At 33.8% G+C, this 144,179-nt stretch overlaps 6 protein-coding genes and 1 long non-coding RNA gene across 16 annotated transcripts; 5 read left to right on the top strand and 2 right to left on the bottom strand.

Moving 5' to 3' along the window:
• The first annotated feature begins 25,281 nt into the window (after window positions 1-25,281).
• Window positions 25,282-34,053, top strand: LOC132300197 (uncharacterized). Of its 4 annotated transcripts, XR_009480315.1 has the most exons (6): window positions 25,387-25,563; window positions 25,724-25,821; window positions 26,014-26,071; window positions 27,812-27,921; window positions 31,673-31,807; window positions 33,668-34,053. XR_009480315.1 is itself a non-coding variant. In XM_059797185.1 (5 exons), the coding sequence occupies exons 1-5, from the start codon at window positions 25,297-25,299 to the stop codon at window positions 33,704-33,706; spliced, it is 597 nt and encodes a 198-aa protein (XP_059653168.1). In that variant the 5' UTR covers window positions 25,282-25,296; the 3' UTR covers window positions 33,707-34,053. The 4 variants fall into 4 exon arrangements, 2 of the variants coding, with proteins under 2 accessions (XP_059653168.1, XP_059653169.1); XM_059797185.1 differs by lacking the exon at window positions 27,812-27,921 and having other exon boundaries at window positions 25,282-25,563; XR_009480316.1 differs by lacking the exon at window positions 25,724-25,821.
• A 2,205-nt stretch (window positions 34,054-36,258) lies between these two features.
• LOC132300194 (MADS-box transcription factor 23-like) lies at window positions 36,259-74,556 on the top strand. 3 transcript variants are annotated; one of them, XM_059797181.1, is made up of 9 exons: window positions 36,259-36,378; window positions 36,658-36,896; window positions 58,442-58,520; window positions 71,387-71,448; window positions 73,493-73,592; window positions 73,688-73,729; window positions 73,813-73,896; window positions 74,006-74,151; window positions 74,252-74,556. In XM_059797181.1, the coding sequence occupies exons 2-9, from the start codon at window positions 36,715-36,717 to the stop codon at window positions 74,265-74,267; spliced, it is 711 nt and encodes a 236-aa protein (XP_059653164.1). In that variant the 5' UTR covers window positions 36,259-36,378; window positions 36,658-36,714; the 3' UTR covers window positions 74,268-74,556. The 3 variants fall into 3 exon arrangements, with proteins under 3 accessions (XP_059653164.1, XP_059653163.1, XP_059653165.1); XM_059797180.1 differs by having other exon boundaries at window positions 36,259-36,391; XM_059797182.1 differs by lacking the exon at window positions 73,688-73,729 and having other exon boundaries at window positions 36,259-36,391.
• Window positions 57,223-80,578, bottom strand: LOC132300196 (uncharacterized). 4 transcript variants are annotated; one of them, XR_009480312.1, is made up of 6 exons: window positions 80,275-80,578; window positions 79,957-80,070; window positions 64,068-64,324; window positions 58,813-58,934; window positions 57,982-58,088; window positions 57,224-57,747 (listed from the first exon to the last, which is right to left on the bottom strand). It is a non-coding gene; the product is annotated as an uncharacterized LOC132300196 (long non-coding RNA). The 4 variants fall into 4 exon arrangements; XR_009480311.1 differs by having other exon boundaries at window positions 57,225-57,747; window positions 79,963-80,070; window positions 80,275-80,577; XR_009480314.1 differs by lacking the exon at window positions 64,068-64,324 and having other exon boundaries at window positions 57,223-57,747; window positions 80,275-80,576.
• LOC132300195 (large ribosomal subunit protein eL43z-like) lies at window positions 67,872-68,399 on the top strand. Its single transcript, XM_059797184.1, has one exon. It carries the CDS (start codon window positions 67,949-67,951, stop codon window positions 68,213-68,215), a length of 267 nt encoding a protein of 88 aa, XP_059653167.1. The 5' UTR covers window positions 67,872-67,948; the 3' UTR covers window positions 68,216-68,399.
• Window positions 80,579-85,328: 4,750 nt separating the features above from the next.
• LOC132300193 (oligopeptide transporter 4) lies at window positions 85,329-94,787 on the bottom strand. Its single transcript, XM_059797179.1, has 6 exons — window positions 94,173-94,787; window positions 93,604-93,701; window positions 88,912-89,475; window positions 87,961-88,213; window positions 87,194-87,376; window positions 85,329-86,408 (listed from the first exon to the last, which is right to left on the bottom strand). Exons 1-6 carry the CDS (start codon window positions 94,710-94,712, stop codon window positions 85,794-85,796), a joined length of 2,253 nt encoding a protein of 750 aa, XP_059653162.1. The 5' UTR covers window positions 94,713-94,787; the 3' UTR covers window positions 85,329-85,793.
• A 29,660-nt stretch (window positions 94,788-124,447) lies between these two features.
• On the top strand, window positions 124,448-132,127 carry LOC132300191 (uncharacterized). 2 transcript variants are annotated; one of them, XM_059797178.1, is made up of 6 exons: window positions 124,448-124,520; window positions 125,222-125,996; window positions 130,431-130,510; window positions 130,986-131,250; window positions 131,346-131,636; window positions 131,733-132,127. In XM_059797178.1, the coding sequence occupies exons 2-5, from the start codon at window positions 125,231-125,233 to the stop codon at window positions 131,603-131,605; spliced, it is 1,371 nt and encodes a 456-aa protein (XP_059653161.1). In that variant the 5' UTR covers window positions 124,448-124,520; window positions 125,222-125,230; the 3' UTR covers window positions 131,606-131,636; window positions 131,733-132,127. The 2 variants fall into 2 exon arrangements, with proteins under 2 accessions (XP_059653161.1, XP_059653160.1); XM_059797177.1 differs by lacking the exon at window positions 124,448-124,520 and adding an exon at window positions 124,527-124,820.
• Window positions 132,128-134,918: 2,791 nt separating this feature from the next.
• Window positions 134,919-139,744, top strand: LOC132300190 (heat shock 70 kDa protein, mitochondrial-like). The gene is made up of 6 exons (XM_059797176.1): window positions 134,919-135,226; window positions 136,838-136,914; window positions 136,992-137,070; window positions 137,179-137,745; window positions 137,872-138,492; window positions 138,801-139,744. The coding sequence occupies exons 1-6, from the start codon at window positions 135,152-135,154 to the stop codon at window positions 139,434-139,436; spliced, it is 2,055 nt and encodes a 684-aa protein (XP_059653159.1). The 5' UTR covers window positions 134,919-135,151; the 3' UTR covers window positions 139,437-139,744.
• Window positions 139,745-144,179: the final 4,435 nt, after the last annotated feature.

Genomic DNA, 144,179 nt, shown 5'->3' with positions numbered 1-144,179 from the left:
AGTTTAATTCCCTGACGAGCTGAGTAAAGCTTGTAAAATTTAATTCCTTCATTAAAGGAGTGAAACTCATATAATTTATTCCCTTATTAAGGGAAGAGTACTGTTCCCTCGGGTGCAAAAAAAAAAAAAAAAAAAATTCCCTGAGTCACTATTCACATGAATAATACCAGCGGGGGTACTGTTCACAGGGTTTTTATTATAAAAATAAAAATTAAAAAAAAAGTTACTATTCATGAACAGTACCGCAGGGGTACTGTTCCATCAGGTGCAAAAAAAATTCCCTGAGTCACTATTCACATGAATAGTACCCGCGGGTACTGTTCACAGAGTTTTTAAAAATTTAAAAAAAAAAAGTTACTATTCATGAACAGTACCGCGGGGGTACTGTTCATGAACAGTCCCCGAGGGTACTGTTTCCTCGGGTGCAAAAAAAAATTCCCTAAGTCACTATTCACATGAATAGTACCCGCGGGTACTGTTCACAGGAGGGGTTAAAAAATAAAAAAAAATTATTTATTACATTCCCAAAACTAGACATGCAAGCTTGGGAATAGGGGGCAACTGATAGGGAAAAATATAAACCTACCCTACCCTCGATAAGATTGATTAGATTTCATTATCAAAGATAATGAAATCTGACGTGGTTCAACAGGTAAGAATAATCTTCTTATAACTGGAGGAGGTCAAAAGGATTAAATCATATTCCCGACAAATCTGGCAACAAATCTCCTATGATTTCACACAAGCGGAAAATAAGATCAACCATCGACATCGGCGAAACGATTTTGATTCCAATCGACAGCTATAAATAGGGCACAAAGCCATTAAAGAAGGTACGACGTAAAAACTATTATTAATCCCAGCCTTCTTTTTAGACCTCCATGACTAATTTGATCGTCGAAGAGCTCTTGGCAGGCACCACACCAGTGCCGTCAAGGTTCATCGATCTTCTCCTCTCTTCCTTGCAGGAAAACGGTATCGTATCGGACTGCGCGAATTTCAGCCTCAACACTAACAATTAATTACAAATGATTACACATAATTAAACAAGCAATTATACACACAATTAAATCAAATAATTCACATTAACTAATTTAAATCAATTAAGCACAAAAACACATAGCCACATAATCAAATAAAATGCAAATAAAATAAATAAATAATTATAAATAAATCATTTGAAAATTAGGGGTATTACATTCACCAAAAATCATCCACTAGTTGTATGCAAGTTGATACACACACACTGTCTCACACTTTGCGTACAGCCTAACTCACTTTTGTACACATAGCACTCCACATGTCCTACGCACCCTTGCTTAAACCAATACAACTCTCACAACTCTTCAAATACATGATTAAACATAGATATACATCTTACAATAGTTGTTACGAGATATTAAGGAGAATACATAACTACAAGATGAAAACAGTACAAAAGTACTTAAATAATTCTGCAATTTGAGGTATGAGAACTCAAAATGGAATGCAGCTTCACTACAGACACAAACTTGGTTCCCACAGCCTTATGTCTCAAAAATATACTTGCTGTGATGATAAGCATGATGAGTATATCAAGATATAACAATATTGATGCGACCAAGTGTGTGCACAAAATAATGCACAACACTTTGAGTTAGGAAATTAATGTCAAGTGGGCATTATACTTTAAATTTATAAACCGCTTAACACCTATAATATGTAGTATGAGTGAGAAATGATCGCCCCAAGAGATTATACGTGTTGGAATTTAATTTCGACTCTAATGTATTAATTGATTGCAAAAACGAGAGATTGGTTGATTAAACTAAGATGCAAGGAAATTAAAATGCAGTTAAAATAAACTAAATTGAGATAGGGATTTAAGAGATGAGAAGTGAGGCCTTGGGGTGTATTGGAATTGCCACCAAGCTTGCTCACCAAACCACACACTTTCAACTAATTTGGGGAAAACCTTCTTGTGAACAAAATGTGACTACCAATTGTAATATTAAGTATGGACCATCAAATTCAATAATGTATTGTCTACCTAACTAACAAATAAACTAAGTGTAGAACAACCCATCAATTCTAAGCATGACCCATCAAACTAGTCACAATTATAGCACACATAAATCTAGAGAATCATGGAATTTGCAATAATAAGTCATGAAATATCAAATCAAGTATAGATTGTCTACCTACCTACAAGCATAAATTAAATTATAGAACAACCCATCAAGTATAAGAATAATCCATCAAATTAATTGACAAACCCATCTAATAAAAATCATGTCTAACCATCACTAGATTCTCAATCAACCACACATAAACATGCAATTAAGATAGAAAAACTAGTGTAGAGATCAATTCCCAAATAATCACACATAAGACAACATGTAATCACATAGAGAATCAATAGAAAGAATTAATCCATGGAAATCAAAGGAGAACCCAAGATTCATTAAATTCACAAGGGTAAAACACTAATCACAAGATATTATTCCTCAAAAAGTATGAAAGAGATAGAGGTTTAGATTACAAACTTGGGGCTCATCCAAACCCCAAGGAGAAGTCTAGCCAATCATGGAGAAGGTGGATGTGATCTTGGAACCCTCAAGGGTAATCCCTAAACATGGCTTCATCTTCTTCCTCTTCTTCTTTGTTGAATTCTAGAGAGATAGTGTGTGTAGATCTTGAGATGTGTTGTTGGAACCTCCACTCCTCTCTTTTCTTCTAACCCTAATCTCTAACTTTTCTAGAAAGAGAAAATAAAATTACAATGCTATACAAGCCTCTTTGAGTAGGCACCAAGTCAAAAATATAGCATATGATTGGAGGAAATTCATAACTACATAAGTTAGCTAGAGATCGGCGCGCTCGGGAATTAAACAGCACATTGCCAGCAGGCACTTCGATCGATCGAAGATTCTCGATTGATCAAACACTTAGCTTCAATCGATCGAAGCTGATGTGACATAAAAAATATCTTCTGGGCCTTATCCACTTTGTTGGGCTGTCACCGCCTTATTTCAATCGATTGTAGAACTCTTCGATCGATGGGGATTTCCTTCGATCGATCGAAGCTCCTCTAATGCATTTTATTGGCTTCTTTCCAACTTTGCTCCTTAGCTCCAAAATTGAGCTAAATGGCTCTTATTAGCCTGCTTGAACTTTATTAACCTGAAATAGGCAAAAACACAAATAAGTATCTAAGGCATGAAGTAAGATAGATGACTGGACTAAAATACCCTAACTTAGGTGCTAAAATACGACACATTTGAGCACTCATCACACCCCCAAACTTAGATATTGCTAGTCCCTATCAATGACCTACAAGGAGAAGAAAGAAATAAATATCTAAGTAACTATGGAACTAGGATAACGCCACTTTTGTAGGGAACATGATTGCATTTAGCATATGCATTAAGCCTTTTAAACCCCTAAGTTATCCCTAGTGGATGAGTGAAATCTCGTGAGGGTTTCCAGAAATGATACCCACAAACATTAAGCTTTTTCTGACTAAAGAGGAACCAATATACAAAACAAGCATTAAGAAAAATGCAATTTTTCAACCCTTTCCAAACAATCTCCCAAAATCTCAACATCAAGCAAGCAAGTATGGTCCTCCACACATCAAAAAAATGATCATGTAAATCAAAACAACTCTAGAATTCTTTTTTAAGTGAACCGGCTTCAAATATGTTGCTATCTAAGTCAACTAAAGAAATGATCACATCCGGCCTCAAACTAGCACACAAATCTAGTACCGATCATCCAGACAAAGAATGAACCTTTTTATTAAAGCTTTATTCAACTAGGTGCGCTTATTCTTTTCACTCGATATATATATATTTTACTAACCTAGAGGATCAAAGATAGAAGTATGGTGCAATATGTTGATCTATTAAGCTTTCTAGATATCCATAAGGTCGAGCGTTAGGTCAATGACTCCCAAACCGGATGGCTTTAGGGCATTTGGTGTTTAAACAACCCTAAGGACTTACAAGCTCAAATCGACAAGGTTACAAATCAAAACTACCTCCATCTAATTATTTTCCACTTCTCAAATTTTGGGAGAAGTCCTCACTTTTTTATTTGCTTTTGTAACCTTTTTTTTCAGTTATTATTAACCTAGAGTTTAGGCCCTCCACCTTTCGACACGAGAAATTCAGTGCTTGATGAGGCTAGAATCCCGGCTCAATAAAAAGGGATTGTTATCCACTTTTGTCAAGATGAAAGCTTTCAATGCACTACTAGGTCAATTGGGATATAACCAAAACAATAGTCAACAAATCAAGTACCCCACAAAGGAATTCTAGTGTGTGTCTGTGCTAGTGTTGTGGTGCGCGTCATCACAACACTCCAAATTTGTGCAAAATAGTGTGGCCAAGTTTTAAATTTATAAATGCCACTACTATCTCTAACTAAAAATATAGCTAGGGTGAGTAGGGATTGTCCCAAGGGATTGTGGGCGTATTTGCAATGGAAACAATATATAGGGTTAGTAAGTCGAATGATCAAAAGGTGGTTTGTTTGGTTGATTAAACTACTAGCTAAAACTAAGCAAGTTCAATTTAAAACAAACAATAACAAATAAATGATAGAGGGAACAAGAGAGAGAGTTCTTGGGACTTAGAGGTCACCACTAAACATTACAATTCCAGACACTTAATGTATAATTAATGAGGGGAAACATATGTTGCAATAATAGTGTGTGTGATTGATTGTTTCAACAAGCATGGATGACCAATTAAGTATATATTGTCTAAGCAACCTAGTGAATAGCACAACATATCAAACTAAGCCATTAATCCATCCTTTAAGTTCACAATCTAAACACATCACATGGTTAGAAAAATATATTACTTGTATTCATAAGTATGGAACATCAAACAACAAGCATATATTATCCTCCCATCTAAGAAACTAAGGCAACTACACTACAACTAAGCTAGGGACATGAAAATTAAACTAATTAAACTAACGAGGAGGCACAATCCATCAAGAAATGAGCATGAACCATCAAATAAACCACAAGAGTATTCTATTAAGTACTATGCCTTAACAATCTCTAGATCCATAGCATCAACACACATAGACATACATCAACAACACAAAAACTAGAGATAAACACATGAACATCTATTCTAGCAAACATAAACATATGGATAGAATGAAATGAACAATTAGAAGTATTAATCAACACAAATCATTGTAAGAATAAGATTCATATATAAATCAAGTGTCAAGACAAGATTACAACACAAATCCCCTCAAAATACAAAACATCAAGATCTAGAAGGCATGCTTAGGGCTAACTCTAACCCGAATAAGATGTTTAGCCACTCATTGATGCAGTCATCCAACCCTCAAGGGCTATCTCCATGGTAAATATGCTCTTCTTCTTGATGGAAACCCTAGAAGAATGGAAGAACTCTCAAAATAGTGTATGTCTCTCTGTAAGCTCTAACCTCTTCTCTAAGATATGAGATGTGTAAGTTATGTTTAGAGATATGAATGAATGTTGCTCCTAAAATGGCTCCAAATCCTTTTATAGGTAGCTCAAGTGTCACACCCAATGGTCTGGACTCGTGCACTAAGGCCCTTACAATGATTGCACCACAAGCCATCTTTTAATGAGCTGGACTCTATTTTATTTCGGACTTGAGGAGGTTCGATTGATCGAACTGTGGTGAGATCGATCACACTTAGGTGAGATCCATCGAATTTTGGCCAGATCAATCCTTCCATGGCGGCGCCTTTTTGAATAAAGACAAATCTCTGAGATATTTTGAGATATTTTGGGAAAATGATAAAAGTGGTAAGTGGGATGGTAGGTGAGGATAAGATCAAACAATGTCGATCGATCAGAGGAAAGTTGGATCGATCAAAGGTGGTGGATTCTTTGGATAAGGACAAAGGCTTGGATCCATCTTGAAATGGCTAGATCGATCACCTCCAGATCGATCGAAGAATTGTTGAAATCGATCGAAGATACTATTTTTCCTCCACTTTGCTCCTTTATTCAATTCAACTTGAGATATCTTCTTTTAGGCTCTTATTTGGCTTAATTAACTTATTTTAGGGATAAGTGCCTAAAAAGGACAATAACATAAAATTAGTATAAGGCGGGAAAATAAGATAGATAAAGGTTCTAGAATACTCAAGCTTAAGGGGTTTAAATGTGCACTTTTCAGCGCTCATCACACCCCCAAACTTAAATATTGCTAGTCCCTAGCAATAAACTACAAAGTAAAGGAATGAAATGAACAACTATACAACTATGAACTAGAAAGCAATAAAAGGATAATGCCACTTTCCTAGGGAACACGATTGCATTTAGCACATGCAACAAGCCTTTTAAACCCTTAGGTTGCCCCTAGTGGATGAGTGAAGTCTCGTGAGGGTTTCCATAAATGATACCCAGAAACATTAAGCTCATTCTCACAAAAGAGGCACTAATATTGCAAACAAGTATTGGGAGAAAACTACCTCAAGTATGCAATTTTTTAACCATTTCCAAGCTATCTCCCAAAATTCAACATCAAGCAAGCAAATATGGTCCTCCACACACCAAAAAAATGATTATGCAAATCAAAACAACTCTAGAATCCTTTTTGAGTGGACCGGCATTAAATATGTTGCTTGTTGCCCAAGAATTGACTCTAGAGGGGGGGTGAATAGAGTCAATGCCAAATAATGGACAATTTTTGCAATATATAGAAATACAATTTCTATTCAACAATTTAAGTAATTATGCAATAATCAAGATATGAGATCAAGATATGGAATAAGCAATTAAAGCATAATTATAAAAGAGAAGAGAAATTGCAAACTACAACACGGCGATTTTTGCGAGGTTCGGAAACTCCTACTCCTCTGCTCAAGATCCCTCTTAAGACTTCCCAATCTAATATAGCTTCTCCTTGCGGGTGGAGAGCAAACCTTTACATGAAACAAGACCTTGCTTCTTTTCCTTGTTAGGAGAACACCCTTCTCCTAGGCTTCTTTTAGGTCACACCAACCCTTACAAGTTTGTAGAAAAGATTGTAATTGAAATACAAGATTGAATCTCTCTCAAGATAGATATACAAGTGCAAGCTCACAAGAAATATCTCTCAAAGATTGATGTACAAACTTTAGCTCTCAACTAGAGTATATATGAATATAAGTGAAGCTCAAACTCTATAAATGATATGAATGAGAGAAGATGATATAAGTGAAGAATGTAAGCTTCTATAATCTCTCAAGTGAATAATAAAGCACAAACTCTATAAGGATTCAAATAAGAGCAAAAGCCCTTTGAATGCTTGATTGAATCTCTCAAAATAAAATAAGCGTGAAATGAGAGAAAAGAAGAGAAGATATGAGAACAACAGCTCTCTTTGATGCAATATAATGTCTCTCAATAATAGTAGTTTATTTAGCATGCTAGCCCTCTGTATTTATAGAATTTTGAGACTCAATATAGCTGTTACAGGTTGTTGGGAAACATTTAATGAAAATAATTCCGTTGCAGTTCAAAACCCAGAAAGAGCCTGCTCTTAAAACAAGTGAGCCGTCTCTTTGTTCATTTATTCCTTAGAAAAAGCCTGCTCTGTAAAACAAGAGAGGCGGCTCCCTAGCTTTGAGAGCCTGCTCTATATTTCTTTGGAGCCTGCTCTTTGGTTGGAAACATTAGTCCTTCGTTAAAAAGCTTACTGGAATTGAAAAGAGCCTTCTCTTTTATTTCATGGAGCCTTCTCCATCTCATTGAGCCTTCTCTTTTATTTCATGGAGCCTTCTCCATCTCATTGAGCCTTTTCTTTTATTTCATGGAGCCTTCTCCATCTCATTGAGCCTTCTCTAATTTTTCATTGAGTAGGCTCTATTAGCCTTAAGAGAGCTGGCTCTATTTCTTATAGAGGTGGCTCTTGCTTCATGAAGGCTACTGCTGAATTGGTTTGGACAGAAAAAGTTCATGACTTCAGATGGACATAACTCAGTCCATAAGACTCCAAATGAGGTGAAATTTGAGTCTAAATTTATTACCTTGAAGTAAGCTTTCTAATGCCACTAGCCTTGCTCAAAAATTCTAAACACAGAAATGGTTAGGCCATTTTAGTGCAACCTGGTCAGAATTTTCGCAGAGCAGAATCAGTCATCTTGTGATGGTTATATCTCTCTCAATTCAAATCCTTTTTAGGTGAAATTTGAGTCTAAACTCAAGAGCTCGAAGTCAACTTTCTAATTCCACTGGCCTTATGTAAAAATTCCAACTACACAAATAGTTATAGCATTTTGAGTGCAAGCTGGTCTGGAAATTTTCTAGGCTGAAAATTGCTTCTTTTGAGATATTCATTTTTCTAGCACCTAGGACTTTGATGAATGATTCAATTTAGTTCAAGACCTATTTCTAAGAGTCTAGGGACATATAAGGATGATAAAGATTAAGTTCATTGTGTCCTAGAGTCATTTACTAAATTATGGCAACAAAGGCTTTAAAGATGAAATATAAAATTCAATGCCTTTTCCTTTTCTTTCTAGAGACCAAAATAAGTATTGTGATTAATGTGCATGGTCCTAGCATTTCTAGCTTAAGTTGAGTTCTTTCAAAGCTTATGCAAGCTTGAACTAACTCATTCTTAGCAAAGACTTCATATGTTAAATATATGTGTATTGAAGTTCAAAGTCTATTGCTAATGATGTAGGAGCATATGATGTATGATATGCATGGTCCTATAGAGATGAGCTTCAAATGAATTCATAAATACTTTGACATTGAATCCAAAACACTCACCATCCTATCTACCCCTTTTCTTCATGCATTGTCCATGATCGTTTAGGCTTGAGGTAGTATTGCTTTCTTTCTTCCTTTGAGTTGTTTTCTTGCTCATTGAAGTCCAAGCTACCTTTGGACATTGCATTTTGTTCCTTGCAACTTCATGTCTTCATTGTATCCATTTCTTTGCTTCATGTGATCTTGAGTAATGGAATACTTTGAATGATCTTTGGTGCTTCATTGAGGTCATTCTTTGAATGTGAATAATCTATATAACACTCAATGTAAACATTAGTCCTTAAACACCATTAATGGTTTGTTATCATCAAAACACCTAGATTGTCATTGGATGAAATCCTTAAGGTCAACAATCATCTAAGACAACTAAAGAAATGATTGCATCCTTACCCTCAAACTAGCACACAAATCTAGTACCGATCATCAAGACAAAGAGTGGACCTTTTATTAAAGCTTTATTGATTTAGGTGCGCTTATTCTTTTCACTTGAATTTTTTTTTTTTTTTTTTTACTAACCCTAAGGATCAAAGATGGAAGCATAGTGCAAAGTGTTGATCTATTAAGCTTTCTAGCGATCCATGAGATCGAGCGTTAGGTCAATGACTCCCAAACCAGATGGCTTTAGGGCACTAGGTGTTCAAACACCCCTAAAGACTTCCAAGCTCAAATCAACTAGGCTACAAATCAAAACAACCACCACCTAATTATTTCTCACTTCTTACCTTTTGGGAGAAGTCCTCACTTTTTTATTTGCTTTTGCAACAACTTTTTTTTTTTTTTTTTTTTTTAAGTTCAATTATTAATCTAGAATTTGGGCCCTTCACCTTTCGGTGTGAGAAATTCAGTGCTTGATGAGGCTAGAATCCCAGATACTCAATGAAAAATGTTTGTTATCCACTTTTATCAAGAATGAAAGTTTTCAAGGCACTACTAGCCCAATTGGGATATAAATAATTCAATAGTTAACAAAGCATGTACCCCACAAATGAATGTTAGTGTGCGCCTGTGTTAGTGTAGAATCATAGAATGAATCTCAAAACAATCACAAAATATGATGATATGGACCACAAATGCAAGCAAAATATCAATCTTTCGAAAAATTTACTCCTAAAGGGCATCCACAAGGCATACAAGGAGTATTGGACTCTCAAATCAAGCAATTTTTAAATTTTAAGCAATATTGTCCTCAAAAGATCAAAATCATCGCTAATCATGACCAATCATAGAAAATCCCTCAAATACACAAGTTATACTTAAAATTTTGAATTAAAAGCAAACACTGCAAATAACACCCATTACCCCCAAACTTAAATCGTACAGTGTCCTCAATGTGCAAAGAGAACAAAGGAAGAGTATACCAGTGCAGCTATGGCAAAGAATGGCCAGGACAGAAATATCCAAAGTGAGTGATATAACTCCCCCAAACTTGGGATTGATTGTGGTCCTGAAAAGATGGCACTAAGAGAAAAGCTAATCAAAAAACAAAGGGAATAATAACGGTGCAAAGTGGACATACAAATGTAAATGGGATAATAAATGAACTAAGCAGAGAGGAATAGGGATGGTCCTGAAAAATTTTGGGCAGCACTCTCTTACTAAAGTCACTGGGATGCACCTGATAATGGAGTCAATCACAGATAGATATATTATTATAGCAACTAGACATCCAAAATATCATGCATAAGATAAGGAAAATAAAGACAATATAAAGTACATCATAGTGTCAGGGCCAACAGACTGGCCGCAAAAATATCATATCATATCAAAAGAGCAATCTAAGATCACAGATATATCAAAAAAGATGATAAATAAATGTAAAGAAATCAGGCAAATGAGGTACGTCGAGTGGGGCCTGATTCCCGAATATCTCTAGAAATGCCCTGCAGTACAGCTAAGATGTCTGCACAGAAAGTAGAGATGTCTTCTCTGAGAGAGACTACCGCATCCTCCAATGTCTGGATACGCTCTCCCAGGCTGGGTGTCTAAGCTGGAGCGTCAGGGATAACTGGATCATGAAACTGCGGTACATCCTAACCATACTCCTGAAAATGAAGTGGTGACCCTGTCGTAGAGTGATATGGTAGCTCCTCTGCTGGAGGCTCGTGCTCTAGGTCTATATCCATATGTGCTGTAGCCACCGATGCGTCTGCTGGATCATCCGCTACTGCTACTGCTGCTGCCATCTCTGCTAACTCGGCCTCATCTGCCTCCTCAGCTGCTATGATGGCCTCATCCTCTAGGCTCTTTATAAGAGCGTTGTAACTCTTGTTCCAATCCTTTTTGCCATAGTGGCAAGTTCCTGACTCAGTACGCTCCTGTGGATGGAAAGGGTAGCACTGGTCCCTGAGGATCTGTGTAATAAGATGAGCAAAGGGGAGGTACTTGGCCCGCTTGGGCTTAGCCTTACTGATATAATCTGTATAAAGCTTCATCATGACACTCCAATAGAGTGCAGGAACAGAAAACCAGTGCCCTGTGTAAAATACATAAAGGGCTGCTAGAAAGTCTGAACGCCTCTGGATCTTATGGCCTACCATAAATACATTTCGGAATAATACCGAATCAAAGAACCAAAGATCATCGGGCAGATAAGTCCGGATGGCGAAAGTCTCGCCATTACCGTAATGGCCAGTCAGGGCAATGGCCATATCTGCATCAGATGGCTTCCTCAAAATAGGATAATCAAGGCCGGGAGGACAGACATGTGGGCACCGGGAAGATATGGCCAGGGACTCAACTATGATCCGGATGGGATGGCCATCAATAGTAGTCTGAAGCTCTGATAAATTACTCGGGGCCGGCCGGAGGTTCTAATAGAATAATCGAACGAGCCGCGGGTAAACATGATAGGTAACTGGCGCCAGAATGGCTGAAATGCCGCGCCGATCAATATCATCAAATGCTGCCCTGGTCAGAATCGACCGGGAGAAGAAAGCAATGTCAAATACTGACTTATGCGCCACTGAAAGGCGTGTGAACTTTCAGATAGGTCTATCTAGATCCTGGCCTGGCTGTGCCGATGGTGGTGAAGGAGATGGTATATACTCAGCCTCATTTGGGGAAGATGAAGATGCAAAAGCGGCAGAGGCAGAGCAGTCAAACTGAGCCGGAGCTAGCTCTTCATACTCCTCTAACTGCTCAGGCTGATCAGCCTGCTCAACCTGCTCTGCAGCTAGATCCTAAGCATGAAAAGGCTCTGTTGGCTCCTCTACTCTCTATCGTAGTCTCCGCTCATACTGTCGATGAGCAACTATCTTAACCAGTGCCATGGCCTGCAAAACAGAAAAGAAACACTTGCAATAAAAGTCAGTAACGGATAATAAAGCATTGAAGCACAGTATATAGAAACATGCATGTCAAGTAAAATAGACAACTCAGATTAATCGATATGAATCTATGCAAGTGATAATGCAGCGAGGTATAAACAATAAATAAGTGAAACATGTTAAACATTATAAGTATGGAATGATCCAATGTGGAAAACATAGGCATTGGGCAACAAGAAACTAGCATGAACACTATGGATAGTATGTGAGATGCAAATGCAAATCTGTGATGTTCGATCGATTATAAAAAGATGAGATCGATCCAAGTTGGATCGATCAGGACTTGAATGAGATCGATCTTTCTCAGATCGATCTGAGAAAACTGAGATTGATCGAACTGCTGCGAAAATGTAAATAGTTACAGATCTGTGACATGGATGACACGGGGGGTACCCGACCAAGCTCGTGGGTCCCTCTATAGCTCAACAACACAAGAATGGTCACTTGAATAGGCACATGACCCCTTAAATCGAAATCTAAATCAAATATATACAATATATATATATATATACATATATACATATATATACATGCTCAAAACATAAAAAGAAGCAAGAAATCAAATATGGAATCTCAGATTTAACATGGAAACATGGGCATCACTCAAGATTAAAGCTCGAAATCCAAAAATAAAACTCAAACTTACCAAATCGGATGAGAGAAGTGGAGACAAAGGAGAAATGATGAAATCTGAGTTCGAGGATGGAAGTTTTGAAGCTCTGGAAGCTCGCCGGAGATTCGCCAAAGGTTGGGAAGAAGGTGGGCAGCGGTGGAATGAAGCTGGGGTTTGAGATCGATGGACAAATCGATCAAAATAACCCTAGGGTTCTATTTTAAAAAACTGGACCCGACGAGTTCGATCGATCTGGAAAGAACTCAGATCGATCGATCTGAGATCAATCTTGAAGGAACGTAAATCGATCTAAGCATCAAAACGACACAGCATTTTTGAAAATTTTTTAATTTTTTTTTTTTAAATGAAGATAAAAATAAAAATAAAATGTTTTTGGATAAAATCAAATAAAAATCTTTTTGGAATTTTTGAAAATATTTTTAAAATAAAAATACAATATAATAAAATAAAGGAAAAATATTTTTGGATTTTGAAAATTTTCTTAAAACTAAAAATATTTTTGGAATTTTTGAGAATAAAATAAAATAAAAACTCAAAATATTTTTGTATTTTGGTTATATTAAATTCAAAATTCAAAAGGGCAGTCAAAATCAAAGTCAACAAAGGAACATAGATCGATCTAAAAGAGACTTCGATCGATCCAACAGGTAAAAACCTGCAAACAAGTTCGATCGATACACTGAGAGGCCTTTTTCATGGCTTCCAAAAAATTTTCTAAATATAGAGTTGAGATCGATCCGAAGAAAAGCTGGATTAATCTGATAATTCTAGATCGATCTAAAATGAAGCTCGCTCGATACATAGAGACTGAGAGATGATTGGATGTAGAGATGATGTTCGATCGATCGAACCTCTTCTGAGATCGATCGAACAGGCACAAAATGCCTGATTTAAACATAACACGGCACGCATTCTCAATCACAGTTCCTAGCAATGTGTATGAACCCAGAATATATCTAAATGACGCAAGAAATGAAAGGTAAAATAGAAATGGGGGAGGAATAGGGTTGTAAACCCTATGAAGTACTAGTGTTTAACGTCTCTACCAAAACGTTGGGCTCTTTTAGCCCTGATCAAATATCTTATAATGCATCCACTCCTTGACGGGGTGAATAGATATTTGAATCCCACCCAACAAATGGTTCTCTAGAGAACTTGTTGGATTTGGATCAAAAGGAACTGACGGTCTTTCATCAAAGCAACTCTTGGGCTTTCATGCCTTTGGAACACTTGGTTTTAAAACAACATTTCTTGAATTCAAATTGGTAAATAAACCATGGGAATGTTCAATATCAAGTAAAGACTCAACTTTTTCAAGTTCATTGGCAATGCATTTTTCAACAACACACACTCTTCATGCTTGTCTATTGAACTCGGGATTCGATTAAAGATGTTCAACTTCACTTTCATATACCCAAATGAGATTTTCATTATCCCCGTCCTACAATTGATGTTGGCATTTGAAGTTGCCAAGAAAGGACGGCCAAGGATAACGAGAATTTGGCTCTTAGGATTTGGAACCGGTTCCGTGTCAATGACAATGAAATCGACTGGGAAGAAAACTTTATCAATCTTAATCAAAACATCCTCAATGATACCCCGGGGCCTTTTGATGGATCGGTTGGCAAGTTGCAAAACCACCGACGTCGGTTTTAAGTCTCCTAAGCCCAATTTAACATATACCGAGTATGGAAGAAGGTTAACACTTGCTCCTAAATCTAGAAGAGCCCGATTGATGACATAGTCACCAATGATGCAAGAAGTAGTAGGTGAACCGGGGTCCTTAAACTTTGGGAGAGTGTTGTGTTGCAAAATGGAGCTTACTTGCTCAGTGAAAACCACTTTATTTGGTGCTTGGCTCTTGTTCTTCCTCTTTTGGATGCAAAGATCTTTCAAAAATTTGGCATAGGCCAGAATTTGCTTGATTGCATCCAAAAGCGGAAGATTGATGTTTACCTTGCCTAAACACATCAATAATTTCATTGGTCTTTGTCTTTTGTTTTTCAAGAGAAATTAATCCTTTCAAGGCATCCGGAAATGGAGTTCATGGCTCAAAATCTTTTTCAAAATCTTTCTTTGAAGCATTTTCAACACAAGAATTCTTCAAATAATTTTTCAAATCATTGTTCAATTCATCTTTCAAATCATTTTTCAGAACTTTCTCAATAAGATGATCATGCACATGCAATGAAGGAGGAATAAAGTATGAAACGGGGCGGGTGTCAACTTTGGGTTGCACCGGTTCACTCTTTTCATTGGAAATACCTACTTCATTATCAATAACCTTCCCACTTCTCAAGGTTGTCACCGCATTGACATGTTCGATTGTGTGGCCTTCCAATGAGGAATGAGTCTCCACAACACATTGTTGCTTTGGTGGTGCATTCAAAGGCATCTTCCCTTTCTCTCTAGCATTCAAAGTACTAGCTATTTGCCCGACTTGGGTTTCTAGCTTAGCAATGGATTGAGAATGAGAATGAAGCAATTGAATGTTCGCCTCTAAAGTGCCTAGAGCGGTCAACACTTTCTCCTCAAAAGCGGGACTCCTAGAATTTCCTTGAGAATAAGATGATTGATTAGAAAAATGAGAATTTAAGAATTGATTGCCATGTGATTAAAATGATGATCTAAAACCTTGGGAACCTTGGCCTTGCATTGGCGGCGAAACATACTTTCCTTGAAAACCACCTTAGGGAAGGTTTAAGCCTTCCCCTTGGCTTTTCTAAGAGAAGTTTGGATAGTTCCTCCACCCTGGATTATAGTGTGAGCCATAGGGATTATTCCCTTGGTTGACAAAAACGGCTTTTGCTTGTTCATGATGCTCATTTTGCACATGTCCATGGGGACAATTGGAAGTAAAATGCAAGACACTAGAACAAGTCATGCATGATTCATTAGATGCATGATGATAAACATGACTAGGGGAAAAAGGTACTTGATTTGCCGAGTTTTGGTTGATCAAAAATTGATTAAACCTTTGAGATAAAGATTTCATCACGGCGGCTATGTCATTAGAATTGTCAACTTGATATAAGCAAACATTCTTCCTTCCACCTAGATTTCTACCATTTTTAGAAGATAAAGATCTATGCAGTGAATTCTCACTCATGCTTTCATACAATTGCCAAACATCATTTTCATGCTTGTCAAGATAAGAACCACCCATAGATGCATCAACCATACCCTTGTGATTATCCAGTAAACTTTCAAAGAAATATTGAACTAGTTTCCATTTAGGTATATTATGATGTGGGCACTTTCTAAGCAAGTCATTAAACCTTTCCCATGCCTCATGAAACATTTCCCTATCCCCTTGAGAAAATTCACGAATGGAAGTTCAGAAAATTTATGAATGGAAGTTCTCATGGCATTGGTCTTTGAAACCGGATAATACTTTTTTAAGAACTCTTGTTGCATTTTTGCCCAAGAAGTTATCGAAAAAGGCCTAAGATTGTTGAACCAATATTTTGTCTTGTCTTTAAGGGTAAAAGGAAAGAGTTTGAGTCTTAACACTTCTTCTGGCATGTCCGTGTATTTCACGGTGGAACACACTTCAAGAAACTCATCCAAATGCTTGTAAGGTTCTTCACTTGGAACTCCATGATTGTTGGGAAGCATTTGAATAGTTTGTGGCTTAATCTCATAGTGATGTGCTCTAAATGGGGGCAATTAAATGCATATAGGTGCATTGTATTCATTAGGCACATAATGATCACGTAAAGTAATGGGAGGATTCACAACCGGCGGTGCTACACAAACACCTTGGTTACCTTGCATAATGGGAGGTTGTGGAGCAAAAATTAGCCAAGGCATTCCCAATGGAATTTAGCCTTGTTGTTGTGGTGGAATGAATGGTCTAGGCATGCCTAATGGTACTTGGATGTTGTCATGATGTACATTAGGGTGGAGGATACCTTGTTGGTCTATGTGACCAAAGTCCTCCACATGGTCGCCATGTTGCTCCTCCATTGATGAAATGGAGTGATGAGAACTACCTCTTCCCCTAGGATTACGAACAACCAATTCAAGATAGAAATCAAGATGGACAAGAATAGGATTTACTGACCTACGACCATGCATGCACTAGCAAAATAAATAACAAGTAATTAATCAAATAACAATCACTTTGCCCCCACAACAAATCAATCAACAAATCTCCACATACAATGATCCCATACTCCCATGCTTGAACAATATGCAAAGAAAAGTAAATTACCTCCACGCGGGCTCACGATCTATCTAAGAATGTAAAAACATGCCTCCACGCAGGCCGACGATTTAACTAGAGATTGAGTTAGAAAGATTTCACAAAGGGTCCTTAAGCAACTTCAAGTTGTTTTTCAATTTTTCTTTGCCTTGCTTGCTTTGCAATTTTTTATTTTTGAGCTTTTTATACCCTTATTTAACTTCACTTGACTTCCTAGCTTTCTTTGCTCTTTAATCCCTTTGTTTCACTCTCTTAGCTCAACGTACCTAGCCAATCAAGAACAAACACAATAAGTAACTAAAAAGAAAGTAAAGTAAAGACACGATCAAAAGAGTACTAATTCCTATTTGTTTCCAAAGAAATACGGTGTTGCCAAATCAAATCCCCGGCAACGGTGCCAAAAACTTGGTGCGTGTCGTCGCAACACTCTAAATTTGTGCAAAACAGTGTGGCCAAGTTTTAAATTTATAAATGCCACTACTACCTCTAACTAAAAATATAGCTAGGGTGAGTAAGGATCATCCCAAGGGATTGTGGGCGTATTTGCAATGGAAACAATATATAGGATTAATAGGTCAAATGATCAAAAGGTGGTTTGTTTGGTTGATTAAACTACTAGCTAAAACTAAGCAAGTTCAATGTAAAACAAACAATAACAAATAAATGATAGAGGGAACAAGAGAGAGAGGTCTTGGGACTTAGAGGTCGCCACTAAATATCACCATTCTAGACACTTAATGTATAATTAATGAGGAGAAACATGTGTTGCAACAATAATGTGTGTGATTGATTGTTTCAACAAGCATGGATGACCAATTAAGTATATATTGTCTAAACAACTTAGTGAATAGCACAACATATCAAACTAAGCCATTAATCCTTCCTTTAAGTTCACAATCTAAACACATCACATGGTTAGAAAAATATACTACTTGCATTCATAAGTATGGAACATCAAACAACAAGCATAGATTGTCCTCCCATCTAAGAAACTAAGGCAACTACACTACAACTAAGTTAGGGACATGAAAATTAAACTAATTAAACTAAAGAGAAGGCACAATCCATCAAAAAATAAGCATGAACCATCAAAGAAACCACAAGAGTATTCTATTAAGCACTATGTCTTAACAATCTCTAGATCCATAGCATCAACACACATAGACATGCATCAACAACATAAAAACTAGAGATAAACACATGAACATATATTCTAGCATACATAGACATATGGATAGAATGAAATGAACAATTGGAAGTATTAATCAACACAAATCAAATTAAGAACAAGATTCATATATAAATAAAGTGTCAAGACAAGATTACAACAAAAATCCCCTCAAAATACAAAACATCAAGATCTAGAAGGCATGCTTAGGGCTAACTCTAACCCCAAAAAGATGTTTAGCCACTCATTGATGTAGTCGTCCAACCCTCAAGGGCTATCTCCATGGTAGTTATGTTCTTCTTCTTGATGGAAACCCTAGAAGAATGGAAGAACTCCCAAAATAGTGTATGTCTCTCTATAAGCTCTAGCCTCCTCTCTAAGATATGAGATGTGTAAGTTATGTTTAGAGATATGAATGAATGTTGCTCCTAAAATGGCTCCAAATCCTTACATAAGTAGCTCAAGTGTCATACCCAATGGTCTGGACTCGTGCACTAGGGCCCTTGTAATGATTGCACCACGAGCCATCTTTTAATGAGCTGGACTCTGTTTATTTCGGACTTGAGGAGGTTCGATCGATCGAACTATGGTGAGATCCATCAAATTTTGGCCATATCGATCCTTCCATGGCGGCGCCTTTTTGAATAAAAACAAACCTCTGAGATATTTTGGGAAAAGGACAAAAGTGGTAAGTGGGGTGGTAGGTGAAGATAAAATCAAACAATTTCGATCAATCCGAGGAAAGTTGGATCGATCGAAGGTGGTGGATTCTTTTGGATAAGGACAAAGGCTTGGATCCATCTTGAAATGGCTAGATCGATCACCTCCAGATCGATCGAAGAATTATTGAGATCGATCGAAGATACTATTTTTCCTCCACTTTGCTTTCACTTTGCTCCTTTCTTCCATTCAGCTTGAGATAGCTTCTTTTAGGCTCTTATTTGGCTGAATTAACTTATTTTAAGGATAAGTGCCTGAAAAGGGCAATAACATGAAATTAGTATAAGGCGGGAAAATAAGATAGATAAAGGTTCTAGAATACTCAAGCTTAAGGGGTTTAAATGCGCACTTTTCAGGGCTTATCATGTAGAATCCTAGAGTGAATCTCAAAACAATCACAAAATCAGGATGATGTGGACCATAAATGCAAGCAAGATATCAATCTTTCAAAAAATTTACTCCTAAATGGTATCCACAAGGCATACAAGAAGTATCGGACTCTTCAGTCAAGTAATTTTTAAATTCTAAGTATCATGGTCCTCAAAAGATCAAAATCATAGCTCAAATGGATCACAAATCTTAACCATGCAATTAAGTCTCAAACTTAAGTAGAATGCAACAAAGTCACCTTACCCCCAAACTTAAACGGCACATTGTCCTCAATGTGCAATAAGAACAATGAAAAAAATGGAAAGAATATACCGTGGTGACAAAAACATGAAACCAGGTAGTGATCCATTGGAAAATAGTGCACCCCAAAACTTAGAATCAACAACCTACTTGAATAACCACACTAACAAACTCACATCAAATATTAAACGGGATAAAGATAACCAAATCAAGCATTCTAAGGCAATATAGCACAATATGCAAGAGAGATAAGAGATTAAGCCCTAGAAAATATGAAAGTAGCATGACTACATATAAGGGCACAATGGTGAAACAAATTTTTGTATTTTTCATTTTATAAAAGCAAGTATAAACAAAATGCAAGAAAATCAAAGAATAACATATATGAACAAAATACAAAAAGAAAAATGAAGAAGGTAAAATGTAATGAAAGAATATGTACAATACAAGAAATAAAAAACAAAAAGTAAAAAAAGATACAAGAACAAAATAATGAAAAATGAAAATAAAAACTCTTTTTTTTTTAAATAAAAAAAAAAATTAGACATAACAAATATGTAGATACATACAAAAATAAAACAAATAAACATGCAAGGAATGAAAATACAATTAAATAATGGATGCAAATTTTTTATTTTTTTTTTCCCCGCTTTGATCAATCGAAATTTACTTCAATCGATCGAGCTGGGCCATGATCGATCGAAAACATAAACATTATTGCCTTGGGATCAAAAATTTCCAACGCAATTCCGATCGATCGAAATTATTTTTGATCGATTGAGATTTTCGATCGATCGGAAAAGGCATTGATCGATCGAGAAAGTCTTCGATCGATCGAACTGCCTGGACACAAATTGCTGAATTTCGAAAAAATTTCAAAGGCAGAAATTTTCTAAGGCCCCAAAATGCATGAATATGGTTAAAAAACTTGATTTTTGACAATAAAGTGCAATGGAACATATTTAGGCGCCGCAAGAAGTAAAAAACAAAAAGAAATGGGAAAGGAATAGAGTTGTGAAACTCTACGAATACTAGTGTTTAACGTCTCTAGCAAGACGTTGGGTCGACTCACTAGTCGAACGAATCAAAAACCAGATATGAAACATCCTTATTGACCCACTTTTCCATTTTCTCATTTAATGACTTACTTACAACAATGAAATCATCCTCCAAAAGAATGACTTGAAAAGAAATTACGAAAGATGCAATTTGTTTCTTTTTATTAACAGTCTTGAAAATAAAATCAATAATGGGTGGCCTTGCACTTGACAAGGCAAAGTCTTTCAAAGACTCAATTGGAATATCAAGAAACACCTTCTCTTCATCCTTTTTTTTCCCTCAAAAATCACCATCTCCCCACTTTCCAAGTTAGCTAAGGAGTCTATTAGAGAGTTCATTTCATTTTTGGAGCTTTCAAGGTCAAAACAACAATTTTTATATATTTCAAAAAAGCAAGTCTCAAGAGGGTCTTTGGAGATAATAGAAAGAAGGCTCTCTTCAGCAAGTTCCTCATCCTCCTCTCCTACCTCTATAATGGTCAACATCTCCTCACTCTCTAAAGTATCAAAGGCCGAAATTAAATTATGATCAAAATAAGGAAAGTCCTCATTAATCATGTTGTGCTTTATTGAATTAGTCATTGGTGGACTCATTAACTCCTCAAATTGCTCACTTGCTACTTCTTCCTCTTCACTCTCATCATCCTCATCTATATAAATTAAAGTTCTTGCCATTTTTTCATTTCCTCTTCCTCCTCCTCTTGACGAGAAAGAATACTAGCAATTTGCTCAACTTAAGCTTCAAACTTGGCTAAAATTTGAGAATCTGAAAGGATAAGTTGAGTTTGTGAATTAAGCACATCAAGTAGAGCTAACACCTTTTCTTGAAACTCGGGTGAATAAGGTGATGGAGGTGGTTCTTCATAAAATGGTGGGGGAGGGTAATAGTCATAAGAAGGATTAAAAGAATGATCAAGTCCATGATAAAATGATGCATGTTGAACATTAGACTCAATCTCATAAGGATTAAAATATGATGGAGGAGCATAAAGTGAAGGGAAGAAATCCCCCCCCCCCCCCCCCCTCAAACTTGGATCAAACAATGGCTCCATTCACATTAAAAATCCAAATGCAAGAAAAAAATTTAGCCTCCGCACAGGCTGATGCTTGGACAAAAATTTAAGCAATATAATGAGCCTCAACAAGGGCTATAACAAGCATGCAAAAAAGTACACAATTAAAATACAAGAGTTCCAAGAATTGCTCACAATGGTCCTTAAGCAACTTCAAATTCCAATGTTAGTTTTAAACTCCAATGATTGCTTCAACTTTCAAAGTTTACCTTTCTTATAGTCAAGTACCTAATTGACAAATAATATCAAGAATGAGAAATGAATATACAATGGAAAATAAAATAAAAATAGAAGCAATCAAATGCACACTATTGTCTAGTCTAATTCCAACAAAACCGTTAATCCCCTGCAACGGCGCCAAAATTATGATGCGACCCAAGCGTGTGCACAAAATAATGCACAACACTTTGAGTTTGGAAATTAATGTCAAGTGGGCATCATACTTTAAATTTATAAACCGCTTAACACATATACTATGTAATATGAGTGAGAATGAACCGTCCCAAGAGATTATACGTGTTGGAATTTAATTTCGACTCTTATGTATCAATTGATTGTAAAAGAGAGAGATTGGTTGATTAAACTAAGGTCTTGGGGTGTATTGGAATTGCCACCAAGCTTGTCCACCAAACCACACACTTTCAACTAATTTGGGAAAAACCTTCTTATGAACAAAATGCGACTACCAATTGCAATATTAAGCATGGACCATCAAATTCAATAATGTATTCTCTACCTAACCAATAAATAAACTAAGTGTAGAACAACCCATTAATTCTAAGCATGACCCATTAAACTAGTCAGAATTGTAGCACACATCAATCTAGAGAATCATGGAATTTGCAATAATAAGCCATGGAATATCAAATCAGGTATAAATTATCTACCTACCGACAAGCATGAATTAAATTGTAGAACAACCCATCAAGCATAGGAATAATTCATCAAATTAATTAACAAACCCATCTAATAAAAACCATGTCTAGCCATCACTAGATTCTCAATCAACCACACATAGACATGCAATTAATATAGAAAAACTAGTGGAGAGATCAATTCCCAAATAATCACAAATAAGATAACATGTAATCACATAGAGAATCAATAGAAAGAATTAATCCATGGAAATCAAAGGAGAACCCAAGATTCATTAAATTCACAAGGATAAAACACTAATCACAAGATATTATTCCCCAAAAAGTATGAAAGAGATAGAGGTTTAGATTACAAACTTGGGGCTCATCCAAGCCCCAAGGAGAAGTCTAGCCAATCATGGAGGAGGTGGATGTGATCTTGGAACCCTCAAAGGTAATCCCCAAACATGGCTACATCTTCTTCCTTTTCTTCTTTGTTGAATTCTAAAGAGAGAGAGTGTGTAGATCTCGAGATGTGTTCTTGGAACCTCCACTCCTCTCTTTTCTTCTAACCGTAATCTCTAACTTTTCTAGAGAGAGAAAATAAAATTACAACGTTAAAATAAAATGATAAAAGCTCTCTTACAAAAATGTTTCATTTAAATTATATACAAGCCTCTTTGAGTAGGCATCAAGTAAAAAATATAGCCTATGATTGGAGGAAATTTGCAACTACACAAGTTAGATATAGATCGGCGCGCTCGGGAATTAGACAGCAAACTGCCAGCAGGCACTTCGATCGATCGAAGATTCTCGATCGATCAAACATTTAGCTTCGATCGATCGAAGCTGACTTGGCATCAAAAATATCTTCTGGCCTTATCCACTTTGCTGAGCTGGCACCGCCTCATTTCAATCGATTGTAGAACTCTTCGATCGATCGGGATTTCCTTCGATCGATCGAAGCTCCTCTGGTGCATTTTCTTGGCTTCTTTCCAACTTTGCTCCTTAGCTCCAAAATTGAGCTAAATGGCTCTTATTAGCCTTTTGAACTTTGTTAACCTGAAATAAGCAAAAACACAAATAAGTATCTAAGGCATGAAAGTAAGATAGATGAATGGACTAAAATACCCTAACTTAGGTGCTAAAATGCGTCACATTTGAGCACTCATCACAATATCAACACACAACAAGGCTTGGTTTCTACAAAAAAAACAAAAAAAAAAAAACAAAAACTGATTAGATTTGAAGGTTCAAATCCAAAAATGACCATAACACAGTTCAAAACTCAACTTACACAGCCTCAAATCAACAAAATAAACTAACTCATATGATAATCATAGTAGTCAAAGTAAGGTATCAATATATAGTACTCAAATCAAAAGATATACACCGAAAAACTTCACAAAAACTGAGGTATGAGGATTCAAAAACTACTGCAGTGATACAATGAACAATAACATGGTTTCTGCAGATGCAAAGTGCCAAAACAAACTTGCCTCAACCTTCTAGGATCCTTGGAGATGCTTCAAATCAAAAATGACCCTCTGAACCACCATCTTACACCAGAAAACCAATTTCACAAGGCCTTGTAAATGATCTCCATATGAACAAACTCACAATATAGACTTCTGAGATGAATTAAAGCTCACTCATTAAATCTAAAACTCATAAATGATCATTCTTGTTTGAGTCTCGAGTGTCTCACACAATGCAACTTACAATTGGCTCCCAAAACTCATAAAAGGCACACACACACACAAGCTACTGTAACAGTGTATATATAGTGGTACAATGTGTGCTGATGCATCCCTTAAAATGGATAGAATTGAGATTCTTTCCTCCAATCATTGGAGATGAGAATATTTTGATATTCTTTATGTGAAAGAACCACTTTGCCCCTGCTAACTCAACCTATTTTGTCATGTTGTGCAGTGTATATCAGAATACATATATGTATAGGTGTATAATACAAAATGAAACTTGTTGCCAAAGAATTGTGCAACTGTCATGGAATTTTCTCACAAGGACCACATTGCACAAAATTACAAAAATGCCCCTAGAATGACAGATGTCATTGTAAATAAATTTGTAACATGTTCAACCTGTAACAAGGGTCTGTAATACAATGTACCTTCCTCAATGAATTTTAAATGGGCTCACGTATACTGAAAATTATCATACTACCCCTGAGGATGCCAGAAATGATTAAAACACACCAGCACTTGTAATACACAATAAAAATATGGACCTGTGAGCATACTTTTGACATTGTAAAAACAAACCATGAATTAAAGGCTAGGACCAACAATCTCTCCCTTTTACATTTTAAAGTCAAAACCCTAAAACAACTTTAACATCAAAATTTTTGCAAAGATAGATGCATTGTACCAAAAAAATATCAACACAATAAATAACAAAGGATATAACTATCCTTATCTCGGGCCCATTTCTCCCCCTTTTTGACATTGAAAGTCAAAAGGTGAAAGAGACCAACAATGAAAAAGGAAGATAAGTGATATCAATAAGCCCTTGTTGAACCTTGTCTCTAAGAAAATGATACTTATATCAATGTGCACTACAAGAAATTAGGTTATTAGGGACAGTCCTTTAGTGACACACTAAAAAACTGTCCCTAAAGATCTTACTATTAGGGATGGACAAATTTTACCGTCCCTAATACCAGCCTTTAGGGACAGTCAATCTGATATGTCACCAAAACCCTAAAAACTGTCCCTACAAACATTATTTTTTGGCACGGTCTATTAAATACCGTCCCCAATTCCATAAAAAAGTAGCTTCAAGTTTTAGTGCTTGTTTTTTCTTTTGTTTGGCACATAAAAATGAAATATATAAAATTATTTTATGTTACAAAATAGGGAAGAGGCATCAAACTATGTCGTTTTAGTAAAAAAAAAAAATTTAGTAAAGCTATATCATTTGCAAACCTCGATCTTCAGTTCTTCTCAAAAGTTGCAGAGCTCTTCCACCGTCACGAAATATGAAGACCTATATCATTTACAGACCTCTTCAGTTCTTCTTAAACATTCTTTGGGCTTGATTTTCACCGAATTCAATAGCTCGTTCAAAGCGTCTTTAATCTTCACCGAATCAGAAGATGATGATCCTAAGGTACAACGTTTTTATTTTTGCAAAATTTTAGGGATTATTCAAGTTTGAGCCTCTTTCTTCATTTTTCAGAGAACCTCCATGTTTGATTTGACGTTCATATAACCCACTTTGGTTTCATGATCCTCACCCTAGTTTTTTTTAATGTAAATACATGTTCAAGGGTTTTAAAATTACAAAAGGCCTAACAATTGAAGGGGTAAATTACATATCTGGAAAAAGTTTTCGTCTGAGTCTGAATCGCTGTTGGAAATCATACAGGTTGTTTGAACTTTCTATCTTTATTAATTTATCCCTTATATATATATAAATATATATGTATATATATCCTTTATTTACATATATATATATATATATGCAATTCATTCATCAGTTCACGGACACATGAAGAAATTATGTACTATTTTCATTCTTACTATGTTGTTTCTTTACTCATTCATTATTATAAAACAGATTTAATCACTCAACATTATGCTATTTCTTTTACTGGCGGCTATCTACTTACCGAGAGGTATGTTTCATTCTCTTCTTCATATTTCAATTGACTAGTTTAGATTGCTTCTCTATACTATTTTTTTTTTTTTTTAGGTTGATTTAGGTATGAGATTTGTAGAATTTCTATCTAATATTTGATATGCACTTTTTGGTTTTTTTTTTTTTTTTTACGACTTTTTGGTTGTTGCAATCCCATAGTAGCACTTTATAAAAATAATGCCAAAAATTATGTCACAATATAGTTTTGTCCCTTCCAGTTGCAGCACCCCTGATTAATGGAGACTATATTGCATAATGGCCTCTTTATTTATACACTCACATATATAGAAAAAAGCTTGATCTAACTTCAAAAAGGAATGACCAAGATCATTGCGTCTCCAATGACCCAGAATGATTTAGTGGAAATCATAGATGGCAGGGATCAATCACAATAGAAGACAACATGTTTGTACATGAAATTTTGGAGGATAGTGTTAAACTACAACTGTTCTAAGTTGGATAGCATATCAAAATCACTTGGATGATGAGGGAGAATACTGAAATGAACTAATCATAGTAATGACGGACAATATATGTGAGCATGAAAATAACTTTTAGATCACAGATGTCATACTACTGAAATTTATCTCACATTATAAGACAAGAATTATATTCCAAGACAATTTGAAACAAAGATCAAGTCAAGGACAAAAAATAACCAGGAGCAGCTAATTTTTTTAGAATTTTGCAGAGAAAACCAAGAGAATCTACTTACTTGGGAAATAGAAAGAGAGCAAAACATGTATTCACCTTATTTCCAAGTTGAATCATAGAATAGTTGCAAAAGAGTCAATATAGGAAACCACAATTCATGTAAGTGGGATGTAAGGAATAAGGATACTTTTTTTTTTATTTATTAGTAAAGGAATAAGGATACTTTTATGAATAAAGTTTTTCTTTGAGGGTATTATCTACTATTAAGAAAATGTAAAATATATTAGGACTAAACCAAGCACATCCTGCTTTTATGTATTAGATTTCTTTATTTGATGAGTATCAATTTCCTCTAAAGCAAAGGATAGAAAATGATGGGAAGTTCTCAACTAAACCAGTAATAGTTGCTGCTTAAATGAACCCCTGCAGTGACCATCCCTTTTGCAGACCATTTGGTCATTCATTAAAGTTTTTAATTTCTTTTTTATTTTGTTCATTGGGCTTTCTTTTACTAAATCTATAATGCTATACAACAGATTTGGAATTTTTTGGTTTTCCACTTTTATCATCTAAATTAGTTGATTTGTTTAACCTATTTACTCAAACCTTAATAAAACAAGAAAACTTTTTTAAATTAGTTGATTTGTTTTGTTGGTTTTTTTTAACCTCTTTATTCGAACTATCCTTTTTTTTTTAATTGAATGTCATCCATGGGAGGGTGTGAAAAGAGTTTGGATAGTGGAGCTAGAAAAGATTCTCTAGTATTGAAGTTTAATAGTTTAGCATAGTATTAATTTGTCCCATTAGTCACACTATTAATTATTAGATTGGAATATGGATATCAATTTTACTTGAGGATAAATAATATCCCAGACTTTTTGGACCTTACATAGTTTTAAAAGGGTAATAAATAATATTACTTGGGGTTATTTTTCACCGTGCTAATGATATTAATGTCACCACCAATGGTTCTATTTGATGATTCAAAAGTCATCTTATTTTTTATTTTTTTAATCTTCTCCTTATCTCCTATTATAATCTTTCTCGTTTACTTTTGAATCAGGCTTTAACATTTACATCTGAATCTACAATCCCTCAATCTCTTTCTCTCACACACAACATCTGCAATTAATTAGTCTCTTCATGTTTGTCATTCCATGAGTTAGAGAAAAGGTACTTCCTGAATTATCTCTTTAGTTTCTTCAACAATACTCATTCCTAGCTCCCTGCATTTCTATTGCTTTGATTTATTAGTTTGTGTTGCTTTTAATCTATCTCTTTGTGGTTTACTTCTTATTTCAAATTTGCTCTCTCTTACATCTGTATTTGCATCTCCCACTATTTGCACTCTCTTATTCTCATTCTGTTAAATTTGTGAAAAAGTTTTAAATAGGCTCTAGGCCCTTAAATATATTAGTTTTCATGTTCAACACTTGCAGAACATTGTTCCTTCAAAGAATCAAAATGATACGTAATTCTGTTAGAAATCATAAACAATATATATATTGTGTTTTTTGTAGTGAATGCTTCTGTGATGTAGGACAAAGGACAGGCTCAAATAGAAGAAAGTAAATAAGAGTTATGGGCTGAAAATTAAGGAACAAAGCTAAGATTCGGAGGTTGTTAGTAGAAAAGAAGGATTGAAATTAATAACGAAAAGCCTATTGGAATCACTCCAATAGGACCTAGGCATCACACCTAGAGATGGCCTCACACCCTCAGAATTTCTGAATCATTCACAAAGAAATCTCAAAGGATAATTTTATTCAATCATTCGCTGAGTATGCAGAATTACATAGTATCCTTTTTATAATAAAAGATGACCCTTGGATTACCCTACAATGGAGGTAATTAAAAGTAGACTTTAACTTAATAAAGTAACAAATAACTTAATTGATGCAATTTAATCTAATCATGCAATTTACCAAAACAAGGTAATCAAAAGTTGACTTTAATTTAATAAAGTAACAAATAACTTAATTGATGCAATTACCAAAATAATGAAATTTGACCAAACCCCCTAATTATGCAAGACTCCAAGTGGACCCCCTATCGTCTAGCATGTGCCAAATTAAGGTTTGACCCTTAGAACTCTCTTTGTCACGCCTTTTATATACTTTAAAAGGTTGTTGTCACTGTTCTCTACCAATTCTCTCCGGCTTGGAAAAACTCGACTCCGACGAGTTAAAGGGATGAAATTGCTCATAAGTATGAAAAGAGCAAGAAAATTTCAGCCTTGTATTCAGCAATTTCCATAATTTGCACTAAAAAATAATACATAAACTTCAAAGCTCGATCAGAAATAATAGTGTTGTGCAACCCATGAAGTCGGACAACTTCTTGAAAAAAAGGTTTTGCATCGTGGACAGCATTGCAGGTCATAGAACATAGAAGAAAATGCGTCTTTTTTGAAAAAAGATCCAGAACAATGGTTATAGCATCATGTCCTCCACTAGTTCTAGGTAACCCCATAACAAAATTAACATCTGACCAATCACCTCTGATACGAACTCCATGGCCAGTACCATATCGAAACTCAAGGCTATCCTTCCGCGAATGTATTCGAGCAAGAACATAAAGAGCAAACCAGTTGGTGCCATCTAGGTACTGTGTTCCAGAATCAAATACACAAATGTTGTTTGGATCAAATCCTAAACATGTTTTCTCCTTTAGTTTCTAATGCATAATTGATGCATTAGGACCAACTGAGGAAATATTAGGAAAACTTAACCCTCTAAAATGATCTTTTGATGCGCGAGATCCCTCTAGCTTATCACTTACTGGATTAGTTTCTTCTGGCAGTTGGTTTTTCCAGACCTCATCTACCAAGTTGGTGGATATCTGAACCAACTTCTGTTGCTTCTTGGCACAAGCATGCTCCCATTTCTTTGCAGTGCCCACTAATATACACCAAGTATCTACTCCAATAGTCGCATCTTTAGGAAGATTCAGAATAGAAGTACTATCTATCTAAGATGCTTTGAATGGTTATGGATATGGTTTGATGAAAATTTTGAGATGCTTAACCATGGCTGTGGAGACAATATTTGGGTTGCCACCGCCATCAATAGTAGGCTACCGAGCTTGATTTCCACAATGAACTTGCGTCTCAAAATTAGAGGTCTGCTACCCATCTTTGCCACCAACTTTAGGGTCTTCAAGGATGTGCGTCACAATGGAGATGGATGAAACAATCTCTCCAACTTCTTTCACATGATCAGTGTTGCAGGTCTCATCATTAAGCAGGTTCTCACAATCCTTGCTAGCCATCGTACTCTTTCCTTCAGGATCAGCCATGTTAGATAAAGATGGTTTCAATCCATCATTTGGCTGCATTGTTGTTGTTTGTGTGCGGTGAGTTCCATCACGTAACTTCTTTGTAATATCTCCAGTAACATCATATGGCTTATGATGATTCATCTTTAATGGATTTCTTAGAAACTCAAACATTTGGTGTGGTGGTGGATCAGCCCTCACATTCTGCCTTTGCTGCACATTTAAAGGATGTTGTTGCTTGCCATCATTTGTACTAGATGCAGCAGGAGCAAAATTGTTAATAGGCTGACACATTCGAGCTTCTAACTCATTGAATCGGACATTCAACCCATTGAGCTGCTCCACAAGCTTAGATATCAGCTCATCTTGTTGATTAATACCCGATCTTTCATTTCCTGATTATATCAACATGATGTCAACTTAAGCTTTGATACCAAAAACTGATGTAGGACAAAGGACAGGCTCAAATAGAAGAAAGTAAATAAGAGTTATAGGCTGAAAATTAAGGAACAAAGCTAAGATTCGTAGGTTATTAGTAGAAAAGAAAGATTGAAATTAACAAAGAAAAGTCTATTGGAATCACTCCAATAGGACCTATGTATCACACCTAGAGAAGGCCTCACACTCTCAGAATTTGTGAATCACTCACAAAGAAATCTCAAAGGATAATTTTATTCAATCATTCGCTCCGTATTCAGAGTTACATAGTATCATTTTTATAATAAAAGATGACCCTTGGATTACCCTACAATGGAGGTAATCAAAAGTTGACTCTAACTTAATAAAGTAGCAAATAACTTAATTGATGCAATTTAATCTAATTATGCAATTTACCAAAACAATGCAGATTTTCCATAGTTAATGCAATTACCAAAATAATGAAATTTGACAAAACCCCCTAATAATGCAATTTACCAAAATGATGCAGATTCACCATAATTAATGCAATTACTAAACTAATACAATTTAACCAAACCACCTAATTATGCAAGACTCTAAGTGGACCCCATCATCTAGCATGTGCCAAATAAAGATTTGAGCTCTAGAATCCTTCTTGCCATGCCTTTTAAATACTTTAAAAGGCTAATGCCACTGTTCTCTACCATTCTGTCACTAGATTTGGTTTCAACTTTCTTGAGAATCATAATACTTGCTACTTTTCTAGTTCTATTGTTTCATGGACAATTGCTAGAATATAAACTGATTTGGACAGATTTATAACACTTACAAGAACTGGGTGAAATACTTTTGGCCTTTGAAGTCTATTAAGGGGTTTTTGGCTGCACAAAATAGATTTTAGTTTGGAATTATAATTATGTGAAATTCGAATTTAATGGGTCCAACTTACTTCATCGTCATCTTTTTTCTTTCTTTCTTTTTTTTTATCTTTTTTTTTTTTTCTTTCTTTCTTGACAACCTGTACCCTTTTCTATATAAGTTTGGCAGACTAAAGATTGTTTTAGTTTTATAGTATAATTTCCCTTTTAGCATTTTATTTCATCAACCACTTCCCCTAAGTCTCGAGAAAATAATGTCAAACCACATCTTTGAAAGTTTTCTTACACTCATTCATTATAAATTTTTTATTTTATATTGCACATTCTAAACCATATATTTGTCTAATGGTCACTATTACTTTGTACTGCAGGACAAACTCAAAGAAAGGCAGAGCCAAGAAGATGAGGACGGTGAAAGGGATGAGGATCCTGCTATTCGCTTGTACAAGGACACACATTTTAAGGAACAAGGTGGATGGGCACACGAGAAAGCTAAAAGGAATTTTGTAAGTTAACTATAAGTTAGCATGTTGGATTATGAAAATTGGATTTCATAATATTTTTATGGTTTATAGAGGGTCGCATGCCTTTAAGTGACCATTTTTGCGGTTTATAGGGGGTCACATGCCTTTAAGTGACCATTCTTGATTTTTTGTGCACAAATAAAGTTGGGGAATTGTTGCGGATGAAGTGTGGTTTTCATTCATTGCATTTCATGTTTAAAAAATAAAAAAATATAATGGGAATAATTAATTTGTTGAAATGTTAAGGCCATGTGACAAAGAAGGTTCACATTAAGAAAAGTTAAAAGTTATGTTCATGTGATAAGAAAAGCTAAATCTGCATCCAATCTGACATTCTAACAATTGTGAAAGTCAGAAAAGTTGATGGTCTCCATTGTCCATGAACCATGAGATGTGTGTGAAGTTTGGTTTTCATTTGGCTACTGCAACTTGTAATTAAGAAAAGTTAAAAGTTATGTTCATGTGATAAGAAAAGCTAAATCTGCATCCAATCTGACATTCTAACAATTGTGAAAGTCAGAAAAGTTGATGGTCTCCATTGTCCATGAACCATGAGATGTGTGTGAAGTTTGGTTTTCATTTGGCTACTGCAACTTGTAATTTTTCTGGGCTTAAAATTTTATTATACGTGAATAATTAGAAACGAAGAGTAAGGAAATGCTATAATCGGAATGACAGAAAAGAAAGGGAAAAAAAGTATATATGGCAATAATGAGAGAAAACAAATGAAATAACTTTATGTGAGTAGAAGTGAAAATAAGAAATTTCTAATCAGTAATTTATATGTAAGCTTTTCCTTCATTGCCCTTTTTTATTTTCCCCAACACCTGAATCCAGATACATACAAAATAAAAAAGAAAAAAAGCTTGCTTCCTACAGACTCTAAAAGCATTTCGTACGTACAGATCGAATGCTTAATTTTCCATAAACTATTTGAAGTGTTCAACTGTCATGTTTATATCATTTTCCAGAAGATCTTCATCGAACTCCTTGAGATTCTGCAGTTTAGAACAAAATCTTTTTAAAAAATTTAAAAGAATGGAAATTGCACATGATTTAAAAATTAATGTTAGCTTGCACATGATTACTATAGCTTTGATTGTGTTAGCTTTCACATGATTACTATCACATTTTATTGATTTCCACACATAATAAACAAACTCATTGGACTTTCTTTCCTGTACTTTGTTCTATAGCTTTGATTGTGGACTACGTAATTAAATTCCAATTTGCATTCCCATGTAGCATCAAAAGATGATATTGCGTAACCTTTTTTCTGGTTTGATTCATGGACAACATTGCAGTTATATATATGTATCTATATATTCTCTACTTTACCAGTCTCAAAAGTTGGACCAATAATTTGTAAATTAGCAACAGGCGAGATTACTACAAGACATTCTATAGCAGGTGAAGGATGTTGTTGATTGCCCCATGTGGGGTTTGGCCCTCACAAATAACGTAGATTACACCACACATGGAGTGACATAGAAAAGAATTAAAGTTCTATAAATTAAGACTCAAAATCACATAGATAAAACTAGACCGTTATATATATATATATATATATATATTTAAAGTTACTTTTATGTTCTTTATAAAATTTTCTATGATGGTTTTTGAGTTTTGATTTTTAAAGAGTTTGTCTAGATTTGCCTAACTATTTTTTATTGTACAATGCTGAAAGTATAGTAATGCATCAACCATTTAGAAATGAATTACCATGCACATGATTTATTCAATTCTTTTTTTCTCTCTATTGAGATTAATATTCTAGCTTACACATGATTTATACCTATGTCATATTCTTTTAATTTGATAGCAAACTTAAATATTTTGCAGGATGCAAGAAAGAAAAGTCTGTGCTGGTATCATAAATGATGCTGAGATAGTGCAAAACCAACTGAGCATAAGAAAGGGATATTGCACCAACAACAGTCTCCATCAGATTCCCAACAGCAACCGCCACCAACAAGGTGGCAATATTAGCAGCCGCCACCAAAATGGTGGCAATATCAACACCCCCAGCAAGCACCACCACAACCACCAACAGAATGACTAACGCGATAAAGATGGTTTTTGTTTATCTTTTTTGGGCTGCATTTTGATGACTTTGCATCTGGTTTGAAGTTTTTGTTTAGAAAACTGGAAATTTTATGGATCTTAAATGTTATTGTGGATTTATTTTGTTTGATGGCTAGTAATATCTTTTTGAATGTTTGAGGATCTATTTTGTTTATATTTTGCATGTAATAATATCAATGTATCCGGAATGGTTAAATCCACAAATCAAGCATAATAATAAATAATAAAAAATTAAACAATGTATTAGGGACAGTCTAGTCGTCCCTAATACAATAATTATAATTAAAAATAATGTATTAGGGATAGTCTATCCGTCCCTAATACAATAATAATGATAAAAATAAATTTATTAGGGACAGTCCATACGTCCCTAATACTATACGTATTGGGGACAGTCCCCAAAACTGACCCTAATTCAAACCTTATTAGTGACAGTATATACCGTCCTTAATAAATTTTAGGGACGGTGTTATTTGGGACTGTTCCTAAAGATCTAAATTATTTGTCACGGTCAACTTTGACCGTCCCTAAAAATCTTTTGTCACGCTACTTTTAGTGACGGACTAATTTGACTTGTAGGGACGGTTCCCTAATTTCTTGTAGTGGTGTTTGCTCTTGCAGTGCAATGTAGGATTTTTACTTATTGCAATGGCACTTTGATTGTCACAATAAAGCTTTGGAGGGCTTGAAAAGTGAAGACCAAGATCTGAAAGTGTTGTCTTCATCCACAACAATTGAGAAACAGCTTGTGAAGCAGCAATATATTCAGCTTTTGAGGTGGAAAGTGACACTGTAGATTATTTCTTGCTGAGCCAAGAGACTAAATTTGTGCCACGGATATAACGATAATCCTTTAAATTAGGGATAAGCCACCAATAATCCTCTAAATTGGGGATTAGCCACCAAAAATTTTAAGTACGTTTTCGTTCATTCAATTCCATACACTACTTTTATTACAATAGCATCATTAAAAAAGGGAAAAATTAGGAATACTTATTACCTAAATCAACTAAATAATAATTATCTAGATTGAAGGCTGTCTAATATGAATTCTAATAATATTATTATTGGTTTCCTAACAATATTAAGATCTATTTTATATTGTAAATGTCAAATGAGAACAAGTGTGTGTGAGCTTTTTTGTTTCTTTTGTTTTTTTTTTTTTTTTCATTTTCCAAATAAGTGTATATAAAACCCTAATCTCTACTAGAGAGAGAGAAAACAAAACAAAACAAAACAATTTGCAGGCCAATTTCTAAACAACCAAACATCAAATATTTAAGACAATGTTCCAAAATATATTATAAAGAAATTTGTTTTAACCTTAAATGAACCGATGGCTTAACTTAACCCCTAATGGATAAATAAATGGCTTTTGCCTTACCAATGAGTAAGAAATTTATCCATATCAAATATAGTAATCCTTGGATATGATTGTTATATTTTCTTGATAAATTCTTTTTCTACACTTCAGTCATATCCCACTATTATTATGATTGATTGTGGAGAAAGTTTCTTGTTCATTGATGACCAAGAGATTATTACTCCCTGTATATAAATATAAACAGTTGTAGTGAAAATGAGAATACTCATGCTTATTGTCATCTTTTACCGTAAGTAAATTGTAATCAAATTAAAAAGAGTATTGATATTTAAACCTCTGACTGAATAATATAACATATGAATAAGTTCAAGGAGTCTTATTTACTATATCAAAAGATAAGAACTCTTCAGCTATACCAGACAAATCTGCCTGAGAATCAATTTTCAATTAAAAATAATAATAATAATAAGTAATAATAATCAAATTTAGTAATGATGCACCCAAATTATTCTAATTACAGGAAGTCCTCTTGGCACCCATGACCCGTCTCTCTCTCAGTCGGACTTTTTTCTCTCCAATACACAAGAAAGTAAGAGCACCATCCAAATTGTTCTCCAAGTGTCAGTGATCTATAGGATCGACAACTCCATCAAAATTCTCAAAACATTTCAACTATTTCCACACCCACCCGCCAATCAATGCCACTCCTGAGTCTCCGCAGAAACAGCTCCACCACACTCGCTCGAGTATAAAAATGATAAACTCTCTTCTCTTTGTTGACACTTGTCTATATCTTATTGTGTCAGTGACTCTGAAGATTCTCACACTATTCAGCAGCCCTTGGACTGATTGGCTTTGACAAATGTCCTAAATGAGAAGCGCGTATCATATTTTCATTGTACTCTCGAGGGTAAGATAACATTTTAAATCGGATCTTAACAGCAAATTAAGTGGATTCGGGTCAGAACGGACCCAAATTTCCATGACAAATAGGCTTTACTTTCTCCCAAAAACCAATCAGCTTTCCATGTAAAGCATGTAATTGCTTCAGAAACATTTCTCAAAGAGAAAACCTCTCTCTCTCACTCTCTCTCTCTCTCTAAAACTTCTCTCTCCATTCAGTCTTCAATTTTCACTCTAATTAGTAAGCTCTTTTTGTAAGTCTCCTTTATCATTTTTCCTTTTGTTTTTTTCTCTCATTTTTATTGTCTACAAAAATTGGAACTGATTTCATGTTTGATCTTTTTATTAAGTCAATGGACTTACTATATTTAGCTGATTTTCATCTTCTATTTGTATTGATCTTATTGCCATTATTAGACCTTTTATTTTTCTTCGGGCTATTTGTATTTTTAGCTGACCTCGTTTATTTGGGATTAAGGCAACAATGATTATGATAAACTATTTGTAATTTTTTTTGTAGATCTAGGAGAAGAAAGAAGTAAAAAAAAACCCTAAAAATTCAATCAAAGAAAACACGATGGGAAGAGGAAAGATTTTGATCCGTAGGATTGATAATTCAACAAGTAGGCAAGTGACTTTCTCAAAGCGAAGAAATGGTTTGCTCAAGAAGGCTAAGGAGTTGTCCATCCTTTGCGACGCAGAAGTTGGAGTTATTATCTTTTCTAGCACTGGCAAGCTCCATGAATACACAAGCACTAGGTTAGATAAATATCTCTCTCTCTGGTTTATCATACATGAAGTTGATATCCCCCTTTATTGCATTATATATATGTGTCGATTAAATCTGTAGTATTGGAATGTTTATATTCTATTTCAATCAATTTTTTTCTTTGTTAACTAAGTACTTAAATTTTCGTTCTTTAAAGACTTTATAGTACTAGGTTCATAATATTTGAATGGTAAAATTGTATGGACTTGTATATATATACTTATATTTATATGTATATTATATCTTGTGACCATACCCGTGCAAGTCCTTGAAGGATTGGAGTCCATCATGCATTTTACGTGCCTACAAGATGTCAAGATATATATCAGGGTGTTTGTGTTTGTGTTTGTGGTTTAGCTAACTCTGATAAAAACCTATATAGTTGCATCTGTTGGATTTTCTCTAAATAAAAATTTGTGGTTAATCTACAAGAACAATTTGATTTGAAATGATCATGAAATGCAATGCGTGTGTGTGTGTGTGTGTGTGTGTGTATAAGAATAGAAATATAGAAGTTAGTCACCATGTTAAATAATGGCATAGATGTCTAGTCTTGAATGAATTTATATATATATATATATATATATATATATATATATATATAACAATTCTCTATGCAAGTTGAAATCAGAGTTCTCTTTTGTTTCAAGTATAAAATGGATTTTTTTTTTTTTTGAAAGTATAATATGGATTATATAACTTTATATGTCATAGATTCCCATATGTACATGGGCCTTTCAAGTGTGCTTTTTTAATTAATGTTTGCACTGAAGATGTTCTTTGCAAACCCCAATAAGTCCTGAAACATGTACTATGATTGTTATAAACCTCGACTACAAAAGCAAATGCATAGCTGATAAATATAAATAAAAGTGAATCAATGCACGAGGAAACTTCAACACACTTTGGGAAGAACGTACTATATACACGTGATGCAAACTATATGCTTGAGTTGCTAGAAAAGGAAGGCTATTGGGGTTGCTAGGAAAACAAGGCCATGCCATTGTTGAGTGGTGCTGCCAACACTAATGGGGAGGAATCAGTAATGCCGTGGACACCAACATGAGCATGTAGCAAATCTAAAACCTTATGTTGTTAGGTGATGTTGTCTATCTGTTCTTATAAGTTCGTGACTCTTTTCATTTGGAGTGCACAAAATATGAGTTGCGCTCTGCGAAATGGATGTGTAAGTTTGTATTAAAAATAACCTAAAAGGGGTGAATATGTTTTACTTGCCCTTTTATTCAATTTTTACTTTTAATTTTACCGAAATAAAACTAAAATCAAACACACAAAGCAAAAATAAAATGTAAGAAAGATAAATAAATTTTGAGAGATGACACGGGATTTTTGTGCGGGGAAACCCTAGTTGAAAGAAATCCGGCCAATCGGGATGAAAACCATGGAGACTTTTGCCGTCTCGAGCAAAACGATCCACTATGTTTGAAACAAAGTATACCTCACTTTGATTCAGGGTCACACCCGTTCACTCTACCAAGACCCAACTCGCTCAACACCCCTGGCTTTGTGACTCCTTGAACCTTGTAGAAGGATTACAGCTGGTAGATCAACAACACTCCGCGAATGCCTTCACCCCTTCAAAGTGTGATCGAAACACCCCTCTTCTTCAAATTCAAAATTTGATGTACAATAACAAAATCCTTCTTCTCGGATTTGAATCTTCAATTATACTCCAATTCTGATCATATAGAGAGAACATCACCGTAAATCACTCTTGTATTTATGTGTGTGCTCTAAAAAATATATATTAGAAAAATTAAGTTTGATTTTTCTGAATTAAAAATATTTTTTAAAGTTGGCTCTCAAATAAGTCATAATTTTGTATGCAAAAGCCCTAAAACCTTAAGTGAGAAAACATGTATTTATAGACTTTTGAAAACATAATTATACTAGGAAAATAAGTCAATTTCATGCGTGATCATTAATGCAAAAGTCTAGCCAAAAAGAGGAAACCAAATTAAATAGACTACAATTGAAATTTATTTTTTAGTATGTAGAATGCAATCGGTTCCACTTGACCAGTGAGTTTTTGTGCAAAACTAAATTTTGGAATACAGCGTGCCCAACTGGGGTGGAACCAGTTCCACTTAACCAGTGAGACCAGTGAGTTTTTGTGCAAAACTGATTTTTGGAATACAGCATGCGCAATCGGTTTCGCCCCAATTATAACTACCCTCACCCTACCAAGACACAATATTGTCTGTTTTAACGTGTAATGTCATAGAAGGATATTGAATCTACTTATAGCACTTGCCTTTTCCACATCCAAGCGATATGGGATTGTACACTTGTAGCTCGCCCAGTGTGGTAGCCTACCAGTGTCTCACACCCGACTACGCACACCCGCCCAAATAGATCGCCACAATCACCATCCTCCCTTTGGGGCCAACGTCCCCGTTGGCCACACTTCCAACTAGGTCAGACTCTAATACCATTTGTAATGACTCTCACTCTACCCAGACTCCCACATAGGTCGCCACAATCAACCCCCCTCCCTTTACGACTTTAAAATGCGTTATGTAATAGAAAAGTGTTGAATCTACATACAGCACTTGCCTTTTCCACACCTAGGCAATGTGGGATTGTACACCTGTATCTCGCCCAATGTGGTAGGTTGCTAGTGCCTCACACCTGCCCATGCACACCCGCCACATTGGTTGCCACACCAGTTCCATGGGGCGGAACTAGTTCCACTTGACCAATGAGTTTTTGGGTAAAACTGATTTTTGGAATACAACATGTGCAACCGGTTCCATGGGGCCGAACTAGTTCTACAGTGGCAGTGAATTTCATCCCCAAACATGTATTTTGAAAAATACGTGTGCAACCGATTCCATAGGGCGGAACCGATTCCACTAATCCAGTGAAGTTTTTTTCACAAACAAAATTTGGGAAACAAATATTACCACTACCAAAACTCACCAGAAATAAAAATAACGTATCATCACCAACATTTCTTTTCTAACGTGATGTTCTCAACCGAATCAACATCGAAGCATATTAGTTCCACGTGTTGTTCCACTTCTGTCATCGAGAATCAAAAATAAAATAAAAATTACAACTCAATCAAATATGTTTTGACACTAAAATTTGCCAATTACAAAATTAATATCTCACACAAAAAGCACTTTAGAAACAGATCAAACAAACTGTGTACACCCCTACTTCTGATCCCTATGTGATGTGGGACAAAAATCTTGTGAGATTATATATAGGGCAAAACATGCTAATAAATATGTTGGGGGCAGTGATAGCGCACGAATAAGAAAGTTTCAATGAAAGCCAATAAAACAATCACACACGAACACAAGATATACATGGTTCAGCAAAAACCGACCTACGTCCATGGATGAGAAGAGATTCTATTATGATTCGTTGAGATATTACAACAATATATAGAGTACCAACACTACGTACATGACTTTTTACCATGTACGACTCCATAAACCTATCTCCTCGTTATCAGTGCTACCGGTATTTTTCCTACTCTACCAACCCATATACTACCTCTACCCATCAACTCCATCATGAGATTACATCTCTCTCAATCCCATAAGTTTCAACCCAAAGCCTATGTATCTATTTATAGAGTTAACCAAACTCAATTCCCTATTGGATAAAGATTATAATTTCTTAAAGGCCAAAACTTACCAAACAAGAAATTACCAAATAGAATACGACTCTAAAATAGAAACTAATTAGAATAGGAATTTGAGACACAAATCCCAACAATATCCACCTTGGCTCAAATTCTATATATCCAATCAATCATCGATTCTCATGGCATTGATCAGGTGAATTATTTTGCAACTTCAATCTTGACGATACTCCTGCAAAACTCTGATTGTCCACATTATACATTACTCGATCAGTCAAACCTCTAAGACTCCACCATGACTACTCAAACTTCATGCCATGTAACCAAGCCGATGGACTCCACTTACAACTGAAGCCCATTGAAGCACATGTTGAGACTTCTTGTGTCTTCTGAATCTCTTTCACCTTTGGCTCTGATACCAATTTGTTGGTAGCAGCGAAAGCACGCGAATAAGAAAGTTTCAATGAAAGTCAACAAAGCAATCACACACAAACACAAGATATACATAGTTCAACCAAGACCGACCTACGTCCATGGATGAGAAGAGATTCCACTATGATTCGTAGAGATATTATAACAATAAAGTACCAACACTACGTACATGTCTTTTTACCATGTACCACTACACGAGCCTATCTCCTCGCTATCAGTGTTTTTCCTACAATACCAACTCATATACTAATTATACCCATCAACTCCATCATGAGATTACATCTCTCTCAATCTCAAAAGTCTCAGCCCAAAGCCTATGTATCTATTTATAGAGTTAACCAAACTCAATTCATTGTTCGACAAGGATTACAATTTCTTAAAGGTCAATACTTACCAAACAAGAAATTACCAAATAAAATACAACTCTAAAATAGAAACATAATTAGAATAGGATTTTGAGATACAAAACCCAACAATCTCGACATTGGCTCAAATTCCATATAGCCTATCATCGCTTCACATGGCATTGATTAGGACAATTCTTTTGCAGCTTCAATCTTGATGATACTCCTGCAAAACTCCGATTATCCATATTATACGTTGCTCGATCAGTCAAACCTCTAAGGCTCCACCTTAACTACTTGAACTCTATGCCATGTAACCAAACCAATTGACTCCACCTACAACTGAAGCTCGTTGCAGCACATATTAAGACTTCCTGTGTTTTCTAAATCTCCTTCACCTTTGACTCTAATACCAATTTGTTGGGAGCAGCAAAAGTGCACGAATAAGAAAGTTTCAATGAAAGCTAATAAAGCAATCACACACAAACACAAGATATACATGGTTAAGCCAAAACCAGCCTACGCCCATGGATGAGAAAAGATTTCACTATGATTTGTAGAGATATTACAACAATAGAGTACCAACACTACGTACATGTTTTTTCACCACATACCACTCCACGAGCCTATCTCCTCGCTACTAGTGTTACCGGTGCTTTTTTTACTCTACCAACCCATATACTATCTGTAACCACCAACTCCATCATGATATTGCATCTCTCTTAATCTCATAAGTTTCAACCCAAAGCCTATGTATCTATTTATAGAGTTAACCAAACTCAATTCCTTGTTGGACAAGGATTACAATTTCTTAGAAGCCAAGACTTGCCAAATAAGAAATTACCAAATAGAATACAACTCTAAAATAGAAACATAATTAGAATAAGAATTTGAGTCACAAATCCCAACAATATATACTCTTGTTTGCATTTATTACCAAAATAATAATATTTTAGTTATTCACCACTGATGTCGCACAATGATAAAATATCACGTGTCTATTTTGAATTAAAAAAATGAGGAAAAATTAACACATTTTTTATTTTTCTTTTCCATATTTTAAATTCAAAATGGACACATGTCATTTTATTATTATGTTAAGGAGGAGATTACTACTCCCCAGTGAGTAGGCAATATTGTCCATATAATAAAGTTATTAGTATCTAATTATAAACCTTAACATAGTACTTTACCCAATTTGCTAAGAGAACGAGTCAAGATCTCATATATGGTATATGAATCCAAAAGGATTTGAAATGAAACCATCCAAGTTTGAATGAAATATTATATTGAATTGAATTAAGGGAATATTAGATCACTAAGTTTCGTGACATTTTATGACAATTCTTATGTAAATGGAATTTTTCAGTATAAATTTCAAATAACTCCATCCATCCTCAAATGTGACTATTAAATCTAAATTTAGGCTACACTTATATTTAATAATTAAATCTTAATTTAGGCTATATGATTTAAATAATTAAATCTAAACAAGATAATTTACTTTAGCCTATACTATTTATTTGATGAAATCTAAACAAGATAATTTACTTCACATCTTTCTAAAAAGCTTTAAATTCCATTTTCAGTGACATTTTTTTTTTTTCCACCAAAAAGTTAAGCTTGAAGTACAAAATTGTAATAAGGGCATTATTTATTCCATAAAGACACCCAATGGTAATTTATCTTCTAAACTATAAATTAACATAAAAACTAACATTTTCTTTAAAATTGCATTCAAACTCTATCATATTTGTTGTAATTTAGGTCAGATGGTATAATGTGTTTTGGGGTTAGAGATGAAATGGTTAAGATGGTAGGGAATAGATAATTTAGAGAAGGTAGTGTTATGACAAACGTAGCGAACCCAAGATAAAATTAAGAATTATGACAAAAAATTAAACACACCACACAAAGAACACAAAGATTTCTACGTGGTTCGGCAACAGCCAACATCCACGGTTGAGATCCGACGAAAGTCTTCACCATGTATAAAATCGGAGATTACAAGTTTTCAGCCCCTCACTCTATCTCTGTACGAATTTCAGACCCTCTCTTTTACACCACTCCAAACCCTAAGCGCCCTTATATATTGGGTTACAAGAAACTAATTAGAGTCCATGACCCATGAGAAAAAAAAAGGGGTCAAAATAAAGCTTATCCAGCGGGTCACAACGTGACCCTACACCAAATTCGGGCCACAAAATCACAAATTTCTACCTTGGCTCGAATTATGCCAAGCTCCACAATCTCCAGATACTCCTTTTGCCTCCTCCATATGCCCCTAAGGGCCTCAGCAACTGCAAGTACCAATCAAATCTAAACAGTGTCTAAACTTGAGTGTAGGAATGACCCTAGTCATCATATATGTTGGATTCTCTGTTGTCCCAACCTTCCTTACTGCAATAGCACCTTGTGCAACCACATCACTAATGAAGTAAAACATGACATCAATGTGCTTGGTCCTCTTATGGGGCATCTAATTTTTAATCAGATGTATGGCACTCTAGCTATCGCAAAACACAGTCAAATCATCCTGTTGCAAACCTAAATCACCAACCAAGCCTCTCAACCATATAGCTTCCTTCACTGCCTTTGTAGCTGCCATGTATTCAGCCTCAGTAGTAGATAATGCAACTACGGGCTGCAAAGTCGCCTTCTAACTTATCACACTCCCACAAAGAATGAAGACATACCCTGTGAAGGACCTCCTCTTATCATGATCTCCAGCATAATTCAAATTACATATCCAGCAACACTCATACATGTGTCGCTACCTCTGTCATAGACTAACTTAACATCTGCAGTGCCTCGCAAGTATCGCAATATCCACTTCACAACCTGCCAATGAACCTTCCAAGGTGTTTTATGTATCTACTCATTACACTAACTACATGTAAAATGTCTAGCCTAGTGCACACCATAGCATGCATAAGGCTACCGACTTCACTAACATAAGGAACACGAGACATGTGTTCCACCTCTTCCTCGGTCTGTGGTAACAATCGTATTGAAAGTCTAAAGTGGGCAGCCAATGGAGTGCCCACAGGCTTTGATGCCTGCATACCAAAGCATTCCAGCACATTCTCAATGTATTTCTTCTGTGACAAATACAATCTACCCGCTCATCTGTCCCTATGAATTTCTATACCCAATATCCTCTTTGTAGTACCAAGATCCTTCATTTCAAATTCACCACTAAGATGAGCCTTCAACATGTTGATTTCATACATATTCGTATAAGTTATCAACATGTTATCAACATACAGTAACAAGTACAAATATAAAGCATCTGAGAGCTTCATGCGATACACACAAATGTCAAACTTACTCCTACATTAGCCATTCCCAACCATAAAGGTGTCAAATCGCTTACACCACTGTCTTGGAGACTTCTTCAGTAGGTAAACATGATATTCCTTTCCCAGAATCTCAAACCCTTCAAGTTGATGCATATAAATATTTTCTTCCAACTCACCATGCAAGAAAGCAGTCTTGACATCAAGCTGCTCAAGCTCCAAGTTATACAGAGCAACCATATCAAGTAATACTCGGATTGAGTTATGTTTCACCACATGAGAAAACACTTCATTGAAGTCCACCCCTTCCCTCTATGTATAGCCCTTCGCCACCAAGCGTGCCTTATACCTTGCATCTTCCACCCCTGGAATTCCTTCCTTCTTCTTGAAAACCCATTTATAGCCCACAATCTTCTGTGCCTTAGGCTTCTTAACTAGCTCCCAAGTTTGGTTCTTATGAAGAGACTCAATTTCCTCACTCATTGCAACAGACCACTATGCTGACTCTCCACCTGTGATGGCCTCATGATAAGTATACGGCTTATCAATATCCTCTGCCACACTAAGTGCATAAGCAACCAAATCAGCATGTGAAAACACATACTTCTCAGGTAGCCTAATATCCCTCATCGACCTATCTATGGCCACACTATACCACTGCAACTGTACATCTCCCTCAGCCCAAAACTGCACTTACTTGTGAGTTGACTGAACATGATTGTCCTCTAACTGAACCTCTACATGCTTTACCTGCTCACTAATACCCTGAGTTCTCCCTTAATCAACTTCCTCCTTCTACGGAGTAAACATCATAAACTCATGAAAGGTCACATCCCTGCGAACAAGTATCTTCTTTCCCAAAGCATCTGGGCACCATAATCTGTATCCCTTGACCCCGAGCTGATAACCAAGAAATATGCATTTCTTAGCCCTCGGTTCAAGTTTCCCCTCATTCACACGAGCATACCCTGGACACCTAAATATTCTAATATTACTATAACTAGTAGGAGAACCAGACCATACCTCCTCTAGAAACTTACAGTCGATAGCAGTCGATGGAGACCAGTTCACCAAGTAACTAGCTGTAAAAACAGCTTTAGCCCAAAACGTTTTGTCTAACCCTACATTGGACAACATACAATGTGCCCACTCTAATAACATTCTGTTCATCTATTTTGCAACTCCATTCTGCTGTGGAGTCTTTCTCACTGTGTAGTGTCTCACAATCCCGTGAGTCTTGCAAAACTCATTAAATTCTCCATCACAAAATTCAATGCAATTGTCTGTTCTCAAGCGTTTGACTTATTTTCCAGACTGCTTCTCAATCAAGGTCTTCCACTACTTGAATGTAACAAAAGCCTCGTTCTTGTGCTTCATAATATAAACCAAACTTTTCGAGAAAAGTCATCAATCAGTGTCATCATATATCTACCACCACCATGTGAAGTAACCTGAGAGGGACCCCAAATATCAGAATGAATATAATCCACCGTACCCTTGGTCCTGTGAATTCTTGTACTGAACTTCACTCTGTACTACTTCCCGAAGACACAATGCTCATAGAAATCCATCTTCCCAATTTTCTGACCACCAAGCAAACCCTGCTTACTCAGAACATCCATCCCCCTCTCACTCATATACCTAAGCCGCATATGCCACAATCTGGTAGTATTTGAATCCGAATTCGAGGACGATACAGCAACTGAACCCGTGATTATACTACCCTGCTGAGCATATAAACCATGCTTCTTCTATCCCTTCATCACCACAAGAGCACCCTTGGAAACCCGAATGACTCCACCTCCAGCCCTATAAGTGCACCCGATGAAATCCAGCATACTTAAGGAAATCAAATTCTTTCTCAGTTCTGGTACATGTCTGACATCAGTCAATGTCCTCACTATGCCGTCATACATCTTGATTCGAATTGTCCCAATATCTACAACCTTACACGCCACATCATTCCCCATCAGAACTTCCCCTCCATTAATTGATTGATAAGAGGTAAACCAGTCCGTGTTTGGATAAACATGAAACGAGCAACCCGAATCAAGAATCCACTCAATGCAAAAGCTGTCGACTGAAATTATGAGAATGTTACCACCATCTGAATCATTACCCTCTGTAACAGCCATACTTTCAACTTCAGAGGATTTTTCCTTTCCCTTCTTACGCACCAGACAATCGTTTTTGAAGTGCCCTTCCTTATGACAAACATAGCATCTAAATACTTCGTTTTGTTCTTAGACTTAGAATGACCTTTGCTGCCAGACTCTCCTTTCTGATCCATTCTCCCTCTAATAAATAACTTATCTGCCAAACTTTCTCTCTATTGCCCTCAAATGCCATTTTCTACAACTCCTTGGAATTCAGAGCTGCCTTCATGTCTTCCATGGACAAAGTAGTTCAGCCATACATCATTGTATCGATAAAGTTCTCATACGAGGGTGGTAGAGAACACAACAGAATAATAGCCTGATCTTCATCCTCTTTCTTTACATCAACATTATTAAAGTCCGCGATGATATTATTTACCTCATCAAGACATTCTTTTAGACATGAACCTTCATACATCTGAAGAGTGAACAACCTCTTCTTTAGATACAAGATATTTGCAAGAGATTTCGTCATATACCGGGACTCCAACTTTTACCGTAACCTATCCGTCGTAGTCTCTCCAACAACTTCTCTTAGAACCTCGTTACTCAAGCGTAACAAAATCATACTGTGTGTTTTCTCTATAACCTTATCTTTGTCCTTAATCTTTTATGGCAGTGCATTATTCCCCTTCAGCGCCTTGGATAACCCTTGTTGAACCAACAGAGCTTGCATCCTAACTCACCACAGGTTGAAATCATTTCTGCCATTAAACTTCTCAATTTCCAAAAACTTGGATGCCATCCCTGCTTCAAACCGAAAGTTCTGATATCAGTTTGTTATGACAAAAATAGCGAACCCAAAAAAAATCAAGAATCACGATTGAAAAATAAGCACATCACACAAAGAATACAAAGATTAATACGTGGTTCGACAACAGCCTACAACTACGGTTGAAATTCGGCAAAAGTCTTTATTATATGTAAAATTGAAGAATACATGTTTTCATCCCCTCACTCTATTTCTGTACGAATTTAAGAGTATCCCTCTTACACCACTCCAAACCCTAAGCGTGCCCTTATATATCAAGCTAAAAGAAACTAATTAGGGTTCACGACCCATAAGCAAAAAATGGGTCAAAAATTTTTCTCGGGGGCCTAAAGCTTTGGTGGGCTTGGACCCATACAAAACTCATCCAGTAGGTCGCAACGCGACCCGGCACCAAATTCGGGCCACAACATCATAGGTAGATAATTCAGAAGTATTTTGGAGCACTTACTCCTCGTGCACAAGAAGAGAATGGATATTTTAGCTTACTAGCTTGGTTCTCATGGGCAACCCATAGGGTATTTATAGCTCACTTTCACCTCCTTACTTTCTCTATATTTTTATCTTCTACAAAAAAATAATAATAATAAAAAACTCTACACTTCTATTACTTTTTTTATTAAATAAAGAATCTTTGCTTAAACACTTTTATTACTTTCTTATGTTTTAGAATATAGATATTTTTACACATATTTTTCACTTGTCATGATTTTTCTAAAAAAATCTAACCTAGATTTTAGAAGACATTGGATAATAACTCAATATTTTTCTAAGGAATTTTCTAGAATATTGCATTCATACACTATTCTAAATTCCAAAGGAACTCCAGGGAATTTTTCTAAGGAACTCCAAGCATGCTGCATGCATATTATTTGAAACTTTTCACTGGTAGATCTTTTTGTAAAGGTATATTCCACTTGCTCATTGGCGCTGCAATACTTGAGCTTGATCTCTCTATTAGCTAGCTTCAACTTCTCTTAAAAGTGATACTTGATTGCAATTTTTTTATTTTATTGGAATATGCTATGTTTTATTGTAATTTCTTGGGTTCTTCGCCATTGTTATTGCCGACTTTTTGTTGCAATATATCTTTATAGGTTCCTTTTGTTGCTCCCTATGTCTTCAAGTATCATTCAAAGCCAAATTGCTTGACATCTTGAACCAACTCTGAATGTACTCAAATAGTGCGACTATATCTTACTCCCATGTTTTCTTTGGGGAGAAAGCTATGTCACCTTAGTCATGGCTTGATGAACTACCCAACCATCCATAATCCATTTTAATATTTAGAGTAACAACCATCCACGGGATAACTATGACTATTGATGGATCAAGATGTGAACCCTAGTCCAATCTCAATATCTATGGGAGATTGGTGGAGGACTAGAAATTTATGACGAAGGAACCACCCTTACTAATCCCAAGTGTACGTGTCTATGTCTTTATTTATGTACTTGCTAAGATATTGTAGCACATTAGGAGAAGAGTCAACATAAAAATAGACGATACGCCTAGGATAGGGTTTGATTCTCGTGAGAGAACACGTATACAAGGCCCCAACTCTCTCCCCCTAAACCAACGCCCCCCCCCCCCCCCCCCCCCCGTATTAGTGAATTTCATAAGACCCACTTGATCTACAACTCCCCCTAAAGTAACAAAAATATACATTTCAGGACATGACATTAAAACAAGTAACAAAAATTAAAAATACCATGTTGCCTTTAAAATTTTTTGCTCAATCTCATCCCACAAAATGTACTTTTTAAGGATATCTAGGGTGACTCCAAATTAGCTAGAAAATATGGTTAACATCTATCTAAGGATATCCAGAGAGAATAGATCACTATTGGATCTATGATAGGCTTTAAGCAACTCCCAAGCAAGAAAGATATTACGCCTAATTCTTCTCCCCTAAATAAAGGATGATTTGGTATGTAGTTTAATTCAAGTAAAATAGATTTATGTTTATTAGCTAAAAATTTTGGATATTACTTTGCATAGTACATTGTAACAAGACATATATTGAACTGCAGTCATTTTAGTTAGATATGTTAAGGGAAAATTCAAGTAAGTGGTGTTAATTTTTCATCGGGATTTCAAAAGAAGAAATTCTATGATGGCAGAAATTGAACTTTTGCCAATTAGTTACAAGCTAAGCCTACTTGAAGAACAGGGCATTGTAATCATCTAGCCTAAGGTCTTATTATTCTCCAATGAAAACACACAATCCTTAACCGATTGACCTGCTGGAAAGTAACCAGATTTCTAAGAAACTAGAAGGAACATATTTTGGAACTATAATCTAAAAAAGATTGCAACCTGGGTGTGGATAAGGTTTTTGTCCACGAAGTTAGAGTAAAAACTGAAGATCATTATGTAAGTTGTGTAGTGCAGAAATGGTTAGTTAATTTAATAAAACGGAGTGAATCAATGACCTAGAGGGGGTGGCTAGGTCAACTTGCTTAATTTTCGTGATTGATTAATTTACCCACAGCAATGAACAATTAGACATCCACTAATCACAATATAAATGATAAAGTAAAGCAAGTAAAGTAAAGTTTGAAATATGACACTAAGATTTTAAGCGTGGACACCCAATTGGGAAAAAAAACCATGGAGACCTAGCCATCTCTGGAAAAACCAATAACTATCTCGAAGCAAAGTTACAAACTCTAACTTAAGCTCACACCCACTCCTCTCTACCAAGAATAGTTTTTTAACACTTCAAACTTGGGTCTTCTCATCCAATTGTTGTAGACTTCAGGCTTAGTACTCAATCCTTGTAGAAGGGTTGTTAGAAGAGCACAATTGCTCCATTAACAATATGTCCCCTTTGTAGTGATTGATTCACCTTTCAATTATATGAAGAATTATAAAAAGAATTATGTTGCTCTGATCGAGTTGAGTAAATTGATGTTGACTCTGAAAATCCTTCCGATCAGATGAAAAACGTCACTCTAACTCACTCACATGTTTATGTGTATGCTCTCAAATCACGTGTTTATGTGTGTGCTCTCAAAAAGAAGAAAACATTTTTTTTTCAAAATCTTGTTGAGGATATTAACTCCCTCCAACCCACTCAACGGTTGGCTGTTGTTGAGAGAGATCCATCCTTTATCACATAACAAAATCATCATCATCACACAAGCATATATAAAGTTAACAATCATATATATCCACACACAACATAATATTTTACATAGTTCACCCAACTCTAGGGCTACGTCCATGGAGAGAGATATTTTACTATCATAAATCAAAGAAGATAATATACAACCAGATGTTAAAACCCCACTCACTCACTCATCATTTCTTTTGAGGCTACATCTATACACTCAAAAATTACATATATTATCCCCTCTCCTTACAACACCCACCCTTAAACTCCTTACATCTCTCGTCTCTCTATAATCTCTCATACCCATCTCTATTTAAAGAGTTTTCAAACCCAATTAATTTTCCCAACTTTCTTACCAAGGAGTTACCATATAAATATTTAACTCTAAAATAACAATTTGACGAAATCAGTATTCTGGAGCTCAGTACCAAAGATGAACAGGTTCCAACAAAATATAAACAAATTCAATTAGGGTTACAATCATATCGAACAAGTTCAAAGAAAACTTGAACGGGTCCAAGTTCAACAGAACACTGCATACACACCGAATTCAAACTACAAACCCCAATAATCTACACCTTGGCTCGAAATCCATCCTCATGTGATCCTCCATAGCTCCATATCAAACAAAGATCTCTCCGTACCTCTACCTTGACTGAAGATCTCTCCACCTCGAACCAAACACTATAATGAATTAAAAAACACTCTAACAATCTCCACCTTTTCTTAAATTCCATCACGTCTTCTTTTTCTATCTTTCATCCACTTTATCCATCTCATTGGTGTTTAATTGATCACGCATAGCAACCTATCAATCAACCAACTCATCCTTATCAATTATTTATCTCGCTCAAAGCAATAAACCCTCTTCTTCACTCTTCATTGCTCTTTATTTAGCTTAGAGCAAACCCTTCATTCCTCACACCATACTTGCCGCATCTTGAGAACTAGCACCCACTTTCTGGCTTGTCCCCAAAAATTGTTCCTCGTGGACTTGTGTTTTCACACTTATCTTCATACCTTATGTCATCCTCAACTCTGATTGAATCTCTATAACACCCACGATCATCCTTCTACTTTGACAAACTTCACACCAATCTTCTGCTCTAATTTTCAGGACTAACCACAAGCTCTGACCCATCATCAACTCTGATACCATTTGTTAGGAATATTAATTCACTCCAATCTACTCAACAGTCGACTATTGTTGAGAATTAGATCCCTCATTCATCAAGCACAAAGGAAACATCATCATCACACAAGTATTTATGGAAATAACAATCATACACATCCACGCACAACACAATATTTTACATGGTTTACCCAACTCTATAGCTGCGTCCATAGAGAGAGAGATTTCATTATCATGAATCAAGGAATAAAATATACAACTAAATGTCAAAACCCCACTTACTCACTCATTATCTCTTTTAAGGATACATCTATACATTCGGGAATTACATACACTCTTTCCTCTTCTCACAACACTCACCCTTAAACCCCTTACATCTTTCCTCTCTCTCTTTCTCTCTATAATCTCTCACACTCATCTAAGTATATAGAGTCCTCAAACCCAATACCTTGTTGGACAAGAATTCCCCAACTGGCATATCAAGGAGTTACCATATCAACTTGATGAAATTATCATTCTGGAGCTCACCACCAAAGATGAACAGGTTCAATTGGGGTTACAATCACGTTAAACGGCTTCAATGGAAACTTAAACATGTCCAACTTTACCAAAACACTACATGCACATTGAATTTGAGCCACAAAACCTAAAAAAATCTCTCTATCAAAGCTCCAACAATGGTGTTAAAAGAAAACTTAAACATGTCCAACTTTACCAAAGCACTACATGCACATTGAATTTGAGCCACAAAACCTAAAAAAATCTCTCTATCAAAGCTCCAACAATGGTGTTAAAAGAAATTCTATGTTTTTCCCACAAAAGCTTATTAAGAATAGAGTTTAAAGAGGTATTTATAGACAAGAGAGTCCTCAAAATATTTAGAGAAGTTATAAAAACGTTATAGGAGGTCGCAAGGAGTTTGGTGCAAAAAGGAAACAACCGTTACCAAAAACTAAAATTCCACACATATCAAGAGAAGAGTGACCATTTGGACTTTTCCGGCAGTTAAAAACCACAAATTCCGACAAGTGCGTCCTATCGCAAATAAAGGGATTGATCAGACTTTTCCAGACTTCAAAGGAAACTCATCCAAGAAAGTGCGACTGGTTGAAAAAGTGGGACTGGTCGAACTTTACCAAATTTTAAATTTATCAATAAAAACCTATGTTTCCCTAAGTCCTAACCAACCAAACTTAAAATATAAAGTGTCCTCACTCACATACCTATTCCAATGACCAAGACACATGGTAAACCAAAAATTACAATTAGATTGACAAATTTTGACGTCCAACTTCGCCAACATAAAATTAAATGTCTCACACATTGGTTTAATATGAGTTTGTCACCCTTAAAAGTAGATATAATGGTTAACTTTCTTCTATTGATCCTAATGTTTAAAGCCTTAAGGAATAAAGTGGAGTTCATATCACCACCTTCCAAATGTTAAATCCTTATTTTTGGCTAAATAATTGATCTTTTACTCTCCTCATATAAGTAAAAAGATACTTATCCTAAATTTTGAGTCTTTATAAAGAGTATCAGCATGTAGCAGCTTCTAACATTGAAACAAATCCTCTATGGCTTTGGTTATTCTTGTTAATGTCACTAAAGCGTTTCTTGTTAGTGGTCTTTAACTAATGCCTCAATAGCTTTAATTTTTACACCAATTGATACATAGAACAACCCATGATAGTGGTGCTACTTACCTCGGCAACTATAGGAGAAAAAATCATGCTCAACCTAGAAATTAAAGAACTAGTTTTCCTTTTAGATGCGGACGAGCTTGCCTATAATAGATGAATGGTCAAATGCATGTGAAAGAAAACAGTGGACATAAGGAAGGTAGAGGTCTAAGAACTGTTAATAATAGCCCTACAAAACTTCCTTAAGATGTTGACATAAACTAGGCATTTATTAGTTTAAAAATGAAAATTTTCTAAAACTTAAGGTCATTTAATTATTAGTTTAAAAATGAAAATTTTCTTAAAAGCATGGCATAACATCATTTACATCAAGTTCTCAAACAAAACTTCACGTGCATCAGATTATGGCATTTTGGTCCAATATACATGTTCATGTTACCAATTACAAAATGATCAACCATAATTTCAAATAAAATGGGGTCAGAGGGGTAGAAATCACCTAGGAACACTTAATTAACATACTTTGGTTGTCAAGTCATTTCCCCCTTCCTAGATTAAGGTTTTCTACATAATAAGAGATCAGATTACAACCAATATTCAAGATAAGTACAACATATATCTAAATTACATCAAAAGAGATCAAAATGTCCAAAAATAAATCTCGTGTCCGTAAAAAGTCTAGGTGCCACTAAGTGGCGTGCTCCTTATTTGTAAAATGTTGGGGTGAGCAAACTAGCTTAGTAAATGATACGGTAACCAAATTAATCAACGGTCATATAAGTCGTGCAAATAGAGTATATATAACAAGATGCTACGAGACATGCACCTTAATTTCTAGTTAACATCGTAATCAACCTTCTATAATTCACAATGTAAGCAATAAGTAACTTATATGACTTTAAAAACATGAATTTACCTTATCATCAACGACAAGTACATACGAGCAGATAATCAAATCAACAACCACCAAATGTAATTTACATATTAAATTCATAACTTGCAAATACGATTTACAATCCAAATCACAAACTGTTTCGAAATCATATAACGGGGATTTATGGTAACACACATAACCGAGTATGTGACGTAACCCCACTCCCTTACCTTGCTTTACAGGATACTAACCCGACGGGTTGCGACATCCGCTTTACCAAGTTTTGGGCCTTTCACCCTAGGTCTCTGGGCCTTCATGCTTACTTGATCCAATCCACAAAAATCCACATTCAAATTCCACACCACAAGGTACCACGTATTCACAAGTAACGCAATTAAAGCATGTTAGGATACAATTTAATCACATATACACAACTCAAAAACTATGGATTAAAAGAATTAACACACCCTCACCTCAATAAGTAAACTCTAGCTTTGCCATCGAATTCAAGTGCTCCAAATCAAAAATCCAAACCGGTAGAAATGTGAAGAATCACGAGGAGATCAATTCTTTCTTATGAATTCTACAAAATTAAAGTGCTTTGCCCTTAAATCTTAAAGCGAAGTTCGAGTGAAATGTAGGTGCAATTGGTGTGACCCTCCTTGCTTCTCCCTTTCTTTTATATTATTACTTATTTACAAACTTAAACTCACACTTTTCATCAATTTGATCCTTGCTCCTAGCAACTTTGAAAAAATTACCAAATGGCACTCCCCCTTTTCACTCTTTTCAAAATCATCACGAAACACAAGAAAAAGAAAAAAGTGGGATCCGGTCTCTACAGATCAGATCTTAGGAAAAACCCAGTGATAGTTTCAATGAAACCTTCTAGCAATGACTCTATACCAATTCCCATTTGCCAGATCAGATTTACTATGAATATGAGATAAATTTATGTGTTACTACAAAAAGACAACACCCTAATTGTTATGGACATTAGATTATATTGATAATATTTATTTTGTGCTGTCTTCCTATAATTTTATTAGAGACTATGCACATTAGTTTTTTTTATTAAATAAGCTATGATCAAAATACACTATCTAACCAAAACCATAGTTGTTTTTGCTCATCTTCTCTTAATCCATGGCAGATGCATTAGTACTATTTGCTTCATCACCTTCAATTGGGTCTTACAAATCTTACAATAAAGAAAATTCTTCATTCTTAGTTTTTTAATCTGTAGTTTTGGGGATAAAATTAGGAGAAATCATATTTGTTTGATTTTATTAGTGGAAATTTTGTTGATTTGCTCCATGAATTTTGTTGATTTGCTCCATGATTTTAATCTTTTCACAGGAAGGTTTTCCAAGTAATTTCTTTAGAATAATGATTAATGCATTCCTTTTTTATTTGTAAATTTTACTCCTCTTTTTTTTTTTTTCTCTCTCATTTGCTCTCCTTTAATTTTGTTCTGGTAATATTTGTTTAGTTGAGGGGCTTGAGTTAGTTGAGGGGCTTGTGAATTATTTTCCAGGCCCAAAACTATTTAGCACCTATCACAAACTCTTTATTACAAATATGTCTTACATTATAAGATGCTTCAATAGCTCAATGAATTAGTGTTTCCTATAAATTTTAGAGTGTCAAGTTTCGACCATATGCATCTAGTAATCTAACTTTTAACACTTTCTGCCTTAAAATAAAATATAAAAAAATCACAAATATGACTTACACAACGGATTTACATTCAATGTAGAAGACTTCACCTGATTTAGAGGGAAACGTGTGTACCACTTCCTAAAAAGAAAATTTTAAATCTTCAAATTCAACTGTGACAATCCTCCAAGGATGTGAAAAAAGTCTTACGAACAAAAATGAGATTTGAATGTGAGTGAATCACAAGACATACAGATTGCTATTTTCTTACAAAAATGATTTTGTGTTTTTCGTTATGCAGTTTTTGAACTAGGTAATGCTTTTAACTTCTTTCTTGGTTCCTTATTCTTCTCTTCTTTTGAGATTGAGAAATAGTATTTAGCAGAATAGTATTTCATCATTCAGAAATTTTTGTTTAGAATACCAAAACTTTCATCTCATTGTGTAGGGATGAAAGTTTTTATTATTTTCATTTTTATCCATTTTTTTTTATATAGAATTTTTCATTTTATTCATTTCATTTTTATCTTTCCTATATCTATATTTAAACACTTTGTGATCTCTTTATGATGACCTACTAGATTTTACAAATTTAGGATTTGATATCAATGAACCAGAGACTCAATAGTTTATCATAAGTAATCATGAGACATGATTATCTTGAAGCCAATTCTAAAAAAATGCAAGAGTGGTGATATCTGGACCAAGCTCCAGTCTAAAATGCGGGCACAGAGATTTAAACTTTGAAATCCTTCAATGCATTGAAGTGGGTTAACGTGAGTCTCACTTTAATGCATTCAAGAATCTTAAATCACTCTGTCTACCTATTCAGCCGGATTGTTAGATCTAAAGATGCCTTATTTAAAACGAACTCACTTCAATACATCCAAAATAATAAATCACTAGAACTATCTGTTCCGCCGGATTGTTAGATCCAAAAATCCATTACTCAAAATGTAATCACAATCAATCATACAATTCTGTGTCTTTGGCTCAAAAATGTAATGACCATTAGCTATTTCAACATTGATGATGCAAAACATGCAACCAAATTTTTACATTGGTGCTGCTAAACATGCAAAAAGGAATATGGTAGATAGAAGTCTTCAAATGAGGCTCAATGAAGACATGAGAAACAAGAAGTTTTAGGTTTAAAGGTTATGTTCGTCTACATAAAATTGGAGCCTTAGAATTTAAATTTGTGGAATTTGAGAAAAACAACTTAAAAAATTGAACCAAAATTTTCCCAAATTCCATACAGCCGAACACACCCTAAGTTCAATTTCATAAATCTTATTTGAATCTAATATCTTATTAGGCTTTAGTTTCCCCATTCTGAGTGAGTACCTGGACCTAATAGAAATAGGAAAAATCTAGCAACCCTATCCATCCTTAATTCAAGCAAATTGAGCTCCAGAGAACTACATATTGTTTACGCTATTTTAGGAGGTAAAACTCTATAGATTCTAAAGTGAGAAACCTTCTACTTAACTTTTGGTTTAACTTCAACACAAACTCCATAACTGAAATCAATAGAAAAACTTTTCAACAAACATCATCCTCTTAACCATGAATCTACCAGAATTTCATCTCCAAAACTACCACAGAACTTAATGGTAAACAACATAATTATGATTTTATTTGTGTTTGTATTACAATAACTAAAGTGTCAAGACTACCAGAGAAGGTGCTTCGCACTTGTCCAACATCAGCCAATTTCTTCATGTACCTTCTCACATGCATCTTTCCTGCAGCTAAATCTCGAGTTGTGGGAGTTGATCAGTCCAGAGCTAATACTGGAAAAAGGATTATTGGTAGTTATGTTTCCAAGTATAAAAGAAAATGCAAAAAAAAATACACTTCACACACACACACAGGTTGCCAAATGTTACTACCACTTGGCCTAATTTAGATTTAGAAGAAGACAACAAAAGATGAGTCCAACAAAAAAACTTCTATGTTAAATGTTGAAAATTATTTTGTATATATGTAAAGACTACCACAAAAACATGCATATATGTCAAGACTACCAGAAAAGGTGCTCCAACATCAGCCAAAATCTTCATGTAGCTTCTCACATGCATCTTTCCTGCAGCTAACTCTCGAGTTGTGGGAGTTGATCAGTCCTGAGCTTATACTGGAAAAAGGATTTTTGGTAGTTATATTTCCAAGAAAAAAAATAAAATGCAAAAAAAAAAACTACACTTCAACCCCTACACACACACACACCTACACAAACGCGCACAGAAATTGCCAAATGCTACTAACACTTGGCCAAATTTAGATTTAGAAGAAGACAACAAAAGATGAGTCCAACAAAAAAAACTTCTATGTTAAATGTTGATAATTATTTTGCTTTTCATCATTAATGATGCTATCATATGAAATTCCTGTTTAAAGGTTCAGAAACTCATGCACACTGCACATAGACACAAAAACATGCATATATGTCAAGAATAGAGGTATTCTTTTGACTATAGTTTGTATCAGCATGAAATCTGTGACCGAGCGATACAACAACATCAAAGAGGATCATCATCAGCTGCCAAATCCGACTTCGGAAGTCAAGGTAATCTCTCATAACCAATCCTCTATTTTGATTCACAAGTTCTAACACAACAATAGAAGCAAATGTAAATAATTTATGCTTCATCTCGCAATCAACATGACATTTAGCATAAACAAAACCTAGGAGAAACCCTAGTTACAGTATTGCGTGTTTTTTATTCATTTGTTTTTCATTTTTTTCCCTTAAAGTTTTAGTTATTTATTATTATCTTTTGAAGACTGCTAGAGATTTCAATTTTATCTTATTTTGGTCTTAAAAGCCTAAATTAAAAATACAAAAAGGAGAAGCCTACCATGCCATATACATCTTTTGGTCATACCGTCATGTACATGATTCCGAGTGATTTTATCATAGTCTTAACTGGAAGTGCACACAAAGAATGCCTGAGTCTTCATCCCAACTTTCAAAATTTATCTGCATAAAAAATACTCATGTCAACAACACAAGGGAACTTATTGTGCAGTAAATCTACACTATAGAAGGTAAATGTGGGCATTTTGAAGAATTGAACTGGAAACTCATAATAACTAAACTTCCATTATCTATATTCATTGTTTCTATCATTATTTATTCCTTCTACCCCTATGAAGCAACTTCTGGTCAACCACTCTGCATTGCCTGATACATGATAGATTGATGATAACAGTACTCTAAATGTATGAAGATTTGCTAAAAATCTAAGTTTTTCTAAATCCAGTAAAACTAATAAAAGAATGCTCGTTTTCTTCTAGTATCACACAGTTGACAAAGAACATAATAAATTACTTGCACATTCAAAATACCATTCATCATATTTGGATACATATCTCATCTGTTGTATTTTTATTTGATTGTCAAAAAAGTTGCTATTTTGTTTGAAACCTAATCTTGTATACAATGTCATGATAATCTATGTTGGTCGGTATTTAGAACACATTGGAAATTGGCTCGTTAATTACAGCAATCCAGATTATTTATATCTTTTATCGTACTCGTAATTTATAGTTCATGCAAATCATTTTTCTGTAGCTCCAGGTAAATGATTGTATTAATCAAGATAGCTGTCCTTCTAAATTTATGTGGAGCTAATTTTACGTTCCAATGGTGCTAAAATAATTGACCAAATATTATCTGCAGGATATGCATTCGAATATATGGTTCATCAATTGATTGTCTATTAATGATCATCTTTTACAGTTAATCCTCGTTTGAAATTCAATTAGGTAATTGATAAAGTGTCCTTTGCAATCACTTAAACATACAAAACAATAAAGCAGACATTCAATATCTTTTAACTCTTTCAGGGAAAAATCAGTGTCCTAGTCAAGGCATATCAAAATTCACTGTATGAGAAAGAAATTATAAACTAAATTAATAGACTCTAACCCAAGAATCACCTAGACCCTCCCAACTTGGTTCTTGATCCATCGACAGACTCGCTCCTCATGAAATCTACTTCTCCATGGACTTCTTATCTCCAATCACTAGTGACATCAGGTCAACTTGTTCCTAATGAACCATAAGGTAATCGCTCTGATAGAGAAAATCAATGAATCAATTCTGCTCCTTGCATTGATTTTCTCAATCACATATTGTATGTAATCTATGAAGAACCTTAGACTTATTCTCAAAGCTTTCTCTCTGAAAATATAAATTCTCTCAATTATATCTAAAGAGTTAAAAGCACTTCTAAGAGATACCCTAAACTGACTGTAACCCCATATTTATAGCCTGTGTGGGAAACCTATGTACTATGGTAAATAAAATCCTTTTAAGACTCTGATTTGAGAGAACTAGATAAAAGTGTGTCTGCAGGGTTCGATCAATCAAACATTCAATCGAGCACCACTGGACAAAAACATTTTTCCAGCAAAATCTCGATCAATTGACCATTCAATTGAGGTTTACTATATTCTTAGAATCCCTATTTTGAAAATCATTTTTCAAAAAATTCCAGTTTTGATAAACAGGATTAAAACAATATTATGAGCCTTCTAAATATCATATCTAAGTTATCATTTGTCTCTATAATCTTAACATACCTTAACCTAGATATGTGATTGAGCTTGAGAGATTTTAGGCATGTTCTTCGCTGATCATCTCCATCATCTTCGAAGGTTGTAGTGAATGACTCCTGACACTGTGACACGCTAAAAACCAAGTTTTGAGTAAAAAATTGCCAAAACATTAGGCTTTTTTTGTTTCGAGAAAGAAAGGCAAAAAGACTCAAAACTACATAACTTATATGCTCCTAGTGTACTCATAGAGAAATTACTTTCTTTAGATGACTTTCAACTGAACCTGATTGATTCAGGTTGATTGTGCATCTCCTTTTAGAGAATAAGGTCCAAAAATAATTCTACCAAACTAGAAGATAAGGAACTTGTTTGTTGGTGACTGCACCTAGATTGTTTCCCATATCAACTACCTCTGGGAGGACAATTTTTCCTTTCTTCTCTTCTCTACCAATCTCGAAACCTTGACCTAGCACTTGGGAGTTAAGATCCAAAGCCACTAGGACAAAGGTAGACCTGTTTGGGAAGACAATTTGTAAAATATAACTAAAAATGTGCTATCCAAGCATTTTGTTCGGCCACAAGTGAACTATCTTTTGATGGAATATGGGAAAAAAATCACACACCAAACAAGAACTTCAAGGATAATAACAAAATAACCATGATTTTAAGTTGCTAAGGTCATGATTGTTCAACCATGTGCCCGAGATCATCCAACATTATGTTAATTCTATATCTAGCCAGCACTTACTTATATTGCCAGATAATTATTAGTTGCATACTTTGGAGAAAAAGTAGTTCTTCCCTAGGATGATTGCAATCAACCATCCTAAACTACAATAACATGAGATGAATGAAACAGAGACTCCAAATCATTTAACATAAAGTGATAAAGTGACCAAGATCCTCTTGCAACTGAAATCCATCACCATTGTTTAAGTGTGCTACGGAAAATCATGCAGCAGAAAGACTAGATACCTGAGGTCAAAGAGTAAAACCTATCAACTATAGCAGAACAATCATAAAACTGCAGCAGAACGCTAATCGGGGACAAAGTTAAACACAGAGCCAGAGATAACTAGCTACGTGAGAAACATCCAGCAAAATGAAACCTAGCAATACAATTGTTTATATCCAAAGCAAAAAATCTCAAGATTAAAAAGTTCCATCAATCCAGAGTTGGAAACTCTACATACAGATTTCCACTATGGGACATTAAAATCATTTTTAGGCTCATTATTGTAAAAACAATTATATGGATAAACGCGTCTAACATTTTAGTTATAAAAAATTTCATCATAAAATGCATTTTCTGCATAAATACAAACATAACAGTTACACTACAATCATGTAACATCTCAATCAGCATAACAAACAATTAATGAGAATAAGATGCACGGAAAAAAACATTTAGAACAAAATTTGGGAGGTAAATTTGGACATTTCTACCTCATATAATTTAGACTAAAAGCCTCATCAAATGCTACAGAGTTCCATGTTCACTAAAGTGCTCTTCCGTATTTCTGTCTAAACCTTTCCATTAAAGTCAATAGACAAGCTTTCTATATATCTGTCTAAACTTTTCCATTAAAGTCAATAGAAAAGCTTCAAAAAATTAACTTGAGCTAAAATAGGTTCAAATTCATAAAGTTTTGACATGTGTAAGAAAATCTGTCATTCCCATGCAAAAACAAGAAAAAAATCTTTTAAGCATAGTTGCAGGGATGAGTGATGCTCTGTCTTGCAGGAAGCTTATGTTTTATCTTTAGAAACACTAGAATTTTTCTTGTGATTGCATGCACTTTTAATAGTCTGTCTCTTTCTCCTGCCCAAAAACGTGTCGGGCAATTAGCCCGCTACATTATTAACTCAGCTTTGATATGAAATTTTTAACGAACCTTACTAAGGGAAGGTGATGCTCAGATATGCATGAGATTTTAGGTGGAACCGTAATGAAACTACACAGCATTATTAGAATTGATGCTCCATCTCTCAAATATCAACAGGAGTTTGATCTGATCTGATCTGATGATGAGGGTAAATTGTAATTCCTTAGGGTTGTTCTTGTGGACAGGAGACAAGGAATGTATGGATCCCATGCCAAGAGAAGCAGAAAACCTATCATCTCCAGTATATTTTCTGTTTGCAATAAGCAAGGCATGAGCTAATGCCCTTTGTTTGCATTTGCAGAAGAATGCATGGGAGTCCCAAAACAAATACATCTGATGTTAGTGAGAAGCACCAAAGAGGACCACAAGTCTCAAGCTTCAACATTAATCCATTGAAAGATAGCTCGTTTGTCTAGTGTGCTAGAATGTTACAGGCTAAAGCCTTCCCGTGAAGGAATTCATCCAAAAAATGGAGGAAGTTTTCGTCTTTATTAACATATTATGGATTACATACTACTTTCAAAAGGTAACAGATTAAGTAGAAGACTACTTGTAAATGAAAGAACCAGGTTATTAACTCAACTTTGATTTGAAATTTTATACAAACATAAACAAATGAAAGTGATGCACAGATCAGCATGGGACAGTAGGTGGAGCCACAATGAAAATGCACACAGCATTATCAAAATTGATGCCCATTGTCCAGAGGAAGACAATGGTGTTTGATCTAATAAAGCACGATAGATAGTACTTCCCTGTGGTTGTTCTAGTGTCAACATATAGATGTCATGCCCCAAAAAGAAAAAATCAATATTTTCTGTCTACAAAAGGCAAGGCTCAAGCTAATGCCCTTTTGTTTGCATTTGCAGAAGAATGAACTGGAGTCATCGATCAAATACGTCAGATATAAGTAAGAAGCTCCTGATGGGTTCCAACTTTCAAGTTCCAACATGATTCCATTCAAAAATAGTTCGTTTGTCTTTACCAATCAGTGCAGGAATGTTGCAAACTAAAGCATTCAAACGAAGGAATTATGGACTACTTCCAAAAGGGAAGAAAATTTTGTGACGCACTGGTTAACGTAGTCCCAAAGAGCAAAAATCAATATTTTCTGTCTACAAAAGGCAAGGCTCAAGCTAATGCCCTTTTGTTTGCATTTGCAGAAGAATGAACTGGAGTCGTCGATCAAATACGTCAGATATAAGTAAGAAGCTCCTGATGGGATCCAACTTTCAAGTTCCTACATGATTCCATTCAAAAATAGTTCGTTTGTCTTTACCAATCAGTGCAAGAATGTTGCAAACTAAAGCATTCAAATGAAGGAATTACGGACTATTTCCAAAAGGGAAGAAGATTTTGTGACGCACTGGTTAACGTAGTATGGATTCCGGACTACTTCTAAAAGGTAACAATTTAGTAACAAATGAAAGTATATGAAAACATGAAAGGACAATAAATTTAACATCAGCATTTAAGCTCACCCTATGATTTTTACACGAATAAAATGTAACTAGACTATTATTAGTTGATGCAATGACACATTATCCTTCTTTCCACAATGTAGATCAACACCCACTCCTTTGTAAACTTGTGTTAAAAGGCATCCACATACTTGAAAGAAAATCTGAATAAAAAATATAAGTTTCTATTTCAAAAGAAATTACCTGGAGGAGCAAAAAACTTCCTAGTTTGTCCAGTCCGAGAAGAAGAGGAGGCAACTAGAGAAGATGTCTCATGTTTCACATGCATAAGAAATCTCTCTTTCTCTGCGGACATGGTGCTTTGAAAATTTAAGGATTTAAGAGATTTGAGAAGCAAACGCGGAAACATATACCACGTCTCACATATCCAGGAAATTTGTCTACTCAACGTGGTTAACTGCTGACTCTCGGGACGCATCTCTGAAGCTACGACTTGTATCCTGAGATTAGGTGCCAATGAAAGTTCAGAACAAATTCAAGCGCTTTAATTCTTCATTATTCAGATCCAGCTACAACATAGAACATATAAATATTACGGCTGGAGCCCACGAAAAAAATAGAAGAATATATAATTACAGTCCTTCCATGCCTATGCATATCTCCCATTCTGCTTCTACAAATGTTGTACATTTATGCTTGGTTATTACCATCATTTCGTACAGCACCTTGACTTAGATCTTGTTGGTGTTGATGAAAAATTGCCCAATCCCACAAAAGCAGCAAATAACAAAACAAGCACAATCACACAATTCACAAAGAAAACAAGATTTATGCAATTAGACAGTGTGTCCCCATCTAGAAAGGAGTCAACAATCCATTACCTAGAGTATTTTAAGGCATTACAAGAGCACTCAATCTCTCTTGCTCTCTCTCCTCACTAAGAGCCTAGTTATAAACGATACAACCAATTTCAGATCAGAAAACAAGGACCTGAAGCTTGAACAATTGTCCACTTGATCAATCGGGAGCATACTGGACCGTGCTCAAATCGTAGACCTTTCCCTCCATCAGTTGAGCACTTATTGGTGCTAAACGACTAGTCGGGCCTTTACCTCTGAGAATTATAGGACCACATTCCTAGGCTCTAATGTAGAGTAGCACAAGGGTCATGATCTAGACCCAAAGGGAGAGTGAGTGAATAGGTCTAGAAAGCTAAACTAACTAAAAATACCTCTTTTTTAACTCAATTTAACAATTATTCAAAAATTAAAGTAACACAATAACAAATAATCCACTCAATCCATCAGAATAATATCATTAAAGTGAATGGCTCTATGATCTTGTCGCCCGAATTTGGTTCCGGGTCGCAACGTGGCCTGTTTTCGACCCAAGTAGCCCACACAAAGCTCATGGGGTTCAGGGGCAGTGTCCGGGAAAAAAAAAAAAAAAAAAGTTTTGATCTACTTTTTCTTATGGGTCGTGGACCCTGATTAGCACTCTCTTATAGCCCGATATATAAGGGCGTTTAGTGTTTGGAGTGGGATATTGAGAACACAGAAAATCGCAAAAGAGAGTGGGAGTGAGAGCGAGAACTAGGGGCTGAAACTTGTAATTTTTGCACAGTGAACCTTTAGTAGGATTTGCACCGTGGACATAGACACGACTTGTGCCGAACCACACTAAATCTTTTTGTTCTTTGTGTGACGTGTTTATTTTTTGTCTTGTTTCTTGATTGTTACTTGGTTCGTGGTTGTTTGTCGTAACAGGCTCAATGAACACATAGATCTTTTATGTAGAAAGCCCAAAGGGAAATAGTATAAACAGAACAAATCCAACATACGAGAAAGAGACTTGCAACTAGGTTAGCAGTTTCCAAACCCTAAAATCCCTAGTTACCTAGTGACACAGACCAACGCCAAACTCTCCACTCAAGTCTCCAAGCCGCCTATCCGCTCCCCATGGGAGCCGCTTCTCCACAAACAAATTGATAATTGGTGCAAACATCCAATCCATTCTCTATAAGACTACCCAGAATGTGTTGAACTCACCATAGGCACAGCAACAATAGATAGTGAACACATATATGCTCACTCACAAGGGATAGAGCCAAGAGTTTATTTCATGAGGGGCACATTGAACATGATAAAATAGAAACCTTTTTTTCAACCAACATGACAACTAACTAATTCACCAAAAAAACATTACAACTACCAGTGCAGCAAGACAGTAAGCCAAAATATAAAAGTGCAGTAACATTAGGGGTGGCAATATTTGACACAACGTGCTAAGACGACACGGGTAAGTGGGTTTGGGTTTGGCTTAATCGTGTTCGGGTCGTAATCGTGTCGACCCGAATTGACATGGTAATTAAACATGTCGTGTTCATATTTGACCCACCAACCCGATTATCCTGTTTAACTAAACGTGTTGTGTTTGTGTCAAAAATGACCTATTTAGCTAAACATGTCGTGTTCGTGTCAAAAAAGACTTAAACGTATCTTGTCATGTCATTTCGTGCCATGTCAAATCTTGACCCATTTATTAAATGTGTTAATGCCTGTCGTGTCGGGTTATCGTATAATAATCGTGTCGAGATCGTGTCAAGGATTATTCATGTCATGTTCGTGTCGGCCCATTTAACTAGATACCCATGTCTTGACACGACACGAACACGACCACGACCCGCCAATACGAATTTCCACCGCTAAGTAACGTTCAATAATCAAGATTCAAATAGTATGGCGCTATTCGCGAAAATTCAAATATATAAAATACAGATATTAAGTAATAAAATTAAAGAAGAAGAGGAAAAAAAAAAAAATTAAGAGAGAAAAAAGGTTATTGCACATGCATCATACTTTAGGGCAAGGATGATAAATTTTAAGGAAAAAACAAAAAAACAAAAGAAGAAGATAATAAAACGAAAAGAAAAAAAGGAGAACTTTGAAGGGGGAAAAATAGGGTTTGATTGAAGCTAGAGATTTCAAAAAAAAATTTGAACCAAATCAAAGAAATTTGAAGAAGAAGATAAAGAGTAAGTGAATAAATTTGAAAATGGAATGTTCTTTTTCGGCATTCTTTTCAAGATTGGGAGTTAGAAGATGTGAGCATTTTCTTGGATCAATTGTATCAGCAGGAAGGAATTGGCAGGGGTTATGACAATTTGATTTGGATTCCCTCTTCTCATGGTCATTTTGAAGTAAGGTCTTTGTTCTTATGTTTGTCTAATTTTGCACCCTATGATTTTCCATGGAAGACCATATGGCGCTCTATGGCTCCTACTAGGGTGGCTTTTTTTGTATGGACCGCCGTTTGGGGTAAGATTCTGACGATCGATAATTTGAGGAAAAGGAGAAATTATTTTGTTAATTGGTGTTGCATATGTAAGCAAGATGGGGAGTCAGTCGATCATCTCCTAATGCATTGTTCTGTAGCACACGACTGCTGGAATCTTATTTTTGGGCTATTTGGCATGTATCGGGTAATGCCACGTTCTACTAAGGAGCTGATTCATGCTTGGAGAGGTTGTCATGTGAGTAGGAGTATTCGTGATTATTGGAGATCTGTACCACATTGTATTTGGTGGTGCATTTGGAGGGAGAGAAATAGTAGAATGTTTGAAGGAAAGGAGTTGTCTACAGCGACACTGAAACTTTTTATTATTCGATCTCTCTTCAGTTATGTGAACAGAAGTTCTTGTTCCTTTTCTGATGATTTAATTTCTTTTTTGGATTTTTGGGGCCTTAGATCCTGATTTCTCTTATGTCTACGGGACGCGTTCCCCTATTGAACGCCTTTTTTTTAATTTATTATTACTTATCAAAAAAAAAAGATAAAGAGTAATTGAATAGAAAGGAATAACTAGAGAGAGTTTTACAAGGTAGGAATCTAGAAGGGCATTTTGTAAAATTTCACAAAATAACATACATAAAAGAAAAAGAAGAAGAATAGGAAGAATAAGAAGAAAGAATTCAATTAGGTTTTACTGGTTAAGTAGTTATGGAGAGGTTTGTCATTGAGCAGGATCAATTATGTAGGAGAGTAATGGCAACAAGTATGGGTGTTTGAGCGAAGTGTAGGGTTTTTGGTGCTTCTCTCAGTTGAGTCCTCCGAGCTCCGTAAAAATGACTAAGAGAACCAAGAAGGCGGGTATTGTTGGGAAGTATGGTACTCGTTATGGGGCTAGTCTGCGGAAGCAAATTAAGAAGATGGAAGTTAGTCAGCATAGCAAGTACTTCTGCAAGTTCTGTGAGAAGTATGCAGTGAAAAGGAAGGCTGTTGAAATTTGGGGATGCAAAGATTGTGGCAAGGTCAAAGCAGGTGGTGCTTACACATTAAACACTGTAAGTGCTGTGACTGTTAGGAGCACACTTCGAAGGCTGAGGGAGTAGACTTAGAGTTAAATCTGCATAAAAATGTGGAATGAGGCATCCTTGGTGCAAACTTCTTTAGAATGAATGGGATTTCTATTTTCAATTTTGTCATTTGGTTAGATACTCAGTTGCAGAACTTTCGATATTGAATCAAATTTTAGCTGTTAATGGTGAAAACTCATTTATAAACCACTTGATGTCCTTATCTTGTTGGTCTATGGAGTAGTGGGCATATGATACATTCAGATGCTCCTGATTAGTATATTTTTAAGCAGTGTTTTTCTATCCAAAAAAAAGTAGCATTTTGATTTACCCAAAAAAACAAGTATGGGTGTGGGTGCAGTGGTTGGATTACAATGGACGAGAGGAGGAGTTCAAGTATCAACTTGTTCATTAGGATCAGGTGTGCAGGCCTATTCCGTTGGGAGGTCTAGGCATTAGAAGGTTGGCCCCTTTCAACAGGGCTCTTCTGGGAAAGTGGTTGTGGAGATTCGGAAGTGAGCGCCATCGTCTTTAGAAGAAGGTTGTGTGCCGCTACGGGGAGGAGAGATGTGGTTGGTCCTCTAATCCGGTTAGAATCGCTAGAGGTGTGGGTGTTTGGAAATTCATTCATAGGGGATGGGATGAATTTTCTAAGCATATTAGATTCAGAGTACGGGATGGCAGAGGAGTTCGGTTCTGGGAGGATTTATGGTGTGGTGATCGCCCGTTGGCTCGTTCCTTTCCTAGAATTTTCCGGATTGTCGTGGATAGACATGCTTTGGTGGCCGACTATTATCGGCTCAATAACGGTAGGCTCGCGTGGGATGTGCGTTTTCAGCGTTCCTTTCAGGATTGGGAGATGGATGAGGTTGCAAGTTTGTTGGAGCTGTTGTACGAACAGAAGATAGATAGTAGTAGCACTGACTATCTGGTTTGGGTGCTTTCTTCTCAGGGGAGATTCGAGGTTTGTTCCCTATTCCAGTCTCTCTGATTTTCATGGTTCTAATTTCCCTTGGAAGACGATATGGCGCTCCAAGGCTCCCCTCAGAGTGGCCTTCTTTGCATGGACTGCTGTTTGGGGCAAGATTTTGACCCTGGATAATTTGAGGAAGAGAAGACAGATTACAATCAATTGCTGTTGTTTGTGCAAGAGGAATGGCGAGTCTGTGGATCATCTTCTTTTGCATTGTCATGTAGCTCACGACTATTGGAGCCTTATCCTTGGCCTTTTCGGCGTCCATAAGTCCTCGAGAGGTTTGTTTGACACTTAGCGAGGCAATAGTGTGGGAGCCCATGCCCGTGAGTGTTGGAGGGTGGTTCCCCTTTGTGTTTGGTGGTGCTTATGGAATGAGCGGAATAGAAGACCTTTTGAAGGGGAGGAATCTTCCTTGGGGGCTTTGAAGTTTCATATTATTAGCTCTCTTTTTAGTTGGGTTTTGGGGAGAAATTGTATATCCATTTACGAGTTTATTGATTTTTTGGGTTCGGTGGGTCCTTAGGACCTTGTCTCTGGCTTTGACCTTTGTATAACTCTTGGGACGCGTTCCCCATTTGAACGCTTTCTAATACATTTAACTTATCAAAAAAAAAAAAAGTGTTGGCATAATAATTGTTGTACAATTTACAAAGGTAACTTTGAAGAAATTCTATCCAGACTTGTATGGGATTTTTTGTGGATAAAATGTTCTGGAACTAACTCTAGATATGTGGGTGATATTGTGATTTGGGATATTACTTTTGAAAATGAAACTAATGACCGAGTGCGGAGCTCCAGGAAACTGTTTATAGTTTGGACTTGCAGGGAGGTGGAGAGAATGATATGCACTGGAGGGTGCTGAATTCAGGTGAATTTGAGTGAGGTCCTATTAAAAGGAGTTGAAGAGATCCAATGCCGAAAGCTTTTCATTGAAAGGTACAATGGGGTTTACAGTCCCCTTTAAGGTGGAGTTCTTTGGCTTGTCTGTAGTTCATGGGAAGATCCAATGAGTGATGGCTTGTTGTGGAATGTTACAAAACCAATTGATCACCTACTGATCCATTATAGAGAGACAAGGCATTTTTGGACTATAATGGCTTCTTTTTTGTTCCCCCAAACCCCCCCCCCCCCCCCCCCCTCAGGAATTGTTTGCATCCAAGAAGAGTCAGACCTTGGACCTGATGCTTCCTGAGGCACCAGGGCCAAGTGACTTACCCACTTGAGCCAACCCCTTGGGGTTGGTCTTTCCTAACTCGCGGTTAAACTTCTTCATAGTTGGACAGGAACTGTGTATAAGTTACACACCCTTTTGGTGCTTTAAAATGGAGTCCAATGTTTCATGTGCATTACACAGGATATAGCCTAACAAGCATAACTGAGAAGATTAGATAACAAACTCAGTTTTACATAGATGCAGTGCTTCAATCAATTGAGCTTTTGCTGGAGTGACACTGGCATTACTTCGATCGATCGAGGATTACTGTCCAGATTCAAATCAATTGACCCTTCGATTGACGTATTCTAGACCTAAAATAATACTTTCTAGGAAATTGTTCATCAATCGAACTATACTGAATTTGTAAAAATCCCCTAACCAAAAACTCATTTAAATAGTTTGAACTCTTAAGGACCAAAACCATAATTTTGAGATACAAGTTTAAAACATAATTTATTCCTTTTAAAGATCAAATCCAAGTAAGAAATATTTTTAGAGTATCATTTACCTTTAACCTAAATATGCGATTGAGCTTGAGATATTTCGGTGTGTTCTTCACTGATATTCATCCAAATCATCGTCATGTGGTTGTAGACAAACATCTCAAGACATTTGATGAACATTACAACCAAAGTTTTGAGTAAGAATTTTCCATCACATGACTCACTAACCAAACAAGAAAATAAAAATAAAAACCTCAACTCACTACTGAAGACATCCACACCGAAAATAAAAGCACGAATGCTCAACAGTATCATTCAGCAATACTATTTCCTACATTGCATACTTGAACTAAGCTGCTGAAACTTTTTTTTTCCCTAATACACGGTCATTCTTCATAATTTGTAGATCAAAATTAAGTTTGTTCTTGTGCTACTGGAATTTATGTTATTGCTGGGTAAATTCATTACTAAAGAATATCTATTTAAGAGCTTTTAGGTCAATTTGATCAAGTGGGTCCTGCATTCTCAAATTTAGACAGATTTTGAATTTTTTTTTTTTCAATACTTGCTAGTTTTGGCAAAAGGAAGCAGCAAGCTTGAGGCAACAGCTGCAGTTCTTGCAAGTAAGCCACAGGTATGGTCATTTTTTTCACATGACAATGAATCTTAAACAATAAATGCTAGTGGACTAATGTAAGGCAGTGTAGAAATTCATGATGCACCTACCAATATGGTTTAAAACCAGACACTGGTGCTGTGTCTGCACATCTGGTACTTGCACAGGTATTAATATGCTTAGATACAAAGCTGGGACAACCTTTAAAGTCGCAGAAATTTAAAATGAATCACTTAATTTTGACTCGTGTTAAACACGTGGCCAACACAGGTCCTACACGGTATCTACATATACAAAGGTTTCGATTGTATATAATAAAGATAAGTACAACCATTCTCCATCACTCCAAAGCATAAAGAAATAATTTTCATAATTGGCAGATTTTCTCTTGCATCCCAACATAAATTCTGTATGATCCATTTAATTTCAATAGGAAGTTAACCCCAAGGGGTTGGCTCAAGTGGGTAAGTCACTTGGCCCTGGTGCCTTAGGAAGCCTCAGGTCTAAGCTTGGACTCCTCTTGGGTGCAAACAATTCCTTGGAGAGGGAGGTGTGTGAGTACCAACTAGGGAAAAAAAAAAAAAAAAAATCAATAGGGAGCTCATCTTTTTTTTTGACTGTTTTTCCCAAGTTCCCTATATAATTTGTCATGACATAGTTTTCTACGACTTGACTTGTTGGTGAATCCATATTGCATAGGATTCATTCCTGTATGTACCCATGCTACATTCGTCTATCATACATATTGTTCCAACCTTGCTATTTATGTCTTTAAATCCAAGCCATATCCTTAATGAAAATGTAGGCTATCATATACATCCTCACAGTCTCATCCCACATTCACCTTAACCTTCCTCCTATTCATGTGGATCCTTAAGCCTGACTCATGACATTCCTTACGGGTGTAGACATCGTTCTTGCTTGCAGATGACCAAAACATGTCACTAAATCCGCAAAATTTCAGCTCATTGACCAGCCATGCATGGAAGGCATACCAATCCGTCACCTTTGCTTTAAAGGAAATCCTACACAGAATTCTTTAAGTTACTCCAAGAAATTGAGTCATTGCTAATATGGATTCTGCCAACAAGTTCTACAACTACAAACTTCATATTGATTACAATTTGAGAAAAATTAAAGTGGTTATATATTCAACATGGGCAACCAGCAAAACAATTTTGTTTGTGAAGTTCACTTTTTTACCTTAAATTGAAGCAAAACTTTGATCATTCAGCCTATTCAGGTCAATACACATTTTATTACTTAGGCAAGAAACTGCTGACTTTGGTAGTGGATTTTACACTTATTGACCATTTCCTGTTAAAACCACACCATTCACTTAGCAAAACCAGCATATGATAGTAAGTTGTGGAATCACCCCTATACTCCTAGGCTCCCACAAGTGATAAGCAGATGTGTCTCATCTTCGGACACCTTTTATTTCTATTACTTCTATCTGATTCATTTTACACAACACATGTTATGATTCAAGGGTCGTACAGCAAAGCGTTATGATTCAATGTAAAGAAAATGGATGCAATTAGCAGGGATGTTAACTATACATATAGTTGCAGAAAGAGAATTCTTTTTTTTTTCCCAGGACAAAAGGTAGAATGAGAATTCAATCAGTAATAATAATTGTCGCAAATTCCTGGGGGAAGCCAATTTCATTGCACCGAGTGAAACACATAAAGCCAATAGACGAGAGAGTCAAACTAGAACAAATTCTCTGTCAATAAACAGGACAAAATTCGAGTGACACAAGGAACATCGACAATGAATCAAATCCGGGAAATTCTACAGATAAAATAGTATATACAGTTATTAATACAAGGCACTCGAACGCTTATAAAAAATAAATGAAAATTTCAATTTTCGAACATAAAGATTTTTTATCAACCATGCCTTTTGGGGAAAAAGTTAAAAAAGGAAAAAGCATTATGTGATGCAGTAAGAAATGGTTCAATGCATCACAAATAAATATATTATTGATATAAAAAATTGAGGACACACATTGAAGGCCATGATAATGTATCCTGCACTTTTACTGTAATATTTGCAGGCAATTGTTGGGAGAAGATTTTTCTGGTTTGGGTGTCAAAGATCTACAGAATCTGGAAAATCAACTGGAAATGAGTCTGAAAGGTGTACGTATGAGAAAGGTAACATATGCTTAGCCAACACCATTTTCATCTTATAATGCCCGTGATTCCCCCATATTTATGCATGATCCTAAAAGCAGTTACTGTTTCTGCAGGGGCAAATATTAACTGATGAAATAAAAGAACTAAACTGGAAGGTCTCATTGAAAAGACAGCATTTCCCAGTTTTCAGTTAAGGGTTGATTTTGTGTCAGAGCTAATTTCATGGATTTCATTGCAGGGGGTTCTCTTTCACCAGGAAAATATGGAGCTGCACAAGAAGGTGAACCTAATCTGTCAAGAGAATACAGAATTGCAGAAAAAGGTATTTAACTCCAAATATCAGCAATAAATCTTATATAGCCCTTTCCATCTTTAAACACGGAAAGTGAAAGTTGTTGTCTAGATGATCCTAAGCAGAAGTTGTGTGCCAGGTCTTCGGAGCAGGATCTGGGAATGAAGCAAACAGAAGTGTTCCATATGGACTAAATGGAAACGATTTGCATGCACCCATCAATCTAGAGTTAAGCCAGCCACAACCTCAGAATAATGAAGCATCGGCAAAAGCAGTGAATCTGGGGTAATCTTTCTCCCTTGAATAATTGGTTACCGCTTACAAGTACCAAAAGTGAGTTGTTTTAATATTGATCCCATTATTATGTCCTTGAAATTTGCTCCAGGCTACACCTGCACTAGCAAAGCAAGTCACTGCAGTCAGCCACCCATTGTCCCAAAGTCATGACAATCAGGCTTCTGGCAGTGACATTTCGACTGGCTATCAGATTCAGTATGACATGATCTACTGAACCACATATGGGATTACTGTAAAATGATCAACTAAATGACAGTTATCCATGTAAAGTTATAGAATAAGGAGACAAATTGCAATTCTAGCAGTTGTAAGCTTTATAATATTATTATTGGAATTGATTACTGCTTGTTGTGTTTGATATATAAATATTCAAATGTATCGATTGGTCAGACAGGAAGTTCCAACATTGGTGACAAAATTAGCATCTATATTCATGAGAAAACTTTATTATCGATAAAATTTCATGCGAAAGCTCATAGAAGTGTACTATGCATCTCTTAAACCTTTTCTAGAAGCAGAAATTTTCTCAGTGGACAACAAATAAGCAAAAGAAAGAAAGGAAAGGGAAACATAGCTAGGTTTTCTAATTAATTGGGCACATTCCAACACGATTCAAGTAACTTAATTTCAAAAGAGAAAAAATATGATTTCAATAGGTACTCTGTACTCTGCTCAATGTACATTGCTGTCCAAAAATTTATTAATATTTAATGCCAATGCATTAAGTCTTGAGTAGATACAACAACGCAGGACAATCACCAAAGCACAAGAAAACACTTTTCCCAACACCATAAAATTGTACAGAGTGCGTGTCATGAGAAAAACTGGAGTATACATAACGAATTTAAATAAAGAAAAAGAAAAAATTTCCATGACAAAAGTATAGACTTCCATACATACCACAAGACGCTATATTGAGACAACCATAATCCTCATCAAGTTAGCTCTTCAACAAGGCTACACAACAGCACACACATGGAACAATAATAATAAAAGTCGAAACATATACGATATTTTGTCCTTATCTTCAATTTAGCTCCACAGATTAATCTAACATTCTGCCAATCTAAATAACTAGAATGGATGCTTACGCACTCTTTTCACAAATTTCTTACCATCATGAGAAAATTTAGTCATCTTATTTAGTCCTCCACTGTAAATGACAAACTAAATTATATGACTACTATATGGAATCCACAAAATGTAAAAGATTATAACAGAAATATAAAATTATAGTAAATCTGGAAGTCAGTGCGTGAGATTTGTGGGAATTACTCCAATTGTGTTACCAGTCTCCCGTTCCATTGCAAGGTCCAGCAAAGAAGACCACTTATGAAATTTGCCACCTCTCAGTAGGGGACCATTACTTGGTGCAGGTTTGGACTGTCAAGCATGAGATAAGTGTAGGACCGTAACCAAAGGCTCCGGTGTAGAGTTAGTACAAGGTCCACGATCTAGATGTAGAGGGGGGTGAATATGTCTTCAGTCACTTGAAAAATTATTTTTAACTAACTTTTAAACCTTTTTTTTTTCCTAGTTGGTACTCACACACTCCCCTCCAAGGAATTGTTTGCACCCAAGAATAGTCGAACCTTAGATCTGATGCTTCCCGGGGCACCAGGACCAAGTGACTTACCCACTTGAGGCCCCCCTTGCAGTTAACTAACTTTTAAACTTCAAATAATTACCATTAATTTATCGCATAAATCAAAACAAAAATCATAAATCTGCTCACTCCATCATGCAATAATCATAGAAGGATCAAACATAGAATAAGAACGCAGTAAAAATAGAAAAATCATGGGACCTAATCGACACAAATAAAATCCACTATAAGAAAAAAAATATTACCCTAGGATAACATTTCATAACCCTGGAAACCTACTCACATTCTTGACACCGACTGATTCACAATACTCACACTCAAAGTCTCTAGGCACATAGTCGGCGCCGTCAACAGATTTCCAATCTGCTTCTTCTCAAGTACTTTTATCTCTAGGCTAGTTGTCCAAACCTATGTTAGATGAACTCTTCAAAAGTAGGTAAAGTACCCGTGTCGGACACAATACTCAAACATGGGTATACGATATGTGTCTGACACTTTTGGTTGAAACGAACCTAAAAGACACATCCAATTATTCAATTTTATTATTTATTGCTTCAAAATGAATGAAATGCTTATATTAGACACTATGTTACATAAAGACATTATTTTACTCTAGAAAATAAAATTAAATAATTAAATAATATGAATGTTTAGGAGTGTCCATGTGTCTTTCTGTTTGGGGATTTGACACATCCGACGCATGGATACATACTCGTACCCGGAACATATACTCGATTCCAGATAACATAGGTCCAAACCAATCTCTAAATAGTAGGTTGATCTCCAATTTAGCTCAACAGCAGTAGATCATCGACACATGCATGATCACTCACCAATCTATATGTCTATACGCAGAATGATTGATGAATGAAAAACAAAAACTATATGTACTATAAATAGCCTCACAATCTATTGCTCTCTATCTTTTTCTTTGTGTTTATAGGTTTTCTAAAGTAGGTGGATATTTATAAACAAAAAAAGAGAAGTAAAAAAATGAGGGTCATCAAGTTTTAAATAGAAAAAGGAACTGATATTCCGAATAGGTCAATTGATCAAGATTACATTTCAATCAATCGACATGTGTCCAGTAGCCTTCAATTAATCCATCAATTAGTCGAACTGCCCCGTACAATTTATACTTGGAATATTTAGACCTAGAAATTCCAAAAACTCACATAGGTTTTTTACCAAATTAAAGCATGAATAAATGTAACCCTAATTGATAAATGCATGAACCCTAATTTGGTTAGTGTATATTTGTGAGTCAAATTGCCTTTACACCCTTGGCTTTAAAGATTACCAATCTCCCAATCTGCACTTGGTTGTAACTTAACTTCCAATTCTGCCCTTGGACATGAGGCAACTAACTTGATAATAACTCTCAAAAATATGACTAGAAATAAAAATAAAAGTTCAGACTTTTGTTTTAATCATGAAATTTTTCAGCCCAAGTCCTATTGACCTAACAATCTTCCCTTTTGGCAACTTCGTGAAAAAAAAATCATAAATCAAAAAACAAAAACTGAACAATACAACATAGATAAACAGACTTTAACTTCAAACTTCCACTAGAATGCTTGAACTCTTAACTCAAACATTGGCATGGGCTGCAAAGCAAACACAAGCTATACCCAGTACAGTATATCAACGTGTGAGGAAATTATAAACCACTTGCAACAGCTATGGAAATTAAAAGGAAATAAAGGAACCCACAACACTGTGATCCATGGGTCACCAGGAGGTCGAGGTTGAGGAAACCTGCGGAGCACCAGCATTATCTTAAGGGGGCATGGTAAGGAGGTTGCTCTCCCCACTCCCCCAGGAATTCACGAAGGGTTCTTCTTTAAGAATGTATCAAGGGAATTTCCATGAAACCTCAGTTGGATTAACTCAACAGAGGAGGGAATCAGAGGGGGCAAATGGAGAATGGTAAATCCGCGGTACGATCCTGGGGTCACGAGGAAACAAAAAAGAATGAAAAATGGACACAAGCGGCAACGTGGTCACAATGGGATGAGCACCCATCCTTGACAACGTCAAGCCAATCACATAGATTGGACAACGAAGTCATCTTGGGAGGCAAGATTCCACGTTGTGGCTCGTGGCTCGTGGCTCACAAACGTGCCCCTCGCAGCAATAAAACTATGCCTAAGCTCGCAACAGTTCCCCAGTTAATGGGACTCATGGTTTGTCGCGGTAACATCTCATTAACTTGAGAAAAGTTCTCTGAGCTCAAGCATAATGGCACGCAATGTTGTTAGCCACAATGGTTATGGTGCAAAACTAGTTGCGAAGTGTCCCTGGAAGGAAGGAGAAATTTTTTGTGGCATGGAGGCTTGAGAGAAGGGCGAGTTAGATGGGGTGATAGGGATTGAAATGCCCGCAACCCCCGAAGGAGGGGGCACCTGCGTCCATAGTTGTTAAAGGCATGACTGGGCACGAGGCACAACCTTTGCGGATAAAGGACCTTGATTCGCCTTGAGCCTTTAACAACTATGCCATCATCCAACCGGACCAACCCAAAAGATAGATAAAAAGGGGACACGTGTCACAATCTTATTAGGGCACAAGGAATCTTATCCATCAGGTCCCCCATGCCCAGATTTCTATAAAATAGAGGCACAAAACCTAATGTAAGGGCAATCAATTCCTCGGCCTCCTCCCCTTTTTTCTACTTTTGGCCTTCTCTCACTCCCTCTACCAAATCATCTATCCTACCTTAAACTGAGATTTTAGTCTTGAGTGCAGAATCGTTCCTCTATTCCAAATTTAGCCAGGTCTTTAATCTTATCCCTTTACAATGGGTAGTGCAAACCATCATCATCCTTGCCTTAATCCCTTATGAAATGGGTCGGACCATATGAATTCTCTTTCTCCAAACTTTTCTATTACATGCGATTTCAACTACTATATTTGACTTTTTTAAATCATTTTTAACAACCTCGTCCAATGTTATTTTTGGTCGCCCTCTCCGTCTCTTACCTTCTATTACAACTGGTCTTCCTCGTTTGGCTGGCGCATGTCTAGATCTTCAATGTATGCGTCCAAACCATCTAAGTCTACCCTCTCGGATTTTCTCACCAATGGGTGCTACAACTAATTTTTCTCTCACACTTTCATTAGTGACCCTATCTCTTTCCATTCACTCCACTCATCCATCTTTAACATTCTCATTTCCATTACATGAAGGCGTTGTTCAATGGGTAGTGCAAACCAAATTATATATGTGTATAAGGAAAATAAATAAATAAGCAATCAGAATGATCAGAATTAAGCAACTTGATTTGAAAGATCAGAATTAAGAATGCAAGGAACTCTGAAAGACAGTAATAAAATTAGAATTCACATAGCAACAGAAAGCACCTGTAATCAATTCCTCGGCCTCCTCCCCTCTTTTCTACTTTTGGCCTTCTCTCACTCCCTCTACCAGATCATCTATCCTACCTTAAACTGAGATTTTAGTCTAGAGTGTAGAGTCGTTCCTCTATTCCACATTTACCCGGGTCTTTAATCTTATCTCTTTACAATTTGTAGCGCAAACCATCATCATCTTTGCCTTAATCCCTTATGAAAGGGGTCGGACCACATGAATTCTCTTTCTCCAAACTTTTCTATTACATGCAATTTCAAATACTATATTTAACTTTTTTAAATCATTTTTAACAGCCTCATCCAATGTTATTTTTGTTCGCCCTCTCCGTCTCTTACCTTGTATTACAACTAGTCTTCCTCGTTTGAATGGCACGTGTTTAGATCTTTGATGTATGCATCCAAACCATCTAAGTCTACTCTCTCGGATTTTCTCACCAATGGGTGCTACAAGTAATTTTTCTCTCACACTTTCATTAGCAACCCTATCTCTTTCTAGTCACTCCACTCATCCATCTTAACATTTTCATTTCCATTACATGAAGGCATTGTTCAATGGGTAGTGCAAACCAAATTATATATATGTATATGGAAAACAGTAAATAAGCAATCATAGTTCACACAACACAAAAGCAGCTTGATTTGAAAGATCAAAGATAAGAATGCAAGGAACTCGGAAAGGCATTAATAAAATTAGAAATCACCTATAGCAACAGAAAGCGTGCCTGTAATCAGATATGAATTAAAGTAACAAAGAGTAAATAAGATAAAAATGTAAAATTCAGTTAAAAAAAAAATCAAAAAATAAAAGGCTCTACCTTCACCTTATAAGTGGAAAAAGGTAAGATAAAGGAGAGCCCATTGCTTGAAGCTTCTTCATTCAAATGTTGATAATTTATATAGTTGGAAGGAACAAGAGGTTCAGCATTAACCTGCCCAAATAACAATACATTCCGTTAGTATTCCACAACAAATACACATGTGAATGTTCTTGTGTATATCTTAATACATATGTATTTATATGTATGCCTATAGGTAATATTAAGAAGGTACTGGTATATATACATATAGATAGATATAGATAGATAGATATATATATATATATATATATATATATAATATGAGGGAATCGTAACCGCCAGAAATCGCCATGAAAATCGAGTTGATAAAGCGGCATGTAACAAGAACCAATGAAGATGTACGCAGAACAGACTTCAAAGAAGCATCGTAATGGAGAAAGCATAATAGATCTGTGTTTTTGAAAAGTATGAGAGAGAGATTTGTGGAGCGAAATGAAGATGTACGGGTTTGGGGTTTAAACAAAGGGAAAGAAAGAGGGGAATCAACAACGTACGGGTTTGGGATTTTAAACAAGGGAAGAAAGAAAATAATCACCTGCAATCAAGAGTTCAGCGATTGTTGCAACTGGACACTTGTGAAAAAAAAAAAAAAAAAAAAAAAAAACCGCTATTATGTCAAGCACCAATAGGGCTTGTTTGGTTTACGTTTTGTTTTTTGGGTTTTTGTTTTTGACCAGGGACGTGAATACTGAATAGTGGCAAAATTCCAAACATTAATTTTCAGCGTTTGGTTATGTTTTTATTTCCTCGGTCTCAACATAATTGTCCACTTCGTAACCTGTGCAGCGGTACCCAAAAATAAATTAAAATTTTTTAAATAATTTTTAAAAATAGCCTGTATATATTTCAAACATGATTTCATATTTTTGCTTTCAAAAATTTTGTAATAAATAGACACTACTAAATATGCTTTTCATTTCTATTTAAAATATTTTATAACAAAAACGTAAAACATTGGAGGAATATTTATCTAAGTCACATAAAGCGAGAGTGGGAATGATAGCAAATTCGAGAGTAGAAGCGTAAGAACGGTGGAATTAAATCATAAATAGTGAGAATTTAAACCAAAATATGTTCGGAGCGTGAGAGCGACACCACTCGTTAGAAAAGATTGTGTGACTTAGGTATTTATCTTTTATAGATTTGTCTTATTGGATTGACAACACTAAAAAGTATGTAAATTATAAGTTTTTTATTCTTAATATAGTATAAATAATAAGGAACACACAACCTTAAAAAATGAAAATAATAATAATAATAACATTAATAAATTTGGTGGGTGAAATGCGTAAAGTTCTTTTCAAAACTCACTCTTAATAATTATTAAGAAAAACGAATAAATAATATTTTTCAGTGAAATTTTGGAAGAGCTGCTGATAAAAAAATAAAATAAAATTCAAAGTTACCGTGAATAATTATTAAGAGAGGACCCTAAATAAGTAATAAAAAATAGGGCCATTGGGTGAGGATTGGATGAGAGGAAAGTTCTGGCATACACTGGATTGCAGCTGATCAAACATGTAGGGAAGGTGACGTGTGCGCTCACGTAATCAACTATTTTTCTGTATTTTTTAATGAAATAAATAAAGCGTTTGGGGGTTTGTGATTTTTGTGCAACTCGTGGTGATACTAGGAAACAGGACCCACTCATGGCGTGTGGAAATTGGTGGATGAGAGAGCCTGAGTCTGGTTTTATTCTATTGGGCTTTGGGCCTTAGAGCGGAACAGAGGACGGACTCACCAACAAACGAACAAATAAAATAAAATCCAAATCCAAAGAAATGAAGCTTTGATCATGGTTTCGAATGGATTTGTTAACCTGGAGAGTGAAGTCCTAGGATCAGGAATACAGGATCCTCTCCGGTTACAGAGTGCATTCGGTTCCTCTTAAAGAGTAAATGAATAGTGAAAATTATGGAAGGTTAAAATTTTGTATTTTATTTATATTACCCACACGCACACGACCTTTCCTCCTCCTTCCCTCCCTTCCAATTTGTCAGCAACCAATTCAAAATTGAAAATACCGTCTGCTTTACTTTCTTCTTTTTCAAAATAAATATATTTTGATTTGTTTTCAAAACGAATCAGAGCTCTATTTCTCGTTCCTTTGTTCTTATAAATTTCTCCTTCCCTTTCTTCGTATACGAGATCATTTTATTTCAAATTAACATAGCAACATCGGAGCACGCAAATATTATTTCCAAGTTTTATATTTTATTTCAAAACAAATTGTATACTCTTTTTTAAGAAATCAATGGCAGAAAAAGGAAAAAAAAAATTACTAAGAAGGAAAGGAGATAAGTGGACGATACCCGTAAAAATTAAACTAATCATCTGTTTATTTGTTTGGTTCATGAGTAAATTGTTTGGATTTAAATCATACGTTTAGTTGTTTGTTTCTTGCATAAATAGTTTGGGTTTAACGTAAATACAAAGATTTAGAGAGCAATTTGAAATATGTTTTGGACTCGCATGGTTTTTTTATTTAATTATTTATGTACTTTTAAGTTTCTTTGATATGCAAATACGCTTTGAACATAATAGTTTGTAATTTAAGTTGATGTAAGTTGTACGCGACATTCCAACATAATTTTATTGATGATGATAGTCACTTACGTAGTTTGTTTCGTGTTATACGTAAAATTCAACTTCGTATGTAGTTTATTTCATGTTTATATTATACGTAGTTTGTTTCTTACTTATGTTATAAGTAATATCCTAACAAAATTCTACTAATTGCAGTACGTAATTGAGTAGGAAAAGAATAAGGAACAAACATGAAAAGATAGAGAGATGAATGAAACACTAACACATGAATTATGAATAAATGAACTAACAATTTTTAGACAAAATGAAAAAAATTGACGGTTATCACACGTAAACACACATGAATTTAGAATGAACAAAATTGATGATAATCAAATGAATTTATTTGGAACTCCAAAATAAAATACAAAGGAAGACGAAACAAAAACAAACCAAACACACATTGTTTATTAAAATAATACCATATTTTGAAAATAATATTTAAAATTTTTATATGTATGAAATACAACTTAAAGGATAGTTGGATGCAATCGGTGAAAACTTTCCGAATGAGTGTGCGGTATTTGAGCCCGGCATAATTTACCCAAAGAAAAATGATATTTTTGACGACAATTTCATATCAATTGAAAAACCTACTTTAGCGTGACAATCCACTATTGGCTGTACCAAGTCTTCATGACATATTAAATGCATTACATTTTTTCAAACAAAAATATCCTTTTTAATCTCTCCTTTTCCTTTTTAATCCCTCGTTTTCTTTGGCCATTTTTCTCTACGTATATGGATGATTTCTTTGCCCTTTGCTCTATACGTAGGCTGTAAATTTCCTCTGTTTTTTGCTATAGTTTATTTTCTTTACAAATATATTTTTCACTAAAGACTCAAATAGAACTTTTTTTTTTTTTTTCTTGGATTATATAAACTATCGTTGAAGCAAAACAGAGAAAATTTTCACTCCAATAAAAAAAAAATTGAGAACAATTTGAAGGTCAGTGTTAACTGTGTTATGACTATAGGTTGTTAAAGAGGTAACATTTAGGATAATAAGTTTCAATTAAATTTAGTAGATTAAGAGAGAGAAGGGGCAAAAAGAATGTTTTTTAAAGAGAAAAAAAGTGGCTTTTACCTCTGCAGTTCTTTTTAATTTTTTTTTGGGATTTTGTATTCAAATTTTGGACCGGAAAATGTTGATTGTGACCTTTTATATGGGGTTTCTTGAGGTGGATCAGATTTCCGATTGGAGACTATTTAATGTTTTTATTTTTCTCATAAACTAAACACAGGTAAGATTTATTCATTCCTAATTATTAAAAGTTCATTATTTTTTTTCCCCATTCAAGAGAGAAATATTACCCTTTGTGGGATTCTACTATGCTCAATACAATAATTTTTATCGACAATTTTATTGAATTTAAGATGGGTCTCCATCTAATCCACACGTAGATAGCCACGTGGAGTCGTTATATGACTCGGTTTTTTTCAGTCGGGTAAATGGCATTACTCTTTTACTCAAAAAAAAAATAAATAAATGGGAGGAAAAAGGAAAGGAAATAAAACAGCATAAATCATTTCTTTCCTAGTATTTCGCCGATGAAGCGTTACATTAGTCAACATCGGTCTCTGTATTGACCTGCATCACTGATCCACACATATACAAACAGGTTCAGTACTTTGAATTTGAGTCTCCTTTTTCTTTTTCCACCATTGAGACTAAGTTTTGAATCTCATAGTGTTCAATTCCCAATGTACTTCATGTGCTTTCTTCATTGCCCAACTGATTGTAAATCTCACTGAAAACTTTGTATCGAATACACATTTACACACACCTTAGTCTTGAATTTCAGTAGTCGGAGAATATTGTAAGCAAAGACACATTTACATATTTTTGGGATTGAGCACAGTAGATGAAATATATTGAGGAATGTATATTTCTAAAGTAAACTTCAACAGCAATGATTTCAGTTAAACAATTTATTGTTGCTTTAATTATTATGTTCTATATATAAGTAGCATAGGTTGTGTTATGTTTTGTGGGGAAGTTAGGCAATCTTTTTAACCCCCATTAAATGGTAGAGGCAACCATCTAACAATAGAAATTTAGGGAATTTTTTTGGTGCATTTTAATACTCGTAGAGCTGCATAAATTGTTGTTCATTTTGTGTGTGTGTGTGACAGTGTGTGTGTGTGTACATTTCTTCTTGTAGATACGAGGTTGTTTTAATGAATCATAAAACCTAGATTTTGCGCGAAACTTTTCCATTTTCTAGTAGTAATTATTTTTTGAAACTAATAAAATGTGGTGTTCTATTAACCCACCACCCCCAGCCGAAACTTAATATTCTTTCAAGTTTTTTGAATTTTGTTCATTTATTTAGTTTTTTTTGTATTATTTATTTATGTAAATTCCGTAATGTGAACTATTGTAGATCAACTTGACCTTTAGTGCTGTCTGATACCTTTGCATTGGAAAACATTATAGGCATTTGAAGGGGATGGAAAGCGTGGAGGAAGGTTAGAAATCATGAGATGATTTTTAGAGCAGCTTTACCTTAATTTTTGCTTGTAAAGCAACTATTTAAGTTCGAGTTAGCACCGAAGCCATTGTAGTGCAGTGGGATGAGGATGGAGTACGGTTCGGTGTTTGACAAACGGTGAGAGAGAGGAATGCTCAACATCAACGCACATAAGAGTATGTTCGGATTAATCCGCCAAAGATCAAACAGAAATATATAATGGCAACAAAGGAAAAATAAGATGGAAATCACACACACAACAACATCAAGGGGCGAAGAAGGACTAACTTTTATTTTAAGAAAAGAGAATATTACAACACTTAACGGATTACCAAGAGGTATTCCACACTCACTCACTAGAGGAAGACACACACTATTCTAAAGGGATTGCATTCACTTTTGGCACTCACTAATTTCTGTATTTTTTCTTTCTCCATACTTTTCTCCACTCACTTCTCTTCTTCTTCACTCTGTTCTTCACAAACATGCACCAATCATACATTCTTTCATCCATACATTGTTGACCACCATTAAATGACACTCTACATTTCTCCATTCACCAGCACACATATCACTAAGCTAATGAATTTGAGCCACCTAAACAGCGATTTCTTTTTTACTACCTCTTCTGTCTAATGCAATATTGAACACAATCGTCGTACAACAAGATAATTATCTTCTGTACAACTTGCAAACAGAAGAATATGTATGTAGTGTAGAACCACCATTTGTTAGTTAATTCACTGGACAATTGTCAACCGCTATGCCCTTGGCTGTTGGACAAGTTGCCAAGTCACAGTGTTCCCCAGCTGAACCCCACCAAGTCAGTCCTTTATCCTCTAAACCCACTGAGAAGTACAGCAGCACCGCCATGAAAGCCACCCCAGCGTCCAAGGCCGCTGAAAGAATATAATTGTATCTTTGCCACCACATCTTTCGGTACCGGAAGATGAAAAAATTGAAAATTGTACCAACTATGATCCAGGAAGTGTAATTCAATGGCGTTGCTGGTGGCATAGCACCTGTTGCTCCCAGAAGGACTGGAAGGTTAATCAAAGGAATCCAAGATTGATTGGGGAAGGCCCTGTGGAAGAGCCAAACAATAACTGGTCCCAATGCGCCTCCAAGGAAGAACCAATTCATGGTGCTATAGTTTCCAAGAGATCCAAATATACGTCTAGGTCCCACTAATCCCCATATGACGGATGCATCGAAGAATACCCGGTCACCGGGGCAGGTCCAGGGACTGCCTGCTTTAAGGAGATCCTCTTGGCATATGTTCTCAATAGAGGTCAGCAGCCACCACGCCACCACAAGGTTAATAGTCCCCGCAATGACAGTTCCTATGAACTGTGATGTATACAAGCAACCATAGTGGCAACAAAACAGAGAAATATATCAGAAATTTTCCTTAAACTAATGTGCAGAATAATTTGTAGATGATATATGCATATATATATATATATAATATGTGTGTGTGTACCATTCTCAGGTGCTGGTCCCACCTACATGTGGTGCTAGGAGTGGAATACCATAAGACAATCCTAAGGCATCACATGTAATCTGTGTATATATATATATATATATCCTTTTAGGATGATTTAGATAACATCATTTAGATTTTGTTTTTTATTTTTTTTGTGAAGTTAAAGCAAACACACACCCATTATCCACAATATGTCCCTAGTAGGACACAAACTCTCAATCTCATCCTTCGGGGAGGAGAGATCACACCATTGTTGTGTGTTTGGTTTACTAGTTTATATTATTAATATCATTTAATGTTATGTCCATGAAGTGGATGAAATTTACATCTTTGTGTTTCTGAAGTGTTAACAATACATGCATACTAGTTTTTTATTTTTTAAAGGTGAAGCAGTGCATTTAAACCTGTACTGTTTCTTCACCTGAAATATTATTATGTATCAATTGCATCAAAGATGACTTTGTTCTTGTTATTGTTGTTGTTATTATTATTGATAACTGTTATTCAAAGTTGGTCCTTGCAGTGCAGAAAAAATTTGATTCTAAATAGTTTGAAGCGTATTACATATTGGCATGTTATTAGCTTTCTATTTTAGAATTGCTTTTCAGATGGCAGATGTATGATTTTCTCAGTAGATAAATAAATGTACCTGAACTAAGAACATTGATCTTGGAGGGATCTTCATGTAATGTCCGAGCTTGAAATCACTGAGGAAGGAGACAGCCTGAGCCATGCTCATGTAACCGTAGGTTTTAAAGCATACATTGGCTATTGGTTTTCCTGGTAATATAATACCCATGACATACTCTGTGATTATGTTCAGCCCTGGAGTCTGTATATAAAGCAATAGAGCATCATAAAAAATAAGCAGATTTACTTGGATGTTGGTGTACAAGTGTTTTTAAGAAACATTATGCTTGTGCTAATTTTAGAATTTATGCTGTGAGTTTCAAAAAGAGTAACTCTTAATGGAACATGATGTTTTATTGTGAAGACCAAACAGGTTAGATAAGGCATTGTAACTGATGGATAGTCAAATGATACGTTACATAGACTCGGGTACGTGTACTCCCCAACAGAAGGATGCGGGGACACTGCTAAATTTTCATATTATTATTTTTCTTCTATTTTATTCTTTAGAGTAAAATAATGTCTTTATGTAACATAGCATTCAATATAGGAATTTCACTCATTTTGAAGCAATAACATAATAAAATTGACCTATTAGATATGATTTTTAGATACGTGTCCAACCAAAAGTGTCGAGCACATATCCCAAGCTCATGTCCGAGACAGTTACTTCATCTATTTTTGAAGAGTTCATGTAATATAGGTCAAATGAAGACTAATGTTTACTTCTAATGCTCCACAGTAAGAGAGGGAAACAAAGGGGGGGAAAAAATTTGACTTAGTTACCTGGTTTGTTGTGGCAGTTATGATGCTGATTGGAAGGGTGAAAGTGAAGGCCATAGCACAAGCAAAAATGAGTCCCCACCATGGCATCTGAACCTCATCCTTCAAGACGGTGCAGAGTACAAGACCAACTGCAAGTGTCACTCCAAGCATTGTGTAAAACCACCAGGAAGGTATGTCCGGGTATTTCCTCATCAATCTTGTGTGGATATCCTCCTTATCTTTGTAGGAAGCCCGGAAACGTTCATATATCTCCCTGCAGAGTATAATAAGAAGTCAATGAACATCATGTGTGTATAATGGATGAGATTTGCTTTTGATTTTTATGCTCTTTTTCATTTCTTGTCATTGCAAACATATTTAGATCATCTCATCACAATATATGTAGTGATGCTTAAGAACAATTGTTATCTTGGGTATTAACAGAAATTATTTCATTTCTGTCTCTGCATCTGGAATCTAACATCAGTCTGGAGGGATTTGAAAGACCTTTTATTTTAGAAAAACAATTGGAATGTCAGGAATTAACACACACACGCACAAACATGTATATATATATTTGAAGACCTTTATATATATATATATATATATAGTTAAGTGATAGTATGTATCAAAGCATCATACTTATCAAATCTCCAAACAAAGGACCCAAGGACACTGCTGATATTCATATTATCTACTATTTTAATATAATTTTAGAGAGTAAAATAACATCTTTATGTTACATAGTGTTTAATATAGACATTTAACTTGTTTTGAAACAATAATTTAATAAAAATGAATCATTGGATATGGTACTTAGGTACATGTCCAACCAAAAGTATCGGACACATCTCTCAGACCCATGTCCGAGTATAGTGTGTCTGACACGGGTTTTTCTACTACTTTTGAAGAGTCCGTGTAACATAGGTAGTAGTAGTATTTGAAAGCGTCTTAGAACAGGTAAAACTTTACCTTCCATAGAAGAGGCCCACATGTGTAAGGGTGGAAGCAATGGTAGCAAAACCAAAGCCATAAGTAAGAGCAAAAAACATGCTTAGATGAATCCGTCCTTGCTCATCATACTTCAGTAAGTCTATCTCAAACTTGTCATTCACAATAGCTGTTATGTTATACTTCTGACCATTGGCTCTGAACAAGTGCGAGGAGAAGATAGGAAATCTTTGAGCATTGTACAAGTCTAACCCCCAATAGGCTATGGGGATAAAGATATAGATTATCAAGACAAAACCCATAAGGACATTGACAATGGCAAAGAAAGGGCATATGAGGGGACTGAACAGGAAGGAGGCCACGACAGTCCAATCGAGCGTCATGGCTCCAAATCCGAGGCCCCTCATGCCTGACCCAAGTTGCTGGGCTGTGACTGAGTTGGAGAATGCCCAACACACCCATGAGATGGTTGAGAGTGTTGGGAAGAGGTATCCTGGGATCAGGTACCAGGAAAAGCTGCAAGCTAATGCAATTACAAAGAACTTTGCCCTTGACATGCGTTTCTCTTCTCTTTCATGCAAAGCCCTGCAAATTTAAGATCATGTTAGTTCCTTGGATATTAGTTTACATGAGAAGCATATAGAATATAAAACCATCTTTAGGGGCAAATTTAACTAGAATCATGTTATTGCATCAACGAAGAAAAAAACTCCCATAACATGGCATTGGACCTTATGTTTTTGGATCCTTTGTTTTTCCAGGTTTTGTTCTGTTTGGGCCATATGGGCTCGTTGTCTGTGTTGGCCCTTTGTAAATTCTATTATATTTATACATTGATTAACTTTCCGGAAAAAAATTAAATAAAAAAATTGATTGGAAAGCTAGAGGAGGAGCTTTGACTAGCTGATATTGTTTATGAAAATGCTGAATGTGATACAATATGTTTGGTGCTTGTTTGAGTGAAACATGTAAGAGAAAATCATGCAAGGGAGTGCCTTACATGTTTCACCTTAACAATTTTAATGTGCATGATTGCATTGCACATTAATGTTGTTGATTAAAGTTTTCATGATATTAATCAATTTTTAACCACTCCCTTGGGAAGGTTGGTTCACAATCTCTTCAATGGTTTGTTGAGTATTTTATTAATATCAGGAACAAGTACTCTCCTCCCTCATCATCATCATTATCGTCGTCTTCATCACCACCACCACCACCATCATAGTTTTATATTTCTTATTTTCATTGAGAAGGTGATGACATTTTGCTATCAAATGCCATGATGTATTTATGTGTATTGTGCTCCCTTGCACTCATGATTGCACATTAATGCTGTTGATTAAAGTTTTCATGACATAAATCAAGTTCTATCCCCTCCCTCGGTTCAATGGTTGGTTGAGTATGTTATTCTAATATCAGGAACAACTCATCATCACCACCATCATAGTTTTATATTTCTTATTATTACTGAGAAAGCGATAGCCTTCTGCTTTCAAAAAGCCATGGTGGTGGTGATAAAAAGTTTCATATCTTTCAGCATGCCACTCAATGCAGCGCTGACCATCCTTCAAAGTTCTCACACCAAAAATTCAGTTTCATACTGCACCATATCACTTCATTAATTTGCTTTGGTGTTGTGTCCATGATCTGAAATCTCATTTTTAATGTTTTTCATATGCATCATAGTTCATGAGCCGGGATCCTCTGCTGGTGCTGTAGTTGTTGTATCGTTTTTCAACGCACTTACATCTGAAAATAGATGAAAGTGCGTTGAAGAATGCCACAGCACCTACAGCACCAAAGGTGCTACAGCAGAGGATCCAGGCTCCATAGTTCATAGGGCTAGTTTCTGGCATGGAGACTAGTCAAGGATGGGCTGTTCAACTTGCACATGTAATGCCAAGACTAAGTACTGTGCTTGTTACAATTATTATTGTTAGACAAAAAATAGCACATCTATAAAGAGGAAAAAAAAAAAAGAACATTGTCTCATTAGGAAATGTCAAGTTGTTATGACAGTTTTTATTGACTCCAAGTTCCCATCCTATGTGATTGCTATCTCTTTCCAGTACCCATCAGTTTGGGTGAGACATTTAACCAGAGGCTGTAGCTCCTACCACTATAGCTACCATAATGTTGATGTTATTTTGAGGTATGGGTGACACCACTTGAAATTTTTGTTGCTTCCTCTTTGAAACTTTTGAAAACAGGTTTGAGGATTTTCAGGGATGTTGTAGCAGCTCATATTGACTGCAGCAAAGTGAGAGCTGGACTTTAGTGGAGGTAACAAGGCAGAACAAACACTCCATGTTTTTTCTTTGACTATGATTTTCTTTACAGAAAGTCCATATTTGCTTTACAAAAAGTCCATATTTGGGATTTTGAAATTAATTGATATTTGGATAACTTAAAGAGTGGGAGTTTTTTTTTTTTTTTTTTTTTTCTTTGTCGGTATTCACACACATACCTCCACTAAGGCTTGACCCCCTGATCTTCCTTTAGGAAGTAGGAGTCTGGTACCGTTAGGCCACTGGCATGTTGTTAGAGTGGTAGTTATTTGAAAAGAGTATTGAGAATTATTTGGTGAAAATATCAGATTTTTTTTTTTGGAAAAAAAAAAAAAAAAAAATTGAGCAAGAAAATCAGTTTGTTAAAAATGCTTAAAATAAAAAGTCATGTTATTTAATTTATTAAATAAATGAGAAACTAAAGAATTTGTATTTATAAATAATATTTGAGTTATTAAAAAAATAATTCATGAATTATTGAAATATGTAGAGTAAATTTGGGCTTCATTTATTGGATGAAAATATTTGTTTAGTTTGAGAGTTTTGTGTATGGGAAAATATTGAAGAAAAGGAGATTCAAGGTCACTAGATTCAAGGTCATTAGGTTAAAAAGAAAAGTAGAGATAGGTTTGTTAATAATTCTTGTTGGATTTTCTTTTGTATAAATTCTACTCAGGAAAAGTCAAATTCGTCAATTTTTTTGCTTCCATACTTTATGGACCACGACAACTAGATTCAAGGTCATTAGGTTAAAAAGAAAAGGAGAGATAGGTTTGGCTCGTTCATTTATGAGCTCTGCTCAAGCATTCCAGCTTGTCTGAGCATATTATTACTTATTTTTTCAATATATATTAATTTTACATTTTTTTTCCTTTCATTTTAAAATCATTATTTTTGTCTCCATGGCCACATGAATATTCTTTCTCTAAACTTTTCTTTTACAAACCAAATCATCCATTATGTTTTATTTTTTAAAATTATTTATTTTGACCGTCTTCTCTCTCTCTTACCTTCTGCACTGTTAATAAGAAAATAAGTTTATGATGTATATGTCTAAACCATTTGGTCTACTCACTTAAATTTTCCAACCCCAACTGTGTTAGGCTAATTTCATTCTCACACTTTTTATTATTTTTATTAATGACCCTAGACTAGTCACTTTGTTCATTCACCTTAACATTTTTTTTTTTTTTGTACTTTGATAATAAGTAATTTAAAAGTCGGACACATAAATATCGTCTAAGGTATTCGGCTCTCAGATTCCGTATCAATTCTCTTAAATTATTTTGAACTAAGAAAACCAATTACACATGCAGAATTTTATGGTACAAGCTAAGTCAACCATTGTTAAACTTGACTTATTTAACAAATATCTTCATAAGTGAGATTACAGCTCGACCGCATTTACTTAAGCCATAAATATTTTGGGCCCATTTGTCACATGGTGACAAGTCTCTCTCTCACTGTGTATGCGGGTGTATAACCTACATACATACAAGTCAAGGTGACCCCCAAGTCCTTATAAGTCCAAATGAAGTTAACAGGGTGGCCCAAAATCTGAGGTACACAGTTGACTGACTCATCTTCTTGTCCTACAATAATTTAATTGGCATGCAAGCTGTTAATGAACTGTGATTCGGCAGATTCCTCATGTGACCTATGAATGGTACCACTATATTGTTAATGCAAATTAAAGAAATCATATGATTATTTATTTTAAGGAAAAAGGCATTAGAGGACAGCTTTCACCCTATCCTATGAAGGTGTGATGGGCAATGTGTCCAACCGATGAAAATTGTCATAATAATTAGTTGATAATGGTTTTTAAAAATAGATGAGACTAATTTTATAAAATAGTGTATTTTCATTGGTTGGACTGCTTGATCCACTAGATATTTTTATTGATATGGAAATAATTTTCTGTTCTCAAAAAATTAAAAATCGAAAAATGTATACAAAAAACTATGCCTGATTTAATTTTTTGAAAACTCAGTTATAAAAATATCAGTTTTTAGAAAACTATAAAAATATTCTCTAATAACAGTTTTTTATTTTCTGAGTTTTTAAAAACTGTTTTTAAAATTATAAACCAAACATACTCTTATATTTAAGTCTAAGACGAGCTCTCAGGCACAAGCTTTGTCTGAGTGTTACTCCGCTTGTAGTTCGGATGATAAGGGGAAGTTGCCGGTTCAAAATAATAAAAATATAATTAAACATCTCTCTCCTAACATATGGACAATTAAAAAAACAAAGAGAAAAAAAAAAAAAAAAAAAAAAAAAAAAAAAAAAAAGCAAAGTCACAACATAAGAATATAACTACTTACGTAATAAATAGTTTACGTGGACAATTATATTAAGACGGAGGTAATAAATGGTGTTTCATATTTAGTGAGTTGGGCAAGCACGGTGGAGAGTGACTTACCGGAAAAGTGAGACCTGAACCAGAGTGCCGGGCCACCACATGTGTGCTGGCTCTACCACGTATTTCCTCAGCAATCCAGCCCAACCATATCCCAACACCTACAAACCCATCAATTCCACTTTAATTAGCACAACCCACAACCAACCACATGTGATACATATATAATACATATATATATATATATATATATGTATCGGCAAAAACTATGCTCGTGATTAAAATACTTGACATGACACAAAAGTGGTGTTATTGCTCTTCCCCAAAAGCATTCAACCAATTTAGATAAAAACCACCACTTTGGGCTGTCTTGCTAAGAAGCCAAAAAAAAAAAAAAAAAAAAAAAAACATTTTCAATCACCTTTTTATTTTTATTTTTTTAGAGCAAAAGAACACCAAAGTTTTACTTCAAATAAATTTTTTTTTTTTCACAGTGGTGGTGTTGGGTTTTTTAGTTTTAAAAACATCTCATAATTCACCATCAAATACGTGCAGTTTTTAATTTCAAGTGCATCAAAAAAAAGTTTTAAAAAATATGTAAATAAATAATTAAAAAAAAAATAGACAATTACCTGTGTAGTGATAATAAGTATCCAACCAGCAAGAAATGAAATATTCCGGATATAAAATGCTTTAATAATAGTGATAATGCCAACAGCATAGGCTGAGCCATTTCCAAAGGCACTTCCAGCGTTAGCAAAAATAGAGATGAGGACATGCTCTTTCATGTTAAACGGACCCGGGTTGAAGGAAAACGTCTTGGGTCCAAAACCCGGAATCCTGAACTTGGCGGTCGGGAGGACGGCGGCCAAGAAGTGGCCAACAGGGAGGCTGGCCACCTGGACGGTGATTTGGGTTATGACAAGTGGCTCCGTACGGTAGGAGAAGAATTGGTTGAGGAAAGATAGGAGACAACATGATAATATGCCCAAGAACCACATTCGGAAGGTCCATACGGGTAGGGTTGGGTCGTCCGTGTTCGGCACGGTGAGCCGGACTTCCTCGATAGGCGAGACGTCGTCCTCATCGTCTCCGGCGGAGAAAAATTTCTCCGGGTCAGGGATGGTGGTGGTGGTGATGGGGTGTGGTTTTTGTATATCTAGACTTCCCATGGTGGGAGAGAGCTTAAAAAACAATAATGAGAGAGTGGGGTTAGGGGGTGGTGTTTTTTTTAGGTACACTTTGCTCTTAGGTTCATTATATATATATACATAAATACGCATGCATTATTAGTTGACTTTACGTACACAAAAGTTGATATTCACATTGAGAGTATCATCATTTCATTTTGATAGACAACGGCCACCACTCTATGTACAAATCAAGACTTTCAACCAATTAGGTTTCCACTTTCCAGCAATACGCGGCGGTCGCCTATATTGCAAGATTTACTCCGTATTTATTTATTTTAGAAAAGATAAAAACTTTAGTCAAACAATAAATTTGTACATATGAATTTTTTATATATATGTTAATTTGATGGGCGTAACTTACAAAATTTATTTAGCTTGCATCTTTATAATATTAAGTTGTAATTTGTCGTTTTCAAATGTATATGAAAAAAGGTAAATTATTTTTCACACTTGAAGTTATTTTTCGGTAGTCAACAAACGTGTTTAGAGTAGAACTATAAATGAATCCAACTGCTCATGAACAGTTCAGACTTAGATTTGTTCTTTAAGCAAACAAGCAGAACTCGAGCTCAATTTCTAAACTCGTTTACTAAACAAGTCGAGTTCGATTGATGTTAAGCTCGGCTCGTGAACACGAGCTCATGTAGGCTCATTTATGTTCGTTTACATATGCTCATATAAAGTTCATATATGTTAGTGAACAATAATCTCGTTAAGGGCTCGCTTACATCTATTTTTTACTTTTTGTTAGAATTATGTAATTTTTGCAAGTATAAAATATTAAAATTTTAATGATTTACTGAACAAGCCTGAACAGATTTTGTATATTAGTTCACTTTAATTTCTTAAACGAGCTGAATCAAGCCCGAGCTTAATTTTTTGAGCTCATTACGAGCTTGAGCCGAGCTATAAACAAATTATCCGGCCCGAGCTCGAACAGCCTACAGCTTGGCTAGGTTCGGTTTGTTTGCTGCCCTATCTTGAAAGAAGTCAAAGTAATAAACCTTAAACAGTTAACCTGTGTATAATTTGTCCAAACCTCAGAGAAGGTTATTATAATTTATCCTAAATTTTTACTCAAACACCCTTAATATATATTTATACTATTATTAAATGTGCAAAGTGTTTCAGTATTTTAGTATTTATTTATTAATTGATATAAATTCTGTAAAAATCAAAATTACCTAATAAAATTAAAATTAATTCAAATTAACAAAAAATAAAAAAGAGTTTAATTCAAATTACAAAATCCCACATTGGTTTTAAGTAAAAAAAGATTATATGAAAGCCTTTTATAAAATTATAAAGCAAAAGAAATAATACTTACACCTTCTCAGTTTTTTAGATAAGATCAAGTGCAGTACTAAGTTTTTTTGGGTCGGCCTTTTGGCTAACCTTTCTTGGTCTTTTAGCTAAGATCAAGTGTAGTAGTACTTTCTCGGCCTTTGTGCAAAGAGTTTCAGTATTTATTTATTAATTGATATAAATTCTGTAAAACTCAAAATTACCTAAAAAAATTCAAATTAACAAAATATAAAAAGAATTTAATTCACAATAAAGAGCTCTCATTAACTATTATATCCGATATAAATTCTATGAAACTCAAAATTACCTAATAAAATTTAAATTAACAATATATAAAAAGAGTTTAATTCACAATAAAGAGCTCTCATTAATTATTATATCACACGATATGAATTCTATAAAACTCAAAATTACCTAATAACATTAAAATTAATTCAAATTAACAAAATAGAAAAAGAGTTTCTCGGCCTTTGTGCAAACAGTTTCAGTATTTATTTATTAATTGATATAGATTCTGTAAAACTCAAAATTACCTAATAAAATTCAAATTAATTCAAATTAACAAAATATAAAAAGAGTTTACCTAATAAATTCAAATTATACAACTACTCACAAAAAATATAATAAATTCAACTTATACTATACTACTCACACAAAATATAATAACAGTAATTACCTAATAAAATTCAAATTAACAAATTATATTATACTACTTTCATTAATTATTATATCCTCTATACTATTATTAAATGTGCAAAGTGTTTCAGTATTTCAGTATTAATTTATTTATTAATATAAAAAAAATATTTATTAATTGATATAAAACTCTAAAAATTAATTAATAAAATTTAAATTACATATTTATCTATTTGTTTCTAAAAAAAATTACCTAATAAAATAAATCACGATTTTCAAATTACTATATAAAACTCTAAAACTTAACTAATAAAATTCAAATTACCTATTTATCTATTTATTTCTAAAAAAAATTACTTAATAAAATAAATCATGACTTTCAAATTACTTCTAAAAAAAATTACCTAATAATATAAATCACGACTTTCAAATTACTTAATAAAATTCAAATTACAAATTCCCTAATAAATCTATATTATTATTAAAAGAGTTTCTATAAATTTAAATTACAAATTCCCTAATAAATCTATATTATTATTAAAAGAGTTTCTATAAATTTAAATTTCAAAGTCCCTAATAAATCTATATTACTATTAAAAGAGTTTAAATAAAACTATAACACAAAATTTATATTTATATCTATACTATTATTATAAAAAATAATGGCATTCATCTCTCACCCGGTTATGATTATATCTTTATCAGGAGATGATACATATTATTATTTAAGAAACTTATAAATAGAGGCATTGAGAATGGAGGAATGGTATAAAAATTAAGGATTTTAGAAATCTAAGAAGAAGATCAATGAGCACATTTAAAGTCGTCCCAACACTCAAGCTTTGAAGAGGAGGAGAGGGAGAGACTGTTTTGGGCTCCTCTTACCCAATCAAAGTTCATATTATGAGCATCAAGTTGTGACACGTGGCGATCATGTTACGAACCTCAAGACCATTAATTTTGATGATCATTCTATGTGGAAGATTTTTAAGGTCAAGAAATTGAACACGAAAGCTGCCATGATTGAGTGGTCAAGACTGGCCAATAGAATCTGGGACCAACGTGCGATTTATTCATAATAAATATATAAATACAGGTTGCCAATAGAATCTAGAACCAACGTGCAATTTATTCATAATAAATATATAAATACAGGTTGCCAATAGGATCTACGATCAACAAATATCATATGTGATAGAATTTTATAAAAAATAAAATAACTAATTTTTAGTAGAGTTTTATAGAAATTATTTTATTTTATTTAAATATATTATTGTCTAATTAGATTTTATTTTATTAAAACATTTATAATAAATAGATAATGTGATAGAGTTTTATAAAAAATAAAAAAGCTAATTTGTAGAAGATTTTATAAAAAAATCTTATTTTCTATAAATATATTATTATTTAATTGTGTTTTCTTTTGTTAAAAAAACTCATAATGAATAGATAAATAGGTAATATGTGTTAGAATTTTATAGAAAATCTTTTAAAAACTCTTTTTATACGAATTAATTAATTCACCACATATTATCCGCATACATTTTTTTTTTTTTTTTTTTTTAACATACATTTTTTTTTTTTTTTTTTTTAACATCCTCATGAGATAAGTTTTTTTTTTTTTAAGTAACAACATTAATATATTACATTAAATATTAAACGTAGTGCTATTGATAATTCAATTTCAAATATGTTAACATTTAATATATAAAATAAAATATTTTTTTTAAAACTCTACAACAAATTATCGTTTATTTTGAGTTTTTTTAATAAAAGGCAATCTAATTAGACAAGAATTATTATAAAAAAAAAATATTCATTAATTGATATAAAAAGAAATTTTAAAAGATTTACTCTATCATATATTACCTATTTACCACAAATTACATATTTTTTTTCAATAAAACTTTATCACACTAGATAAAGATATATTTAAAGAGTTTCTATAAAACCGTAACATAAATTACCTATTTATCAATTTATTATGAGTTTTTTTAATAAAAGAAAATATAATTATACGAGTATTAATAATATAAAAAAATATTTATTAATTGATATAAAAAAGAGATTTTAAAAGAGTTTCTATAAAGTTCTAACACAATTTACCTATTTATCTATTTATTATGAGTTTTTTAATAAAAGAAAATCTAATTAGACAAGAATTATTAATATAAAAAAATATATTTATTAATTGATTTTAAAAGAGTTTTTAAAACAGTTTCTATATAAAACTTTAACACATTACCTATTTATTTATTTATTATGAATTTTTAATAAAAGAAAATCTAATTAGACAATAATTATTAATATAAAATATATTTATTAATTAATATAAAAAATAAAATAATTTTTGTAAAATTCTACCACAAATTATCTTTTATTCTAATCTTTTTTAATAAAGGTTAATCCAACTAGAAAAAAATTATTAATATAAAAAATATATTTATTAATTGATATAAAAAGAGTTTTTAAAAAATTTACTCTAACACATATTACCTATTTATTATGAGTTGTTTTAGTAAAAGAAAATATAATTAAACAATAATATATTTAAAGAAAATAAAATGATTTCTATAAAATCTAGCACAAATTAGCGATTTTATTTTATATAAAACTCTATCACATAATATATTTATTATGAGTTTTTTAATAAAGTAAAATCTAATTGGATAAGAATATATTTAAAGAAAATAAAATAATTTCTATAAAACTCTACCACAAATTTGGTATTTTATTTTCTATAAAACGCTATCACAAATAACCTGTATTTATCTATTTATTATGAATATATTAACCAAAAATAAAATAATTTCTATAAAACTCTACCACAAATTACCTATTTTATTTTCTTTAAAACTCTATCACATATAACCTGTATTTGTATATTTATTATTAACTTTTTAATAAAAGAAAATCCAATTAGAAAATGATATAATTAAAGAAAATAAAATAAATTTCTAAAATTTTAACTAAAAAATAAATAAATAAATTTTTAAAAGAGTTTATATAAAACTCTAACACAAATTACCAATTTATCTATTTATTATGAGTTTTTTAATTAAAGAAAATCTAATTCAACAAGAATTATTAATAAAAAATAAAATAATTTAATTGATATAAAAAATAAAATAATTTTCTAAACTCTAACACAAATTACAGTTTTTTAATAAAAGAAACTCTAATTTTTACAAAATTCTGCCACAAATTACCTATTTTATTTTTAACAAAACTCTATCACATTAAATAAGGATATATGAAAAGAGTTTCTATAAAAGACTAACACATATTACCTAAACTGTACCCCAAATTAACTATTTTATTTTCTTTAAAACTCTATCACATTAAATAAGGATATATATATTTAAAGAAAATAAATAACTTCTATAAAATTTTACCACAAATTACCTATTTTATTTTCAACAAAACTCTATCACATTAAATAAGAATATATTAAAAAAGTTTATATAAAACACTTACACAAATTACCTAAACTCAACACAAATTAACTATTTTATTTTTTTTAAAACTCTATTACACATAATCTGTATTTATCTATTTATATTATGAGTTTTTTAATAAAACGAAATCTAATTAGACAATGATATATTTAAAGAAAATAAAATAATTTTTATAAAACTTTATCACAGTTGACTAATTATTTTATTAAACTATACCACAAATTACTTATTTTATTTTCTATAAAACTCTATCATATTAGACAATAATATATTTAAAGAAAATATATAATAATAAAATAACACATATAAATAAAATATAAAAGTGTAAAGAGTTTTACCATTTCAGTATTTATTTTTTAATATAAAAAATATTTATTAATTAATCTTAATATAAAACTCTATCACATATAACCTCTGTATTTATTTATTTATTATGAGTTTTTTAATAAAAGAAAACATAATTAGACAAGAATATATATAAATAACATAAAAAATTTCTATAAAATAAAAATATATATATATGAAAAGAAAAATTCGATAAATTACAAGACATTCATCACGTGCATCGCACGTGTCTTTTACTAGTGTGTATATATATATATCTTAATTTAATCAACATTACTTACAAAATGTATTTAGCTTGCACTGACTTACAGCATACTAAAAGCAAACTCCACATATAATTCACTCGAATAATTGCGATGCTATTGTTGGTAAATATATATACTTCATGTAACATTTAAGATATAACAAACCTTATACTAATATGTCATGAGATAATTAACAAAATGTTAAGAAATCATTAATTAAATATGCAAAATAAAGTAATAAAATAATAGTAAATAAATAAAGAACCTGGACCGAGACTAGTATTGGATACTATATCTTTAAGACAGATTCGGCCCGCTATGGTGCTTACGGACTCAATGACGTCTATCTCCCATGATACAACGGTCTACATCTACCAGTAGCAGCACTACAAACTCGTGGATACGGCGATCCTTCTCCGTGTAATACTCTCTCTGACTCAAAAATGCATCTATCTATACTATATAAATGTTGAATTGAGTGCAATCCAAACCAAATGGTTCGGACCAATCTTAATATGGCTCGATGAAATTGGATTAGGGTCTAAGTGGTTCGGACCACTTAACCTATGATTTGAACCCACTTGGGTTGGGTTCAAGTCTAAAGAGTGAGATAGAAGAAAATGAAAATGAATTAATTGCAAATGATCCAAAGGGGGGTATTTATAGGCAACAAGGTGCCTTTTCGGATTGGGTACAACCTTTTGGAAAAAACTGAAAAGTAGTTTTTAATTAATGTGCCTTTTCGGATTGAGTGTGTCTCTTCACACTGGACACAACCATTTATATGTGTCTCATCACACTGGACACATCCACTCCAATTGGTTGCAATGGTTCACATGGTGTCTGTTCACCAATAGACACGTCCACTCTAATAGGTTACAATGGTTCACATGGTGTCTGTTCACTAATAGACACATCCACTCCAATAAGTTGCAATGGTTCACATGAATAGTTATATCTGTTGGTTTTGAGTTGCAACCATTTAGAAACAGATGCAACTCTTTGAAAAACAGATGCAACCCTTTAGAAAAAGATGCAACCTTTTGAAAAAAAACTAACTTTTAATTTAAATTCAAAATTAACCATCCATTTAAATAAGCCTTGCCCAAAACTAAAGGCCCAATCCAAGATTTCATTTAGTAAAAAGAATAATTAGACTTTACAATTAGGCCCAAGCCCAAGCCCAAACCCAAATTTGGCTTATTTAAATTTCAATTAGTTTTAATATTTTTTTCCATGTGGGACAAACACTTCCCACATTTTGCATACCTATTCAAGCTTATCAAAACACCACACTTTGGAGCTAATTTTTCATTCACCCGGAAACGGATTTGAGAAAGAAAATATACCACGTTCATCTCCTTGCAGAGAGAAACGCGCTCATCTAGAGATCCACAAAAAATTATTAGCGGAATCTATTCCAAACCTCATCCAAAGTTTTTGTTTTTAATGCCCCCGTTTCCAATAATCCCCCACATGAATGGAAATTTGCGTAAAATGCAAAAGATGATCGTGCAGACACTAGAGAGAGTATAGTCAGAAAGTTACTGCATCAGGATAGGTAGCTTTTGGCTTTGAACTTTCCCTAGTGTATTGCTGTCGGATTTACTGGCTAACCAGTGAACGTAATGTCTTGAACTGTTCAGCCGTTTATGTAAATTAAGACAATAACAAACAAACAGTACATTTCTTCACAAAGTTGGTTCTCATTGTTGTGTTCATTTTGGCCCTGAACAACTCCTGGTATTCAATGAGTGCTCCAGAAAACTTAGCCTTTATAGTTCTCATAGAAGCGGCCCCACTTCACACTCATATAGGTGACTTCTTATTAAGAGTATCCTACCATACCCCCTTGAATTTTCAAGGTATAAGAGTCATTAAAAGCGTAACTTATCCTAATCCTCGCTGTTGGTTGCACTGTCTCGTCATAGAAATGGACAGAAGATTTATATTTTCCCAGTGCTTCTGGTGAGTCACTCAGAATTTCTATTGTCCCTTTGAACCTAGATCTTGGGATCTCCAATCAACTAGGTTGGGTTTCCATTAAGGTGACTCGTTAGCTTTCCGCTTTTAATCCCATTCCCCTTGATGATCTGTACAATTGCTCTCTAGTACAACCCTCAATTTTATATGTAGCCACAAGGTTGTGTTTATAAATATTACACTCTACAGAGATTTCTCCAAGTGAGAACAACTGTATACTTTGTGCCCTAAAATTATTTTCTTTAGTGGCACAAGTGTAGACTTACTTTGAAATGTCCTCTAGGTGAAGTCTATTGACTTTCCTATTTGATTTATTCAAAGTTTCTAACTTTGAGTTATATTAAGAACATACAACTACACCTTTAATATAAAAGACATATCCACTCTTGGATTTGAAGTCTTTAATATCCCATATCCAGATTGCATCACTGTTACACCTCCAATTTAGTTAGATACCTCGATCTATGTAATATTGGATTTAGGGTGTATCTCAACTACCCAATTTATTGTTTTTCAGTGATCCGATTCTGGATTGAAAATGTATAATTAAACACAGTTATTAAGATGTCTTGCAATCCTAACCAATGATATACTTTGACTAGTATTTATATTTGAGATTTACATCTACAAAAGTTAGCTAGGCTTTTGTTATCATAACTAGTATTATTTCAATCTCACTATATTGAGAATATACTATATTATCAGATGTTAAATCTTTCATATCAAATATACTAATTAGTATATCATTAATTTTTGTAAGGCATACAATGACTTATACATCACATTTATGTCATTGTCTTGGTACCAGCTTTAATCCATTCAAGGACTTATAAGCTTGTACACTTTCCTTTTCAACTAGAACAAATATCTCAGCTCTTCCGTTGGAAAAAGAACTCTTCTAGTTGTTCCATAATATTTTTCTCATAGGAAACAACATGCACTATTCTTATAATATTATAAATGATTTTTGATTCTATCCAAAAAATTTTAGGATTAAGAACTCTACATTTATAAGTATTTCTTATCTGGTGAGATAACTCATAGCAAATTTCATCTATGGACAATATCCCCCCACAACTTTGGGATAATCATGAAATTTTATATATGATATATTTCTTATGATTTTTCAAGTCTTGAAATACCATATATTAAATATTTCACCTCATCTACCTTTCCAAGGTTCTATATTCGCTTCTCAACAAGCATGTATAACAGTCTCTAGTGCATATGTATTCACTTTATCTCTAACTTGTTCTTATAATATCTCACAGACGTTACAGTGAATTAATACTAGAGATATTAATTACAATGAGCTTTAATTAATATTTGCTTCTACATCTCTTATATTTATGAATTAAGTTATTCATGTTTAGGTTCATGTTAAGTCAGTCATCTTAACATGTCATAACCTTTCATGTGTCACACATCACATAACTCAACCATTTAAGCAAATAACTCACTTATTGTTTAAGCTTTGGATACATTACCACAAAGTGAACACTCACTTCTCAACTATCATTACTAGTTAAAAGTGAGTTTTTAAGCTCTCATTACTAGTTTAGATTTAGCACACACTTCTCATTAATTACTACTAGTTTATAATGAGCACCCACTTCTCTGCTATTACCACTAACTTGAAGTTAAGTTTGCTTAGTTATCAATTCTAGTAGTTCTTAATTTTAGTACACACTTAACTAAGTAGTTTATCTTGGTAGTAGAGTAATTTGTTTTGAAAAATAATCTTCAAAAATTATTACTTTACAAGTAGTATTATTCACTCCCACATGAGCAAATATGATGTATAACTCAAATAGCTTATGGCTAAAATGGCTACTCATCACCCTCGTGTTTTTTACTACCAAGTAGAGAGCAAGAACCAACTAACAGATTTTCATCTTCCTTTTAGGTTCTATGCACCTCATTAATCATTTTAACTTATGGCTACGCTAATTAGTTTGCAACTCAGTAACATTTTAGCTTTTAGCTAAATTGTACATTATAACTAACTAGCTTGATTTAGTTTGTCTCAGTGTACTTGCTTACTGTATCCATAACATTTTCCATTAAACACTTTAAAGTTATCAGAAAATCTTATCTTATTCAGCCCATTCACAACTATACGTGTCTTTAAACACTAGTATAGATCTTTTTCCCTTGACTATCGGGAGAATTGACATAGCTAGACTAGTTAATTTTTGTCTATTATATTAAATACACAAATCAGTCATAAACTAATACAAAATTAATAATATCACACATTAAATCAACTATATTGTAAAATTAAATTACTATGCACATTAAGTAATATTATAATCTCAATTAAAAGTAAGCACTTATATAAATAATATTGAACTCACATAAATAGTATTATACCACATGATTAATTATATCACATAACTAATCTAAGAAATAATAATATTCAGGAGAATACTTTGCTTTCTCAAAGCTTTGTGCCTCATTCTCCAATAAACATGCTAGAAAATCAGGACCAAAAGATGTAGACGTTTTAGCCCACAAGAAAATGATATGCACTGATGTTATGAGCATAACCTATCAAAGGTTTTATGTAACGATCCACTCCACCACACAGTATGATATTGTCCGCTTTGGGATCGAGCACGCACGATTTTGTTATTGGGTTTTATCTCAAAAGGTCCCATACCAATTGGAGATAACACCACTACATAAAATCACTTTACATTTCCCTTACATAGGTGGTGTGGAATTGTGCACTTGTAACTTGCTCAATGTGATAGCATGTCAATGCCTCTTGCACTCGCCCACAGCACACCCACCCACAAGGTTGCCACATTATAGGTCCCACTTTAACTTTCTTAGGAGTAGGAATTGCAAACTTAGTTAGACACCCCCACACTTCTAGAATTTATAGGAAGGTTTTTTTGACCTTTCCATAATTCATATGATGTCACATTAGTTTCTTTTGAGGTATTTTATTGATAACATAATTTGCGGAAAACAAAACTTTCCCTCACAAATTCTGAGTTAAACCAGAACTTGTCAACATAGCATTCATCATTTCTTCGTGAATGATACCATGTTCTGAATAAATATCAGCAAATGATGATTCGTATTCACGAACTCTATCATTTCTTAACACCTTGTCAAGTTGATTCTCAACCTCATTTTTGTAATGTTTAAACATTTCTAAGGCTTTATCTTTGCTTCGTAATAGATATAAATAACATCATCTTGTGCAAGGATTGATAAAAAGAATGAAATACCTTTGTTCTATCTCTAGTTGGCACAAATTTAAGATAATATAATATACTACATAATATTATATTACAAAATTAAAATAATTCAACTATATTGAATTATATAAATAATTCAATAATTTACTAATACAACATGCTTCAATTTCACATAATATTGAACACATCAATATTTGGCATATTATCATATAATAATGTATATAACATTATTTAATTATATCACATTTATTAGTATAATCTTTACTTATTTATATCTTAAATGGAAGCTTATAATAAAACATACGCAATGAATGAGTCTGTCTTAAGATTGTTGGTAAATATATATGTTTCATGTAACATTTAAGATATAACAAACCTTATACTAATATGTCATGAGATAATTAACAATATGTTAAGAAATCATTAATTAAATATGCAACTCTATATTTAATTAAATATGCAAAATAAAGTAATAAAATAATAATAAATAAATAAAGAACCTAGACCGAGGCTAGTATTGAAACTATGTCCTTAAGATAGATTTGCCCTGCTATGGTGCTTACGGACTCAGTGACGTTTATCTCTCAGGATACAACGGTCTACATCCACCAGTAGCAGCACTACAAACTTGTGGATACGGCGAACCTTCTCCGTGTAATACTCTCTCTGACTCAAAAATGCATCTATTTATATACTATATAAATGTTGAATTGAGTGCAATCCAAACCAAATGGTTCGGACCAATCTTAATATGGCTCGATGATATTGGATTAGGGTCTAAGTGGTTCGGACCACTTAACCTATGGTTTGAACCCACTTGGGTTGGGTTCAAGTCTAGAGAGTGAGATAGAAGAAAATGAAAATGAATTAATTGCAAATGATCCAAAGGGGGGTATTTATAGGCAACAAGGTGCCTTTTCGGATTGGGTGCAACCCTTTGGAAAAAACTGAAAAGTAGTTTTTAATTAATGTGCCTTTTTGGATTGGGTGTGTCTCTTCATCATTGGACACAACCATTTATATGTGTCTCTTCACACTAGACACATCCACTCCAATTGGTTACAATGGTTCACATGGTGTCTGTTCACTAATAGACACATCCACTTCAATAGGTTGCAATGGTTCACATGAATAGTTATGTCTGTTGGTTTTGAGTTGCAACCTTTTAGAAACAGATATAACTCTTTGAAAAACAGATGTAACCCTTTAGAAATAGATGCAACATTTTAGAAAAAAAAAACTAACTTTTAATTTAAATTCAAAAACTAACCACCCACTTAAATAAGCCTTGCCCAAAACTAAAGGCCCAATCCAAGATTTCATTTAGTAAAAAGAATAATTGGACTTTACAATTAGGCCCAAGCCTAAGCCCAAACCCAAATTTGGCTTATTTAAATTTCAATTAGTTTCAATATTTTTTCCATGTGGGACAAATACTTCCCACATTTTGCATATCTATTCAGGCTTATCAAAACACCACACTTTGGAACTAATTTCTCATTCACCCGGAAACGGATTTGAGAAAGTAAATATACCACGTTTATCTCCTTGCGGAGAGAAACGCGCTCATCTAGAGATCTGTAAAAAATTATTAGCGAAATCTATTCCAAACCTCATTCAAAATATGTTTTTAATATTCCCGTTTTCAATAGCTATATGATTCAATAGTAAACGCAGAAGTGTATAGGAAAGAGAAAACTTACCCTTATACTAGTAGTGTGTGTGTGTGTGTGGTATTGTTTGGTGGGTGTATATTTTAATTGTTTTATTTGCGTGTCTCCATCATGCTCTGTTTGTGAAAGGGAACATGGGTTGGAATATGGTAGTACTATATGTTTTTTTTTCAAATATAGTAGTACTAATGATTCAGTCACAAAATTGGACTCACTTAATTATTTAAATATTAAGCCACCAATCTTCGTTGAACGGCAATCGAACCGAAAACTTCTCGTAATTAACAAAGGTTTCACAAATACAAACAGAAAAATATTCACGCAAGTTGACAAGAATCATTTGAAAATCACCAAAATATATAGATATATATACCCAAAATTCAATTTTTTTTCTTTTTTAATTTTATAATAAAACAAATAAATTTATTTTCCAAAAGTCGACAAATGAGCTGCATTAAACAGTAGCTCCTAAACATTTATATATAGCTTGGGGTGTAAAATAATTTATGAATTAAATTGAGATTTATTTTCTTAGCTTGAATATATATTTTCTTTTGTTTCACTTTATGAATTTATTTATTATGTTTATTTAAACTTCCGTATCAAAAGCCGACATCCAAAGGACCCAAAGTTTTCATTGTTTAATCAAATTTTGATCAATTAATGTGTGTGTGTTTTTTTTTTTTTTTTTTGTCTTTTTCCCACATTCTTGGGGGAGATTGTCAAAATAAAACATTGGGTCGAAAAAAAGATAGTGTAATGATTTAGAAAGAAAAAGTATCCATTGTGTTTGAATTTATGAATTGAATTGACATTTTTTTTTAACTTGAGTCTTTATCTTTTCTTGGTTTCTATTTTTGTATTTACATATTTGTTTTCCTTCCAACTGCAGTATCAAAGGCTGACTGACATTCCAAAACTTCCATTGTGTTCTCACTCAAATTTGGCACTTGTGACAGCGGAACAAAGCCATTATTTTTATTGCATTGGGTATGGTTAAAAATATAATGTGGTGCACGTTTGGTAAGAAGTGGTGCAAGTTTAAAAGATAAATGACTAGTTAAAAATATTATATTAGATATATAAATATTTTTTTATAGTGTTTTTACTGCCATGCAAAAGCAATTAAAAATATCATTTTAATGATTTTGATTTTGACTTATTTATCGAAAACACTTTAGTATTATTCAAATGACAGTAAACGTTACTACCTCCTTCTCATATTGATTATCCATTTCAAAAACTTTGACTCATAATTTTTGTGAGTCAAAATTATTGATATAGATATCTAATATGGAATATAAGTAATATATAAATATATTTACTTCAAATAACTCAAAAATAAATGATAATAATAAGTTAAATTTTTTAAAATGAATAACTATATAGGGCGAAAATAATACTAGACATACTTCATGTTTTTTTGTTTCGCCTACCTTACACTAATAAAAACAAAAAACATGATGTAAAAGCAACGATAAAACCAAAATGATAAGCCCGAAAGGTGTGAAATTGTGGTGTGATTCTTCTAGAAGCATGGCATTGGAATAAAGGGAGTGGCCTTGTGGCCCTCGACAAAGGCCTCTCATAGCCAACTAATAATGGCATGTTTGATCAGTCGTTAATCCAAATCTCATTAAGTATGAAATTATTGTACAACTTTGCTATTACTATCTAGGGCCGCTCAGTATAATTTGAGATATTAGGCAAAAAAAATAAAATTGATTTTTTAATATCTTATATATATATATATATAATTAATTTAATTAATTTTTTTTGTCACATAATTGATTTTAGAATTATACAAACAACTCATATTTAATGAAAAATGATAAAAATATATATATATATATATATATATATATATATATATGTCAAAAATAAGAAGGAAAAAAATAAAGAAGATAAAAGTTAAAATAAGAATATGAAAAGTTTTACAAATTATAGAGAAAAACGAAAGGTGAACGAGGAGTTGAAAAAAAAAAAAAAAAAAAAAAAAGGGTAAGATAAAGATAGAAATCTTTTGACCCTTATTAATCTCTATTAGTTAGGGTCTAATAATCTATACAAATAAAAATTTTAAGAATGTTATAATATAAAGGAAAAAAAAAAAAAATTGGGATCTTTCTATTGGCATAGTTTAATAATACGGAGGAAATAATATTTTTAGAAATGTTATAATATAAACAAATAATTTTTTTTGAAAAATATAATGTAAAGAAATACAAATTTTGGAACCTTTATATTGACTGAAGTGATAATAAAAAAAAAATAAAAATTTTAAAAAAGATATAATATGTTAAAAGAGGAAGAAGAAAAAAAATAAATAAATAAATTGAGCCTTTCCAACCGACTGAGGCTTAGACAACAGCCTAAGGGTCCAACCTGCTACTATCACATGCCTTTTTTCCATTTATTAATGGTTTTAAAGATTGTCAAGGCAATTAAGTTGTCAATTCCAAAAATTAGAAGCCATAACAGTTGCCACATGTCAAACTCTCAATGGACCAAAGCATGAAGGAACACCCATTTTGACAAGCAAATCTTTCTGCCAATGAAAAGATCCCTCCCTCAATCAAAAGTTCAAGTTACGTCTAAACAAGTCTAGAAATTTTTGGACTCTAAAATATCCACATCCTTATTCATTGAGCTAGGGAAAGCTACTACCATTCAGGTAGCCAACTAGACTTATAGTCAAACATAAGGTGGGAAATGGAGCTGATACCTCTTTTTGGTGGGATAATTGGGCTCCAGAAGATCCACTCTGTATTAGTTTCCCTTCTTCAGTCCTTACTTTAGCTGGCATCAATGAAGACTCGACTCTTGACACTTTCATCGACAGTAGCTCTCACTGGTCTTTCCCACAGTCATTAACAAATAATATCCTTGAGTTACTACACTTATAGCCTCTATATCCAACTATCGTGATAAGAAGGTCTGGTTAGTGTCGCCTTCTGGCCGCTACAGTTACAAGCATACCACTTCCCACTTAGCAGGGCATCTAGACAAGGTCCCTTGGTTCAATCTGGTATGGAGCTCTCCAATCATACCTCGTATGAAATTTAACCTATGGATGGCAGTCCAATCTATATTGCAAACACTTGACAGCAAATCTATATCCAAATTCCAAAACGCATGTCCACTGTGTTCTACTTCTCCGGAATCTCATGATCATTTGTTCTTCAATTGCTCTTTTGTCTCTCCAATTTGGAGATTCCTGAAAGACAGATGCCACTTCTTAACAATAATCACAAACTGGAATGGTTTGGTCCGGCTGATAAGCTCCATGTGGAAGACTAACTCTCCCCAAAACTTGATGCGGAAAATCTATTTCTCTACAATGGTTTATCACACTTGGGAAGAGCGAAACAACATAATTTTCAAGAAAGGTAAATGCTCGCAAAGAACTCTTCTTACCAGAATTATTTACTCCATTACTTCAATTCTTAGATTGGGATTTCTAAAGGACTTTACTGCCTCAAGGTTAATTATCTCGGAATGGAATCTACCTCTATCTTGTTGTAGACCACCTCCTCGTCCTCCAGATCATTCATCCTAGCTATCAATCCGGCTACGTTCCTGTTTGAATTGTTCACCGGAATTGGCTATGTTCTCCCCATTAACGGCTCTTTGGAAGTTAATGGGAGGATCTATTGGGCTTGTTTGGGCCTATGCCCTTGTTGGTCATTGGGCTTGTTCTTAATCTTACCTGTAATTGGGCTTTGGCCCCAAACTTTGTAATTATTTTTGCATTAATTTCAGTTGCTTAACTTTCAAAAAAAAAAAAAAAAAAAAAAAAGGTTCAAGTCACTTCATTTTATATGCAGCTTTAGGATCGGATTTTAATTCGAATATGAGCTAATAGATAAGATATAGATTAGAATATTTAATTTGATACATTCGAATTCAATAATTTGCTAACTAAATAAATTAGATATGAATTATGGTTAATTCGATTCGAAAATAATTTGATATGATATGATATAATATAATATAATATATAATATATTATAAATATTAAATGCTATAATAAAAAATATTTACATATTATTAAAATCTTTTTATCATTATTTTCTTCTTTTTCTTCCCTCTTTATTTTGTCACTTTTTATTGTTTTTTTTTATTTAATAAAAAGTCAAATACCTACTTTTCTATTATTTTTTTTGTTTATATTTTATTTTTCTTCTTTGCTGCCTTCTTTTTTTTCTTTTTTTCCTAATTGCATTTAACAATAAATTTTTTTAACAAAAAAATAATATCATTTTCCGATTAGGTTATCGTATCAAATATCTGATTAATAACAAATTAGATATAGATTTAATCTAAGTGGAGAACGACAAAATCTAAGTCACACAATGCGGAAGCAAGAGTGGAGATTGTAAGTGAGAGCACGTGCTGAACGTTTCCCGTTTAGAAAATTTGTCTGACTTATTATTCAATTATAATTAATCCATCGGGTTATTGGATTGAATTGTATAAAACTCTAATAAGATGTTTGATTTGGTTCGAAACTAATGGTTTGGTGTTAGAGGTGTCCTACATCGAAGCTGGTTGAAATGAGTAGGATATACATCAATACCCGATAAATTAAGATTTTAGGTTAGAGGGCAAGCAACCTATTCCACCTAGGGGTGCACAAAAATTCGGTCAAACTAAACATCCAAACCGGACCTGACTGGATCGGACAATTTGGTTCGGTTTGCAAACAATTTGGTTTGGTCACAGTTCCAAATTTGTGAAAGAGTAAAGATGCGATTTTGTCATTGTTTGAGGTCCTTTAGGACTGAATTGAACCGTTTATATATATATATATATATATATATATATATATATATATATATATATATATGTTAAATTACATATATAATATAATATATTCCTACAATCCAAAGCATTTAGAAGTTTGTAGCAACTATCAATCTTACGATCCACTCTTAATTCTCGTACGTCTTATCAATTTATTAGATGATTTTTATTTTTTATTGATTTACAATGGCTGAATTTTGTGGGTTTTCTAAATTGTGGCTAAATGTTTATTGTTGAATTAATAATTCTCAATGTATTAGGTTATTAACAATTCTAAATGTATTAACTTCAGTTCCACATAGAATAATGAATTAAAAGTTTTGAATATATTAGCAGTTCTGAATGTGTTAGTTAACTTTGTTTATTGTTGTACATTTGTGATTTTGAAGTATTAATAATTCTGTAGCAGGAAAATAAAAAAGGAACCGTGGAACCAAACCGAACCAAACCAGTTTCTCATGGTTAGGTTTGGTTTGGTTCGTTTGGTCAAATGGTTCGGTTTGGTTCTAGATTTTTTAGTACCGTTAGGATTGGTTTAGTTCCAAAAAACTCTCAAACCAGTCTAAACCGAACCGTGTAAACCCCAAATTACACCTAGTGACATATAATAATTTAAAAGGAAAAACAAAAGGAAAGAAAGAAAGAAAGAAAAAATTAAGAAGAAATAATATACACAGGCTATTACATTAGAACTTATTCCTTATGCCTGCACCTAAATGCAATAAGCTCTAAGTGAGTGACTAAATATCAAATACTAGAGACATTCCTCTCAAGAGTATTATTATTACCATATAAAAAATAGTTCCACAAAAGTGTATTAAAGACTAATATATTCAAAGAAATTTCAACATTAATTTTTATTGAATTAGTCAACCAAATATCAAATGGTTCAAGATCATTTAATAATTTCTCGGCTAAGGGTAGGTAGGGCCCCAAGGTTGTAGTCTCATTGCCTTAGACTTTAAACTCGTTGTTCTATAGGCACCACTTTGGCTTCGAGGCCTTAGGCTCCAAGGGTTTGGGTTGGCCTCGGGATTCCAAGGACCCGTTTAGCAACTGTTTTTGTTTTGTATTTTTGTTTTGAGTCGAAGCAGAATTAGTATTTTTACTTTAGAGTATGTTCAACATTATTTCGAAACTTGTTTGGTAACGTAAATTTGTTACAAAATTTTTGGAAGCAAAAATATGAAAATATATTTCGTAAAAAGTGTTGCAAGTTTGAAAAATTAAATGACTAGTTAAAAATATAATTTTATATATATATATATATATATATATATATATATATATATATATATATATATATTTACAGTGTTTTTGTTACCGTGCAAAAGCAACTAAAAACATCATTTTTATGATTTCGATTTTGACCTTTTTTTTCAAAAACACTTCGATACTATTCAAATGACAATAAACATTATTATCTCTGTCCCATATTAGTTATCAATTTCAAAAACTTTGATTCACAATTTTTGCGAGTCAAAGTTACCGATGTAGACAACTAATATGGAATATAACTAGTATATAAGTATATAAAAGGAATATGACTAAAAATTATCTCAAATGACTTAAAAATAAAAGGTGATAGTGAGTCAAATTCTTTTAAATGAACAACTAATATGGAACGAAAATAATACCAAACATATTTCAATTTTTTTTGTTTTACTACAATATACTAATAAAAGCAAAAAAAGACCAAGTAAAAGCAATAATAAACCCGAAAGGTGTGAAATTGTGGTGTGATTCTTGTATAGGCATCGCTTTGGAATCTAAGGGAGTGGCCTTGTGGCCCCTAGACAAAGGCCTCATAGCTAACTAATTGTGACATGTTTGATTAGTCGATTCAAATCTCATTAAGTATGAGATTAGCGTACAACTACTTTGTTACTACAACTAACTATGACACGCCTTTTTTGCATTTAAAGGATGTAACGATTGTCAAAACACCCATTTTGACAAGCAAATCCTTCTGGCAAGGAAAAGGATCCCTCCCTCGATGAAGAAGTTTCATTTTATCTGCAACTTTATGACATGTTTAGTTTAAAAATTTAGAAAATATAAAATTAATATTTATTTTTTTAACTGAATTTTCACAAAATTAATATTTGTAAAGCGTCAACTAATAAGTAACTTGTGATTGATCGATTCAATATATATGCGGAGTGTATACGAGGAGAGAGACTATTTTTTTTTTAATCTTTTTCCCCTTTGTGGGAGATTGTCAAAATAAAACCTTACTGCATAGAAAGTGATACGTGGGATTGGATTTTAATTCGAATGTGAGTTAATAAATAAGATATAGATTATAATATTTAATCTGATAATCTGTTAGCGATCTGAATTTGATAATTCGTTAACTACACAAATCGGTCCGAAAATAATCCAATCTGATATAAGATAACATATAATATATTATAAATATTAAATGGTATAATAAAAAATATTTACATATTATTAAAATCTTTTTATCATTATTTTCTTCTTTTTCTTTCGTCTTATTTTGTCACTTTTTATTGTTTTTTTTTTATTTAATAAAAAGTCAAATACCTACTTTTCTATTATTTTTTTGTTTATATTTTATTTTTCTTACTTGCCTTTTTTTTTGTTTTATTTTGTTTTATATTTCCTAATCATTGTTTGCTAATTGCTTTTGATAATACATTTTTTTAACAAAAAAATTATATCATTTTCGAATTAGGTTATCGTATCAGATATCTGATTAATAACAAATCGGATATAGATTTAATCTAAGTAAAGAGCGACAAAATCTAAGTCAGACAGTGCAGAAGCAGGAACAAAGATTGAAAGTGAGAGCGTGCGTAAAGCATCACCCGTTAAAAAAAATTGTGTGACTTATGATTCAAGCATAATTAATCCATCGGGTTATTGAATTGAATTGTATAAAACTCTAACCATGTGCTTGATCTAGTTCGAAACCGATAGCCTAATGCTAGAGATGCCCTGTATCGGGTTAATTGAGAAATGAAATGAATATTATATGCAATACTATCCGATAAATTACGATTTTAGGTTATAGGGCAAGCGACCTGTTACATGACCTAGTGACAAAAAGAAATTCATTACTTTTCAACCACTACTATAAAGTATGAATGATGTGACTTGCCGGTGAGGATTTAAATTCGTATAATTATATATATACAAAATAGTATAGGTAATAAGTGACTTGAGAGATTTTGTAAAATAAGAGGAAATCAGACTACCTTTCTAGTCAACGGAGACTACAAAATTATAAATTAAAATTTTATCATATACATATATTTTTATATTACTTTTCAAAGATAACGCATCATGTTCATTTTTTGAAACTTTATTTTGATTAGTGAATGATGTGACTAATCGGTGAGATTTAAATTCATATAATTATATATATGCACAAAATAGTATATGTAATAAATGATTAGGGAAAGTGCAGAAAAAAATCCTGCACTATATAGGAATTTGTAAATAATTTCTTTAAAGTATAATTTGTGCATAAAATTCATGACCTATTACATTTAGTTACAAAATGTTCTAATATGATTATATTTTATTAAATGATTATATTGCCCTTTTTTATTGAATTATACTTAATCTTTTTTTCTTATTGAAATAAATTTTGAAAAAAAATTATTCTAATTTTATGTCATATTTTCTATTAAATTTGCATAAATTTACCATTAATTTTTTAAATAAAAATTTTAAGTAGAAAATTTAAAATAATTTAAGTAATTTTTTAATTTTTCATAAATATATCACATAAAAAAGAAGTTATTTTTTATTTAAGTAATTTATTAAATTTTCATGAATATATGGTATGAAAAAGAATGTATTTTTTATGATAAAAAAGTTTGTAAGTGATAATAAATAACCATTTATAGACATCTAATATGAGATATAAGTAGTATATAAGTATATAAAAAGAATATGACTAAAAATTATCTTAAATGACTTAAAAATAAAAAATAGTAATGAGTCAAATTTTTTAAAATAAATAACTAATATAGAACGAAGATAATACAAAACATATTTCATTTTTTTTGTTTAGCTACGATACACTAATAAAAACAAAAAAAAAAATGACACAAGTAAAGGCAATACTAAACCCGAAAGGTGTGAAATTGTGCTGTGATTCTTCATTAGGCATCGCCTTGGAGTGGCCTTGTGGCCCCTAGACAAAGGCCTCATAGCCAACCAATTGTGGCATGTTCGATTTGTCAATCCAAATCTCATTAAGTGTGAGATTATTGCACAACTTGCTACTCCTAACTATGGCATGTATTTTTTGCATTTAATGGATGTAAAGATTGTCAAGTCAATTAAGTTATCAAATCCAAAAATTAGAAGCCTTAATTGTTGTCACGTGTCAAACTCTCAATGGACCAAAGCATGAAGGAACACCCATTTCGACAAGCAAATCTTTCTGGCAAGGAAAAGGATCCCTACCCAGATGAAGAAGTTTCATTTTATTTGCAACTTTAGGGCATGTTTAGTTTAAAATTTCAGGAAATATAAAATTAATATTTATTTTTTTTAACTAATTTTTTACAAAATTAATATTTGTAAAGCGTCAACTAATAAGTAAATTGTGATTGATCGCTTCAATATATATGCGGAGTGTATATGAGGAGAGAGACCATTTTTTTTTTTTTTAATCTTTTTCCCCTTTGTGGGAGATTGTCAAAATAAAACCTTGTTGCGTAAAAAGTGATACATAGGATCGGATTTTAATTCGAATTTGAGTCAATAAATAAGATATAGATTATAATATTTAATCTGATAATCTGTTTGCGATCCGAATTCGATAATTCGTTAACTAAACTAATTAGATATGAATTATGATTGATTCGGTCCGAAAATAATCCAATCTGATATAAGATAACATATAATATATTATAAATATTAAATGCTATAATAAAAAATATTTACATATTATTAAAATCTTTTTATCATTATTTTCTTCTTTTTCTTCCCTCTTTATTTTGTCACTTTTTATTATTATTTTTTTATTTAATAAAAAGTCAAATACCTACTTTTCTATTATTTTTTTGTTTATATTTTATTTTTCTTCTTTGCCTTTTTTTGTTTTGTTTTTCCTAATCATTGTTTGCTAATTGCTTTTAATAATAAATTTTTTTAACAAAAAAATTATATCATTTTCGAATTAGGTTATCGTATCAAATATCTGATTAATAACAAATCGGATATAAATTTAATCTAAGTGGAGAGTGATAAAATCTAAGTCACACAATGGAGAAGCAAGAGCAGAGATTAAAAGTGAGAATGTGCGCAGAGCGTCGCCTTTTTAAAAAAATTATGTGACTTATGATTCAATCATAATTAATCTATCGAGTTATCGAAATTGAATTGTATAAAACTCTAATCAGATGCTTGATCTGGTTCAAAACTAATGGCCAGTGTTAGAGGTGTCAACTAGTATTAGAGGTGTCCTACATCAAAGCTGATTGAAAAATGAAATGAATAGAATATATAATACTACTTAATAAATTAAAATTTTAGAGTATAAGACACGCGACTTATAACATGACCTAGTGGCATTTAATGATTTAAAAGGAAAAACAAAAAGAAATACATTACTTTTCAACTACTACTATAAGATATCACGTTCATTTTTTAAAATTTTATTTTGATAAGTGCATGATGTGACTTGCCGGCGAGGATTTAAATTCATATAACTATATATATAGAAAATAGTATATGTAATAAATGACTTGAGAGATTTTGTCAAATAAGAGGAAATCAGGCCACCTTTCTAGTCAACGGAGACTACAAAATTATAAATTAAATTTTTTTCATATACATATCTTTTTATATTATTTTCAAAGATAAGATCATGTTGGTTTTTTGAACTTTTATTTTTTGATAAGTGAATGATGTGACTAATCGGTGAGATTTAAATTCGTATAATTATATATATGCACAAAATAATATATGTAATAAATGATTAGGGAAAGTGCAGAAAAAAATCCTGCACTATATAGGAATTTGTAAATAATTTCTGTAAAGTATATTTTGTACATAAAATTCTTGACCTATTATATTTAGTTGCAAAATATCTCAATGTAATTATATTTCATTAAATGATCATATTACCTTTGTTTATTGAATTACACTTAATCTATTTTTCTTATTGAAATATAGTTTGAAAAAAAATTATACTAATTTGATGTCATATTCTCCATTAAATTTACATAAATTTACCATTAATTTTTTAAATAAAAATTTTAAGTAGAAAATTTAAAATAATTTAAGTAATTTTTTTATATTTCATAAAAAAGAAGTTATTTTTTATTATAGTAATTTATTAAATTTTCATGAATATATATGGTATGAAAAAGAAGGTAACTTTTATGATAAAAAAGTTTGAAGTGATTATAATAACTTTTGTTATAATAGTAAAATTTTAATAATAAGTTAATCATTTTAGAAAATGATAGTTACAAATCTGTTTATTTTTTATTTTTATAATAAATTGATACTAATAATAAAACAAAGATAGATTGTATAATTAATATTTAGATAAGAGAAAATATAATAAAAGTAGTTTAATAAAAAATGATAAATGTAATGAGAAAGGATAAAATAATCTTTTATGATGGATTTATCCTTAATTGTAATAAATTAATAGTTCAGGAGATAATTTGTAATTTAGAAGAATTATTTGCAAAAATAATAATAATTTAGGAGAAAGAGATTCAATCTCATAAAATAAGAAGAAATCATATCACCGTTCGTACAAAATTATAAAATAAATTTTTTCATATACATATTTTTTTATATTATTTTTCCAAGATAAGACTTGATGTTATATTTTTGAAACTTGATAATTGAATGATGTGACTTGTTGGTGAGAATTACTGGCCCTGTCTTAAAAAAAAAAAAATTCATGTTTTTTTTTTTTTTAAAGTCTATTGTAAAATAATTATTACTTTTTTTTTTCAAATAATATATTCAAAATTTAAATTAAAATAAAGAGAGTAAGTTTGTATAATGCGATATTTAAATTGGGGTAGAAGGAATAAATTCTTGTAATTATAATTGAGAGATTCTATAGAAGAGGAAATCGGATATAGAGATCTAGAATCTACGATAAGATTCCTCCCATTAATCACGCGAAAGATCCTTCTTGTCAACTCATCTTTTTCAGAATGGATGCCATAGTCTTAGAGGAGTATAGACTTTTGATACTCATTGCACCACCGTAGGATGATTTCTGCGTTAGAGAATAACGGTCAGATATCATTTATGTGAGATGGCCCAGATGGGACTCGTAGATGAAGAGATAATGTTTCAACATTTGATGTGAACATTAGAAATATGGACCTATTATTAGGTCTTCTTCCGTGTAGATTCCGCCCGTTTTTAGGAATTTTGAAAGACCGACATTTACGGGTTCGGAAGAAGAGCGGGAGAAGTCATTGTCTTATTTAAATAGGTAAATTATTAAATTATTTTTATTTTATTAATATATATAATTAGCTCTAAAAACTACAATTCACATTCATTCACTTTCTTATTCATTCTAAAGAGCAATCGACCTCTACGAACTAAGAACGTTTATACTTTTGAATTTTATGTTAAATTACTGATTGTCTATTTTTTATAAAAAATTTAAATATTTATATAATTGTCTTTGAGAAAAAAAAAATTTTAAAGTAAGAAAAATTCTAGAACTAAACGTGGGTGAAAAAATTAAACTTGGGCGAGGATGGGGTGGAAAGACCCGTTTAGGCGATTTTGGACGAGGGCGAGACGGGATTTCTAAACGGTTGTAGGGGCGGGAGGGTACACCCGCTCAAAACTAGCCTCGTTGCCACCCCTAATTTGGATTGACTTTTGAAAAGCTGCGTTAAGCTAAATGCACAAACAGTTGTTATATCCTCACAAACATTAAAAATAAAAAAAGAATTAAATTTTTAGTGGAATGATTTCAATTCAAATGAATAATCACTTATTATACTCGGTTTAAAATTTTTTACCGTAAAAAAATACCTTTTTCATATAATATATTAATAAAAATTAATAAATTACTTAAATAAAAAATATATTTTTTCATGTAATATATTCATAAAAAATTAAGAAATTAATTAAATTGTTTTAAAATTTTATACTTTAAGATTTTTATTTAAACAATTAATTGAAAAAACTAAAAATACATTTATGCAAATTTAGTGGAGAGTATGTCATAAAATTAGTATGAATTTTTTTTCATAATTTATTTTAATAATAAAAATAAATTAAGTGTAATTCAATAAGAAATAACATTATGGTCATTTAATGAAATATTGCCTACGCATTGGGGCATTTTGTAAAATAAAAAATAAAAAAAATTGATATTTCAAGATGTATTATGGACAAAAATATACTTTTAAGGGAGTTATTTACAAATTCCAATATAATTCAAAGAGAATTTTATTTTTGCACTTTACTCTTATTATTATTATTTATCTTGACAAAAAATTTATATACCTATTTCACTTCCTTAATCTTTTTCACTTTGATTGGTTTGGAAAGGAAATTCTCCTTTGGAACCATGTTGATTAGATTCTTGACTACTAACGAATAATATTTTAACTCTAATTCTGTATAAGTTAATAATGCAAGTTGTGACTTTGGATTAATTTTTTTATGAGTTAACAATGGTGATACTACATGGTCATGCATGTCAAAGGTAAACAGGAGCGGAGCCATGTGTGCCAGGGAACATGCTCCCCGGCACACTCTTATATATGGTTTTTATTTTATTATATATATATATATATATATATATATATATATATTATGTTCCTTAGAATTATTAGTTTTTAATTTTTCTCTTTAAATTTCTTTAATTACCTTTTTAAAAAGGTTAAATTTTCCTTATCTAATTATGCTCTAATTTGTTTTCTTCAAAATTCATTTTTTTTTTCTTATTCTTATTTTTTAAAAATTAAATTCCCATTATGCCCCTTGAATTCAAATCATGACTCCGACGCCGACTGTAGAATAATACATTAGCACAATTGCATGAATCGAGACCATAGAAATGGCACAATTGGAGAAAAAAAATAACATCTTCCAAATTTAAAAATTAGAAAAAATAAAGGCCCGGTATGCAATACTATATCCACAAGTTCTTCTCCTTATGTGATTCTAATTATCTGATAACAAATTTGACCTAGTTGACATTATATACATACAGATACAAATATATGATCCCTATTTCGAAGTTCGAAAATGGTTGGCTGCATCTACAAATTAACATATATATTAGAGGAGGGCAGATTTATAAACGCACAAATCGAGAATTTTTTTAAATTTAAACTTGCAATAATTACGTAAAGATGTTAAATTCTTAATTTAATGATATTACAGTATTACAACACAATATATTATGCTACATGAGTGTTTCTTTATTATTGCATTAGTGTTCCATATGTGACATCGCGTTACATTGTGATGTAGTGTGAATAGTGCACACGAGCACTGGACTGGTTTTTTCAGTGGTGCCATGAAAACTTCTAAGCCTGACCCTCTGGTTCGGCCCACTTGGAACGAACCATGGCCCAACTATGTTCAGTTACTTGTCAAGCTAGAATGAACTTTGGAAGCCCATACCAAAACAGAGAAAAACAACTCTACAATCCAGGTTGATTTCTGGGCTGGGCCAAGTTCCATATGTCCAACTGGGCCCAACAAAAATCAGGATTGTGGTCCTGCAAAAAAAAGAGCTTAACTGACATAAAATGATATATATATATATATATGTATGTATGTATAGTTCAAGATGTTATAAGAGTGCTCAGTCTGTAGGTACTACCCACTTTGTAGATTGAGATGGCTCACCTTGGTATACTTATTACTTTCTTGAATTAGTAGTCTTAGGATGATGATGTTATTCTCATGGTCATCATTACTATAATGTGCAAATACGAACCATCAGATTACTTGGGTTAGGTTCCAAGTTTATTCGATCCCTCCTTAAATATAGGTTCTTTGCTCTAGTTAAGTACGTTATGCGTATACAGGTAGGTAGAAATTTTTACATTGTCTCGGACTACAGGTCCCGGTCAATCACAAAGAAACACGTAAGCAAATGTGTTAATTTTATTCAGATTTTTACATATCTATCAAGTTCGTGATCATGTAATTTTAGACCATATAATAATTTTCTCGATGGGCTAAACAAGAAGTTAGGAAATTTAGGATCTTGAATCTTAAGCTTCTAATATCCAAAATCAGAATTTTAAAAACCATGTGCTAAACACAAAACACACATGTTAGTTTAGGAAAATTATGTGAACATAGTGCTCTAATTATTGAAAATTTTGAATTTTAGGAAGGCATGAGTTAGTTTGTAACTTGTTCTTTAATTCAATGTCGATCATGGCATGCTTGCGTCATCTTTTAATTTTATTCTCCAATAAGAAACTTTTTATTTATTTTTACCATTTTTGCACTTACCAAATTTTTTATTTTTTATTTTATTTTACTATTGTTAAGTATCATAAAATTGATGGTTTAGAGTTGGAAATATTGGTAGAAGATTAATCAGTTAAACTTTTAAATTTAATTTTATCTAATTCTATTTCTAAGACATTGATTCTATATATACAATGTCATGTTTTTCTATATTTTCTCATGATTAATGCCTCCGATAGATTTTAGAGTGCCTGGTTTCGATTCTATTTATCTAACTTCTAATCTTTCTTACCTTGTAAAAAAATAAAATACTACACCGAACACTTGGAGTGATATTGGAGGGTTTCACTTCCTTTGTATAATTGACCGATTAAAAGATTGGATTTAACACTTCACTGCAACTATATATATATATATATATATATATATATTTTTTTTTTTTTCTCAGCTTCATTTAAGAATAGTGGACTCTAATGAATAGGCAATTCAATTTGTTCATTCATGTGATCCAATAAATGTGAAATTTATTTGAGAACACAATAGAATTCAACCCACATAAATGAACAAATATGATTGATTAGAGGACAAACTTCCTAAATTAGGGGACACCAATCAGTTGTTACTTGTATTATAAACTATGAAAGACATCATAAATCAATCAAAGCATAAATTTAATTGTTTAAAAGTTTAAACATTATTGTGTATATTTGTTACTGCATGGTCCAAAAATTCATGAAAATTTCAGGTAAATAATTGTACAAGTTGAAGCTCTATTCAAAACACTCTAATTCAAATTTAACTCTGACTGTTTCTGTTTCTTTGATTTTTTGCATTGCACCAATTAAACCTCGCCTTCCTTATATACGGTAAGCAGAAAATAAAAAATTATTATTATAACAAATAAATAAATTTTAATCACATCAGAAGTGACGATATTACCCGAACCATAAATGATCAGACTTTAACTACCCCACTCTATGATTCCGTATAAATATCCTCGGTTAAGCCATCTCCACTTTGCACTCTGTTTGGAGGGTTTTTTTAGAATGCTAACATCAACTCTCAACAAAGTGTATTTTATGAATGAAAAAGATGGGGCAATGTTTATTCTTGGGTGCTGATGTTGGCATACCTTAAAATAATTATGTTAATGTTTATTTAATATGACTTTTTGGTGATAATCACACTCGTTTGAGGTCAAGCCTTATCTATTTTAATTATTATTTTATTGTTTATTATTGGGTTAGGATTTAAGAAACTTATTATTTATATAAAATTGTATAAATATATATGTTTTATTATATATTATTAGGTTAGGATTAGAAAGTTTATTATTTATATAAATTATATAAATATAAATATCTAATTAACCACCAACCTCAGAAGTCAGAATTAAACTTTTAGTTAATGATTTTTTATTTTTAAAATCAAAACCGGATCCCACCATAAAAAATAAAAAAAAGGATGGGGATATTTTATGCACCCCTTTAAGCACTCTCAACAAGAAGCAAGCATAATGATTGTATGAATTCATGCCTAGAAATTATTATGTTAATGATGTGTTTAACATGCTGATTAAAGAGAGGTTTCCTATTTAAACTAATATTTAATTGCCATTTAAATACACAACTCTTTTATAATTAAAAAACTTTCAAATGGGGGGTTCACAGGCCAAAGAGGAAGCTGCGAAGAAACTGCCCCGAAGGTGGGTGTCTTGTATTTTGTTTTGTTTTGTTTATCTTTCCTTGTTGCTTCCTCTGACCGTCGGACACAAAATTTTCAAAAATTTTAGTTGATTTTTAATAAAATAAGCCTAGTATTATTTGTATATACGGAGTACTTATGTGGGACAACTTGTGTGGTTGATAGAAGACCTTCCAAGAATGGTAAAAAGATCGTTTATTGGGATTTTCATTTGGGTTCTAATGGTGACCGTTGATGGGTTTTGCTTGTGCTAATTTGGGTCTTCTTCGTTTGTTGGTGTTCTGTTTAGGCTCTCTGTGAGGTAAAACTCCCTGTGCTTCATATAATTGTTTGTTGGTGTGGATATAGATTTCTTTTTGTATGCTAAAATGGGTTGTGATTAGATATGCTTAATGGTTGGAAATCAATGAAAGACACGGATTTGAAATCTTGGTGATGTTTAAGTGGGGTTTGATGGGTTTGTTGCAGTTTTGGTGAATGGTTTTGATTTGGGTTTTATTAGTTTAATTTGTTTGGTATGATTAAATATCATCTGCTTCATTTTGGTTATTAGATTTGATCAGAATATATTGATAATAGAGAGTTATTTGATGTTGAAATCTGTAAATTGATGTCAGCTGCAACTGTTATTGAAGTTGATTTAGAATCTATTGTGTTTGATCTGCTTGATCTCATTTTTTTATTGGATTAATTCGGAGATAGTTGAGGAAAATGATGGAGCTGGTTAATGAAGAGCTAAATGGAGAGGTAGAGGGAGAGGGAGAGGAAATGGAGAGAGAACGGTTATCTGTTGCTCCTCTCATGGAGACACAAATTCAGCGAACACATTTTCCCGGTGCTGTGAGAAAAAAATCCTATATATTTGATGGAGAAGGGAATTTTTATAACAAGGAATGGGATCTTACGGAGGGTAGCGGCAAAGAGTTTTGTTGGTACCATGTGGAACTTCCGAAAGGGAATCAGAAGCTATCACAATCTGCACAATACCTCATTGATGTTCTCTGCCCGCCCCTGAAACTCCAGGACATTCTTTCACTCGTTAGCAATGGACCCTTTTGTGGGCATGTTGATGGTGCTCTTGTTTTCAGAGTTAATTCACCAGGTCCTCCTTCTAGCAATTATACATTCAGAATTGCCGCAAGAGTTACTGAGAATTCGGTAATTACAGTGTCTTTGGGCCGTGTTCCCAGATTGGGTTTTTCGCCAATTGGACAATCTCTTCTCTCTGAGATTCCTAGTGTAGAGAGTCCGGATTATGTTAGAGGGGAGCGGAGGGAAAGAGGTGGAATTGTTATCAGGGAGCATGTTTTGGAATTTTTATTGACAATGAACCATTCTGAGGAGGCTGATAATCCTGTCCCGAAATCTGTCTCCGATCTTGTTGTACACATTATTGACACGCACGTTGATCACCTCCAAGATATTGTGACCAAACTTGAGATTGAGCTGGATGGAGTAGAGATAGAAATGGATAAAGGTAAATTTTCTCTTTATGTGAAATTAAGCTGGGCTGCATTATTATTTTTCTCCCTGCTGTTATTTTACCTCAACTATTGTTTGCTTAAGATCATCTCTTTAGGATACAAAATCTTACAAGTTCTTATTTCAAGATTGGTAAGGAAGATAGCAAGAGACATCCTTTCATGTTGCATGTGTTCCTTCTGTTATGCCCTTGATTTCTCCTTGATCTGTAACCACCAGGTGACAATCACTAAAATTCCTAATAGGAGGCAGGTTAATAGACGAGCACGATGGTTTAGTTATTTCCATAGAGGTAGTTGCTAGAGTAAAAACAGAGTTGCAAACAAACCGACCCGAGAATTGGGATGTTCAATCTGGGTTCATTAGAACTTCACAAGTTCAAAACCCAAGTTTTTGCTAGAGCCTTCTTTTTTCTTTTTCCTTCTGAATACCCCGATTTATCAACTTAACCCTAAACACCAATGCGCGGGCATCAACTTAGATGGTACGATCTCTCCTCTCCAAAGGGGAGGTTGAGTGTTCCCAATATTGTGGGTGTGTGAATGTTTGCTTGAACTTTCGTCCGGGGAGGGGGCGGCAGGGGGAAAGGAAACTACTTAACACTAAATTTATAGTATAATACAACATATTTAACACGACTAATAAAAATAAGTTTTATAACTTTATAATAGAGTAAAAACCTTGCTTAAATTTTCCTTTTACTTTATTTTATATATTAGTCAAAAATTAAATTTACTCCTGTCAACAATTGTATCTTCTCTACTTGTGCAAGTTTCATGAAGCACCCCTTTGTTGTAGCTATATGAAACCTATACGAACTATACGCAATCTAAAGGAGCCGAGTTAGTGTTGCTCAAGCTTGGTTCATGTGTAAATTAGCTTCGATAAGTCCTTAACAAGAGTAGCTCGGTTTATTTGCTACCCTAGTCAAGAGCAATTATTTATTTACTTATTTTATGTAGTGGATTTGAGGAGGTATATTATAACCAACCTATTTACTTTGATTTTCATATATTTGCCCCTTTCAAATTTGAACTTACAAACAAGACAATCTTATTGATTCATCATGACCAACCAGAATGAGGCTTCATTCATGATTCTATAATATAATTAAATGAAATGGAAAGATTTTATCACATTCAATAAAAAATTAGTGCTCTCTTAATGTATCTAGGTTTATTAATTTTTCTGCAGCGTTACTTACCCACGTCAAATTCCATCTCCAGTATCTTCATTTCTGCAACAATGATAAACATTGCTGCAACACTAATAAAATTGCTGGAAATCATGGGAAACTCTCCCTGTTGTTTCAGGAAACCTGAAGGATATTGTTGGCTATCAATATTTTTCTATAATTCAATTTTGAACCTCAAAATGTTCTTTCTGGCCTAAGACCTTTAAGTCATTTAGTCTGTGTGGTAATTAGGTATGACAGTGAAGCTGCCAACTTTTCTATTATAATTACGGCATATTTTCTGAAATATCAAGTTGAAGATTATATGCTATACCTACATGTAAAATTAGAAGTGAAACGGAGGTTTTAAATATTAATATATAATTTTTCGACTATACCACTCTTGATCAAATAGTTGCAATGCACGATGTATTGTTTATAATTTGTGGCTGACACTCATGTTTGAAATATCTTCTTGGCAAGTTTTTGACAAAATTCCAAATGTGCCCTCACTTGTACTTAGCTCATTTCTGGAAAGATAAATTGATATTAAGCTGATTGCATTGAAACTTGGTTGGATTACCCAGTGATGATCTTAAAACATTTTTCAGTGATTAAAGTAAGATTTTGTAAGATGAACTCTTTTGATCATCATAGTCAATGAACATTATATGATGATATTCTACTTTTTTAGGTAAGGTCTTCTTGTATTATTTAATAACAGAAAAGTAGAAGTTGAAATCATGAACGACTAAAATGAACATCATACGATGATTACTTTTTTTAGGCAAGGCCTCCATGCACCTGATAAAGAAGGACATCGAAAAATATGATACGATCAAACTTAAGGTTCTTGGTGAATTAAACTTTAGATACTTATATGAAAATTTAAATTTATTGTAATTGATCGAAACACGCCTCCTTGCCTGCAGCACTGATAACTTGTCTAACCTTGGGGAAAAAGAAAGATGGTTAATATTATCCAGCCTTGATAAAGTATGGCTAAATGAGGGCACTGAGAGTCTAGGTTGAATACTGTGGACGCTGTGATAAGATTGGTTTGAAGGGATGGCCTATGTTTAGAGATGGGACCATAACATGAATCCCATGGACACACGGTGTTGTAATAAAATGGTATGTCCCTATATGTTAACATTCTGGACAGTAAACAAAATGTGGGTGTTGTTTTAGGAAATTCTATATTTATTATTCAAGAGAGAAATTTATTCCTTCTAAAGAGGCCAGTTTTGAAAACTATATAATTGATTGAAAACTTCTGAAAAATGTAAAGGCCATCATAACAGGAAAGGAGCCCAGATATATAGGAGTAAGTTGTTGCTTTTGTGGTTAGTTTGGTGTAAATGGTTTCTTAATTTAATTAAGGACGTTGAACATCATCCAGGAATAAAAGATATTGTGCATTATGAAGAAATACTTTATTATGATGTTCTCAACTTGACAAAGTTACATCCCAACTACTGGGGTTTGAATTATGTGGATCCTTTGTTGCCATTCGACTTTATTTATAGCCTCACAGTCTGCCAAATGGTGGCCTTCATGTATTTACTCGCTGACTTGGCTGCGTTCTCTTATGCCACACTACCGTTGCACCTTTTACTTGGTTGAAATTAGTTGGTGTAAACATTGGTCTTTTGTCATGCACAAATAATCATAGGCAGTTCAACCTCATCCCATTCTCATTTGGCATTGCGTCTAGTTTGTCATGAATGCATTCATTATGTATGTTAGTTTTTATTATTTCTACGAAGGTATCCTGTTCCATATTTCAAAGTGTTATTATCGTTCATTCACGGCTACTCCAATCGACTGACCTAAATGTTCCTGTCGTCCCATGTACTCCATTTCATTCTTCATAATGTAAATATTGATCTACCAGGTAATTTTTGTTGTTAACTCATGTTGGATTCTGACTCTTTATTTGATTGTTGTGTAATTGTTGGTTGTTTCATTATTTAGGTATTCTAAGTATTGACTCAGTGCTTCGCTTATCGAAAACCCGAGAGATTCATTGTAATTTATGACATGTAATTGTTGGTTTCTTCCTGATTTAAGGTATTCTCAACCTTATTATCTGCTAAGAGTAAGATATATAAGTACTTTAACAAGGGTTGTAGTCAAACTCAGTCAGACTCCCAAGTTCTTGTTCTATGCTGTTCCTCAACGCATCTTAACTCAACAAAGCCTTTTTCCCGTCTATCTGGGATCAACTACATGAATCCTGTTTCACCATTTTCTGTATAGGTCATAATATCAATAAAAATACATGCTATATATATATATATATATATATATATAGTTCTTAACCCACGTTAATTTTTTTCTTCACCTTCCCTTGCATTACTATCAATGTGGACATCATCACTCTTTCTGGTCGGTATAGTTATTGGCTACATTGCACTTGATCAAACCATCTTAATCAATTTTCTCTATTTTATTTCCAGTTGATTCTACTTCAATCATTCCGCGAATGTATTTGTTTATAATTTTATCAATCATTGTCTTGCCATACATCTATTTCAATGCTCATATTTCAGCCTTGGTCATTATATGAATTTATTGTTTCTTAACCACCTACATTCTGTCCAATAAAGTCAATGTTATAATTTACCTTTCAACTTTAGAGGTTTACATTAATGTCTCATAATATGCCAGAAGCACTCCTCCATGTAGCCCATTTTTCTTTAATTCTATAACATTATCTCTACTGTTTTTGGTTTTCAACATCTCTTGAACCTCAATCTTCATTACATCCGCACTTGTATTTCTTGTTTTGCTAATATGGTTTGTATGTTCTGTTTCAGTCCTATCTATTTATTTAACCTGAACCCTCTTGATTCTAAAGCTCTGACCTCTAATTTAGTACTTATCTCTTCTATAGTTTCATCAATTCGAACAATATTATCACCAAATAGCATACACCCTGGAATTGGATTCAGATTTGTTTTGGTGATTTATTCATAATCGTTTGTTGTTTCTCATATTCGACATTATCTTAGCGCATCCACTCTCTTATGGAGGCGCTCAAGTGTCAATTTTTGGAATGCTTGCATGAATCTACGAGTTCAAAATCCGCTGCCATAATAGTACAACAATTGAAAATTGGCATGGTTGGGGTGAAAAAAATCAGCTTACTCAATAGCTTGCCGTCATCATCATCATTATTAATATTTTATTGTTGCGGTTTAAATCTCGACACATAATTCTAGTGCATGATTTTATCTTACTTGATTGCAGGTGGTTTTGCTTTGAAAAAACAAATGCTGGATGATAGAAGATTCCCAAAAATGCATCTTAACTTGCAGCGCCTCCTGCAGGTAGTTTCTCCAGCCCTGTCCATTTCCTATGGCCCATCGGACAAAATGAAGAAAATCTTACTACTTATGGGGAACTTTTAGTTAGTGATAACAGATTAATTATGGTTTGCTTGATAATTTCATGAACTTTAGTCTGTGTTAAGTAGCTGTGGACCCCTAAAACAGAAGACATGAAAGCATGAGGCATGCACGAGGCCCGAAGCTAGGCCTAAGGAATTTCCCCACATCAACAAAGTCAATACAGCTCCTTACATGGAATTTGAGTCTGTGAGAACAAAATACTTTGCTCTATACATGGGCCATAAGTATTGTGAACTCACTATTACTTGAGCAATCAAAATCTGATTTGTCAAGGTTACAGTAACCAATTAATTTGATTTTATCCTCTAATGAATCTAACAGTTAAGAAGTTAAAACATGTAGTTTGAACATTGTTATTGTTTTATGCAAGTATAGTTTTTTTACTTGAAAACAGGTGATTGCGCATGGGGAGCAAGTGTTTTCACTAGTTAGGGAGAAGTGCTCTTCAAAAAGTTGGTTTGCCAATGAGGAAATTAATTCCATTGAAGAGTTAATTGGACGGCTCAGGAGGCTAAAGGAGACTGTTGGGTTTATAGCCAATCGTGTGACAGCGATCCAGGCTGGACTTGATAGTTGGCAAGCTGAGCAAATAAATAAAAAACTATACTACCTCTCATTTCTTTCGATCGTATTCCTTCCTTTATCCATTATCACTGGAGGTTAGCTATTTCTTTAAACCTACCTTTGTAAGCATTTCAAAACAAATTTTACTCTTTATAGTTGACATGAGTCCTTTGTTGGGTTATCTTAACAGTGTTTGGGATGAATGTGGGAGGAGTTCCATGGACCGGACAAGATGCCCCAGAGCTAAGGGACGGGTTCCGCAATGTCATGTTTCTTTGTGTGGGAATGCTACTGTTTGTGCTTCTTTGCTTCGTTTTCCCATTTCTTTATACCCATGTAACTGCTTGGAACAGGAGAAGAGTTATGAGGAGAAGCTGGTCTCTCAACAGGAAGTCATTCCTCAAGAGAACTTTAGGAAGTGTAGAAAGAGGAAATTACCTTCGGATTTGAGGGGAAAGGAAATGGATAGACTGTTGATGCGGTACATATCCTGCTTAGTTTTTGCATTTTTTTATCTGATATATGGATTAGACCGGTCATTTTCTAATCTAGATCGTGCAATTATTTCTTCTTTCAGAAAAATCTTTCTTCCATTTGAGCAAGTTGGTTCAAGATGCATTTCATGCTGGGGCTCAATCGATGATATTTTCCTTACAACTTCTCTGGAAATGGGAACAATTATCGAGCTATTGTTTCCACTAATCTCAGGCGGTATGGATTTCCTAATTGAAGATGAGCTGAGCCAATTTTCCATTGGTTCTGATTTTTCTTTTCCCTACCAATTCAGTTCGTAGTTCCTTGTGTTTCTCGACAGCATACTGATTTTTTTGTTCATTTTTTAGTTCCTTGTGTTTCTTGATAGCTCTTGACCTGTACTATACGGATTTTTCATTTTTTTACACACGCTGAAATTTGTACTCTTGTCTGATTCATGTTAATGGCAAATGCTGCTTTGATGGCATTGACATTTCATTCCTATAACCCTTTTATTTGTTTGTGTTTGTGCATCTTCTAAAGATTTTAGCCAACTAGAGTATCAACTATCAAGGCCTCTTATGTCAAAGGGACATCATTTTGATCAAGTTCTCGTTTGTAAAATTTCTCTCTATTTGTGGCGAAGGGATGCATAAAAAAAATAAAAAAAAGCTCAGTAGCTCCTTGTCGGATTTGATGGTTTTGTTGGTTTTGTCACAACACAGCACGGCAACCATTGCCGCTAACAGTATCAAAGTTCACACAATGCATCGATTTTAGCACAAGTTCAGTCACACCAGTTCACAACAGTATCACCACCATTGCAGCTAACAGCATCAAAGTTCACACAATGCATGAAGATACTTCTTTATTCTGAACTATTACTCCGCTGATTATTTAGGTTTTTCCATAAACTCGTTTAGTCGAAGCTGCTGCTGGCTTGAACGAACTTCTGACTCGTCAGCGCTACTATCCGGCTCACTGTTCATTAATCAAGCGAACCCTGCAATTTTTTTCATGTTATCCACGTAGAAGAAAATATGTGCATAACTCTAATTGAACAAGTTTACAGGGTTTTTTCATCGCTCGAATAAAACCTTTCCAATCCCAGAAACGAATGATCCCCTTCAATTTGTACAATTACACAAAATTGGGGAGAATTGGGGGCAAAGTGGGGAGGAAAAAATACCTACAAAGAGGGGCTAAACCATTATTTGACACATGGCGATGTCCAGGTCAGCATATCAAAGCTTACGTGGCAAGGACAAAGAATTTCAATCACACAAAATCCCACAACATTAAAACCCAACAGAATTGGGTTTGGCAGCCAAGATTTTGGATTCAAGTAAATACCAATCTCCATAGTTAATAAGATGAGAAGAAAATGGAAATTTGTTGTGTTTTTTTGTAAAATTTAAATTTGGGTTAAGCCTAAGTGAAAGGGGCCATTCACTTCTAGTATTCATAGGCACTGCCTAATTTATATCAAGAAGCTTATTTATCTCCATTGAGTGCTTTTATTGGTGAGATTTTATACTTGGCAAATTTCTACACCTACATATATATATATATATATAGGTAAGAAGAAGTTTAACAATTTTACTAGTCTTATTTACACCTACATATATGCAGACGGGAAAGAAGAAGTTAACAACTTTATTATTCTTGTGAATCAACTTACGCCTACATATGTGCAGACAGAGAATATGTGCAGACACAGAAGATGTTAACACTTCTTTTTATGTTTGGGGAGAAAATTAGGATAAACTACAATAATCTTTTCTAAAGTTTGACCTAATTACAAATAAATCAAAAATGTCAAAATTTGGGAATGTCGGATGACTATTTTGCCCCCTATATACACAACTACACAATTCTTACACTTGGTCAACGGATGTGTCCCATTCACTTAGCATGTGAGACTTGAAAGCCCTTGAACTAGGGTATTCCTTGGCCCCTAGACTCGATGACTTTGGCATAGCCTTCTTGTGAACGTGCACGTGGAATCGGATGATTTGAGTTTTATCTTAGAACTTATTAGTGCTACCAAAACCCGTGAAGAATACTAACTCTAGGCTAATGCGTTTAATGCGCCTTCTGCTCGGGCCAACTCTTTCCTTATTTTACTACTGTCATTTTCCTTTCTTAATTTATATTATTAAGAACCCGTAATAGTAATATGTGAGAACCGAAACTCTAATTTGAAATTGAGGTACCATATACATACCATATGTGAGAACCCGTAATAGTAATAGATTAAATCAATTTCAAGTCAGTTTAACCCAAATTAAAATGTGCTAATTAACAAATATTATTTTCTTTTCTTTATTTGATTTGATTTCTAAAAATCATGCAGCACACATATCACTTAGAGGCAAAAATTATTCTTCTTTTATCCTATTATAAGAGGTCTGCCACCATTATTTTTATAAAAAATAATAATAAAGAAAATAAAAATAAAAAATTTATTTATATATATATTTTTGTTTTGCGTCTTGAGTTTACGTTTTCGCCTCAGGAGAGTCTTTATCCACCAAATTTCCTGTACGGATTTAAAACATAATTTGTAGTATAACATGTTTCACAATCTCCATATTATCATATTACATGAGTCCAAAACATAAATTTTAAACTAAAAAGCACGGATATTTTACCTAAGAGTGTTGTAGCAGTGTCGAATACTCAGACACGTGAACATAGCTTGGAGACAGCTAGAAGTGTACTGAAATCTAAATATTTAATTTTTTTTCTTAAACAATACATGGACACATTTTAGACACTTTCAAGACGCGACGGAGTAGTTTTGATTTATTATTTTAAAAGAATGAAATTCAATACAATTTAAAATATATTATAAGTTAATTAAAAAATTAAGAAAACAAAAATAGCAAATATTTAGCTCTAAGCTCCAAAATAATGATTTCATTTACAATCAAATCAGTAAAAATTATTATTATTTTTTTATAATAATATTATATTATTATTACCGTCTCATGTTAGTTATCCTTTTTAAAAACTTTGACAAAGTTACCAAAATAGACATTCAATGACTTTAAATGATTCAAAAATAAAAAGTGACAGTGAGTTAAAAAATTTAAATTGAACAACTAATATGATACAGAAGAAATAATTTTTTTAAATGTATTTGTGATATCGTATGGTATTGTACCACGTCTGTATGAGTGCTTCTTAGATTCTTAAACAATTCTGCAAGCGCTGTCCATGTGGTTGGATTGCTCTGGTACCTGAAAAAAAAAAAAAAAAAAACCAACAAAAAAGATTAGTAACCATTTGATCGTAGTTTGATACATTCATGATAATTCTAGAACCTTCTCACCTGGTGAAAACCCAAAACGCCACGTGGGCGCCCTTTCTCTCTTTCTCTAGAACAATCCAACGGTCTCATTTCGCGTACCCTCCACATTTTTATCAGCACCTCCTAAAAACCCTAAACCCTTCAACCCAAACCCAAAATTTTCTCTCTATTCTCGTCTCGCAAGAACAAATCGACCCATCAATCCAATGGCGACCTCAGTGTTGCTCAGATCGATCCGTCGACGCGACATCTGTTCCGCTTCTTTCACTACCTTCAAATCCGTACGTCACATTTCATTTTCTAATCCTTGTATCATATTCTCCGATCTTGTGATCATCGTTGTTGTTGTTATTGTGGAAATGAACATTTTAGTTTTGGGGTTCTAACTCTATGCATGGTAGATGCGATTATGTTGTTTAATGAAATTAATTGTATGTTTGTTTCCTGAGAAACCCACTGAAAATCACAGGATTAGAGACTGAAAAAAGGGTTATGTGTTTTGTATTGTTTTTATTCTATTAGAAGACATTGATTAAAGGATTAGTTTGGTTTTTCTCACTTTCCAAACAAATTATAAATTAATTACCCTTGTATGCTTGTTACTTGTTTTCATTTTTAGTGTTGTCTGATATCTGGTTCTGTTTGATAATCGTCGTATCTCTTGTTTAGGATTTAGGGTTCTGTTTGTATATGTTGTTGATACACGATTATACATATATATTGTTTTTGTTGAATCAGATATGATACTGATGCACTTATGCTTACACATTTCGGGACTCTATTTATTTTCTCTTTATTTTTATTTTTTCTAGTATTACGTGTTAGATCGTGAAGGATGTAGAGTTCTGTTTTGTTTGTGACTATAAATCAATTTTATGTGTTTTGTTGTGTGCATCTGTGGTTGTACATAATTTTAGTTGATTTTTGTGTTGGTGACTTTAGGTGTGGGAGCTCATAGTGACATGTTTCTGGAACTAATGTCATACTGTGAAACAGAATCGTTTTTTTTAATGATCTTTAACTCGTTTTCATATATCCAGTGTTGTTTATCAATCATTTTTGAAAGTTAGGGATGAGATTTTGCAAATAGAATTTTGAAATATTTAATGCTTGGACCGATTTATCTCTTATGCTTTTAAAGTGTTCTTTTCAAAGTGTTGTTTATTTTATTTTATTTTTATGTGAAGAATTTAGTATGAGGGCGTGGGAGCTCATAGTGACATGTTTCTGGAACTAATGTCATACTGTGTTGAACAGAATCATTTTTCTTTTTATGATCTTTAACTCGTATTCATATCCAATGTTGTTTATCAATCATTTTGAAAGTTAGGGATGAGATTTTGCAAATAGAATTTTGAAATATTTAATGCTTGGACCGTTTTCTCTCTTATGCTTTTAAGGTGTTCTTTTCAAAGTGTTGTTTATTTTATTTTATTTTATTTTTATGTGAAGAATTTAGTAGTTGTAGGGTGATTAAAGTTGCAGCAAAAGTATTAGTTTAATCAATGTTATTCTCAGCCAGGCTTGAAATATTTATTTTTAAAGGATTATAGATGTCCCTTCATGTCAAATATCTTGTTTTTAGTTGCATTTTCTTTCTCTGAACTGGATTTAGTGAGATGGCAGTTACGCCATCCATGCGGGATGATGAAACAGCAGGTATATTAGAAATCAGTATGTGTGCAACTTTTCTCATGCCAGTCGAACTTTGGACTGTGTTGATTTTTGGGCTTCTTTGTCACTATTTCTAAGTGTTGTTGAGAGTGATTTTTCGCAGCATTTATGCACCAAAAGATTATTGATTCATATACTACTACTAGTCTTGATATTAATACAAATACAAGCTTACAGAGTGGTTATTTTGTTTTATATTTTTTCTGATGCTTTGGCAGTTGACTGGAAATGCTAAGTCATCATGGGCTACTTCGCATTTGGGTCACAAGTGGGCCAGTTTGGCCAGACCATTTAGGTACCTCAAGTTAATTAACTTTTGTGTGTTTATAATCCTTTTCTTTTTAACTCCACTAATTTGCCTTCATGACACAGCACAAAGCCTGCTGGTAATGATGTTATTGGAATTGACTTGGGTACTACAAACTCCTGTGTTGCAGTCATGGAGGGCAAAGTAAGATTTTTTATTTTTTATTTTAGTTTTGTATTCTAAAAGCTTATCCCTTATTGGTGGAAAAAAATGATGTTTTATTAAAAACCCTACTCTTGATATTTTCTGTAGAATCCCAAAGTGATTGAGAATTCTGAAGGTTCTCGGACCACACCATCAGTGGTTGCCTTTAACCAGAAAGGAGAGCTCCTTGTTGGTACTCCTGCTAAACGTCAAGCTGTGACCAATCCAACCAACACGATTTTTGGCACCAAGCGTCTTATTGGCAGAAAGTTTGATGATTCGCAGACGCAGAAAGAAATGCAGATGGTCCCATACAAGATAGTCAGGGCTCCCAATGGAGATGCTTGGGTTGAAGCTAATGGGCAGCAATATTCTCCAAGCCAAATTGGAGCCTTCATTCTGGTCAAAATGAAAGAAACTGCTGAATCTTACCTTGGCAAGACAATCACCAAAGCTGTGATCACTGTTCCAGCTTATTTTAATGATGCTCAAAGGCAAGCTACAAAGGATGCTGGGCGAATTTCAGGCCTCGATGTGCAGAGAATCATTAATGAACCTACTGCTGCTGCGCTTTCATATGGTATGAACAACAAGGAGGGTCTCATAGCAGTTTTTGATCTTGGGGGTGGAACTTTTGATGTTTCCATCTTGGAGATTTCTAATGGTGTTTTTGAGGTATGAAAATTTATTTTAGTTTAAGAAGTTCTTTTACATTCTAATGGTACCTTTTTTGAGTTATGAAAAGTCATTTTAGTCTAAGAAGTTATGTTATCTTTGACTATCACCTTCTTGTTAATTTAGGTGAAAGCAACAAATGGGGATACATTTTTGGGAGGAGAGGACTTCGACAATACCCTGTTGGAGTACTTGGTGAATGAGTTCAAGAGAACTGAGGGGATTGATTTGTCAAAAGACAGACTTGCTCTACAGAGACTTCGGGAAGCAGCTGAGAAAGCTAAGATAGAACTCTCCTCAACAACGCAGACAGAAATTAATCTCCCATTCATCACAGCTGATGCGACTGGTGCAAAGCATTTGAATATCACACTGACAAGATCGAAATTTGAGAGTTTGGTGAACCACTTGATTGAGAGGACCAAGAGCCCATGCAAGAGCTGTTTGAAGGATGCTGGCATATCAACCAAGGATGTGGATGAGGTTCTTCTTGTGGGAGGGATGACCCGTGTGCCAAAAGTGCAGGAAGTAGTTACAGAAATCTTTGGTAAGAGCCCAAGCAAAGGGGTGAATCCTGATGAGGCAGTTGCCATGGGAGCTGCAATTCAGGGTGGCATTCTTCGAGGAGATGTAAAGGAGTTGCTTCTCCTTGATGTCACTCCTTTGTCCCTTGGTATTGAGACATTGGGCGGTATCTTCACCAGATTGATCAATAGGAACACAACCATTCCAACAAAGAAGAGCCAAGTGAGTCCTCAATACCCAAGTTTATTTTATTTTATTACAAGTTAATTTCTAATGTGGTGGACTGTGACACAATTGTGGATGTATTTTTGTGGGCGTTGGGATTAGAGGCATGCATTATGAACTAGAAAGTTGGCAAAGATTGGGAAAGAGAAGTGGTACTTTTATAGGCAGTGCAATCTCAACGGCATGAGTAACTTAGCCAGTGTTAATCTTGAGTCTAGGACTAACCATTTAGCATGATATGAATATGATATATTGATATCATATTCTTTTTTTTGCATAACTGATTGGTTCTTTCATCATCTCAGGTGTTTTCAACAGCAGCTGACAACCAAGTTCAGGTGGGTATAAAAGTACTGCAAGGTGAGCGAGAAATGGCATCTGACAATAAACTCCTTGGTGAGTTTGAGCTTGTAGGCATTCCTCCTGCTCCTAGAGGCATGCCTCAGATAGAAGTCGCATTTGACATTGATGCCAATGGTATCGTCACTGTTTCTGCAAAGGACAAGACGACTGGGAAGGAACAACAGATCACTATACGTTCATCTGGAGGGCTCTCTGAAGATGAGATTGAGAAAATGGTTAAGGAAGCCGAGATGCATGCCCAGAGGGATCAAGAAAGGAAGACCCTCATTGATCTCAGAAACACTGCAGACACAACAATCTACAGTATTGAGAAGAGCTTTAATGAGTACAGGGACAAGATTCCAAGTGAAGTGGCGTCGGAGATTCAGTCTGCTATAGCCGATTTGAGGAAAGTGACAGAAACTGATAACATTGAAGAGATCAAATCGAAGCTTGATGCTGCAAACAAGGCTGTCTCAAAGATCGGGCAGCACATGTCAGGGGGTGGTGGGGGTTCCAGTGGTGGTTCCTCCTCTGGAGGTGGTTCTCAGGGCGGTGACCAAGCTCCCGAGGCAGAGTATGAGGAGGTGAAGAAGTAGGGAGGCAATTTGAGGATGTAATCAGGTAAAGCTGTTATTTTCCTTTTGATTCCAGCATACAATGTTTTAAGCAGTTTTGTATCTAAAATCTTTAGAATTTGGGTGTACTAGGGTTCCTTATTTGTCAGGTAATACCTGTGCGATTTAGCACTTTTGTGGCAGATAAGTGAATTATTTTAGCAGAGCGCAATTTCACTAATGAAGTTGATTGTGTGACATGGTTATAATCTTTTAAGTTGTGATGTAGAGTCCGAAATATTTGATTGTTTTATTTATTATTTTTAAATCTGTGTTTATGATGGTATGATTATCTGATGAAGTGGTGAGACTCTGGGATTGTGTTTTAACAGTTTTGAACACTAATGAGGAAATTCCTTGTAGTGGTGGTTCTGCTATTTTGGTGGTGATAGGAAACCTTGGCTTTTTTACATGTGGAATCTGGATTTGTATCTGTATTTTCCTTTTCTGCCGAGGAGAAAATTCAATTGGGGGGTATCAACATGTTTTTATTTTTTATTTTTTTATTGTGGTGATAATCTTTGGTTGGTTATAACTTGTACTGTTCATGACCTATTTTCTAGTTGATATCGAGATTCAAAGGTTGATATTGAGTTCGATGAGAAAACCAGAATCCAAACATCTTTGAAGTTGATAATTCAATTTAATTACTCATCTTTAAAGTTGTAATGAGAATTCTCTTAGTGTATGAATTGATCCCAGATGAAACAGAAGTTCTCATGAATTTGCTGAATCCCTCGATTGAAGTCTGAAAGTGAATGTTACACACCAGAAGTAGAATCGAATTGTGTATTAACAAATTATCAAACAAATGCAGCAACTCAATCTTTTGCTCAAGGCAGTGAAGGAATGGAATATAAATGATTTTGGTATTACTTTCAGAAACAAAAGCAGAATCACTGCTAGGTTTAAGCTGTTTAGACTTCCTTGCAATCTTTTTGGAAAAAGACAAACATATCTTCTTTCAGATGTTTATTGGAAAATAATACATAGCAAGATTAGTTGAGCAATCTCAACTAGAAATTCCAGAGATAACAAAAGAATTCTCCATCCCACGTAAAATTGCAAGTGCAGCAAACAAATAAGTATTTAAAACAAGTAAAGGATTTAACTAAAATTGCAAGTGCAACAACCCGCTTTTAGAATTCTAGCCATTCAACCAAAAAATAAGGGTTTGAAGCACCCTTAGATAATTAATTTCTACAAAGATGATATCCTAATACATTAACATCATCATAACACCAAAAACACAGTTTTAGACAATTATGACAGAATTTGTTTAGTCTTTCTTCAATTGTCAGCATCATTGTTCATTGTCCAGAACTAAAATCCTCTTGAATATTTGTAAACGACTCCTAGAAACATATTAAAAATATATATGGTTAATCACTAAAAAAAGAGAATTAAAAACATATATGTTATTTGTTGAAACATAAGTAAGAACAAATTAGTATCATATTACCTAAAATGAAATTCATAAGTTATAAAACACAATACCTGAGTAGCATGTGGTATTTGTTGACTGCACTCCATTAATGTAATGAAACTATATCCAGCTCGGCTAAAACTCCTATTTGAACTTAAGTCTTATGAAACATAAAAAAAAAAAAAAAAAAAAAAAAAAAAAACAAAAAAAAATAAACAATAAAAAAAGTACTGCATTATGAACTAATGGAGCAAAAATAAAATTACCTTGCAATGAACACTCGGGCCGTAATGATTTATACTCACCGGAGGTTGAAAGGGGACCAATGGAACATTTTTTTTTTTTTTTTTGGATGATAAAGCAAACACACATACTTTTTTGCCCACGCCCGGACTTGAACCCCTCCTCTCTTCTTTGAAGATAAAGAGGTTATACCATTAGGCCAAAGACCCTTTGGTGGGACCAATGGAGCATTTGACATACTAACAGTGTTCTGTGAACGTTCTACTATTTTTGCTCCTCTTTTTCTTGCAAGAATAATTAAAATCAATTATATTATATGTCTTTTGTAACTACCCTAGCAAAAAACGGACAATATTGTGTCCCGTTAGAGTGAGGGTCATTACATCTTTGCTCAATAAGAGTGAATGCACATAATGGGATCAAGTTTCAATTTCTTACCTTTTTGCTGCTTACGTTTCCTCCTTTCCAAATTGCTTTTTATTTGAGCATTTGTTAAACCATTTTCCCTCACACGTGAATGATCAAATATACACATTTCCTCCAGCTATTCATAGCCCTCCTTGGTTAGATTGCAATCAACATTTTCTGTACTTGGATTGCTATTTTCTATAAGTCTTTGAGCTTCCTCCCATATCATATGGACATATTTTTTCGCCACATTCTTTCCTTCATCTGTCATAACCAAGTGATTCATAGCACGACATGACTGTTGAACCAAGATATTTCTTTCTACTGTCAGTGATGATTTCTTATTTATAGATGACCACCAAGCTCAAAGATTATGTTTCTATCTTTTGCACATTTAGTCCATCTATCTAAAATATAACGAGATGGTATTTGGGTGATATTCTAAGCATCAAGAACTTTAAATGCATGTCAACATAATCACCATGTTGACTCAAACGTCAGACAAGAACAAACAACAGTACAATTAGAATAGTCAAAACTCTATGATGTAATGTTTACCATGGAAGTCCCGGAATACTCGATAAGTATAAAGTGTATCAACATTACAAAGTTGCTTCAAGTACACTTTCAAACTAGAAAATGAACTCTTCTTCAAATAGATAGTAATTGTGAGTCATCCGCAGCGAAAAATACTTAGAAAATTTTAATTATTTTAAAACAGATCTGTATCTTTCCAACTTTCTTTATTTTAGCAATTAATAAATCAATATCATGCAATATAAAATAAAGCAAAGTTAGAGATGATACCAGGATTTTAGTGAGGAAACCCCAGTTGATAAAATACGTCAACTGTTTGTATAAGAAAAACCTCATGGACTGTGCAGTCCAAAGTAAACCGATCCACTATGCTTGAAACAAATTACACTAAACTGTGACTCTGGCTCACACCCTATCGTTTTACCAAACACCAACTGCTGACAATCCTTTGACTTTACGACTCCCCATCCAACAACAACTTAACCTCAGGTTTATGCTTGATATTTGTAGAAGAGTAGCAGGTAGATTAGACAACACTCCTCGAATACTCCAACCCTTTCAAAGTGCGATCGCTTTTACTTCTATTCTTCAATCGTCTGAATTTGATGTAGAAGTAGATCTGTTTTTGTCTGATCGATGTAGATGCAACTGTATGATGATGATCAGGATTTGAACATCACAACTCTAAACTCACTATGTGTTTATGTGTATGTGTTCTAGAAAAATGACAAAAAAATCAATTCTGATTTTTTGCAAAAATAATCTTCCTAAGGCTTTTAAGAATAATGAATTTGTAGAACAAAAGCCATTAATAAACCTATGTGTCTGACATGGTTTATATAGAGATTTGTAAATTCCTATTCCTTCTGAAAATAAAGGAATTTTCGTACATAGGACTTGGAAGAAAAATTAGATAAAAAATGAATCAAACAGAATAAGTTAACTGAAAACCTATTGTAATCAGGACTCTTGGAACTGGTTCCCACATTTGGTACTGGTTCCCAAAGGACAAAATAGAGTTCTTTGAATCTTTAGCTTCTGGAACCGGTTCCCAAATTCGGGTACTGGTTCCCACTTAACAGAATCCAACTAGAACTTGAATTTTCTGTATTTTGGTAACTCTAAACATATACCATGTAAATAATTATACCCTAAGTGGGAAACGATGTCCTAATGTGTTGTTTTTTCATTTTCGATGATCAACAGTACTTTCCTCTTCTGAACAAACTTCCAATTCCGCAGTCGATGTCGAGTTTGATATAGTAACTGAAAGTACAACTCGACTAAGACTTGTTTTGTTACCGAAATATGTCAATTACAAAGATATATCTCACAGTAAGTAGTAATTGTGTACACACTAGTAGCATGTGTCAAAATTTTACTACCTAATAATTTTGGCTGCACTTGGCCATGCTTGCAACGAAAATCTTCATCACTTTCAGCAAAACGTATTTTCCCACACTATTCTTCATAGTGTTGCACAAATTCCCTTGAGGTCATAGTTTTAGTTGATATCATATGCAACACATTATTCATGCTTTCACTTCTTTTAGTAGATTTTGCATGAAGAGTGAAAGTATCCATGCTAAAGGCCGGACACCACTTTTCCCTTAGTTGACTTGAGCGACGCATTGTTTTCGAGATCAAACCTTGATATCATGTCACTCCAAGTAGATTCAAAGTCATCCATGCTTTCACAATGTAAACATTTATTAAAGAAACCCTTAAAATCATTATTTGCATACAAGCTTCCTATTCTTTGAGTAACATTTTTTTAAATGTGCCGGACAAAGGCGATGACAAGTATTAGGAAAAACCTTCTTTATGGCATTTGTCATTGCTTGACATTGGTCTATAAATATTGTCTTTGGTGTTCCCCATTTCTTCCAAAAATATTTCAAACAACCAAACGAATGACTCAGTGGTCTCATTTAAAAGAAAGGAACATTCAAATACAATATTTTTCCGATGGTTGACCCCCACAGATGGTGCAAAAATCATTTACCGGATAAGCAACCAAAAAGGTATGAAAGATGGTGAACAGGTTGCCGGTGAAGTTCAGAAACCACGAGTAAGGATGACTGAACGAGAATGATGGCTTTGAGAGAAAA

This window comes from Cornus florida, unplaced genomic scaffold (genome assembly GCF_030987335.1).
Source record: "Cornus florida cultivar Cherokee Brave unplaced genomic scaffold, ASM3098733v1 CherokeeBrave_3.0.0_Hap2_Chr03, whole genome shotgun sequence".
Lineage (NCBI taxonomy): Eukaryota > Viridiplantae > Streptophyta > Magnoliopsida > Cornales > Cornaceae > Cornus > Cornus florida.
The sequence above is the reverse complement of the archived record's forward strand: the minus strand, read 5'-3'. Positions and strand labels throughout refer to the sequence as shown.

Excerpts from the sequence above, each read along its gene's own strand:
- LOC132300197 (XM_059797185.1), top strand. The coding sequence starts at position 25,297 with ATGTTACAAAATAGGGAAGAGGCATCAAACTATGTCGTTTTAGTAAAA. Across the intron at positions 25,822-26,013 it reads CGCTGTTGGAAATCATACAG|ATTTAATCACTCAACATTAT; the intron begins GTTGTTTGAACT and ends ATTATAAAACAG. Across the intron at positions 26,072-31,672 it reads GGCTATCTACTTACCGAGAG|GACAAACTCAAAGAAAGGCA; the intron begins GTATGTTTCATT and ends TTTGTACTGCAG.
- LOC132300194 (XM_059797181.1), top strand. The coding sequence starts at position 36,715 with ATGGGAAGAGGAAAGATTTTGATCCGTAGGATTGATAATTCAACAAGT. Across the intron at positions 73,730-73,812 it reads TAAAAGAACTAAACTGGAAG|GGGGTTCTCTTTCACCAGGA; the intron begins GTCTCATTGAAA and ends ATTTCATTGCAG. Across the intron at positions 73,897-74,005 it reads ATACAGAATTGCAGAAAAAG|GTCTTCGGAGCAGGATCTGG; the intron begins GTATTTAACTCC and ends GTTGTGTGCCAG.
- LOC132300195 (XM_059797184.1), top strand. The coding sequence starts at position 67,949 with ATGACTAAGAGAACCAAGAAGGCGGGTATTGTTGGGAAGTATGGTACT.
- LOC132300193 (XM_059797179.1), bottom strand. The coding sequence starts at position 94,712 with ATGGGAAGTCTAGATATACAAAAACCACACCCCATCACCACCACCACC. Across the intron at positions 93,702-94,172 it reads TACTTATTATCACTACACAG|GTGTTGGGATATGGTTGGGC; the intron begins GTAATTGTCTAT and ends ATGGGTTTGTAG. Across the intron at positions 88,214-88,911 it reads GTGGGCCTCTTCTATGGAAG|GGAGATATATGAACGTTTCC; the intron begins GTAAAGTTTTAC and ends TATACTCTGCAG.
- LOC132300191 (XM_059797178.1), top strand. The coding sequence starts at position 125,231 with ATGATGGAGCTGGTTAATGAAGAGCTAAATGGAGAGGTAGAGGGAGAG. Across the intron at positions 125,997-130,430 it reads AGAGATAGAAATGGATAAAG|GTGGTTTTGCTTTGAAAAAA; the intron begins GTAAATTTTCTC and ends ACTTGATTGCAG. Across the intron at positions 131,251-131,345 it reads TTTATCCATTATCACTGGAG|TGTTTGGGATGAATGTGGGA; the intron begins GTTAGCTATTTC and ends TTATCTTAACAG.
- LOC132300190 (XM_059797176.1), top strand. The coding sequence starts at position 135,152 with ATGGCGACCTCAGTGTTGCTCAGATCGATCCGTCGACGCGACATCTGT. Across the intron at positions 137,071-137,178 it reads TTGCAGTCATGGAGGGCAAA|AATCCCAAAGTGATTGAGAA; the intron begins GTAAGATTTTTT and ends TATTTTCTGTAG. Across the intron at positions 138,493-138,800 it reads TTCCAACAAAGAAGAGCCAA|GTGTTTTCAACAGCAGCTGA; the intron begins GTGAGTCCTCAA and ends TCATCATCTCAG.